The sequence below is a fragment of the Strongylocentrotus purpuratus genome, unplaced genomic scaffold, assembly GCF_000002235.5.
Source record: "Strongylocentrotus purpuratus isolate Spur 01 unplaced genomic scaffold, Spur_5.0 spur5_scaffold_14, whole genome shotgun sequence".
Lineage (NCBI taxonomy): Eukaryota > Metazoa > Echinodermata > Echinoidea > Camarodonta > Strongylocentrotidae > Strongylocentrotus > Strongylocentrotus purpuratus.
In genome coordinates this window covers 5,498,967-5,643,145 of record NW_022145599.1, presented here as the reverse complement: position 1 = coordinate 5,643,145, position 144,179 = coordinate 5,498,967, and the positions used below count along the sequence as shown (strand labels likewise).

General features: G+C 37.4%; 6 protein-coding genes and 1 long non-coding RNA gene across 8 annotated transcripts; all 7 read left to right on the top strand.

Annotated features, from left to right (window-relative positions):
* Nucleotides 1-24,396: 24,396 nt before the first annotated feature.
* Nucleotides 24,397-25,847, top strand: LOC105442565 (adhesion G-protein coupled receptor G2-like). The gene is made up of 2 exons (XM_030985019.1): nucleotides 24,397-24,554; nucleotides 25,062-25,847. Exon 2 carries the CDS (start codon nucleotides 25,108-25,110, stop codon nucleotides 25,519-25,521), a length of 414 nt encoding a protein of 137 aa, XP_030840879.1. The 5' UTR covers nucleotides 24,397-24,554; nucleotides 25,062-25,107; the 3' UTR covers nucleotides 25,522-25,847.
* Nucleotides 25,848-45,781: 19,934 nt separating this feature from the next.
* LOC115923711 lies at nucleotides 45,782-50,545 on the top strand. The gene is made up of 3 exons (XM_030984954.1): nucleotides 45,782-46,100; nucleotides 48,790-49,041; nucleotides 50,514-50,545. The coding sequence occupies exons 1-3, from the start codon at nucleotides 45,908-45,910 to the stop codon at nucleotides 50,543-50,545; spliced, it is 477 nt and encodes a 158-aa protein (XP_030840814.1). The 5' UTR covers nucleotides 45,782-45,907.
* A 2,099-nt stretch (nucleotides 50,546-52,644) lies between these two features.
* On the top strand, nucleotides 52,645-99,271 carry LOC105442568. The gene is made up of 49 exons (XM_030984953.1): nucleotides 52,645-52,930; nucleotides 53,504-53,632; nucleotides 54,068-54,349; nucleotides 54,645-54,899; nucleotides 55,700-55,951; nucleotides 56,645-56,893; nucleotides 58,130-58,384; nucleotides 58,864-59,115; nucleotides 59,588-59,839; nucleotides 60,349-60,594; nucleotides 61,119-61,358; nucleotides 62,184-62,294; nucleotides 63,020-63,271; nucleotides 64,060-64,308; nucleotides 64,667-64,915; nucleotides 65,259-65,519; nucleotides 66,424-66,699; nucleotides 67,301-67,540; nucleotides 68,217-68,474; nucleotides 68,833-69,081; nucleotides 69,597-69,842; nucleotides 70,526-70,774; nucleotides 71,123-71,374; nucleotides 72,304-72,543; nucleotides 72,742-72,993; nucleotides 73,445-73,690; nucleotides 74,202-74,453; nucleotides 81,065-81,313; nucleotides 81,592-81,843; nucleotides 82,215-82,463; nucleotides 82,756-83,007; nucleotides 83,160-83,351; nucleotides 84,158-84,283; nucleotides 84,795-84,908; nucleotides 86,034-86,135; nucleotides 87,200-87,319; nucleotides 87,761-87,888; nucleotides 88,215-88,443; nucleotides 90,210-90,380; nucleotides 91,171-91,296; nucleotides 91,920-92,036; nucleotides 92,740-92,841; nucleotides 93,116-93,238; nucleotides 94,145-94,272; nucleotides 94,891-95,122; nucleotides 96,374-96,418; nucleotides 96,910-97,076; nucleotides 97,664-97,794; nucleotides 98,568-99,271. The coding sequence occupies exons 1-49, from the start codon at nucleotides 52,645-52,647 to the stop codon at nucleotides 98,608-98,610; spliced, it is 9,978 nt and encodes a 3,325-aa protein (XP_030840813.1). The 3' UTR covers nucleotides 98,611-99,271.
* An 11,851-nt stretch (nucleotides 99,272-111,122) lies between these two features.
* Nucleotides 111,123-113,339, top strand: LOC105442553. Its single transcript, XR_972448.2, has 3 exons — nucleotides 111,123-111,227; nucleotides 111,459-111,605; nucleotides 113,158-113,339. It is a non-coding gene; the product is annotated as an uncharacterized LOC105442553 (long non-coding RNA).
* Nucleotides 113,340-113,836: 497 nt separating this feature from the next.
* Nucleotides 113,837-118,297, top strand: LOC594516 (adhesion G-protein coupled receptor G2-like). Its single transcript, XM_011674797.2, has 6 exons — nucleotides 113,837-114,231; nucleotides 115,059-115,253; nucleotides 115,648-115,763; nucleotides 116,144-116,439; nucleotides 116,908-116,974; nucleotides 117,243-118,297. Exons 1-6 carry the CDS (start codon nucleotides 114,034-114,036, stop codon nucleotides 117,718-117,720), a joined length of 1,350 nt encoding a protein of 449 aa, XP_011673099.2. The 5' UTR covers nucleotides 113,837-114,033; the 3' UTR covers nucleotides 117,721-118,297.
* A 4,139-nt stretch (nucleotides 118,298-122,436) lies between these two features.
* Nucleotides 122,437-135,133, top strand: LOC582382 (cytochrome P450 3A6). The gene is made up of 13 exons (XM_030984034.1): nucleotides 122,437-122,686; nucleotides 123,690-123,783; nucleotides 124,868-124,920; nucleotides 125,684-125,780; nucleotides 126,676-126,792; nucleotides 127,415-127,509; nucleotides 127,994-128,154; nucleotides 128,557-128,687; nucleotides 129,351-129,515; nucleotides 129,879-130,099; nucleotides 130,688-130,825; nucleotides 131,541-131,703; nucleotides 134,922-135,133. Exons 1-13 carry the CDS (start codon nucleotides 122,607-122,609, stop codon nucleotides 135,000-135,002), a joined length of 1,596 nt encoding a protein of 531 aa, XP_030839894.1. The 5' UTR covers nucleotides 122,437-122,606; the 3' UTR covers nucleotides 135,003-135,133.
* A 1,929-nt stretch (nucleotides 135,134-137,062) lies between these two features.
* On the top strand, nucleotides 137,063-141,969 carry LOC764326 (alpha-2,8-sialyltransferase 8B). Of its 2 annotated transcripts, XM_001200590.4 has the most exons (4): nucleotides 137,064-137,200; nucleotides 138,192-138,345; nucleotides 139,254-139,853; nucleotides 140,392-141,969. In XM_001200590.4, exons 2-4 carry the CDS (start codon nucleotides 138,230-138,232, stop codon nucleotides 141,005-141,007), a joined length of 1,332 nt encoding a protein of 443 aa, XP_001200590.2. In that variant the 5' UTR covers nucleotides 137,064-137,200; nucleotides 138,192-138,229; the 3' UTR covers nucleotides 141,008-141,969. The 2 variants fall into 2 exon arrangements, with proteins under 2 accessions (XP_030839893.1, XP_001200590.2); XM_030984033.1 differs by lacking the exon at nucleotides 138,192-138,345 and having other exon boundaries at nucleotides 137,063-137,200.
* Nucleotides 141,970-144,179: the final 2,210 nt, after the last annotated feature.

The following is a 144,179-nucleotide window of genomic DNA, read 5'->3' as shown; positions in this document are numbered from 1 at the left end:
TTCCGAAGTTGTTTCTGACCACTTCCGATTATTTATGTACCTCACATCGATAGACCAGAGATTTAGAAAAGAACAGCTATAAATCATCACCAATTTAAAGACGTTTGTAACCCATTATCTTTTATAATTTTAGGTGTTGAAATAACAGGGACGCAAGTATCAATTACATCTGGCGACATTAGGGAAGGCGTGAGTCAGTCTATCAACTTTGATGTCACACTCAACTCTGACGCAGCGGCTGGTAGCGTGAGTGGTTCTGACCTGTGGCAGATAACCCCTTTCCTCAGGTTAACATCGGGCGCGTTTGTGACTGTCCTGACCTTACCAAATGCAGTGCTGACCACGCTCCAGGGCAACACACCTCTCATTGCTGGTATCCCCACTACAATCAGTGGCGTCAGCATTTTTGCCGATCTGACCAGGGTGACATGTACACAGCTTCGTGGTTTCCCAGGCTGTGTCAGTGTTGATAGAAACTCCTTGGCAAACCCCCAATTTCTCATTAGTGGAACTCCTGGTCCAGAGTCTTTAACCTATTGTCAGGCAATTAACTGTAGAGGTAAATCCATTCTGCTGATTTCCGTTCGATAAACAAACTAGATGAAATTCATTATATGAGCTGACGCAGTTTTATTAAAATGCAAATTTGATCTCACCCATCAGTATATGGACTTTACTCTCTCGCAAACATAGAGATTTGTGCTCTCATATACGTTTGTTGAATGTTATTGTGTGTTTGTTTCTATTTTTATTTTACGACGAGATCTATATTGTATCAAGTACTGTTTTATGAACGATAACCTTATTTATTATCTTGCAAACCCTATTTAGGGGTGGAAGTTACAGCTACGAGCCTGCAAGTTAGATCTGGAGATGAGCTGGTCGAGGGGGATTCTGCTCATCGCATCACCTTTGATATTCTGGTGGATTCCAACCCGGCAGGTGGCAGTGTGTCCGGTACCAATCTGTGGAAGGTGAGAGCCTATGCAACGGGAAGGGGCACACCAGGAGGAAGCGTCATTAACCCGGATGATATCACCTTAACCCCCAGTCAGAGCGGCACGGGGATCAACGCTGGAACGAGGGCAAACATCATGGGGGTGACCGCCGATCTCAACCTGGAAGACACGTTATGTACAGAACTTGCAGGAATCTGTGTGGTATTACAGCAGCAAAACCCGTCTTCAATCGGCTTTACATTTGATCCTCAACCGGACAGCAACGTTCTGACGTCTTGCGTACCAGCTACGTGTACTGGTAAGCACTGGTAACCAATTGCGGAAATTCAGTAAACCCTTCGAGGATTTACTTTTCCCAGATAACATACATCAACAAACTTTTATCGCCTTAAAATGTTGATCCAGGGCGTCGAGGTTTCTGTATAAATTATTAAAGAAAAGAAGGAAACTAAGAGTAATTTTGCATACATCTAGTTGCGTCGTAAGACTAAATACTATTTTCTCATTTTTTGTTTAACTATTAGGTGTCCAAGTTACAAATATCAATTTCAACCTAATCTCTGGTGCACAGCTCCAAGCCGCTTCTGATAATAATGCTATAACCTTGGATCTGAATATACTCACTGACGGTGATGGAGCTGGCGTCTCAGGATCAAATCTCTGGCAGGTATGTTAGCTACAGTTTTTCACAAAGCGGTCAGAAATTGCAGCAATATAAGTGAAATGTGCTAGGTCTGATGAAGGTTAAACTATTAGATATAACTTGTTATAGGAAAAAAGTACAGGAAACAGGTATTCTTACCAATCTATTGGGAATTATAACATTTACTTTCTTTGAAGGATTGCCTTTACAGGGACGGATCTAGCTTTTTGCTCAGGGGGGGGGGGGGTTGACCAACAATGACGATGCGGAGCATCGTCCACGAGCCGCGAAGCGGCGAGCCGATTTTTTGGGGGTGTTTATTTGAACCCCGTAAGTGATGTTTTCCTGGCATGTATTAACACAATGGAGACCATAAAAAGCAGTGCATGATAACGTCTTTTTAAATCAAGTAACAGTTAAATACACAGTTATATCCAGAGTTATCATGTGTTTGGTTAAGTTACCAGATGAGTTGAATATCTTCTCACAATATTTGCACTTGAAAGGGTTTCTCTCCAGCGTGCGTTCTTTTTTCTTTCTTTTTTTTTTTTTTTTTCTTTTTTTTTTCCTTTTTTTTTTCCTTTTTTTTTTTAATGTGGGGATTTTGGGGATGAGAATCGGCAACGCTGGCCTAGCTTGTCACTTCGGCGGTGGCCCGTGTCCTCAAAAAAGCTGATGGGGGGGGGGGGGGGGGGGGGCAAGGGACTCTGTGACATTTGTTCGCCCAACCCCCCCTCCCCCCAAAAAAAAAAAGAAATAATAATATTAATAATAATAATAATAATAATAATAATAATAATAAATGAAATAAATACATAGAAATAGAATAAAATAAAATTACAAGTTTAAAAAAAAAGATAAGATTTTAAAAAATGGTCCCCGGATTTTTTTTTTTTTTTTGGGGGGGGGGTTGCAACCCCCCCAACCCCCCCCCCCCTCTAGATCCGCTTCTGCTTTACCATGAATCTCCCAATTTGTTGAATTACTCCGCTGACACTTTTGAAAACTGAATTAGTCCATGCCAGAATGCAAATACCCTATACAGGCAAAGTGCTCTGTCTTCCCATCACATCCGAAACTTAGGTATGCGTGATGGCATCCTCTAATGACCTATTCTATCCGTCCATGATTTTTCACTATCAACTTTTTGTATATAAATGTAGCTCCTGAAACTGTTTGTTTCTATTGAACCTTGAAAACAGATTGAGCTCTTCCTGAACTCCCAGATAGATGGACAAGGAAGAACTACACTTTCTCAGCTGACGTCCATTCCGGCTTTGGAAAACAGTCAATCTTTGGCTGCTGGTCTTTTGTATACGTTAGAAGACGTTGCTACAACCCTCAATCTGCGTAATATGGATTGCGCCACTTTACCATTCGTTTGCGTGAGGCTTAGTAAAAACCCAGGCTCCTCTCCAGCCTTCACCCTGTCCGAGTTATCCCCTGCTAGTCTTGTATCCTGCCAGAGCTTACCGTGTACAGGTAATGCACCCCCCTTCAAAGTGTAATGGGAATATATGAATGATACGCTTTAGCATACAATGAAATCATATAGCACAAAACCTATAAAGTAATAAACATGTTCCTTTAGTATTTCTCACTTTCCTTCCTTATCCTTCCTTCTTTCTCTTGCGCTTAGAAACATTGTATTAAGCGTATTATAAATGTAATGTATTGCTATTATTATTATTATAAAGAAGTGACTCGCATGCCTACATGAAATGCATATGACTATTTATTCAACACTGCACACGGAAGGCTAGTCTTGAAAGCCATATAATCGTTTTTTACAGACCCCAATGAATGTGAACCAAACCCTTGTTTGAATGGTGGAACATGTACAGACGGTGTGAATTCATTTTCTTGTACCTGTCGGGCAGGCTACTATGGACCAATCTGTGATGAAGGTGAGAATAGTGTAGAAAATTAATAATTATAATTCATCAGTGAGAAGTCACAATATGCCTTACTGTATCAATGGTTTTCATTGTGAACTTTCTGTTTTCATTGAAAATTGGGAGCTTTGTTAAAGCTTCACAATTAAAACAACATTATAATTTTCTTTTAAAGGTATTATAGGAAGTTCAGTTTTCAGTTGCACTGTACCTTGACATGTAAAATGCTATAGTACAGCTTGTAATAAGCTCTTTCATATATTTCATTTTTAGCTAACTAAAATATCCATGTACAATGGTAATGACGTTGACCGATGAGTGACAATTGATTAATTATGTCAAAATAACGCTGGGGAAATGAATGTTGAAGTCAGTTAGAGGGTTGATGGAATTGACTTGCATTTATTAACGTTTACATTGACATATGGAACATGTTCATTGATTCTTAGCTTTGTTCCAATGAATAACTTTAGGTATAAATGAATGTAACAGCGATCCGTGCCAGAACGGTGGAACCTGTGCCGAAGGAGTGGATAGCTTCACATGTACCTGTGCTCCTGGATACACTGGTACATTCTGTACCGAGGGTAAGTATTGATAGATTCCTCAACATTCAAAGATATTATTTTATAATTTAAAAAAATCTAAAAATAATGTTGGTCTTAATTTTTGCAATTATTATCCCCCAGCAGTAACCAGGTACCCATCTACACCTGGATAGGGAGTGGCAAATGTGGAAAATGCCTTGTTAGTTTAAATGACGAGACATGTTCATTGATTCTTATCTTTGTTCCAATGAATAACTGTAGATATAAATGAATGTGCCAGCATGCCGTGCAATAACGGTGGAATCTGTACCCATGGAGTGAATATAGCTTCACGTGATCTGATTCAAATCCGTAAATTTTTCAAATTTCGGGACAAAAAAAAAATTAAAAAATGTGCTCTAACCCCCCCCCCCCCCCCGCCCCCCCCCCCGCTTATTCAGCGGCAGGCTGAGTCATTTCGAAATTTTCGGCGCGATTTTAAACTTTTAAAGTCCCCCCTTCGAAAAAATCCTGCGTACGCGCCCTGGATGGTCGAGTTAATGAACCACTATACCATGACATCTCTTTGGCGGGCATTAATAAAAAGAGACTTCACTGTAGGTCAGGTTTAAACCATGCCAGGTGGGATCAGTTGAAATATGGAGAATCAAACACCAACATCATCATTTTGTTCAGATTACTAGAATTGTGTAAAATATCATGAAACAGACTTCCCAATCTTATTTTACGGTCAAACAGATTGTATATATCGATTTTTTTAATAATTGACTTTTGACATTTGTAAGAATAAAAAGGTTGACAGTGTGGTTCTAAAGGAGTGGACTTAGTTATACATAATAAATTCCTTCGATTTACATCCGAGAATATGTCGTTGAATGCCATGATACATGAACGATTTTCATGTCATTTCTGCCACTCCCTCCCTCAACCCGGACAAGGGCCCATAAAATAGTTCTTTGCTAAAGGTACATCGACTCACAAATTCTCGTTGGTGTTTACATATTGTTTTACACTGATTACAGTTTATCCGATGTGGAATCACAATACCTGGACTATCATGTTGCCCTCTACAACACCTATGTTGTGAATTGGTGACTCTTTCGGCACGAGGCTCTTAATTGAAATGGGTATATCGGTGACTGATTTTTGATAGAGGTGATCCGCTATTAAACTCAAGAACACTTAAAAATCTGTATACCCTTTAATGCTACGTTTACACTATGTTCCCGGCGGCCATGGCAATCACGTTTTAGGCCATCGTGGACTTTAGACAACGCGGGGGACGGAATGGGCAAACGTGACAGGCCCCGACCACCATGGATGCCGGGCTCGATTTTTAAACTATCAAAGAAGTTGCCGCGGTAGTCACGATGCGGATGAGAAACCTACTAGGCTATGGAAAGCCGTTGGTGACTTTATTCACGTGCCCCAAACGTATGGAACGCGGCACACGTCTGCTAAATTGACCAATCACCGCCTGTTATTTAGCAGGCGCGTGCAAGGTGCGATAGCACACGCCTGTTACTTTGCCAGACGGATGCGCAGAACGCTCGTAAATTGAATTTTAAGACAACCAATCAAGTCCGCTGTTACAAAGCTGCTTAGCTCAGTACGTACGGGGCATGTTTGCTATTACAAAACTGCTCAGGTCAGTACATATTGGATGGGGGAACACACCTACGGCCTGGCACGGATCCAAGGGGAGGGCCGAAGGGGTCTCCCCCCTCCCCCGCCAAAAAAAGAGAGAGAGCTAGAGAGAAAAGGAACAGAAGGGAAGGGGAAAGAGGAGAGAAAGGAAAGAAAGAAGAGGAAAGAAAAGAGGGGGAAAAGGATATCGGCGGGGAGGGGGGGGGGGGCGACTGAGGGCCTTGCCTCCGAGGCTGTTGCCCCCCTCCCCCCTCCCCCCAAAAAGAGAGAAGGAAGGAAAGGGAAATCAAAAAAGGAGAAGAGGAGTCAAAGGGAAGGGGCGAAAAGGAATAAGAAAAATAATGAAGGAGGATTATCAGTTACGATTATCTCGCCAACAATTTGTTGATCGTCAGGGGGGGGGGGGACAAAAAAAAAGAGAGTAGGAAGGGAAAAGGAAAGAGGAGAGCTAAAGGGAACAAAAAAGGGAAAGAAGAAAAGAAACAGGTGAAAAGAAAGGGAGGGGGGTCAGATGCAATTAATCCAGCTAACAACATGTGGTTCGGGTATAGGGTGAAAGGCCTTTGCCTCCCCCCAGCAAACTTTAAAAAGAGAGAAGGAAGGGAAGAGGAAGGGAAAGAGATGAGAAAGGGAAAGAAGGGAGGGAGGGAATGGGAAAGAGGAGAGAAAGGGAAAGAAAATAAAGAGTAAGTGGAAAAGAAAAGGAGGAAAAGATCTGGTTTCGCGCTCATTTCGCCTCCCCCGAACGAGACCAAGCGCCAGATACGCCACTAGACAAGAAGAAAGGTAGGGGAGATCAATTGCGATTTTTCCCGCCATCAAGGTGTGGATCGGGGGCGAAATGCCCTTGTCTCCCCCTCCCCCCTCAGCAAAAGAGAGAGAAAGAAAGAAAGAAGGGAGGGAGGGAATGGGAAAGAGGAGAGAAAGGGAAAGAAAATAAAGAGTAAGAGGAAAAGAAAAGGGGGAAAAGATATGGTTTCGCGCTCATCTCGCCTCCCTCAAACGAGACCAAGCGCCAGATACACCACTAGACACCACTGGCGTACTAATTCGAAGGGGGCAGCCTCCCCCTTAAGTGGTTCATTTCTTATTCGATATCAGTGATTTACAAATGTTGTAAAATGGCATACTTTTTTAGAAAATTATACTGTTTTATGAGTTTGTTAGAAAATGACGAATTCCGAAAGTTACAGTCGCGCAAAAATTTGCTTATTTTGAGGTCTGCACGTCAAGGCTCGCGGAACATAAATTGGTGTGGAGTCTAGGGGCGGAGCCCGGAAGCTCAGGGGCAATGGGCATTCATTACGTTCAGATGAGCATATATTGATACCTTATTAATGACACGGGTACGTCACTAATTGGCGTGGGGTCCAGGGGCTGAGCCCCAGGAAACTCAGGGGCTATCGGGGCATTCATTACGCTCAGATGAGCATATTTTGATACCCCGGAAACAGGGATTTTTAGGCATTTTATAACGGTCAAATAAGCATTCAGGGGCACGCCTTAGGGCCCTTGGTGGGGTCAAGAGGGTGAAGCCTCCGAAATTTCATTTAATTACGGTCAGTTGATCATATTTTGAGACTTCACTATTTTGTGACACTGGCAGGTCACAATTTATTTTTCTTACTTTCTCCCTACTTCTCTTGAATATACTTTTTCAAAATAGTGGGGGGACCCATGCTCCCGACTGCTCGCCTGACTGTAACTTTGGGAACTCGTCATTTTCCAACAAACTCATAAAACACTATAATTTACTAAAATTTATGTAATTTCACAACATTTGTAAATCACTGAAATCGAATTAGAAATAAACCTCGTTTTATTCTTATTTGGGGGAGTACGCCAGTAGTGTCCAGTGGCGTATATGGCGCTTGGTCTCGCTTGGGGGGGGGGGGGGGGGAGCGCAAAAGCATATCTTTCCCCTTTTTCTTTTCTTCTTCCTCTTTATTTTATTTCACTTTCTCTCCTCTTTCCCTTCGCCGACTCTCTCTCTCTCTCTCTCTCTCTCTTTTTTTGCTGAGGGGGGAGGTGAGGCAAGGGCCTTTCGGCCCCGCGATCAACACGTCGTTGGCTGGATTAATTGCAAGTGATCTCCCCTCCTTTTCACCCTTTTCTTTTTCTTCTTCCTCTTTTTTTCTCTCCCTTATAGCTTTCCTCTTTTCCTTTCCCTTCCTCCTCTCTCTTTTTTTTGGGGGGGGGGGGGGCGAAGGGGGCTGGAGGGGAAGGCAAGGCCTTTTCTCCCTCCCCCGATCCCCTTCTTTTACCTCTTTTCTTATCTTCTTTTTCTTCTTTCTTTCCTTTCTCTCCTCTTTCCCTTATTTTCCTTAATCTCTCTCTTTTTTTGTCGGTGGGTGGGGGGGGGGGGCAAGGCCCCTTGCCCCTCCCACGCCTGGTAGCACACACTTTATCAGTCATGCAGTCATGTAAAACAAACACTTGCAAACTATTATTTTGTTTTAATCTGAGAATGTATACTATTTGTTAAGAATAAATCATTGTCAAAATCATTCCATAAACTGGGGTAAATAGGCCACCTTTATGACCAACATCGTATTATTATAATTTGATTGCAAGGACCTCAGGGAGAACAGCATAAATACTGATGAGGATACCCTGGGTAACGAGACAGTATTATTATTTTTTTATTTTTTATTATTACACATATCTTAAACATTCAAATATTAAAAACAAACAAAGAACAGAAGTATACAAAAGAAAAAAATTAATACAAAATGTACAAATGAAGATACTACCATCCACCCCCCCCATCATCAGTTATTTTTTCCAATCAGCGTTAAACAAACACGTAGAGTTATGTAAATATATATTTAAGCGTACATAATATATATATATATATATATAACACTATCAATTATTTCAAATATTATAGAACTCAAACAGTAAATCATATTGGGATTGCATTACCCGTTGTGCGCTACATGACGCGAAAACCTTCAAGGCCCGAGAGTGTTCAAGCTCCCTATCCCCCAACAAGACACAATTTTAAAGTGCCCCCCCCCTCTCCGAGCAGTAACTAGGCTTGTAGTCCGGTCAGCTCTGTTTGGTATCCTGAGGTTTTGAGAATTCCGACGGTCATGGACAAACGAAAATCTTGAAAATTTTCATTGGCTAACTGGGTGCCTGGAGATGGTAGGTCCATAATAAGTTCTAATAAAAGCTCCGTTCACATATGCCTTCCGGTCACAAAATCGTATCTTATTTAGCTAAAAATTTTGAAAATCTAACTTCCTTACTTATTTGGAAAATATATCGTGCAATATTGTATATTTACGAAAAGCTTGAATGTGGTATACCCTTAAGGGTAAATTCACTTCAAAATAATTCGCTTTCAATAGATGCAGAAAAACAAGAGAAGCAGAGTCCAAAAAATGAGTAAAATCGGATAACTAATAAGGAAGTTATGATTTTTTTTTAAATATGAAAAACTATGGAACAATGGAAATCACTACACAAATTGCCAATTTGGTTATCAGTTTGTGACGCCATTGCCTCACTATTTATCAATTGCTTTATATATTTTTATCCCATTAATTTCCCTCTTTATCCCCAAAACTTGATTTCCCCATGCCTTTGCCCAGGTTGTATGATTTGTATTGTATTGCGGGCATGACATTTCACAAGATCTTTTATAAACTTTGAAGAATTGAAACTATTTTCAGAATATTGTATATTCATAATTATTGACTTTTATATAAATACATTTTCAGAATTCACATTTTTCATGATTTAACTGAAAACAATTACTCTATATTAGATTATTAGTGCATCCACACAAAAACATATTATTATCAATATGACTTGGATGCTGGTGTTAGGAGATGAGATTCTCAGGGGGAAAGTGAGAAATGTATATTACCAATAGAAAGAAAACAATAAGAGGATAACGAGGCAATGACGTCAGGCGCGGATCCAGGGGGGCTGAGCGGTCCTTGCCCCCCCCCCCCCCCCGCAAAAGAGAGAGAGAGAGAGAGAGAGAGAGAGAGAGAGAAGAAAAGAAAAAGGGGATGGGGGGGGGGGAGGAAGAGATCGGGGTTGAAAGGGTCTTGCCTCCCAGGCTGTTCCCCCCTGGATTCCACCTAGGGCCCTAAGGCGGGCCCTTAGATGCTCATCTGACGGTGATTTATTGCCTTAAACTCCTGAGCTTCAGAGGCCGGGGTGGGGCAGTGGGGGCGGTCCTCCCTTAAACGCTGGCCCTAAAAACAAAAATATAAGAGAGAGGAGAGAAAAAGAAGAGGACGTAGGAAGAAAAAGGAGCAGACAAAGAAGATTTTTGAAGGATTAAAATAAGAGTCGAGAACGGTACAACGAATCGTCTTCTTTCTATAATGGTTTAATGAAACGTAAAAGCTTCCGCGCTTCGTGGAGGAGGGAGGGGGAAGCTCGCCCGTCCCTGTACCCACGCCCTATTACGTCACTGCTGGTCACCATTACATACCACTATTTGGCTGGCATAATTTCAAATTTTGGCCCCACCCCTCCCCCCTAAGAAATCCTGGATCCGCGCCTGAATGACGTCACAGATTCATGAGTGATTTGCCAATTTGTCTTGTGATTTTCAAAGTTGTTTATGTCATTAAAAATTAAAAACAATCTTATTAGTTATCCGATTTTGCAAACTTTTAGTTTGATTGGTTTGTTATTAATTTTTGAAGTGGACTGGCCCTTTAAGTCCATACAACCCCCTCTCTGTCGATTCCTTCCTTTGCTGTGGGTTAGGGACATGATACATCAGCTCCTAGATGGCAAAGCTGTTACACCCCACAGCCCCCCCCCCCGTGAAACACACACAGGCTACGCCATCTATGAACTACTTGAACGAAAATTGTCGGTAATATGTACTTGCACAACGTGATCAGACTGATAGGGGGGGGGGGGGGGGGGTTGGCCCGGGATGATGGTTCGCGTTTAAGGGTCGCTATTCATAACATGGGTTGAGGGTCGCTTTTCATAAACAATTAAATGAAAATTAAATTAGCAATAAACAAAATGATAATAAGAAAGCGAAATAATGAATAGGGAACACCCCACGGCTGTGGTGTAGGCGCAGGGGGGGGGGGGGGGGGGTGGGGGGTCACCACATGGCCCCGAATATTTGTAGAAAACATTTATTGAGAACGTACATTCTGAGCAAATAAAGAAAAAAAGGCGTGCCCCAATAATGTACGCGACCCATCATCCTGCCCCTCCCCCCCAAAAAAAAAAGTCATTACGACCACGCTGCGCCATTCGGTCCACCCTCCCCGCAGTATTCCCTTGGTACGAGTAAACAGCGGGGGCTAGGGTACGTCGCCGCCCCCAGAAAAAAAAACGCACAAAGAAAATGCAATAAATTATCAATAATTCATTGCATTTGGCCCCGACCTCTAACATAACAAAATTCTCTATGTGGGCATGCCTTGAACCATAATGCATGGTCCTACAGAGTTCCTATTGAACTAACATTTACATTATTATAAGAACAGTTTCATTATCAAATGGAATAAACACTTACATACAGATAATGTTATATATGTTTTGTTCTTATACACATCATATTCATACCTAATATGGTGATCAGGGGCGTTGCTATACCCTTTCAGTGGGGGGGGGGGGGGTGGGGTGTAGAGGCCAACGATTAACGACAAAACTAGCCACCAATTACCGACAAAATTAAATTTCCAATATCTACAAATTTAACCCTATAAACCCGGGGCCGAAGGCTAAATTGTTTTTCCTATGGACTATCTATAGTACTTGCGTATGCGCAAATGGTCATTTTCCACGACGACACAAATATACGAATTATTTCGTCAACTTAGTCAGCATTCATAGCTATATATTTAAAGGCAGACACGGAGCTAGGATCTTATTTTAGGGAGGGGCGGTAGTGAGCAAGCGAATCACTTAAAGAGCGCGGGTGTGTCGGTAAAAGGCCTCCCGCGAGAAGCGCGGAAGCTTAGACGTTTCCTTAAATTATTAGGAAAAGAAGACGATTTATTGTACCGTTCTCGACTGTTAATCCTTGTCTGAATGAAGTTCCCCCCCCCCTCCCGCGCGAAGTGCGAAAGCTTTGACGTTTCATTAAATTATTATGAAAAGAAGACGATTTGCTGTACCGTTCTCGACTGTTAATCCTTGTCTGAATTCAGTTTCTCCCCTTCCCGCGCAAAGCGAGGAAGCTTTGACGTTTCATTAAATGATGAGAAGAAGCAGACGAGATCGGTGTACTGTTCTCGACTCTCAATCCTTATCTGAATTCAGTTCTCCCCCTCCCGCGAGAAGCTCTGAAGATTTGGCGTTTCATTAAATTATTAGAGAAAGTAGACGATCGTTGAACCGTGCTCGACTCTAATCCTTGTCTGAATTCAGTTGCTTTGACGTTTCATTAAATTATGAGAAAAAGCAGACGATTCGGTGTACTGTTCTCGACTCTTAATCCTTATCTGAATTCAGTCTTCCCCCTCCCTCGCGAAGCGCGGAAGTTTTGACGTTTCATTAAATTATTATTAGAGAAAGAAGACGATTCGTTGTACCGTTTTCGATTCTTAATAAGCCCTAATTATCTGAATTCGATTTTCCCCATTAGCGCGAAGCTTTAACGATTCCTTAAATTATTAGAGAAAGAAGACGATTCGTTGTACCGTTCTCGACTCGTCTAAATGAAGTTTTCCCCTTCGGCGAGAAGCGCGGAATTTTTGGGGTTTGATCACAATATAGAGAAAGGAAGACGATTCGTCGTAACGTTTTCGACTCTTATTAAGCCCAATTCATCTGAATTCAGTTTCCCCCTCTCGCGCAAAGCGCGGAAGCTTTGACGTTTCCTTAAATTATTTGAGAAAGAAGACGATTCGTTGTACCGCTTTCAAATCTTAATAAACCATATTTTTTTGTCTGAATTCAGTTTCCCCCTCTCGTGTGAACCGCGGAAGCTATGACGTTTCCTTAAATTATTAGAGAAAGAAGACGATTCGTTGTACCGTTCTCGACTCGTCTACATGAAGTTTTCCTCTTCCGCGACAAGCGCGGAATTTTTGGCGTTTCATCACAATATAGAGAAAGGAAGACGATTCGTCGTACCGTTTTTGACTTTTATTAAGCCCTATTCATCTGAATTCAGTTTCCCCCTTTGGCGCGAAGCGCGGAAGCTTTGACGATTCCCTAAATTATTAGAGAAAGAGGACGATTCGTTGTACCGTTGTTGACTCTTAAACCTTGTTTGAATTCAATTTCCCCGAAAATTTCAAACCTCTAATTTCTTTAGCTGATATTATAGGTGAGTGAAACTTCTAGAAAATACAAGTATAGTAGTTGTAGTCACTCTCGCAGTCGTCACAACGGATAAAAAGTCACAGTTCGTAGGGAAAAAAAACTTGTCGGCCGACCGAATATACATCTCACCGACTTCAAACTTCTGCATTGATATAGTACACGAGGATCGAGCAAGAATACCGACACAGCTAGCTGACCCGACACAGCAACATATTTATCCGTGTCTTTCTTGCTCCCTCGACGAGACGACTCCACCCAACAACCCCCTTCTCTCTTTTACTCCCACTCCTCCTCTCTCAGGCTCTTACCTCCCCTCTTTCTCCTCTCTTTCATCCCCCGTTTCTTTTCTTTCCCTTTTACTATTTTTTCTTCTTGTTTTCCTTTTCTTTCTTTTCTTTCTTTTCTTTTCTTTCCTCTCCCCTCTTTTTCTTTTTTCTCTTTCTTTCTTCTCTTATCTTTCCTTTGTTTTCCTTTCTTTCCTTTCTTTTCCTTTCTTTCTTTTCTTTTCCTTTCTTCTTTTCTTTTCTTTCCCTTTCCCTCTCTTTTTTCCCCTCCCCCTTTTCTCTTTTTTCCCGACGGCAGCGCAATTTTCCCGACAATATCCTGACAGGTGGGGGGTGTCGCACGTACCCACACCCTTCCCCCTTTGGAGATGCCCCTGATGGTGATTCGTGATACCCTAACTCTAAATTAGACCTTCATTGTACCTCGGCAATCTCATCTAAACGCGCTAATCTATTATCCTCTCAGATTTAGAAATAATAATACTAACATAGAAATATGTTGTATTCCTCCAGCACACAACACATACATAATCTCAGGTGTAAATATCGTTTTAGGAAAACGAGCTTATCAATCAATACTGCAATCTGCATGTGATTCACCTATAATTATTGCACTATTATTATGCTTCGACTACCCATATGACATATAACATAGAAATATAAAGGAATAATCATAAACTCATATAAGACAAGAAATATAGACTAAAGAATATTGATTGTCTCTAAGAAATGTGATAACTTCCACTTATGCTATATACAGCAATACATGTATATAAGCCAATCAACATCCAAACATCAACCCTTAAATACAATTAGGCCTATGGGATAATTATGAGCAGGTTTATTCGATTGTAAACTACCAAATAATAATGGTCAGACAATCCCTTGTGCCAAGCAAATGCAAACTCTTCACAGTGTTTCCAACTTCTAATCTGAGCTCTTACAGCTTAAGCAAACATGCCTCCTATCACTAATCCCCCTGTCCTAGCCCAATGGAGAGTGTTGCCCAACAACACAACATGAACGAGAATATTGGGGAAGAAAGGGAGAGAAAGAGAGAGTGTGTGTGTGTTTCCCTACCACGAGTGAGGTTGACCTCTGTACAGAGTGACCCAAGAGAGATAAGGGAGAGATGGAAGAGGGGGAGAGATCTACTCTGTTGTTCCAACACTACGTATCTACACTGGATCATACACACTATCATAATGGCACTGTTGCATAGTATATCACCTAATTTGCAATTCGAGTAGGTTCTGAATGATAGATTGTAAATCTGGAAACTACCATTCATGATATTAGACTTACCTTTTCTTTATCAACCCTAGACTAGCTTTATAGTATTTACAAACTCCGAGGTGGAGGATAAACGTTCATATAGCAGTTCGGTACCTCGTTTATAACTTGTTTGACATACTATTCTTTGCATCAGAAAGTTCCAACCTCAATGGAAGTACTCTTACAATGTATACTTCTTTTCTGACATAGAAATCAAAGTCAATACTTTTAAGAACGGTAAGAGTACCACGTGCGTCGATCACCACGTGCCCGGCACATTTTTGCTTGTCTGCGCTGCATGCACTCAATCTACACACACATTAAACTCCATATTAAACAAGGTATCTGATTGGTCGATCAATTCCAGACGCATGCGCAGTAAACAGCATCCGTCTGGAAAAAAGGCACACGTGTGCTAATAAAGTAACAGGCGTGTGCTATCGCACCTTGCACGCGCCTGCTAAATAACAGGCGGTGATTGGTCAATTTAGCAGACGTGTGCCGCGTTCCATACGTCTGGGGCATGTGAATAAAGTCACCAACGGCTTTCCATACTAGGCCGTAGTAAAAACGTGTTGAGCGCAACAAAACGTGACAGAGGCGGTCCGCAGTGGGACAGGAAACATGTGTTTTCCCGGCATCTCACAGTCCTTTCAAGTTTTGCCACGTTCTGCCGCGTTTAGTGCGCGTTTTGTCCCATTTGGCCACGTTTTGTCAAGATTCTCACGGCAAGCTAGGATGTATGGTAGCTGTTTCTTCGCGTTCAATCACGGCCCGTCCCGGCACAGATTGGGGCATGGTACGTGTTGAGCCTATGGGAAGTACGTTCTTTCCCTTCTGAATAATGTCTGCACGTACGTGAGACTAGGCATGTTCGCTAGCGCATTAGCGCTGCGAAGAAGTTTGAATATCCATCGCGAACTATGTGTTTAGATAACATTCCTCTTCGTTTAAGTTAATTAAGTTATTATTGTGATGTTCTCCTTGTTGACGTGCTGCCTCCTCTTCAGATTTTCAATTGCATTTTAATTGTTGATGTAATGATTTTCCATACGGTAGTGGATTACATGTAACACTATTAAAAACAGACCTCTACAACTAGTACGCACACGACCACCATTAGTCTGTAAATCAAGACCCCTTTTAAAAAAAAGCCCCAATCTGTGCCGCATAAAAAAATAACGCGTCCCGGCGTATGATGCTTTACGGGCCCGGTGTGCTACAGCGCGTTACGTTCTACTACGGTCTGACACGGCGCCTAGCGGTCTGGGAGGGAGTAAAAGCCGGGCCCGGAAGGGGAGCTTCATTCGAGTCTGAGCAATCGACGACACGGTGCATCTACAAAACGAAGAGAGGAGACCAAGCTTTAAACAAAGAAGCCCAAGCTATGCCACCAAAAAAGCCAATTCGTACGAAGGCCCCCGTCCTGCACAACCACCACTAGTAGAGAAGCATGAGCAGCCTTAAAATCCTGAAGAGGAAAAGATACTGGGCATCCACAAAGGCGAGGAGAGGGATATTGAAAATCCCCTCGTAGTTGTGGTACAAGGAGCCTGTGTTGGGTGGCTTGCTGATGGCAATATGCTTCTCTTCTAGAGCACTCACTGCATAAGGCACACTCCACTTGTCTTCAAACTCCTGGGCAAGGGCTGTTCACTCCTTGGGCGTCACTAGAACGGCGAACACATCATCCTTGTAGGTTCCCACGATGGCCTTGCACACTTTTGGCACCATATGGCAGATGGTTGCTTTACTGCACCAGAACGCAAAGGAGAGTGACGAATAATTGCCCCCAGTGGCCAGATGTGTCAGAGTCACTGACAGTTTCAGTCAAGGTGGTAGGGCAGAGCGGAAGTTCGTGTCTTGTCTCTCGATGGCTGGTGTTACTATTTCAAGGATCTCGTCGAAGAGCTCCGGAGGCCTCCTCAGATAGTTCCGGAAGGCGTTGGCATCTTCGGTGTGGCCGAAGCCCCCTTTCCCCGAAGTCCCCTCACGGATACCGTGATAGACCGTGAGAAAACGTGGCACAAAACTTGAGTACAGAGATACAATAGCCAAAATCCCACGGCGCACTACGTTTCGGGCATACTCGGCTGTCGTGGCCGCCTGGAACATAGTGTAAACGTAGCATTAGGAGATAATACGTCACATTCTCCAAAAAAAAAGAGTGTCCCCGGGATGATTGTGAGTTTTATAAACTGTTTTACATCGGTTTGCTATCGTTTTTTAAAAAAACCATCAAGCATTTCTAATTCACATGAATATTTAACAACAATTATTGTATAGAATGATGATGGCTTTCATAATCAGGTGCTTTCTGCAAGACGAGATCTCAGAATACAGTCTATGGAAATGCCACCCTGGAACGGTCCACCGTGGGATCTGTATTGAACTCAAGTGCAGCATGTCCGTTTAATACTACACAAGGTAAATAAAGGAATCTGACAATGTTTTAGAAATTGGCGGGGGAAAACACACGTTTTGATATCTAATAGTGCGGTATTACAAGTTTCAGGAAGTGGACGTAAAACACACCATACTCTTGAAGTTTAAGAGATAACCTATGATATAGAAACGCTCATAATCGGGTGCAAAAATCTTGAAATAAATGTTGATAAAATGTTTTAACAACGTTATTACTTAGGTTAGTTGAAAAAAAAACCCCACGTAGGACCATCTTGTGGTACAAGTGGATGAAATGTATAGTTCAAAGAACGAGGTGAAATAATTATACGGAAACGATTGTGTGTTCGACATCGTTGAAGTAAAACCTTTCATCTCCTTTTAAGCCGGAGAGCCTATATTAACTGGTCTTTGTAACGAGGAAGAGTTCGGCTATTTTTGGACTATTGCACTAAACTGCGGAGCATTCCGTGATGCAAGGGAACTTTTGGAAGAGATATTAGAGGTAGGTGCCTTCGATTTTATCACAATGGTGCTTTTTTCTTAGCTGAAGTAAAATGGCAAAATTCATACTTTTACCATATCCTGCTCAGGGATGAATGGAACATTCGTTTGATGAATCCCATCTTATCCGTACCAAACTTCGAAGACGGTTATGGACCCTTTACAATTTACAGTTTCGTTCGTTCGTACAAAGAATATCAGGGGGTACATCATCTAGATAGAAAGATCTTTATTTAGCCAACTGATTGTCTCAGCATCGAGCTCACGAAGTCCGGGAGCACCGTGAGGGGATTGATAGGACAATCATCAATGACATGATCCATAGTTTGGATCTCTCCACAGGCACAGTTTGGTGATGATTCACCTCCAATTTTATGTTGGAAATATTGTGTAAAATACACACAAGTCGGATTAAAATACAGTTTAAAAAATAATAATCTCAAAATGGCCTTTAGAATTAACACAGTTTTTGTGTTGCTGTTCCTTGACAAACAGGAAGGAATTACAGATGAAAATCTTGAAGAAAGTGCATACAGGACCGCAATCATTACAACGCATTCAGATGAGTTCACGGCCTATGAGGCGAATCTTGTGGCTGACATCATGGATCGTATTGTGCGGTGGAATTCAAGCGATTATAATGTGAGTGCACATGCTCCTTTGTCCTAGGATGAGTGGAACATTTACAGTAGAACCAGTGATTTTAGTCCCATAGAATGTTATATTAATCTAAATATGGCACCAGGGGAGGTGAAGGGGCCTGCATAACTCCTGTGCCCTCGGTGACCATGGTAACAATGTATAACAATGTGTCATACCTACTTGGCTTTATTCTCAGTTATGTCAAACAAATAGTATAACTTTTTGGACGGAGAAGACTCTTTATGTGCTTAAAGTAATGTATTCACTTTCTTGACCAAGCTATTCTCGAATAGTGACTTTATCTACCTAAATGTAATGTGGTATCGTAACAGCCACATTCTTTTGCTATATATCCTATTGTTTTGACAAGTTTCAACCCAATATTCACTGTAAAATACCAACCTTTTTGCCTTGCATTCGTGAGAGTAAAGTATAATGCCTTCAATTTACTTTTTTGAAGAAGACGGCGAGCTCTAGTATGTATTTGTTTTATACCCTTAGAATATCATGTATAAGAAGAGCTCTTGTTTCATAATTACAAAAACAAAACATAAATCGTTGCTAATGTCAGCCCGTTTGCATATATTAACTCCAGATTGATGTTTTACTTTACAGGTGACCACATCTTATGGTCATGTTGTTAACAACATAATGAATATGAATGAGGAGGAATTATTTGACGCTCAAGAACAAAGTAATTCACCCTCCCGATTAGTCCAGGGTATTGAGAAGCAACTCGGTTATCTCGAAGTTAACTCCACAGGTTATGACGAAAAGTTTAACAACATCGCTGTTAAGGTAATAAATTTGTTCCTCTTTATGTTAGCTTCTATCCTTGAATTCAATATTAGATTATACTTTGCTGAGTGGTGCCCTTCATAAAGATATAATCAAGGTGGATCGTGGGGGCCGCAACAGTCCGCTATTGAAATAGAAAATTTACAATAAGGCTTTTAAGTGTAAAAAGGGACCACCTGCCTCACCTTCTTAACTTCTTGGAACAGGCCAGAGGATTTCCCGAGGATCAAAATGTTAAAGGAAGATTCTTTTTCTCGCACCCCTTCCTCAACTCTTCACCAGCCCCTGCCCTTCGTTTCACAGCGTTTACTCTCAGAATTAAGATGGTCAGATGAATGTCTTGAGTTTCAGTTTTCTACTGTTATTAAAGTCACGTTTTTATAGATATATATTTTTTTTTTATTCAGACAGAAATGTTATATTGTTAAAAACCAATTTACACATAGAAAACTAAATATATCATTAACATCATTTCATTTCAGGTTCAAAGAATTTCCAGTACAGAATCGTCCGATGGCATCGTGATAAGATTGTCCGGTCTTGACATCACCGATTTCACTCAAACAAACACCACAGTTGCTGTTAGAGATTCTAGTTCGATCATTCCAATTGAAACAACACTTGTACAGACTGTCATTCCTGTGGAGGCGTTACGTCTGCCGTTTGAAGGCGGAACCACATCAATGATGGAGTCTGCTAAAATCATATTTATAGTTTATGCTAGTGATGTCTTATATCCTTCTAAATACATACGAAATGTCAACCAAAATAACGAACTTTTCAGCAGGGTTGTAAACACACCAGTAATGACTGTCATCGTTGATGGACGGAAAATTGAGGACTTGTCGCAACCCGTCAATCTATCTTTTTCCAACATTATGGTAAGATTAAAAACTTCAGGGGGGTGTTTCACAAATATCCTAAGTAGAACTTAACACTAAGTTGGACTTCAAAATTATTGACAGCCATTGGAGCCTTAAAATGAAATACATTCAAAAGTGGAAATTAAAGTATTTTAGACTTTTCATAAATTCCACATCCAGAACATGAAATCTTCTTGATGATAGAAAATATGAATGATTTGAATCAACATTTTATGCCTTTCAAAATAACTTGTATAAAATATTTTCAAAGATGCTAATGGCTTTCCATAATTTTGAAGTCCAACTTAGAGATAAGTTCAACTTGGGATCTTTGTGAAACACCCCAGTTTATCCAGAACAATTAACGATATCTTCACAGGATCACAAACTCCCAGTACAATTGTTGAGAGTTTGTTATTTCGTGTTTTTGTGAGTTGTCTGTAACCTTGTAGTATTTGGTGAATATTGTTGGCTAACTAGATAGGACTCTCTTACTCTACATACGTTCTACTCAGTACAACTATCTCACAGCATTTACAAATACGATAATGTAATGAAAAGGAGTTTTAAAGATATTGGGACTTTAATAATTTCTTTAATTGGTGCGTGTAATGAGCTGAATTACTGAACGACGGGATATTGTTCCATTCTTTGGATGCAGTCAGAGCAGATGTACGATCAGCTTTTCCACGGGTCTTTGGCATTTTAACGAATGAATTGGTCCCTGCAGGTAAGCAGAAACGGGTTTGATATGGAGACACAACTCAGTAAAATCAATGCCCATGTTCTACCTTATAAGAAGTTAGTTGGCCCAATAATGCTAATACACTTTTAGTTAATCTTGATAACAAATTCAAACCTATAGATAAGACATTGTTTGGTTACAAAGCAAATTGAAATGTAGATGTTACAATGTAGTTACCAAAACAAAAAATATCATTCACGAGAATTCTTTTTGATATTCCGACCGCGGAAATTCATTAATAACAGCAGGCAGTTTCAATACGAGCCATTCGTAGGAAATTCAACAATTTGTTCAGTTTCTTTTAAATATATTTAACATGAAGTGATTTTAAATAACTAGACAAATTTCTTATTATGATTGTATCATTCTGCTAAATATCTATTAAGAATATTAACATGATTATACGCGTTTGTTATCATCAAACAGGAGGACAACTACGATCCCGTCTGTACTTTCTGGGACACTGGAACTGGGAACTGGTCAACCCGAGGCTGCATACTAATCAGAGTTGGTCAAGACACATCTTTCAAACAGATAACTGCTCCAGATGATGTAGAAATCACCGACATCAACAGTGTGACCTGTGCATGTGACCACTTTACAAGCTTTGCAGTGATTGTGGTAAGTATTTAAATAAAACCATGTAGTTTATTCGATATCATTACAATCCTAATTAAACTCATCTAAGGACGGAATTGATCTTGTCAATATGATTATGACATGATATTTCATTTGATTTCAATATTTATCTCAGGATATAAACAAACTTTGCGCTCCATCCTGTGTCCCATGATTTCAAGTTTAAGATTTTGCTTGCAGAGTTTCAAGGCTTTCACGATTGAAAATGTCTTCTTGTTAATATAGGATTTCTCGGTCAATTTCGTTAGTTGGCCACACAAATTCATTTTATGTTCATTCAATTTCGCCGCTTCTGTCACCGCAGCTGTTATTTGTCGTTCAAATTCGTTATTTAGCATTTAAATTCATAAAACGATCATTCAAAAATATTTTATTTTCATTCGAATTAAAACGTGTTTCTTTTTCGTAAAACTTTCAATCAATTTAAAGCGAGACGATTCGTGATTACGTAATAGCGTCTTCCGTGAATTCAAATTCGTTTCTTTGCATACAATTTCACACGTTTTGCAGACAAATTAAACTAATTAGCACCCCGCAAGCTTAGTTCCATGCTAAATCCATTTCAAATTGTATGGGTTGGTAAGCAACAAACATGTTATTTGTCCTCACTGGGGGTGTATACCCACTAAATCATCACTATTTAGCAACTGAACGATCAAGCGTTAAGTAGATATAACCTAGCCACATCAATATAGAATTAGCAAGGAACCAAGCAAGGGTGTCTTTTTATGAATATGCAATGATATAAGTGAATGCAAGTGTGTGTTTACAGACTACATCATAATCTCATCAAAATCTGAATCACAATCACACTGAATCACAATCACGATCGTGATCACAGTCACAATTACCATTTCAGTCACAATCGTAATCACCATCTCAATTACAATCACGATCATGCTCACGATCACATACAGTAACAAGCACAATCACCCCACACAATCATTAATGAGTTTGATACATTGTTTTCTCACTGCGCGCACATCTCAATAACTCATGTCATGTGGACATAAACTAAAGAATACACGTATACAATCTGATTTCAGATTATGATTGTGATTAAACTGATACTCTATAATTTACTCAAATATAAATGGCTTCAAAGAGATTACGAACATCGAATAAATTATCAAAAACAAAACAAAACAAAACATATAAAATAAATCAATGTATAGAGTATTGATACCCCCCCCCACCATTATGGTACGCCACTCCAATAAATACAACTATAGTCTGTAAACACACACTTTTACGAAAAAGAAACAGGTTATAATTCGAATAAAAATATATATTTTTTAATAATCGTTTTATGAATTTAAATGCTAAATAACGAATTTGAACGAAAAATAACAGCTGCGGAGACAGAATCGGCGAAATTGAATGAACATAATAAAAATTTGTGTGGCCAACTTACGACATTGACCGAGAAATCCTATATTTTCATGCTCCTCCCAGCGAAGTGAGTGCAATTTCACGTTAATGGGGAAAGATAAAACCACTGCAGATGAAAACAAACGAAATATTAGAATGAGCCGTTACAAAGGAGCAAATAAAATATTTAAAAATAAAGCTAAATGTGTTTTTCTCTTCCTAAAATTCTAAGGACATTTACTCCGAGGGACCAAAAAACAAGGTGTTCCGATGGCTAAGCATCATAGGTTGTGGGGTATCCATTATCAGCCTTATCATTACTATCTTCACCTACCTTTATGTTATCTGGTAAGTTTGAATAGGTGCCATTCATTTACTGTAACACAAACAAATGACAAACTTTGTGTAATTGAACCGCTTTTGTAACTCATTTCGGAACTACCTAAATAAAAATAACGTAGTATATGAAAGGATATTTCAATTTTTTGTCAGCTATTTGTCAGCAATCTGGGAAAATATACGTTGTATCCCTCTTAAGCTGAAAACAGTTGGAGTACTAATGGTCTCTCTAAACATGTATGTATTGATTAATTTATATGCCAGGTCCACTATGCATTTTCTTATTGGACATAGTTTTAGTTATTTACCATTTTGGAAAATCTAATTTTCTATTTGTCTTGAAACCGGTTTCCGACATACTACTGGCTTTGGAATATCATAACACAAGAACAAAAATCTGTGTAAGTTAAATAAAACTTTTTTCAATATGTTAATACACAGGCGCGGATCCATGAATTTTGGAGAGGGGGGGGGGGGGGGGGGGAGGGGGGGTGTCATAATGAAAGACGGACAGAAGCGGCGCGTCGCTTGCGCGAACAAGGGGTTTGCCTCCCCCCTCACTAGCTGAAGAAAATTGCAATTTTCTAACTCACTTCACGCAATTTGGTGTATGCTTTTTGTCAACATTTTCATTATATTGGCTTTATTTTGTCTCTACAGTTGAAAAGAAAAACCACAGGGAAGTCTGTGGCTTGCCCCGGCTGAAAGGTAGGGTGCCCTAGGCATATGCCACTGATGGTCAGTGCAGTACGAATACTCTAACCCATACCTAGGATTTTTTTAAAGGTTTATTTTTCCCTTTTCTCTTTCTTTCTTTTATTTTAGCAGCAAAAAGCCCCTGCCTAAATCCGAGTCCTCGCCTGAATCCGCGTCCTCGCCTGAATCCGCGTCCTCGCCTGAATCCGCGTCCTCACCTGAATCCGCGTCCTCGGCTAAATCCGTGTCTGAAGATTCTTGGGTCAAAAAAATTGAGCGCTATATCCACCTATGTTTCTGCGTTACACTACTTGGGCTCTACTTTGCTTTCTTAGCCATCATCGGATTTGATGCAGAGTTTCACGTTGCCGAATTAGAGACCATTTCCTGTAGCGTCATTGCTGCCCTCACACATTTCTTCGCGCTATCTTCATTGACGTGGATGGGAGTCGAAGGTTTCCATATTTATCTGACCGTGGTTCGAAGCAATGCTTACATACCGAAGTTTATGCTTAAGGCGACTCTGCTCGGCTGGGGTGAGTAATTTAATTGTAAAGCGTTCAATCCCCATGACTGATTTATTTATGTGAATTTCTAATTTCATTTTGAAATATTAGATGTCACAATTTGAATAAAAAACACTTCAAGAAAAGGAAGAAGAATGAATAGCTTTGAATGTAGCAGACGAAAGTTTTCTACATTAATCTTAAGAAACATTACCAAATTTAATCCACGTAGTACTTCTTACAAACTTATTGAGGAAATATTTACAACATATTTCTATCAATTTCTCTTTTTACATTTTTATATTATAATGAAGGTTTAGATCGTCATATTTTCAAGCAAACATATTGTTAAATTTGGATAAAATTGTTCTTGGGCGTGAATCGAAGTGATTCAATATTAAATAATATTGTTTAAAATATCACTTAATTTAGTGGCATTTACTTATTACCGTATTTTCCAGGCGTACCAGCTGCTATTGTAGGAGCAACAGGTGGTGTACTGCGTCGTGACTATGCTTTACAAGATTTGTAAGTACTTTCTACTCTGGAAGTGATTTTAAATCAAAGTGCTTGAGTCATGACTTTCTAAGAAATGTAAATGTTTTATTTTTCATCTTTTTTTAGAAGTTGAAGGACCTTTATAAAATAAAAACTTATTTTTAAAAATCATCATATTATAGCTGATACGACAGTCATGGGGGGGGGGGGTGACTAATTAGTACATGTAGTACATGTAAATTGTGAAGAAGAGAAAGGAGGGTCAGGAGGGGTGCCGTATCATGTTCCCATCTTTATCACTCTCCATTTTTTCCCTTTACATTTTGCCTTTAATTTTTGCCCCGATTGAATGTACAAGCGGTAAACAATGACAGAGGTATTATGAAAATTTCGAAAAATGCCTAATTAGTATTGATGATTAAATGCAGGACACACACATACGCGCACGCACACACACACACACCCATACACGTGCACACACGTCCACACACGCACACACACATACCCACACTCTCTCTCTCCATCTCTCTTTCATAGTTGTTATGTGCAGCAGCAGGCTTTGATAGGAGGAATCCTTGTGCCCATGGGCGTCATCCTGCTAATCAATACCTTCATCTTCATCCTCGCTATCTGTAAATTTGGCGAGTCTGCCAGCTTCTCGGCTTCACGAGTATGGGACCGCGAGGCTGAACGTAGAGAAGGCATCGAGAGAACACAGACTGGTGTTTCCTTCCTGGTCCTCATGGGTTTGACTTGGTCTACGGGCTACCTGGTTCTTCTGCAGGACGACGTTGCTGAAGTTCTCTTCGTGATCTTCAACTCCTTACAGGGGTTCTTTATATTAGTGGTCACATTATTAAGGAAGGATAATGTGTGGAAGATATGGAAACAGCTTTGTTGTACAAAGTGTTCAGAATCTGAGATGACTAGATCTCGGCCAGGTCGTAATTTCGTCACACGGCACGTCACAAGCAACACACATGAGCAACAACTCTAATACAGCAATAGAGTTATCTGTTTCACATTAAGATGCCATGGGGAAAAAACTAGACCTAATCAGATTTTTTAGTTTTGAAGAATAATTATCCGTCAGAAGTAATGAGGAAAATTCTATTCTAGCGATGACCGTCAAATGATCATTAAACGAAACGCATGCAAAATTCATCCTGGTTGGGGCATCGGGAGAGGGGGCTTCGAGTGAACATCCCCCCCTCAAAATTTTCTTTCGGCAAATTCGATATTATTTTATATCTGTCAGCAAATTTACAAAATGAATGACCCTTTTTTGTATTTGCTTGTTGGAAAATGTTGAGCTTCTTTGTTGGCCATCCTCAATGATCAAGCCTCACCCCTGCATTCATGTATACAGTGCAAGCGAACGCTGACAATAAATTTGCAGTTTGGAGATTTAGATGTTTTGATGGATATATAGTCCTACTGATATCATGCTTTGCGTCTGCGTTTATTCCACATAAAATAATACTTGAAAAACTATTTTTTTATGGCATGAGTGACAAGGTGTATGAATGGTTTAAATCTAACTTGATTGGTAGACAACATTGTGTTACTATATATAATCATTGTAGCGAGTATTTACCTGCTAAATCCGGGGTGCCACAAGGGTCAATTCTGGGCCCCTTGATTTTTTGTTTGTACATTAATGATTTTAATAATTTAAAATTTCATAATAATTCCAAAATATCCCTTCATGCCGACGATACTGTCATTTTTATAACTTCTAATGTTTTTTTCTGAAGTTCAAGAAAATGTACAGAATGACTTTGATTTAATATGTAAATGGTTTGATATAAATAAGATGTATATACACCCGCGGCACTAATGTCCTTTGGCAAGACATTGATCTACATTTGCCACACTCAACCCAGGTGATGTAAATGGGTACCTGGCAGGAATTAATTCCTTGAAATGCTGGAGCGCTGTATAAACGGCTGCTAGGCTAAAGCCAGGGTAATAATAAATGTGCCTCGGAATAGAATTGTCTAGATAGATGGCGCTATAGAAATGCCTATTATTATTATTATTATTATTATTATTATTATTATTATTATTATTATTATTATGTCCTTTGGATTAAAAAGAAAGTTGGAAAAAAAAAAATCGTCTCTCAATTGAATTAAATACTTACAGTGTGTCGAATCAATGAAATATCTAGGAGTTATACTTGATTCACAACTTACGTGGTCTGAACACACAAAATATATAAGTACTAAGATATCTCGTTCTATTGGATGTATTCGTCGTATAAAACGCCTATAAATACCCCATAAAACTCTTGTAAACCTCTATCTTGCATTAATTTTACCACATATCGACTATTGTTGTACTGTTTGGGGAAAATGCTGAAAGACCAATTTATCGAAGCTGCGAAGGATTACGACACACCACAATGTACGCTTCTTACGACTTTAAATTGGCAATCGGTCGAACAAAGATTGAAATATCACTACTGTCTATTAGCTTTTAAACTAAGTGTCATGGCCCCAACTTATTTAAAATCACTTATAAATTATCGCACCTTCAACTACTGTACCCGCTATTCATTTAATTCTCTTCTTGACATCCCATACCCCAAAACCGAATTAAAAAAAAGATCATTCTCGTAAAAAGCAAGCACCCTATTTAATAAACTTCCTCCCTCAATTCAATCAACCAAATCAATTCAAATATTTAATCGCGGATGCCAATTGGCAAAGCATTTATTATAATAGAATTTCCGTTCTTATTTTCCTCTATCGGTATAATTATTTTTCTTATGTTATATATGTTTGTACTCTATATTATGTTAAATATGTCAATGTTTAGTTTTGATGAATGTTATATCTTTATATATTCCTTGTATTTTTGTTTATCACAAACTTGCTATGTCATTCTAGAGGGCGTACTTGGAAAGCAGTTTTGTTTAAACTGAATGTACCTTCCCTCTATTTTAAATAAAACTTGAATAAATAAATAAATAAATAAATAAATGCTCCGAGACTGTACTATGATTTTGCGCCGTAACCTTTAGGATTCGTTTGCTTCCTGTAAATTTGTCACTTCTGTATAGCCTTGTATTTCGCATCGCGTAATAACAATGATTTTGTCGTAGCACAGTAAATCTTTTTATAGTGCATTTAAATGTCTGATGCCGGAATTATACTCAGAGATTTATGAACATAAATGAATGGTTGCTTTGGATTAAGTTGAGATAGAGTTGAAAATGTAAAATGATTTCAAGACAATCTCACCCTCTTCCCGAGTCGACCGGAGAGAAGATGGTAATGATGACGAGGAAGAGAATATCCCAACGGAAGTACTTAAATATTACCAGATGCATTGTTTCGATCCTTCTTGTTTTTTCCATTGTGCATTTGTGAGATATGATAACCAGAATACATCTTTAGTCGTGCAGGATTAAGCTTACGGTATACGTTATGGAAAACCATAACAGCACACATGAACTATATTTAGTCTGACTTATGTTGCCAAAGCTGATAGAGGATTGATAATTAATTTCATTTGTATATAACAATGTGTATTATCTTTAGATTACGAACCATATGAGTAAACAGTAATCCTACAGCAAATATTACTCTTTAAATTACTTCACAAAGGTACCTCGACTAGATTTGATTTGATTTGATTTGATTTTATTTATTCATCATCAATAACATCAGTGATTAAACATTTGAATACATCGTGAATGGTACATGTTCATAAATGAATATTATAGATCATATTAAAGAAAAACCTAACAAAGTATTGATATGCTAGACATATGTCTTTTCTCATAGAATATAGAAGGTGATGAAAAGGAGCCAAATAATAGCACATGTGCTAGTCGAGTCTGGCCCCTGTTCTTAGCACACACTTGGCAAAAATAAATATATCATTATCAAAAAATAAAACTTGACAGTAGAAGTATACTTGTTGAGTAATACCGTAGCACAATTTCTACACTCCAAATATAATTATGAAGAGGATATACCAGGTTAAAAAGTCATAGATACATGTATCTACAGATTATTTATACAAAAAATTGCATTTTTTTGACAAAAAAAAACAACAAAAATGTAATATGGAGATTATTTACAATATATACATGTGTACTTGCATAATTCAATCACTTATTCATCAAGTAATCGTTGAGATGTTTACGAAAAGTGTTTCTAGACCCTTTGTTTTTGATTTCATCGGGAAGTTCATTCCATAATCGGGTTCCTACACAAGTTACTGAAAATTTGCCTTGTGTTGTTTTATACAGTGGTATACGTAGATGGCCCTTTTCTCTTTTTCTTGTATTGTATCTATGCTCAATTTTATCACAATAATCCGTCAAACAGTGAGGTAAATTATTATGTACTAGGTCATACATAAATGTACATAGAGACAACTCATAGAACTTGTTAATATCTAAGATTTTCAATTCGTAAAACAATGGTGCTGAACGACTCATAAAATGGCTAAATGTGATTGTCCGTATGGCCATCTTCTGTGTATACAGTATGCAATTTAAGTGAGACTTGTAAGTGCTCCCCCACACTTCAATTCCGTATGATATATGAGGTTGAATAAAGGTTTTATACAACAACACTAGGATATTTCTAGGCACAAAATGCCGTAAGCGGAAGAGGATTCCTACTTTTTGTCTGATGCATTTATTAACCATTTGTATGTGGGGTTTCCAAGTCAAGTGTTTATCAATCTTTATCCCAACAAAGAGCGAAGAATCAACTTCTATTATTTCAGCTTCTGATATAGCCAGTTGCCCTTGAACATTAATCTGCCGTCTCTGGTTTCTTATTAGCATATAACTCGTCTTTTGTAAATTAATTGTCAGTTTATTAGCATTACACCAGTCTGAAACAATTTGAAGATTTGTGTTCACTTCAGTCATATCAATTTCTTTTTGATTGTGGCAGATATTAGCTGCAATAGTTTTACCAATTGGCTGTCACCCTAATAACAGTACTTTCATTTGTGTCATTTGTAATGTTCTTATTGTATCCCCTAAATGTATTTGCTATCGCTCTATATTTACGCAATTTAGATTTCATTCATTAAAAGTCATAAACACAATGATTAGCCACTAAAGCTTTATATTATGTGTACATTTTATTTTGCATGTGACCAAGGTAATGTTTGTCATTTAACAATATAAAGGGGGGGGGGGTCGAATAGTGAATGGATAAGATTGTACGCCTAGCGCATGGTGGTAATTATGAAATGATAATTGGGCAATAATGTGATTCAATGATGGTGTATTTGGTTGATGGTGAATATTAAAATACCCTTGCAATGCTTTTTGTTATTAGTCGGTGTTTAATATTCTGTTTGTACTTTATTAATTAATTAATTGTTATTATTATTTATTTATCTATTTATTATTATTATTGTAATTATTATTATTATTATTATTATCCCCTCTCCGACAAAGTCGGATGGGGGGATATAGTAACGCCGCCGTCCGTCCTTCCTTCCGTCCTTCCTTCCTTCCGTACGTAACAAAGTTGGTTTCCGATCGATAACTTCAGTAATGTTTGACGGATTTTAATAAAATTTGATATGAAGGTACACGATATAAAAAAAAGGCTAAGTTCGAATTTGGAGTACGTAGGTCAAAAGTCATAGCTCGTTAAATATGCCAAAAAATACACATCTGGTTTCCGATTGATAACTTTAGTAATGGTTGACGGATTTTAATGAAATTTGAAATGGAGGTTCATGGTATCAAAACACAACCTAAGTTTGATTTCGGAGTATGTAGGTCAAAGGTCATAGCTCAATAAATATGCGAATCTGGTTTTCATTTTATAACTTGAGTAATGTTTGAAAATTTTCTAATAAAATTTGATATGAGGTTATATGGTATCAAAATACATGTACGGCCTATTAAAGTTCGATTTCTTAGTATGTAGGTCAAAGGTGAAAGGTCATAGCTCATTAAATATGCAAACACACCTAATTATATTTGTGAAATTGTGGTAAATTTCCTTGCCTAGTAATATAATAGTTTAGTCCAATGTTCTAATGTATATAAGCCATTTTTACCCTGCGAGGGGATGCTACGCTTTGCGTTGACATGTTATTATTATTATTATTTTTTTTTTAAATATTATTTTTGAGGGGGGGGGGTGAACTGTGAACAAAGCAACCACTTTGAAGGGGACATGTTAATGGGAGAGAGAGAGAGAGAGTATGAATGGATATGGTAAGGAAAAAATAGAAAAGGGGCACTCCTAAGAAGAAAACAGTGTCGGTTATCAGAAATAACAAGAGGTACTTTAAACAAATGATGAAGGAAAAATTACAGAGATGACATTATGATAAAGACTGCAGAGTTGACACAGTAATGTTACCTTGAATATGTTGATAATAACATCGTTGGTCTCCTTCTTCTTCTTCTCAATATTGATTTACTGGTCGAGTTACATTATTTGCTTGTCTTTTAGAATCACCAGATTTCAGAGGATTCACACTTTTCACAACGAAAAACTTCTCCATGTTTCAGTCCTTGCGCGATCGTCTCCAGCTCTAGCAGATATTGGGCGACAGCGTGCACACCGGTACTACCGGGGCAGTATAGCCACTGCTGACGGCCGCACTGCTCTGCGAGCTTCCGTTGTTTGTATCGGTAATACTCGTAGAGATGGTAGAGAAAGCGCCATCTAAGTTCCATTTCATTGGTTTAAGGTTTGAAAATTGATACTCAATATTGTGTTAAAGTTATATCAGAAAAGATTTTCTTTATTTTATAACTCCACGGGGGCGATTTTTAATTTTGCAATCGCCCCCGTGAGCTCCCTTGACGGGGGCGATTATGGAGCTCACGGGGGCGAATCGCCCATCGCCCCCGTGTATTTTGAGCGCTGATTAGCATAGTAGCACCACATGCTTTAGCAGTCACGCAAAACAAACACTCGCAAAATATTATTCAATAAAATCTGAGAATGTATACTATTATCTAGATCTATTAGGAATAACTCATTGTCAAAATCATTCCATAGATTGGAGTAAAAATAATTATTCCACCATTATGGCCAACAGTGTAAATAGATAATAATGAACAGATACATTCTTTACTTCATTATATAAGAAAAAGGGCCGCTGTCCTTATAATAACACACATCCATAGCATTCAAATATTACGCAGGTTAGGTGTCTTACCTTAATATAGAGATGTTTGATAACTATCAGTTCGTCTAAAAATTGAAGATCACTATGCAAAGAATACAAGTCCAAGCCCGAGATCAGCTAACCAGTCTACCACCACTCACCATGCCCTAGCTGTCTGGCGACTCAGAATTAGTATGGGGCGGGGCTACGACAGCAGCCACAACATAAGCTACCGACCAATCATCTCGAACATGGGGATGAATCTCATGCGCAGGCCACGTTAATGTATAATCCAAAATCTGGCAAAAAGGGATGATGACGTGGCATACTCTTAATTTTTGTTGTCAGTGAAGCGTGTATGGTTTAATGTTATCAATGTATCATACTAAATAGTTTTACTTTATGAAAAGCAAAACGGATTTAGAGCATTTTTTTTATTTTTTTGGGCCCTCGAAAATTTGAAAAATTGCACCCCCCCTCTTGAGCGCCATTGGAGGGGGGGGGGGGCATCTCCAAAAAAGGTAAAATTAACGTTAAAAAATGTAGAAATACACATTTTTTCCCGGGGGGGGGGGGCCCGCCCCCCTGGATCTGCCACTGCATGATTGTCATCAAGTCGATAATCTGTTTTTAGATTGATATCTTTCAATCATCACAGAGCTGTTACTCCTCTGACATTAAATTAATCAAAATGAGGGCTTGTATTTTATAACCTCCAATTTCCAAGGTTTATGGTTTCTCTCATCATATACAAGGCCGTTCTACAAGTTACCACATTATGAAATATACTGTTTTGAATGAATTTGAATTTGAATTTATTAACAACAAAACAACAACATAACACAATGTTACAAATGTATTCAAGTGGGTAACAAAATAACAACATATCCATGTACATGAGTTACAACGAAAAAGAAAATATTCATAGTTGAACCATGTGTACAAATTAAATTAATCATATACCATGTCATATCAAACCTGTGAATGAGCTATAACTTAATAATATGGAGAGATTTGTGGCTGGAATTGAAATTCACAGAGTTCCAATAGCGTATAAGTGATTCAAATAAAGGATATTTTTTAAACTTAAAACTTAAAATTTTGTTAAAGGGAGAACCAAAATTTAGCACGAGTGCTAGTCGGAATTGGTTCTCCAAGTTTCTAAAACTGTATGCATCATTTATATTGATATTTATTTTGACTTAATATCATATTATTTGATCCTCGTGATTCATCTCTGCTTAGGAGTTTAATTCTGAGATTTTGACGAAACGATGATCTTGTTTTTCCATCTCTTGTATTTATGGGCAAATTATTCCACAGCTTTGCTCCAATGAAAGAAATTGAAAAAGTGCCATGTGTCGTACTACATTTAGGTAATCGTAGCATCATATTAAATGTTCTCTCCCTCTTGTTCTATACATATGATTCATTAAAACAAAGTAATCCATTAACGAATGTGGTAAATGTCCTCTCTGCAGATCATATACAAATGTTTATACTGAATATTTGAACAGATTATGCACATCTAATACCTGTAGACGTACGAACAGTGCCTCTGAACTTGTTCTAAACGGGGAAAATGTTATCACACGCATGGCCATTTTCTGTGCCAATAGTATGCAATTTAAATGAATTTTATAGCAACTTCCCCAAACTTCAATACCATAAAGGATTTATACAAGAGCATAAGAATGTGCTTAGTGTCTCAACTTACACAGCAGTCCAATCAATAACGTGTGTAAAACCAGTTCGGTTGCTCTGCATAATATTGGAAAAATCTACCAATTCCTAACCAAAGAAGCTACCAAGCAGCTGGTTCAGGCCCTGGTAATATGTCGTATAGATTTTTGCACTATTTTTCTATATGCTCTTCCTGATATTCACACCAATAAATTACAAAGAATCCAAAACTCTGCAGCCAGATTAATCACTATAACCAGGGAGGTGACAGAAAGGAATGAAAAGTCTTGTAATTTATTCAAAAGCATTCCTGAGTTTTAAAGCGTAACCATGGGATATGTAAAATTCCACTTGGCTTTTAAGTTCCATGCTCCGATTTTTTGGAGGCCAGGCACCAGTTTCACATTTATTACAAAATGTTAAATTATCCGACAAATTTCAGTGTAACTTCTAAGCTTTATATGGGGATTGTATTGGGAATAGTGCATCAAACAATTTCAATCTAAGGTTTAACACATATATTGTAAGGGTAGCCGAATACCTCAGAATATTATCACACATCTATTTATTGTGTAGTTGACAAGGATCGAGATCGCGCCTGAGCGTCAAGACGTGACGTTACAATTATTTCAATCCCGTCCTCAAATTTAGAATTGTTCACCAAATCCTACACGCAACACCACTCACAAGCGAGATGAACGCCAAAGGGGCTCACAGTTGATTATTATTTCATGCTGCCAGTCTCGGCTGTAAAATGTAATTGTACGGTTAAGTGTGACATGAAAATCGGGTTATTCTTAAATTAAGCCTCGTTCAGATATGACACAACAAAATTGAGGGGTTGTTTTACTTTACTTTTTCTTCCATATATGTATATAACGACGTAGAATGTAATGCCAGGAAGCTGTAATGAATGGAGATACCGTCTCGAAAGAATTTTCCGAGTGAAAGATATTCAAGATTAACCTGGCTTAACAAAAAAAATGTACCCCTCTCCAGCCATCATTTCCATCAATAGCTGTCCATATCAATGCACAGTCCGTCTCTGGCATTCCAAATAGTACGAAATGTTACGCAACGCCATCTGCTTCCCTAAGTTCTCTATTCACTCTTTTGCAAAAATATGCAAGCATCGAGCTTTGAAGCCATGCGTGGCACCGACAAATTAAGTCATGTTCAGTGAAGATGTATTTAGCTATAACATATCAAATACAGAATTCACAACATTATGACCAATGCAATTTTCTATTAGTCATCAAATGCTTTTTCCGTTCTCGAATAGCTCTACTGAAGACATGCCCATTTCAACCAGCGAAATCGACCGAGGAAATCGTGAGTTAGAGCAAATGAAAGTTTTCATCATCATGATTTTCTCATCTGATTATTGACATTTTCCGAAAATTTCCGCAATTTGTAAATAGCTAGGAAGGTAGTCCAAATGTTTATCTTCCTAAAAAACTAAATGAAATTGTGTTACATGTTTGCGCATTTATTGATTGAGGGCTAGAAGTTGTAAAGTTATCACCACTATTCACCCCAATTACGGGCCGGCAAAGCAAAAGCCGCCGTGCTCGCTGGGCTGGGTTGTGTGTGGAAAGGGAGGACTTAGTGCTACTAGGGAGCTGTCCGGTTTCGGAGGGGAATTAAGGGATTACGGTAGGGGAAACAAAAGACGCGCGGTGCCACGGATGGCTTCAAAGGGGCCTCTTGGACGGGATCTCCATTCATTACAGCTCCCTGGTAATGCGCTTCAAATTACTCAGTGAATACCCGCAAGTCCTATGTGGTTCGCAGTTGCCATTCATTTACATGGCGGCTTTAATTCTTGCGGCGCTTCAGCGCGCCATATCTGAACAAACCTTTAGGCTAAACCATGGGCGTAAATCTGTAATTGATACCTATTGTTCAGGGGGGGGGGGGGTGATCTATTCATTCATCCCCCCTGAACAATAGGTATTACGTAAGGATTTACGCCCATGGGCTAAACAGGTGAGGCAATAAAGATGATCCAATTCATTTTGATTTAGTTTATTTCACATCTATTCAAAAACCTAAAATAGCAATGATATTTCAATATATTATAGTTATACATCGTCTGAGTCTAAATAAATTGATTTCGTCTGTCTCCGACAAGAGGAGGTGCTTCATCTCTCGCATCTTCCACTTTTATTGAAACCATGGTAATAACGGAGTTTACAGATACAATCTGCGCATGGGCAGATAAAGGTCATTTGTACCAAAAAGGTAAAACCCACAGAGATGAATACTGGATATGCGCTCATGAAAGTTATGTAACATTATTCATTTATGCACCAACGGTACATTCTATAACACGCAGGTGGAAGTATTCTTTTCAAGAGGGCAAACAAAAGGTATTCATGAAGCATATCTAGGACTTTGGCAGTTATTATTCTAATATGCTCAAAGTGGAACTTCTCCATGTGTAAAAGATCTATGGATATTTGGGGTCATGTGCTATCTGTAAACTTCCTTATAAAGGTGGATGAATTGACTTTTGCACATACAATCATTTTCAACTCTTCAGCTCCCATCGAATATACCCCATTACCTTATACGTTCATGTTTAGGTGAAATTCCTGACATATCAACATCAACGTTTCGGTTGATTTGGGCACACCAGCATTTCTATTTAAACTTGTGTTTAACTAAAAATGCTAACTCCGTCAAAAACACTTTACACTCTGGCTCCAAAATTTCTTCCCAAAATGATGAAATGTTCAATTACCAAGTCTAGTCTACATAAATAACAAGAAACACATTTCGGAGTTATGAATTAGAACAAAATTTAGTCATCTGAATCTGGTATTGAAGTATTACGTCAAAAGTCATTGTCTCAAACTCTCTTAACCCATTCTGATAATTCCTTTCCCTTCTCCTTCTCCTTTTGTTTAATGTTTTGAAAACAATGAATAATTGCCACCTATGATCACATGTAACCCTACTTATTGAGTTTATGAAATGCAAACTTTGTTATATTCACAGAATATCAAATGCATGCATAATAATCAATAATCAATAATTTCATCAAACCTACTAGAAGCATAATAAAATATTAGGCTAACTACTGCCGTCTTTACAGCAATTAAAAGTGAAATAGTTATTAGTCGAGTTCAATACTTTCAGCATAATTAGGTAATATACAATGCAATAACTTTCAGCAGTCGCACAAACATTTAGACAGATTGAAAATAAATATTAATGTACTTTGCTTTATAATTGGACACATAATGTTATTTTGGTAAGGCATGTCTGAAATTAATAATAATTATAGTATACTGGAGGCGCACACACGTAGTTAATTACATTCAACTGAATTGTATTGAACTAGTAATTTTTTTAAACCATTGAACATGTTGAATAATTATACTGAGTTAGACAGTACCACCTGTGCGCTTAGAAACACCATAAGCATGTAATTATTATTATTATCAATAATAATAACCACAGTACTAATAACTGCTTCTTTTTAGCGCTTTAGCAGTTATAACACACCGAAGCGCTTACAATATTAATATTACCCGGTCATTGGATTAAATTAATATTCCGCATGTTAATGTGTAGTTTGTGTACATTCTCCACTCCCTTGGAAGCATTCCAGCTGGTCACCCTTTGACCTTTGTATCCTACAGGGTACCCATTTGATACCTAGGTAGAGAGGAGCAATGTAGATAAAATGCCTTGCTCAAGGACATAACTGCCATGTCGGACTCCGGGGTCGGACTCTAACCAACGACCTTTCCATTCCCAGTCAAGTGATTGAACCATTCGACACCTCTTAAAATCAAACGTTATATTAGATTTCAGATAAAGAAAGATTTAATCAATCTACACAAAAATCATGAAAGTCCATTTGTATTGGCAATACGTATACCTCTGAAAGTAAAACCGTTGATCTCAATACCAAATCTGTACCCTCGAAATATTCAACTGCCTTCGTCACCAATATGATCCGAATTTGATCTTTCTGACGCAATTGGCAAACAAACTATCGTTGGTCAGAATCTAATACAAAATATAATCTCAAAAATTTGGCAGAGAATGACTGTATCGTATCCTCTATTATCAATAAACTTTATCATATTGAGTAATTGTAAATCGCATTTGAACATGTGTATAGAAAATGCGCTATATATTAGTAGTACAATAAAGTAGTGATAGTAGTAGTAGTAGTAGTAGTAGTAGTAGTAGAAGTAGCAGTAGGAGTAGTAATAAATACACGAAACACAGATATATATCGCATTCTAAAATTCAAGGTGCCTTTGAAAATAAATGTACACTCTAGTGGCTGTAAACGTCTACGGAAACACCACAAGTCAGATGTGTCAACCATACATCAATCTTTTTGCAGAATGATTCAGGGGGAAAAACTTTTTTTTCTTCTTCTAGACAGACACCTTTTACGTCACTACCACTCTCTACAGGGTTTGGTCAACATAAGGAAAATGCAATAAATTTTCAATAATTCATTGCATTTTACCCCGGCCCCCAACATAAAACAAATCGTCTGTACGACCATGCATTATGGCTAAAGGCATGGGCACACAGAGGATTTTTTTATGTTGGGAACCGGGGTAAAATGCAATAACTTTCTGAAAATTTATTGCATTTTCTCTGTTTTTTTAATTTATGGAAACTGCCCCCTTCCCTAGCCCCCGCTGCGTACAGTCATGGCTCAGTGACAAAGCAATGGCATCGTAACTGTGAGCCCCCAGGATCAAAACCGTGTCGATGTGCTATATTAGTGCCCTTTTGTGGGGTATTAATCCTCATTACTGTCAGTTATGACTTAGGGGGGGGGGGGGGAGGTAGGTCCCCTAGTTGAAAAGCATAGTAGCATACACATGCTTTAGCAGTCACGCAAAACACAAATTGTCAAATTATTATTCAATAAAATCTGAGAATGTATACTATTATCTAGATCTATTATTTTTTAATTATTTTTAAAATAATTCCATAAATTGGGGTAAAACAAACATATTCCAACTATATGAGCGACAGTGTATATTAATATATAAATACGTACATGAGTAAATGAATATGAATAAAATTGAAAAAGACAACAAATCAATTTAATGATAAATCGTTATGGTTCAATTGTTAATACCAAGTACTTCGAATCTTATAGTCGCATAACCAGTAAATGTTACAGGATGAACCCTAACGTACCTCGCGATTACTGGCTCAGAAAACAGTAATGTCACATATGTGTCAGCATCAAAATTTCCTGCATATGTCTGAAAGAGAACGAAAGTAATTGAGAATGTTTATTTATAATAAAAATAATTGTAATAATAATAATAATACTAATACTAATCTATATTTTTGTATGATCCAAGCAAAGCCTCATCAGTATCACTGCTGCTATTCCCAAGGGCCCTGCAATTCATGTAACCCCCGGAAACTTCCAGGTACCCAATTAGATAAATATCACTTTGGGTATTTTGATGAGGAAATACATTTTTAGAGACTATATTAAAGTGTCTTCTTGGATAGCTATATAATTTGCTTAATTACAAGTAGAAGTAATTTATTTTTAAAACAAAATCAAGGTTTAACTTACAAAATCACCTGGGGTAGGACTTGAGCTCCAGATTATTACACTGGCTTTATTCGCACGGCTGCCGTTACGGCGCCCTTGCATTTCAAGAAATTAATTCCTGCCATGTACCAATTTACATCAACAAAACACAATACCCAAATTAAATGGAACAGAGAAGAGTTCTATCAAAATTGTTCATTCCTTTGATTAATTTCCCCCAAACTCTATACAGTCAGTACCGCAGGTGATGTGACCATTGGGGCAGTTACAGCTCAGGAACTGGAGGTTCTTTGGATGTCCCAGGGTATTGATGCTCAGTCCTTCATAGTTCGTCTGTTCAGTGAGAATGGCACACAGGAGTATATGCAACCTTTCCCTGCTGGAACTACATCTGCGATATTTGAGAGCTTGACACCTGACACCCTGTACACCGCTGTCGTTGAGGCCATACCTACGGCTGGAGACTCAACAACTGTTGGCTCTGACTCAGCAACGACCAGTAAGAAATACAAAATTCTGTCAAAATCCTACAAAAGAATGCATAGATAGAAGAATCACGTAGCTTTATAATCTGTTGATTATAGCTTCGAATCTTTTGATAATGGGTAGAAAAATAGCTTCGAATCTTTTGATAATGGGTAGAAAAATAGCTTCGAATCTTTTGATAATGGGTAGAAAAACAATGTCAAATATTGTCTGAAGACTTTTTGCAGTAAATACTGGTTTAGTTAAAATATCTGGGTTATGTATAATTATGAACAAACTGCAGAACAGCATCCAAAATCATGACATAAGTTTCTTTCTCTCTCAGCACATTGGGGGCGCTATAGGCCAGCATAAATTTCACAGTTTTACATTACCTTCGGTGGAAAAAAATTCACGTCCAACTCCGCTAAAACTTCTTTGACGGCGACCTGTAAATGAAAGCGGACAATTTTAGTTATTGATAATTAGTAGTAATATTAATGATTATACTTATAACAACAGTTATAATAGTGGTAGTAATAATAGAGGAAAGAGTAGGAGCAGGAGCAGTAGTATTAGTAATTATAATGAGAATGATTACAATAATGATAACATTAGACAAGCAGGTAAACTTGTATATGTTTTTGTTAAGTTCAGTATGATTTTTTAAGGATAAATAGGCATAAAAGAATTGTACTCTACAGTGAGACGAGGAATTTATAGAAAAAGAGGTGACGAATAAGAGAAAGTTTTGCACAAGTTTGCAAGTCAACAAAACATATAATATTGATATTAAGCAATCTCAGTTCAAATAAAATTGGTTTCAGCGTGTATTCAATCTAATCATCTATATAACACAAAAAGTGTGGTGATCCGACGCTTCACTGGATTGTTACTATCAAAATACTGTTTTTTCGTCAGAAGGCAGGTCATTTTTAATTTTTTCTGTAGCCATGGCAACGTACATATTACATGAGGGCTCCTCGACTCAAATCTGTGTATATACCCTAAGGAAGCTTCTGACCAAAACCGATGATTTTGTCCGCCTTGTCACGATAATCGAAAATGTTGACGCTAAGCGACCCCACTACAAGGAGCAGTAAATAATTGGTGGCTTGGCAGTGTTGACTGACTTTGAAACAGATCATCTATTATACTTGAGATCAATAGGTACCCTGTCAGGATAGAAAGATAAATAACAAAATAAATAACTCGCGTGTCTTTGTTGACTACTATTAGGGTTCTTTTCGGGATGCAGACAAGCTCGGTGTAATCAAGCCCATATAGTATCGGATTGTCTCGTATTTCATTTAAATTCGGTATGATGCCTCCAACAGACTTGAATGTGAAAAAGCTTTTGTATTCCCTCGTGTTTGATAAGTAACTGCCTGGCTCGCAAATTGAAAAGTAGTTTACAGATTGGAAAATGCTTTGATGGGACTGTAGATAGTGAATAGGGAAGTCAAAGCAAACTGAACACTTATTTAAACGGTTTGAAAATACATTTATATGGTTAAAAAACCCGGCAAAAGTGAAATATTATTTTGATATCGTACAGAATTGGACATATATCTTTGTGGCTAACGCTGACAACTGGCGCAGCTAAGCTGATGACTGATGCCAGCAACCCCCTCCATGTTCGTTTAACACACCATCATCACTGACTCTCCCAAGCTCCCATGATAAACGACAGCTAGAACCCACCAAAACTTTGTTTCCCTAGGAGCCAATTATCTTTCTTTCAAAATTTCCCGCCTTGAGATGTCTTCTTACATAGACTACCCGGTAGGTAGCAATATAATGAAACTCCCTAAATCCGCCCCACACAATCTTGCCCACCCCCCCCCCCAGCTGTTTTTAGTCCTGAGCTTGAGGCTACAGAGAGATAGGAGATGAGAGCAAACAAATAGATGAGTAAGAGATGAGAGAGAGAGAGTGAGTGAGAGAGAAAGTAAATTGCTAATATAAATTTCACACTTGTTACTAATAACTTTCATGAAACGGGGCCCAGGTATGCGTGAATGGGGGAGAGGGGGTCGCCCCCAAACCATTTGCTGAATATAACACTGTACCGAGCAGTAACGTCTTTTTAATGCCTCCGAGAGTATTCTGATGAGTGGTCCCACCATTATTATTTGACACAACCATGAATCTCTAACATGTAAACTAATTGAAATGTGGCTGAAAATCCACCCTCCACTTACCCCTTCTTCAAACATGCTAACATATGGTATAATTTTAATTTCAAAACGTTATTAATTTCGCCTAAGTCTAAGACAGGCAGGGAAGATTGTGCTTACGATTGTGCTTACAGATTTATAAACAATGAAAGTAATTTTGTTAACCATGTCAAATTCTAAAGAACACATTTAGCAAAGGCAGATAAAAACATGAATGAAATATCAGTTTATAAGTTCCAGTTAAATATCTACTCAGTTGTAGGAGAACGTTTTAAGTTCTATATAGTGTAAATGATGAGATACCGAAATATACATATGTTTCCAAAAAAAGTGAATTCTGGGTAAATATCACACTGGGAAACTGATTTTTTTCCATTTTTGGATTAGTTAAAATCAGGTGCAACATTTCAATATACACGTATAGTGCTTTTACGCGCCCTTCATACATAAGAAAGGGTAAAACCATGTTCATGTCCTAATGATTAAATATTGAAAGCGTAAAAACAAACATCCTTAAACTGGTGAGTCATTTTTATGTCTGTTTATAATTGTTTTGAGGAAACATCACACTGGAAAATAAATTTTAGCACATTCTATATCAAATCAATCAGGTACAATCGGTAGAAAGAAATTGTTTCCAGTGCTTGTTCGCGCTCTTTTGTACAGAAAGAAGGGCGTGTGTTTCATTTCATTCCACCCTTTTCCCTTCTTATTGCATGGTCTATTTGCACAGTATCCTGTATTGGTGTTTTCGTGTGAAAGCAATTTATTGTGGAATGCATTTGCGTGATGAAAAGAAGAAAAAAAATCTCATCTCTCGTTTTGTCTAAAAATGAAAATAAAGAAAAACACCTTCTAAATCCAAGTTTGTTTTTCAACCTTGACATACTAAAATAGCTTATACAATTCGCTTATGAACGAGAAACAGGATTCCAATACAAAATTTCAAATGCATCGCAAGCAGTTCAAAATATTTCTTGGTGATGTAAATCACATGACATCACATGTCTGGTATGCAGAATCATGCAGGCGATAGCCTACTTTTCGTTACTGCAATCAAAGAGACAAATCTTAACGCAGAATTAAACTGATATAGCAAATAATCTTTATAGCAAATAAATTCTTTACAGAAAAATAATGTAGTCTTATTACCCCGTTTACAAATCATCAATTTAATATCTGCGAACTATTGCGGTATTACTGCATGGTTTAATAATTTTCTTGATATTTGGTAAATAATCACTGTTTCTAGATATTTATTAGTTGGCTGTTTTTAATGTTTGTAAAATAAGTTTTGCATCCCTCAATAATTGATATATATGTAAATAGTTTATATAATTTGTATGTATTTCAATTTGACCTGTATTTGATATTTGCTTAGATATATGTATAAACAGCCTAGAAGCCCACCCCCCGAAATGATCAAATACTGTACGTAATACAATACTGGACTCCTCCCTTACTAAATAAATACTATTACTATTGACCTACATATAAATCGGATACAGAACAAAACAAACAAAAAAGGAAACAAAAAGAGAAAGAATGGATTATTTCCAAGTCTGGTTAAAAGTTATTTGTAAAGAAGGAACAGAGTCAGACCTTCATTTTTTGTTAAAGAAGGAGAAAGATAAATAAATCCAAAGCAGTCCTGATAATGGAATTTTTGTTCGGTTTGCTGTTGTTTTGGTGTCGGTCTTTTCTGTGGGTCTGGAGCACATGGGGTTATATTCATGTTATTGCTTTCTGTGATCATGCAGTAATATCAGAGCCTAAATCTGACTATTCATACCATGTCTGATATGTCTCCTTATATATAGTTATTACCCTATTTTTATTCTATTTTATTTTTTGTATACCACTTGTGGTATGGACCATCCTGATCAGTACGAATGGTGTTTCATAGGGGTCCACATGGTAACTACCCACAAAACTTGTCTCAAGAAACAAAACAATTTCCGTTGGATAACAAGCTAGAGAGCGCAGTTTCTGTCAAGTCACAATGATATTTTTCCTGGAGATTTGTATCTGAGTCAGTTACGATTTATCAATGTATGAAGCAATCTTTTAACGGTTTGTTGTGGGATTCTCACGTACAAAATGTCTTGAAAATCTTGAGATTTGCCAAGAAGATATCCGAAACTATTGAGAATGAGGATGCGGAGAAAGAGCGGGGAGTAAGAGAGTGAGAGTGATAGAGAGAGAGGGAGAGAGAGAAAGAGAGAGAGAGAAAGAGAGATAGAGATAAAGAGAGAGAGAGAGAGAGAGAGAGATAGAGATAGAGAGAGAGAGAGAGAAGTTCTGGTAAGAATCGCTGCTGCAATCCTGCACTTCACAGTGTTCTTTCCCCGCGTAATAACCTTTTATAGTATAACAACAACGTATTGTTTGAAAGTGGGGAATTCAAACTACTCTAATGAATAGTTTGTCCTCGAAGATTTATTTAGGAACCGCCCTTGACACAAACACCCCCCCCCCCAAAAAAAAAAAAACCCGTTGGAAAGAATATAGAGTCGATTTGCTTTTCAGCCTTCTTATTTTTTATTTTTTTAACCAGTTGTCTCTTACTTCCCTCAATCTCGAATAAACCCACATCAAAGATACTATGTCCCTTTTGCAGCCAACATCAAATTTTGTAGAACTTTGCAGGAATTAAGAATATGTCATGTATGTCCTATCTGTGAAATATAAACGTTAGCAGTGTCCTAGTATTCCAGTTATGCAAGGAAACCCGTTTACTTTCTAGACTTCCCTGCCAAACACTATTGAGTGACTGACTGACATTTTCTTCTTTCTTTGGGATAACATACATACAATGAGCTGTAACAGGTATATGAGCATTTGTCTTCATCAATGAACCAATACTTAGAATGGCCAAAATTAAACTGATTGAACCTTTGTGCAGCACAAAATGTACGACCATTCGGTAAAGGGTTCTGAAAATCAGAATGTAGTAATTAGTTAGGCTCCTATGGTACGTAGGATAGGATAAATATTCGTATTCTAATATAAACATGATGAGAGACGGGAAAGAAGAGACTAAACGTAAAAAAGGAAGAAAAAATTTGGAAATCGATGGTAAAACTATCTTTTTGTAAAATTTGATCTTTAAGCTTTTGTAGACCGGGTAAAGTATGATGTCATTCTCCATACTCTGAATTGCCATTTTGAATATGTTTATTCAACGAACTGTCGTCACGCACACAATGCCTTTCAACCACACCTATTCTTATCAACAACAAAAAAGACAAATATAGATATTTTCTTTGGAAAACCATACAAAGGAAAAGGTCAAGCAGACGGAGTGAGAGGAAGAGAGTGAGTGATGATTTCTTGCTTTGAGTCAAAGATCAGTTGAGCAGAGAGACGGAATCATTTTCACCTCACGTTTTCGGAAAACATGAAATAAACGGACTATTGCATTACTTCTTATAACTTCAGGATACTTTTAGTTTAAAAACAATTGAAAATGTTGTGGTTTGATACAGTACTAATGCTTTTCTTTGTTTTGCTCTCTCCAGCAGTGAAGGCCCAAAACGGTAAGAATTTTGATGATTCTTTCAATTCGCTTCATTATTCTTATCTGACATGTTTTTTGCTTTAATATACTTCTTTTCCTTGTTTAAATCATGGAGTGCAGTATCATAAGGGGAAGTGAGTAAAATGATAGAATCCACATTTCAAAGGGAATTCGGATATATTTTCACCCGAAAATTGTTCCACTCAGTTCAATGTCTGTACTATTCATATGTGATTCAAAATGTAGACAAAGCGATCTCGACTGAACCAACGTAACCCCTTATTAAGAACTACGAAAGTTACAATAACACCAGGTAGGAGTAGCATAGCAGTATCTTAGTATTCAGGAAAAAAGTAATTATGTTATATACACTTAGAAAATCCATTCTACTAGAGTGGGTCCATATAAGAAGAGAGTAGTTTCGGATTAATTAGACGGTTGGCCATCGTTGAACAAATTTACTAACATCCAATCGAGTCGCGTGTTAATTGAAATAAAAGCGTTTCAATGGGATCTTGGCTTCATACCATCGTGTTGTGAAACGGAGGCTTGGTGTTTACGGTAGGGGTGCAGGGGAGGGATTCCTTTCCATGCAAATAAGGGCCAACATTAGTTCATTTAGGACTTACTATGTATGATGCAGCATGTAAGCCTATTTTTGTTATATATATATATTTTTTTATATATGACTGGAATAAGCGCATTATCTGTTCGACACAAACCGAGTTGAATGATTACAAGATATTAATTCGTCGGTTTCGCCCATTACCAACATATGCGGGAGAGTTTTCATCCCTTTTTTAAATAAATATTTTGTTTTGTTTTGAATGGAACAGTAACATGCCCGGATGACATCACAATGAGCGTGATGGCTGGACAGAATGAGTTAGCAGTTTCTTGGACGGATCCAACACCTGATGGCAGCCCGTCTGGCAGACAAACCTCACCTGCTTCAGGAGCATTGTTTAGTGTGGGCAGGCATGCAGTGGTCTTCACCGCTAATTACGACGGGGGCGTTTCAGCGACATGTTTTTTCTATGTCACCATCACGGGTAAGTCTTTCTTTAACATCACACTCTGTAGGATTTATTTTCGAGTTCATTTAATTCGGCACGTTGATGATACATATATTTTGTTACCTCCTCATATCTTTATATATATAGATATATATATTACACAAATCTTTTCTATATGGTAAAAGCATTTTCATCATTAGGTCATTCGACTTCATTTCAGGCGAATTCAAATTACCGAATTTGTACAACCTGTACCCAAAAACTTTTGGGCATGTTTGGGTTATCTTTATCTATGAGCAAGCAAAAATGCACTTTGCTAGGTTATTCGAATTTGTTATTTTTGTAATTATTACCAAACTTTATGCTTACGTCTTTAATAAAGAAGTGTCTCGACAAAAGTTATTTCATTTACCTGTTGCGAATGCCCGCCCGATTCCTAAATGCGTAATAAAAGGTATCAGTGCATTAGATCATTTTGTAATGTAAGCCAAGTTAATGCATAGCTCTTTGTTAAATGCCCTGTTACAAATTATTTCATGCACCTGTTAACAATAATTGTTTTTCAATAGTCAGAACGCGAATTGCTTCAAACAACGCGGCATTTATGTAATTCGTATTCTCACTTTTGAAAAAACAAATATTTTGCAACAGGTGAATGAAATAATTTGTAACGAGGCATTTAACAAAGATTTGTGCATTTAATAGACCACTTTCGTAATGTAACCAAATTTAATGCATAAGTGTTTGTGAAGTGCCTCAATACAAATTATTTCATGCACCTGTTAGGAATAATAGTATTTCAATAGTCAGAATGCAACTGCATATATTAAGTGTTGCTAGGTAGGCCAAGCCATCATGTTTGTCCAACCTGGCAACAAATTATGTATGCAGGTCGGATTCTGTCTATTGAAATACTATTATTCTTATCAGGTGAATGAAATAATTTGTATTGAGGCACTACACAAAGACTTATGCATTAAATTTGGTTACATTACGAAAATGGCCTATTTGATTACATTACGAACATGGAATATTAACGAGAGAATGGTAAATTTCAGCATGCCAGCCGCATAGCTCAGCTACCTTAGAGATCATGCTTGTCAACAGGTAAAGATGTTTAATAGTGTGTTCTTACATGATCTTGAACAAATGATTTGTTTGTAAACAAATAGATTAAAGGGAAAGTCCACCATGACATTAGGGACTTTTAGATTTGCACGACGACAACGTAGACTGCTACGTGTGACGTCCTTTTAAGCCACTGGCAGTGCCATAAAAGGACGGCACACGTAGCAGTCCACGCAAATCCAAAAGTCCCTATTAAGTTAGTTTCAGTACGTAGAAGCAGAGAAGCGAGAGAAACAGGTCAATGAAATTTGAGCAAATTCAGATTGAAAATAAGAAAGTTATGAATTTTTGAATTTGCGATCAATCAAACACAAATTGGCAACACTTTGACGTATCTTGCGAGCTCCCCTCAAATTTACTGTGCACATAAAAATTTCATAAACTTTCGTTTTATTCGTTATTGATGTCGAAATATAAATATAAATATATATATATATATATATATATATATATATATATATATACATATATATATATAAAAATATTTGCAATAACCATACCTTGGGTGCATGCATGATTTAAAATCTTCTTTTAGTACAGGGCAAATTGGAGGGGATCTCTTGATCAAGATATGTCACAGAGTTGCCAATTTGTGTTTGATTAATCACAACTTCAAATATTTTTGATCGAAATTGCTCAATCTGACACGTTTCTCTCATTATTTTGCTTATATTAAAAACCAACCTAATATCAGAGTGGACTACCCCTTATTATGTGACTTCATTCTGTCAAAGTTTATGGGTTTATTAGAGTGACTATATTTGGAGACATGTTCTGTCTCAGTAAATCATAAATGTAATATACAGTGTATTCCAGAACATTCCACTTGTAGGTATTACAAAGTATTGGTATGGGGTCATAAATTTGGTTCAAATTAGCATATTGGAAGCATATGCGTTCCTACAATATTTATTGATCGTTGTCGCGGTTGAAATCAAGTCTAAAGTAATGAAATTATAAATAATAAACTCTTTATGTTGTATAGCTCCCTCTCAAGGTCAAGATATTAATTTAGCTATGAAACAATGTTTCTTGTCTAAAATCGACCGATTAGCTAATCCCGTTTGGAAATTATATATCACAACTACATATTCTGAGATTTTCATGGTCGCAGCTACCATTGCACGGCCATAGGCGCTATTTTAAATTTATCAAAATTTACCGGGAGCACCGGTAAATTTTTATATTCAATTTTTCTCGAAAACAGAAGTGTTTTAGGGACTAATTTTTTCAGTGCTTATAATACCTCCACAGGGGCACCTAAATATATCAAAATTGTAAAGATTCACCATCAACCCAATTTTCAAAATTTCCCAAAACTTTGTATTACCTTTAATCATGTCATTCATATACATGTTTGCAGCATGAGTCAAACACTGAAGAGCATTTTTACTTCTTTTTTGGTGGGGGGGGGGGGGGGGCTAGGGGGTGAAGCATAAATTATGAAAATACATCTTCCCGTTAAGACTCCTCGATATCGTAAATGGAATAAAAAGTCATCGCCATATATATATATATATATATATACTCAAAATATAATGTATACAAAAACAGGCAAACATTTATGACCCATGATTTCTTTCTATTTTTGTTCAAGCTGATGACGGCAGGGCGGGGCCTGATATCATTCGATGTCCTACCAGTCGCACTCCCAAAGTCTATGAAACGTTTGATAATGTAAACTGCAGTCTTCCCTTTGAACCGCCCTTTGTCACCCAGACAATGGTGACCTTCCTTTCAACGCACACTCCTCGAGACACGTTCGATGTGGGTACATATCACGTGGTCTACATGTTTACCAACGTCCAAGGATTCGTATCTGAATGTGTGATACCTCTCACAATTACACGTGAGTATTTTCGTATTCCGTATGCAACTGTTTATGGTCAAAAGTCCATCTTTTCTATTGCTTTTCATGAACGTTTCAAGTTTATTCTGTGACTTATTTCAAAGTTGCTTATCACGATTGCCTCTTTTATGTCATAATCATAACACTCAGGAATATTATTTTCCTCCCTCTCGTTTTAGGGTGGGGTTGGTCTATTTAACATCTCTTTACAGAAAATGAATGCTTCTCAGTTGTGGGCTGAATGAAATGTAAACATTATTTTCACATTTTTCAATCAAGAAGCGTATTTTTTTTCTAAAATAGATACATGCGCGATATTATTTATGTATTTATGACATATATCCAGGGTAGCATATTTCCACCAACAGTGATGGTAGCCCTATTTGTTAACAACAAACAGGAATGAGTAGATTTGGAGGATAGATAGAGCATGTCTGGATAGAAGATATTCTTTAGAATATACAAACCTAAAAGCAAAATGGAATGCATTATGTGGTGAAATGGATGATGACATAAACCTTTAGGATAATGGAGAAAATAAGATAATTGATCTGTATAAGGGATAACAGATAATATTCGGGAAATCGGAAACAAATTGGGAAAAACTGATCTGATCGATTCCTTAATTCTCCCAACTATATTATTACAATTTAATTACATTTTAGGTGAATGTAAACCGTCACAAAGTAATAAAATGGCTCTACATTCCATTTAAGTGTTGACAGATTTTTTTTTATAGCCTGTTTTATGTCTTTTTTTCATGGAAAAACGGTTGGGAAAATACAAAAATGGTTGGGAGAATTTACTGTTAATCACTATTAGAGGGTGTCGTACATCGACGCATTCAAAGAAAAACATAGATATCTTCGTGGTTTGAGAATTTTTTCAGGATTTTTTGCATTTTAGAGGGTTAGTACAGTAGAAGGAATATAGTAAGTAACATTTTATACAAAAATAAGCAATTTTTTTCATCAACCTTCAACAATGTTACCGAGTCACTTTAAGGTGTTGCATCTCTCGTTTGTATGAATATCTTTACATTTGTTATATCATGATATAATCCATTTTGTAACCTTGATTTCTTTTAATGGGTTTTTGTATTTTAAGCGAATAACTAAATATGAAATTTAAGAATAACGAATGTGGACAAAATACTGTTGAATATCTGTCATATCGTATTACATGTATATATGATAATCTGTTTTAAATGAGGTGAAATGTGATCATTTCTTTTTAGACAGTTATTTTTTTTAAATAGCCTTATTTCGGAAGCTCATAAACAAAGTATAAAGCCGCCCCTTTGGCTCAAAATAGATACACACTTGACATACCTAAAGTTTTATATACATATTTACATGGCATATATTACAACATCATTCCTTGTAAGATATTAAACTTTGATTGGAATTAATTTAGAATTTGAGTATACAAAAAAATACTAATGAAGAAATCATTATCTATCTTTCTTGAAGATGGATCTGCGGAATTCCACAACTCTCCATGACTGGAGAAATGAAAGAAGAGTGAAATGAACAGTGTTTTCCCCTTTTTATATATATTTTTTAAATTTCAAGTTCAGCATTTGCAATGAACTGTTACGCCCCCTGTCATAAATTCGGAGAGAGGCATCAAATATTGACCTCTCTTATATAAACCGTGTCTCAATTGTATAGACCGCAAACAAAGATATACGTGTACTAACAAAAAGAAGCAAAAAGTCACTCGTTTGTCATTCCGTTTCTTTTCTTAGAGGGAACTGACGTCTGTAGTTGCACACCTTGTCCCGATGGGAATACATGTAACTTTGATCCAGTTTCTCCTGACGTTTACACATGCGAGATGGCGGCTGGAGGTGAATGTCTTCGTTGTTATTTTTGTCGTATGTCTTGGCTTCGAATTGTCGTTGATCCGAAGTTTTAGTGTACTTTAAACGCTCAGTTGGGATAAAAGTAATAGTAGGGCCCTCCAAAAGAACGTTATTGATGCTCTTGGGACATCCTCTTTAAACGAAATTATATTATTATTATTGTTATCATTATCATTATTATAATCGTTATTAATATAAATATTTATATAATTTAAATTCTTATTATTATTGTTATTATTGTTATTATGATCATTATTATTATCATTATCAATATCATTTTCTATATAATTAAAATTATGATCATTACTATCAGTATTACTATAAGAGTTATTAATACTACTATTATTATTATTATTATTACTATTATTATTATTGTCATTAGTAGTAGTAGTAGTTGTAGTAGTAGTAGTAGTAGAAGTAGTAGTAGAAGTACTAGAAGTAGTAGTAGCAGCAATAGTTGTCGTAGTAGTAGTAGTTGCAATAGTAGTACTATTATTATTATTTTAAAGGTAAAGACCAGTATTGGAAACGCCCCAATTTCAAAAAATGAAATGGAAGCTCTTATTACCAATCATGTGAAAGAATATGTTTTTAATATTACATGATGATAACAATTTTGACGGGAAACCTCCTACTAATTGATATATTTGGTAAATTAGTGTATCTCTTGCCTGTTGAGAGATATGAAATGCACGTGTCACGCACGTTTGTGTAGTCCCATATACATCTTTCTGTGTAGTCCCATATACATCTTTCTGTGTACAGTGCTTCTAACTTTATGAAGACTTGGCCAAATTTCTTATCATTTTGATGATTTCAGAACCTTGCAGTACATCTATGCTAGATGATCAACCTTTTCTGATCGATTTCACAACGTTTCTTTCACAATGCAATTATATGACCATAACTGGTCTTTAGCTTTAACATCGTTGTTGTTTTTGTTGTTGTTGTCTAGATCTAGCGCCATTTATCGATAATTGTCCAGAAGACTTGGTAGTGATTCTTCCAAACGGGATGACCTCGGTCAATGTCACCTGGACATTACCTATCGCCTCAGACGATGTCGACACGGTTAACCTCACCAGTAATCATAATCCTGGAGAGGCTTTCAATCCGGGAAACACTCAGGTTGTATATAATGCTACAGACAGCCTGAGTCAAACTACATTTTGTGTGTTCAGCGTCGGAGTTTTCCCAACAGGTTAGCTAAAAACTAGCAATAATCTGCGACAGCTTCATGTTTTCCCAATGTGACTTAGTTTTATTAGGGCTTATACTACTTTCAATTGAAGGAGAGAGAGAGAATTTTTTTTTTTTAATAACTTCGTTGCAATGGCAGAATATGTATCACCCAATATCCTTTATCTTGATTTGTTATTAAGTCAGTTTAATACCCAATGAAACACAATAATTTAAAGTCTAAAAGTCTTCTTTTTTGTGGTAGTGTACTATAAACTAACCCTCCAACACATCTTAATGTTTTTGAAACACCAATCAATCTGTATTGTTCAAAGACCTTATAGCCCGACCCGAGCCCAGTGAATTCAACAGAGCCTAGATCTTTTAGATGTAGACCAACCAAATATGTTGGAATGGCAATAAGCCTAAATCCTGTGTGGTAAATAGGATTTGATGTAGCAATATGATGAAAACTATCAGATTGAGAGGGGTGTGTTATCGAACGTAAATTGTTCTGATTCCAGTGGCGATTGAGAGAAGATAACTGACAAATCGTAATGAGTAATTTTAATCATTCTCCACCATGCACAGCCGATACCACGTCACCTGTCTTTTCGAACTGTCCTTCGACTGTGACCGTTCAACTACCCATCGGACAGGAAAATTCTACAGCGACATGGACACCACCTACTGCATTGGATAATGATGGTCAACCCAATGTGGACTCGACAAGGTCTCCTGAAGATGTCTTTGGTGTCGGGATATCACACGTGGTCTATACTGCAACCGATGACGTTGGGTTGCAAGCCACGTGCGACTTTAATGTCATCTTAACAGCTACCGGTTTGTACTGCAGTCAAGATCCGTGTATTAAAATAAATATTTATTATTCAATTATATTTGATATGCCGATCGTAAGTGGAACATCCTCACCAGCCAGGTGCTGTGTTCATAGGCCATATACACTCTATTTTGTAGACAGCAAACAAACAATGTACATAGAGCCACGGCTTAAATACAATATGCGTACAATTAGTGTGAAATAACATGAACATCAGGAACATAACATTCTCATATCAACCCTACATCATATTCTTGGTCACGGTGTACAATCGGTCATTAGAATTTTCACGGGTGAAAAATTTATCCCCTTATTGATAATAGAGTAATTTCTTTATTGATGAATTGGCCGTAATTTAGATTTCGAAGTATTTATAAAATCAAAATTAATGCTTAATTAATTTGGAATACATAAGATGAGCTCCAGAGGAAAATTGATTTATACCATTTTCTAAATAATCGTTTAATTGTTCCGTCATTATAAATTTTCAAGATTTATTTTTTAGAGATACAAGTTTTCCTTAACGCACCTTTGTTGATACATTTTTTTTTCTTCTTCTTCATTTGCCTTTACAGAGGATCATGTTCCACCAGTCATATCCGATTGTCCATTTTCTGTGGTAGCTAAGGCTGGCAACCCTGGCGACCCAGTCACATGGAATATACCCACCGCTGTTGATAATGGAGTCTCTGTTCCTTTATCCAGTCAGCCTTCTTCGATCGTTCCGGGGGTATTCTTGCCAGCAGGCTTATATAGAGGTCTCTTTTATACTTTCGACGACGCCGCCGGAAACAGAGCCGTGTGTGAATTTATTATTTTTGTCACAGGTACGCTATTTTCAAATTATTCAGTAAAATATAATCTCTAAATTTAGTTTCAGTTTTCGGTGACGTCATTGATAAGACATGCTTTTTTAAGGCTCCTCTTATATGGGCATTACAAACAGGACTAAAAAAACACAAGCATATCTTGATTATTATTGAGGGTATGAAGCAGATTTGATGCGTCCATCATTCTTCTTTCACGTGAAATGCATGCTAAAACGAAAAAAAAATGTTCATATACGTGTAAAAGTGAACACACATAGACAACATATTTGAGGAATTCTTATTTATTTTCAATACACTTGGATTAAACAGATCGTTCCGATACCGTCGCTCCTACACTCACCACAACCTGTCCTACCAGCGATGTGTTTGCTATTGCTGAACCTGGAGTCTTTACTGCAACAGCAACATGGACACCACCATCCGCAACCGATGACAGGACATTTCAGAATGATATCATTGTAATAGCCACCAACAACCCGGGAGATTCGTTTGGAGAGGGAACCACACCTGTGACATACGTGTTTATGGACCAGCAGGGTAATTCGGTGATGTGTCAGTTCAACGTTGTATTCGTCCCAGATCCAAATAATGGTATGTAGGATCAAATATGCTTTATTAATGACAATTCAAATTGCATGGCGGTTAAATTGCTTGACAGATTATGTGAAATATAACTTCTATGGAGAATTTGTGGTGTGATAGTTTTAACATTCAAAAGTATGAACCAGAGTTTAGCAGTTCTTGTGAGCAATCATCAGGCACTGGTGATGTTCCCCTGAATGTATCTCTGTTTATTCGCAACTGCATAATTCTAATCTGAAATGTATATAAAACTGAAAATGGAAAAATATCGTTCGATGCCAATTTTCCTTTCCATTTCTTCTAGATGACCCCGACCCACCTGGGTTTACTGAATGCCCATCCAATGTAGTGGTTGCAGCTCCATTTGGTGCTGCATCCGCCGTTGTGACATGGACAGAACCGACAGCTAATGCCAGCGATGGACAGCCAACTGTCACCTCGATTAACAACCCTGGAGGACACTTTCCAATCGGAGTTACAGCTATCACTTACACGGCTATAGATATGAGTGGACTCCAGGCGTTCTGTACTTTCAATGTGATTGTGCGCGCAGGAGTTGGTATGTTCATCGTTCTTAGTAGCACAGATCTGTAAGGAAAAAAATGAATAAATTGCTAACATTTCAAATTATATACGTCCCTCTGTCCTATATTGGGCAATATTTTCCTCTCCCTCATCGTTCCTTTATCAAAATGTTGTCCCCGATCCAATCCAATCCAAAAGATATGTGATATAGCGCTTTTTCCTTGCAGTTACAAAGCACTGCACACACGCTCGACAATGTTTGGGCCATTTAAGCACTTACATGGTTTATTTCAAGTACATGTACCTTATTATTCTTACGGTGGTAATGATATTATTATGTTTTTACAATGTTATATAGGGTCTTATTACAAATACAAACATTCAATTTCTCGAATAGAAATAGACGTCGTTTTTTTTTTTTCGACAAATAAATTATACATGTTGTCTTATCCTGTTTAATGAAGCACTTCAAGTTTAAGAGCTCATCACAAATTACCCTTAAATTTAAAAATATTTTATCGAAAGTAAATCAACTTTTTTGTTTGTATGCACTTTATTCCCCAATGGTTCTACGGAACATCGACCCTATACCCTAATATTGATAGTTTTCTTGTATTTTGCGCTGTTTGGTAAGAACTTTGAGGGATAAGTTAACCTTAACTTTTATCATCTATAATCATAATCATAACCACAATCTATGAACCTATCACTAATACAATATTAACAAAAGCGAATGATTGTCCACCGCCATTTGTGTCTTGATAAGATCAGTGGACGGTATTGTAGTTAAATTTTCTTATAATTCGACCCCGTATTCGTTTCGTTCTTTTACAGTCGATAACATAGATCCAGTCCTGACTTGTCCGGATTTCATACCACAACTAGTTGAACTTGGGACAGCGACGGTGGAACTTTCCTTTGATGATCCCACGATCATGGATGAATCCAATACTGCAACCTTGTCTTCACGAAGCCATGAATTTCCGTTTAACTTCTCAGTCAGTGAACAGACAATAGTCACGTTCAGTGCCATGGATCAAACCGGAAACGTGGGATCTTGCTCCTTTTCAGTATTCCTCATATCAGGTAGTGTATTAGACTGTTGTATTACTACTACTATGTCTATGTTATACCGTAGCTCCTTTAAGTTCCATGGATATGTTCTGCCTGTGATTGTGCACAAAGATTATTTTATACCCGAATTAAGCCTTCATCGAACTAAGGCAACAACTAATTCGTAGAGAAGAGGGCATGTGAGTAGTGCATTGTGCCTGCACATTTGTCTTAGACAGAAGTTGTAAACAAACATGATATGACATTTTTCTTGATCATGAAAGCCTTAACCTATATAGATTTTGCCTATAAGTGCAGCAATGCAACATGAAAACAATGACTTTCGGAAATACAAAACTTAGAAGAGAGTTGGAGCTACCATCGAAGCAACACTATCACATCCTGTAAACATCACAAGGCCTTTGAATATGATAGACCCTGATCCGTGTCTTTCTTTCAGTAATTTCTCCAAACTATACCAAACTTTACAAAGAGTGAACATGATCAACCTTAGAGAATTAACTGACGGACAATTTCAATACCATATGTGGTATGTCATATATAAATACAATTAGACAAAGTAATACGTCATTTTTATGCTGTAATATCAAAAGATTATTGACAAGGCTACTTGAGTTGACCGAGGTTGAGTTTTAGAAGGTCTTTGCGACCATGTTAATGTTGAATTTGATGTTAACAATCATAAGATATATTTTGATATTGCAGTTGATACGATTTCACCAGCCGTGACCTGTCCGGACACGATGAACCTAACAGTAGAGCTTGGACAACTTTTCCTCGATGTTTCCTTCCCGAATGCTACTGCGACAGACGTTAGTGACGTCACGCTTCTGAATCAGAGTCACGTTTCTGGTGACATGTTTCCTGTGGGCGTGACAACAATTGTGTCTTTCGTTTTCCAGGATGAGAGTTCTAACCGCGGTGAATGCAGCTTTCCAATCACTGTCGATGCTGGTATGTACCTAAAGAGTGACCAAAGAGACAATGAATTGTTGTCCACGAAAATATTCCACACCAACCGAATTCTTCAATTCAACCCCGGACGAAATACTATACCTAAACCTAAACCTAACTTTAATCTTAACCCTAATCTAAAACCCAAACGCTACCCTTACTAGTCTCTATATCTTTGACGATATAAAGGCCAGAGCAATAGTCACGGGAGCAAATATCGGGTCACCCTATAACTATTACGCTAAGTATTTGTTTCAGTGTGAAAATCCCGATCGACATGAGTGTGTATTTTATTTTCACTATATGTTCACACGGAAACTAAAGATATCTCTAACATAGATTTGGAGGTATTGACGATATTTATTCAACAAACACCCTTCTGTTTCAAACATTGTTCCATTATATGTGAAAATCCTATTCGGCATGTGTGTAAATAATCTTTACCTTGTCCATGTAATGATCCGGAAGATATTCATACATCTAACGTAGATGTAGAAGTATTGAATATTTTCATCTTACTGTTTCAAGCAAACAAATATTACTAACCCATTTAGTGCCGTAGATGTTCAAGCGGCCCAAAATATTATTAATCTTATATACCTTGGGAAAATGAAAAGTGGTTGTGAAATTGACCCGGGGGGTGTTTCACAAAGATCCTAAGTTGAACTTATCTCTAAGTTGGACTTAAAATTTATGGGAAGCCATTAGCATCCTTGAAAATATTTTGTAATTTTTTTTTTAGAAGGCATAAAATGTTGATTCAAATCATTCATATTTTCTATTATCATGGGAGATTTCATGTTCTTGATGTGGAATTGATGAAAAGTCTGAAATCCTCCAATTTTTGCTTTTGAATGTATTTCATTTTAAGGCTCCAATGGCTGTCCATACTTTTTAAGTCCAACTTAGAGATAAGTTCAACTTAGGATCTTTGTGAAACACCCCCCAGGGCTCATTATAAAGTATTCATGGAGCGTTCTTGAAACATTGTGTAACATTAAAATAAACTATAAAATGGCACTTTGGTTGAGAACTGTCTTTAAACGCTGATTTGGGATACTTGGTGAAGTACACCGTAAGAAGGAAAGTGACATATTTAATCAACTAATGATGATCAGGAATACAACGGGTAACGTGCATATACAAAGGAAAGAGACATTTCTTTTAGAGAGGGCGCACTAACCATGGTATATATATATATATATATATATGCCACTCTTTGTTATTCCTACACAGTCGATACTACACCTCCGAACGTCACCTGTCCATCGACTTTATTCGAGACAGTTGAACTCGGTTCCAACGGTACAGTCCTAACCATTCCAAATGATACTGCTACTGCTACTGATATATCGGGCATACCAACTCTCCTGAGCATTAGTCCATCGTCGGGATCAATGTTCGCTATAGGACCAACTCTTGTGACCATCGTATACACAGACACGAGCGATAACCTAGGCAACTGTACATTAACCGTCAACGTTACAACGCGTGAGTATAATTCTCGCACAGTTTTTGCTTCATAAGGGGGTAGAGTCGTTACAATGTTTATTTTCTAAATATACTTTTAGTTTTATATACTCTACGAGAAGCAGATTATCAGTATGATAATAACAGCTCTTAACATCAACATGGTACAAGTGACGATTGTTTTAAAACAATTAACGTCTTGCGCTGTCATTATAAAGGTGGTACATTTGAAGTTTGAAGTGTGTTTGAAGTTTGAATTTTATTTGTTCCACTTTTCCAACAAAAGCAATTAAAATTCATACAAGCCGAAGAGTCGTTTTATTACAAGCAATACGGGTAGATATATCAAATCGGTATTATATATTAAATGAGTAAAACGTTTCGAAGGGAATATACATGCGACCCTGAAAACGGATCTCATTAGATTCAGTACTTAGGAATAAACGCAAAACAACTTGTTCGATTTATTATTCTTTGATTCCACATAATAAATTCTGCAGAGGATACCACACCACCCATGCTGACATGTCCAGTAGACATATTCGAGACGATTGAGCTTGGTCAGGGTCCACGGAATGTGTCCTTTGATGATCCTGCCATTTCTGATGCTTCAAACACGGAGATGATTCTATCACGAAGTCACAACTCGAGTTCCTTATTTCCAGCCGGAGTGATAACAACGGTCACCTTCACTGCTGGTGATGAGAGCGGGAATGAGGATTCATGTTCCTTCACTGTCTTGATTATGGAGGGTATGTCATTGTTACGTAATAGATTGGGCTGAGCCGAAAAGTACATTCAAAGTGTGCTATCCCTGGCCTGTTCCGTTCGTCCTCAACGCAAAACATTTTATTAAGATGTCTCCTCTTCATCCTGGTTCAAAACGGGTAAAAGGTAAAATGGCGTTTTCATCATCGCGATCGTCTGTAAAATGGTGCCTAGTTTGGAATATTCCCCAGGGATTATAGAATGTGCACATGTCGTTTGTGGGCAAGCCTGAATCCGATGATTGGTGCATTGGTATATATGTGAAGTATTGAGAGAATTGGAAGATGTATAATGGGTTATATAAATCCAGATGATTACTATCATTATAGGGAGGTATCCAGTAAAGAATACACACTGGGTACATATCTGTCTCGAATACTCAAAATATAGACAGTTTTGTTATTTTCTTAAAGTGGTTAATTCTGTAACATTTTTTTGAAATATTACCCTCGACAGTTGATTCAACGGATCCGGTACTGACCTGCCCACCTGACAACACAGCAGAGGCTCAGCTGGGTTTACCAACCCTTCCTGTTTCCTTTGACAACCCGTCTATCACGGACGACTCTAATACTGCGATAATTACATCATCAAGCCATACGTCTCCAGGACCGTTCACTGTAGGAGAAACAACCAGAGTTACCTTTACTGCAAGGGATGAGAGTGGGAATGAGGGTTCCTGTTCATTCAATATCAATGTCAATACAAGTAGGAAGAGATTCAAGATATTTGTTAAAAATGCATTTATTATTGTTATTATGTTTATACTAATTGTCATATTAATGTATTTGAACGTTTGGATAATAACACATCAACCTTCAAACCTCAACATCATATATTTGTGGCGCAACTTTAGCTCTGTACTGCCTAGATACACACTGATGTATATTACGGTATGACCAAAATCAATAGTAAGAACTGTAAGCGATTAATGTTTTGTGTTGTTATGCCCGTGTATTTACCATGTCCAAGTGGCAGGAAGGCGCCGTTGGCTTTGAGCCTCATTTCCTTAAAAAATAGCGTTAGGTCAAGGTTTAAGGTCAGGTATACTGTTTGGTCCAGTGCTCAAGTTTGAAAGTCGGCAAGTGTAGGATGTTGACCGTGGAGCAAATGTCACCACAGCAGGTGTCGTAGAAGGCATTAATGCAACGTTCAATCATCCATGCTATTAAAACCAATGTCAGTAATCATTTGTTTCAATATTGCACCCACCGCAGTTGACTCGACAGATCCAGTTCTGACCTGCCCTCCAAACATCAACATGACCATTGAATTAGGACCAACAAATGTCCCGATTACTTTTCCCGATCCTATCGTCTTCGACTTCGCCGATACCTCTTTAATAACGAGTCACAGTTCACCCGGACCCTTCCCCGTGGATGCAACCACTGTAGTCACCTTCACAGCCACTGATCAGAGCAGCAATCAGGGAACTTGCTCCTTTAGCATCGATTTCAATATAGGTAAGAAACAGTGATTATTCGACGTGCCTACTCATGCTAAAGATCTATCAATGATGTTTATGTCATGCACGTTTGACAAATCAGGAGGAACATGGAGATGTTGATATAAAGATGTGACTTGCGATATATCTGATTGGATTATTGTTATTATTATTTACACTGTAGTTATCACTCTTGGTTATGGTTGTTATTATTTTTGCTATTATTATCATCGTTATTATTATTATTACCATTATTATCATCATTATTATGATTATCATTATTGTTAATATCGTCACCATTGTCATTATCATTATGAAGGTCTTCATTGATGAGAATATATTGTCGATAGTGATTCTTGGAGCACAGATAAAATTATATAAATATTATTTTAAAAAATAATTTAAGAACCCAGTTAAAGAGTTCATAATGGTAGATCAAAGATCATAATCATGATAGTAATATATCGCTCACACAGTCACGTACATTACATTCGACGTTGTAAGCATAAACAATTATAAACAATCTTCTCGTTCATTTTACAGTTGACAGGACAGCACCGACAGTCACGTGTCCAACAAGCATCACTCGAATAGTAGATAGTCCCCAGTCTGCAATGGTCACCTTTGACAATGCCACAGCCACTGACCTATCCAACATGGTCATGTTCATTTCTCAGTCTCATCAGTCTGGGAGCATGTTTACCTTTGGATTGTCAATCGTTACCTTCACCTTTGAGGATAATTCTGGCAATACAGGCTCTTGTGAATTATCAATCACTGTAGGTGAGTACTATCAAAAGGATTGCTCAGTGTTCGGTGTTTAAACAATAGGGACTTTTAGATTCTGCACGACGAGAACATGGACTGCCCTTTTAATCCAATCCAATCCAAAAGATATTTGATATAGCGCCTTTTCCTTGCAGTTACAAAGCGCTGCACACATGCTCGACAATGTTTGGGCCACTTAAAAACAAAAGTTAGACACTTCTCAGAGATCAGCAAAGTATATGTAGGCTGGTAATAAGGTAATTTCTAGCAGAAATGTGACATCCTTTTAAGGCACTGGCGGTGACGTCACATTGCCTTAAAAGGGCAGTCCACCTCCTCGTCGTGCAGAATCTAAAAGTCGCTAATAATACGCAAAATAAGACCGAAGTGTACATGAATATATATGTAATAATCAACTATTGAAGAAAAAGAATACTGAGTAGAATATTGAACGATCAAATTGTGGATTGTTACGCTGTAATACATTATAAAATGTATATTTATAGGCCTATTTTCTAATCGGAGCCAATGTTCGATAATATCTTTCAATGATGAAATACAGCTGTAGCATTACCTTCTTTCTCCATGTGTATTTCCCCAAACATTAATTTAAGAACTTGTTATAATGACTATTGGGCACATTATATTGAAAATAAAAACGGTACTGATAGGACTTCTTCAATGATTATGTCTCAATATTTTACCATTTATCTGTAATATTTTCTGCCCTGCTATCGGGTAAGATGAGGCATTGGTTACAATTATATTTACCTCTCCTCCTGTGGTTCATATAGTGGCTTACACGGATCTTGAAATAATTCCATTAAATTCATCTCACAGATACGGACCAGTGTCTGAGCTCTCCATGTATAAATGGGGCCTGCATTGATAATGTCAACAGTTTCAATTGTGTTTGTGAACCGGGATTCGATGGGCCTATCTGTGACACAGGTGCGTTGTTGGTTATACTTTTTGCTGTTTAATACTTATCTAACGTCTTACTACGACGGTCACCGTACCAATGTACATAAATTAAATATCCTTTCATTAAAGTGTCAGTCGGTATGATTAGATCGTGTTGTTTCTTAATGCAAATTCTTTGATTGCCAATTAATTTACTCGCTAATGTATATATTATCATTAATTTACCTTTTGATCGCCGAAAGTATATTACCTTTCTGCTAAAGAGTTATCGCCTTCTGGCTCTAAGCAGATGGACTATTTCTATCATATACAGATTCGAAATATTTTACTTTAGAAAGAGATAACGTGCTGATGTAAATTAGGCTGATGATGGAGTTGTAATAAACTCGATTTTGTTTAGTTTAATAGTGCAATTCTGAAACTTTAAAAGTACATGTCTCGATATCAGTACAATAATGTTATATGACGTATGTATACATAGTCACTATTAGTTCATTTAGTGGATGTGGTAAAAACCTATGGTTAATTGAGATTTGTTCTAAGTTCCCATCGAGGTGAACATTTATATACACTGTGAATCAAGATAATAATAATAATAATAGCCTAATAGTCCACTCCAAATTTTATTAAACCGAAACGAAACGAGTTGAATCATGTGGGATAAAATGTTACTGTAAATATATGAATCTAATTATGTTTCAACCACTTCGTTGGTGAAAACTTTCAATATGTATGATCGTTTCTGTTGCTAGCGGACACTACACCGCCTGTAGTTACTTGCCCTAGGAATATCGAACGAACAGTAGAGGTGGACGACCAAGGTCCATTTCAAGTGACATTTGATGACGCCACAGCTATGGATACATCGGGCGTGGTCAATCTGCTCAATAGGTCACATGACTCCGGTGACGACTTCCCCATTGGACAGTCAGTGGTGTCGTTTGTCTTTGGTGATGCCAGTGGAAATTTCATCGAGTGCAGCTTTCTTGTCTCAATCAATGCTGGTAAGACGGATGCTCGAATTGACATTATGAACATCAACTCATGTGGATAGTATTTAGACTTACTTAAAAACAGATAATCTTCTCATTTGGCCATCCTTTTTTTTTAATAAAGTGAAGATTCTTGAAGCCTTTTCCCTTGTATTAAAACTATACATGCAGTTGAGATTGCTTATGTCATGATGTATGTTTATTTCTTGAGTGTTTTGTTCATAATTTATGGATCAAAGAAATGGAATAAATGAAATGCTACTTTCGATATGAACCGACCTTAACATTTTTATCTCATACTGTCAACTATTTCCAGAACAAGTATATCTTTGTCTCGCGTAAAACAACTACATGGTGGATACAATGTTAATGAAAAAGGAAAGCATTAATATTTCAAAGTTTTTGTGTAAAATATTTTGAATTATCAATAAATCGCGTTACCAGACCAAAACAAGAAAGAAAGTTGTTTTCCACTATACACTGATCAGTCAGGTTATTTTGAACTCTTGGGTTTTAAAGTGAATTGAATGGGATACATCCCACGAGACAAACAGCAACACATAAGGTCGACATAACTGGACTTACGGGCTGTCTGAAACTTTTCTGAGGGTTCTCTGATAGCCAAAGAGATCGACAGACCAAAGACCAACATGTCAGTCTTCAAAGTTGTCTCGACACCGACAATTTGTTAGTATCGTCGGCTCTCTACCTGGTGGGACTAAAGGATGAACATGTACTTACTTGAATCAACTTGCCGTTATCAAATGTGACATATCACACTACTTTTCTTGTTCATATAGTTGATGAAACCCCGCCGACACCTTCTTGTTCTGATGATCTGGTAGAGACAGTCGAGTCAGGAGTCTCTGGAAAGAGGGTGACCTTCGAACTTGTCACAGCTACCGACAATTCAGGAAACGCTACACTTGTGACCCACAGTCCTGTCTCTGGGTCTCTGTTTCCAGTGGGTTCTACACCTGTAATATTCATCTTTACTGATGCGGCAGGGAATCGGGCTTCATGTTTCTTTCTTATCAACGTCACAGAAGGTGAAGAAAGCAGTTCAAGGGATAACAAATTCCATCGAAGATTTAAAAATCAATCATCGATTATAGAAGTGTGCTGCTTTAACAAGTAAACCTGCAGGTTTTATCTGAAATTTTTCGAGGAACTTGTAAATTACACCCTATTTCGTGGGTCGTTTGTCTTATAGTCTAGTGGAATTATTTTCTCCATGAGTTCAATAAAAATGATAAAGTAGTGGACATAATCCAAATGAAATATGTATGGGGGTCCTACGCTCATGCATTATATGATACAAGTACACTGTTTATTTTTTGCTTGAAGCGTTCCTCGTTTCATTGTGAAGTATCACTTTCCCATACCTTACCAAACTCAATTATTCAGTTGACATGACACCACCAGAGGCTACTTGTCCAGAGAACGTTACCGCCATCGCACAATCTGGTGCCAGCTACGCAGCGGTTACATTCACTCCCCCAGAAGCTACCGACAACTCAGGGATGACAAGTCTTGTCGGCGTTAGCTCAGCGTCTGGCAGCAACTTTACACTCGGCACAACTATCGTGACCGCCACCTTCGAGGATCCTTCAGGAAACATTGGCACATGCTCGTTTACGGTAGTCGTGAGTGGGGGTAGGTAGAATCCGATCTCAAATTTGAATTTGCAAATCGTTTGTGAATGATTACAACGTAATATGACGTTCACATAATGTAAAAACAAAATAGATAATATGTTCGGTACTCTGCCTGGTATGCAATTAGAAATGACTGGCTTTACACTGAGTCAATACATTCATCTTCATTAACTTTGCTTTACAAAGTAAGTCATTCTAAAAGTGAAAGAAAATTTAGATGATTATTTACACTTTGCAAGTTGAAAATCTGAATAAGTCAGAACAGAAGGCACACACACGTGCACTGAAAAGATTCAATGAAAACGAATAGAATGATTTCAAGCGGTTTAACCCTGTCACAGAAAACTCAACTGTCACCGTCAGCGACCTTGGTACCGACTTCTTCGAGCTGACTTGGACCAACGATGTTAACATGGGAATCAGCGCCTACACCATTATTCTGTCAGATGCCGATGGTATAGTTCTTCCCACAAGAAGCTTTGCGCCATCACCGATAATCATTCAGCGTTTCGAGCAACTCACACCAGGGACACAGTACATGATAGATATAGATTCTTTCATCAGTACTCCCGTCGACTTTGCTGCATTGAACGTTGTCACGAGTAAGCAAGACATTCATTTATGTTGGTCAGGAATATGCATTGGATAAAAATATGTTTCACTGTGGCATCCACCTGATCCAAAAACCAAATCGATAGCGTGTTTCCTTTATAAGCCCCTCTTAAAGGGTTGGGAGCCTCAAAATTTGATGGCAAACTTTCACTTAAATAATGATGTGAATGAGGATGTCATTAAGCGCTCACATCTGCAAGGATCTTTTAAATGAATGTATTTGAAGACGAATATTGATGAAAGAATAAAAGTACCTGGGTTTTCTGGTACAACAGAAAAACTAAAATTGTGTATTCTTTCATCAAATATTGGCCTTAAAATGAATATACTTTGAAAATCTTTGCAGAAGCTTGTGTTAAATGACATCATCTTTTCACATCTTTATTCAACTTAAGTGAATTTTTGCTATCAAATATTTGAGAGTCCCAACACTTTGTGAGGGGCTTTAATATGGATAACAACAATTGAATAGACAACATAGATCACACAGACCAAACAAAGTTTAGCTCCTTTGATACGAAGCGCTTTGCATCCAGTGGGAAAGGGGATATTCAAAATGCAACTATTATTATTTTCGTCGTTTTTATACAATTGCCGCGAAGCTTTCATTTTCAGAGATATCACTATCCTACAGGACAGAACCGAATTAATAAATTGAACCCGACGACTCACATATGAATACTTACGATGGTGATGATGATGATGATAATAACAATTATACTACTGCTATTACTATTAATAATATATGAACTTTGTAAGGCACCAAATACACTTGAGACCAAATGTTCATGGTGCACTTCAAAAACAAAAACAAAAATAGTGATGACATAAAAGCATCTGCATTATCCATAATATGACGGAAGAATGAATTAAATATGTGTATGTTGTCCACAGGACCGAAGCGGGTAGAAAATGTCACTGTGTATGAACTCAGTGACTCCTCATACTTCTTTCGATGGGATCCTCCCTCTCTTCCTGACAATTTCTTCATCGACTACATTTTGAGGAGCAACAGTTCTGTATCTGCAGCCGATGAAATACGTTTTCTGCCACCAAGAAAGAGTTACGGTCTGGGAGGACTGATGTCAGGAGCTCAGTATATATTTGAATTCTTTACCGGTATCGGACCAACGCTAAGTGGTTCCTCTGATCTCTTGGAAATTCCCCTAGGTAATCGCAAATAGAACGATCGAAGAATCTATAATTATTTATCACAGGGTGGTATGTTTTCGTATTGACAGTGATGTAGTAATATGTACTAGTAGATAACTGTTGATCTTGTGATGAAAACAATAGAACCTCGTTTTTGTGTGGCATAGTTCAGGATTATCGTAAATTTAATCATGACTTGATTTAAGTTCAATGGAGTCACTCCGAAGAGCATATTTGTTCTTTCTAAGGAAACATTGTTGAAATTAAACGCTCTCCAGCAGGTAAAATGATAACTGCACATGTACGTATACATTACATGATATTGCTAAACTTGTTCATGGATGGGTTTAACCCGTTGACTACTGGATTCTCACATTCACATAGGCTTAATACAGGAGCCACCCGGTTCCAGTAGGAAATGGGTTAACTTGTTTTGTCAATAAAATCCGCACAGTGTTTATCAGAGTAAGTCTACAAGAGTAATGTACTCATTTTCATTGTATCATTGCTTGTCACTAGCCGATCAAAATACGATGAATTTATAATTGTATGTTTATAAAAACTACGTGACATTAGATGACGGCTTCACCATTACATTAGTATATATCTAAACACACAGGTACACAAGCCGGTATGAACATACGAGCTATTACCGCCCAGGAATTAGAGGTGTCCGGGAATCCCCCTTCAGCAATGACTCAAGTCAAACTGTTTAGTGAGGATGGTTTGGAGGAACATGAAAGGACGATCGAACCTGGCAACATATCGTTGGTATTCACAGAACTCCAACCTGACACAGTGTACACGATGATTGCTGTGTCAGAGGTTATGGTAGTGTCTTCGGAAACCCGTAGAACAAGTACGTATATGAAGCACTGGGTTGAACAATAGGAAATATATCAAGAGCATAGCGAACTGTTAACGTTTATACTTACCAACATGACCAACGCGAAGACGAAATCAACTAGATGTTAATAGTGGAAAATGTCCTTGCTGAAAGTCAATTAAACAGCGTGTTGACAAGAAGAAGGCATTAGGGTAGCGCAAAGAAATAACGAGGGGTGCCATTATATTCAATAAAATCTTTTTTTTTTTTGGGGGGGGGGGGGTAGGATAGCATATTAAGTAGTGTCCCTGTTTCATATTTTGTTCTAAGGAGGTATTTCAACTACTGGATTCAGAACAATTTCTAAATTTTCTGTATAAACCAACTACATAAATATGATCAAAGGGTTCTCATGTAGCTCACGTATGATCAGAAATTATTATTATAAGTTATTTATTTTCGAGGCACTTGTAATTCACAGTACAATCCTTTTGCTAATTGGTTCCTACAGTGTGTGCCGATGAGCACTCGTGGTAAGCATGTGATCATGCCAATCGCCATCGGTGGTAAATGAAGGTTAATGACAATACGAAACATAGTGGAAGGTTTCCATTGTCAGATATCTTTATGTGAATACACACGCAATATCGCACACATCTTGGAGCTGAAAAAATGACAGTGCCACATTGTTTTTCCCCATTACTTCCAGATCTACTTGATGGGATTTCTTCTACCACGGTTACATCTGACTCGGTTGAACTGACATGGACTGCCGTTCCCACGGCAACATCTTACGAGATATCATACATCAGTCAGGATACGACGACTGCAGAGGTTATGTCTATTCCGACGAGTCAGTCGATGGCTTTAGTTTCGAACCTTCAACCACAGACATTGTATACATTTTCTGTTGTGGCCGCCAATGGATCAGAAAGGACCAATGTCGGCAGTGTGAGTACTGCTACAGGTATGTACTGAATCACACCAAAGAATTTTAGGGAATATCTGAAGATACAATATACCAAATACAATATAGCTAACCCATAATGCTCATATTGGCAATCGATTTCTCTTTCCTTTTGAGTATTGAGTGTATCCTGGAACGTTTGCAGATGAATAAAGCTTTAGGGGTATTCTTCAACGACATAGATTCACGGTTTTATTAATTTGAAGAATCTACTTTCTGTTAGCCTAAAACCTTTTAGTGAATGATTACTGTTCAACTACTAGTATAATTTTCAAAGTAGCAGCATTCCTATCAGTACTGATTTTAGAATGACATGTGTATATGAACGTCCATTTTTGTTGTGCTATTCATATCAAAGGTACCGCGAATCAGCCTCCCGTCCTAAACAACTGCCCAAACGATACATCCCAAGTACTACCAGATACATCGTCATTCGTTTCTGTGTCTTGGACACCACCTACAGGAGTGGATGACACTGGGACGCCACAAGTGTCTTCCACCAATCAGCCTGGCAGTATGTTTGAGTATGGTCTGACCATTGTGACGTACACAGCAATGGATAGTGAGGGTCTCTCTGTCAACTGTTCGTTCGTCGTTAACGTGACAGGTATGGCACATTTGACACAAGGAACAGGATCTCTTCGACAGTGAGAAACGAATCAATTCGTCATCTGGCTTAATTCTTGAGTCAGCTTGTGCTAAAGTCGATTTGGAGTGACCACTTTGACGCATTATTCTATGTCGACTTTGCACAGCCGACTGTCACTAATCATGCGAAAATATGTGTGTTTTTTGTATTGATATTTGACCAAGCATTGGCGAATCACAGTCATTCTCACTCTTTTGAGAGATTAATCCTATCTTATTAATACTGACAGAGTTTCGTTGATTAGTAATACAATCTGTTGAACAATACCTATTCAAGGTACAAGTAGTTGAAACGGAATGCTTGTACATCAACACCTCCTTTTTACAGTTGTGTGTTAAAAATACATGTATTAAATATATTTACAACCATATGTTAGTCTTATTAGTGATGACATGGTGATTGAAATCTAATACAAATTCCTATGCGGTAACAAGGATAATCATGATATGTATATATTTGTCTCCACTGCTAAGATACAACACTTCCGGTAATCAGCATGTGCCCTAGTACCGCACTAGGCTTGCTTATGCCAGAAGACAGTATGGTTCAGGTATTCTGGCCAATGCCAATGACCGGTGACAACTCTGGATTGTCCACTTTGATGTCGACTCACAACCCTGGTGATTCATTTCCTCTCGGAGAGACAACAGTTACTTATACTGCAGTAGATGCAGCCGGGAATATGGTGACATGTATCTTCAATGTCTCAGTTGCGCCAGGTGGGTAGAACTCGATTCACCAACTAATGTAAAAGGCTGAAGAATGCGTGTCCTAACTTAGGTCCCTCGGAGAAGACCTAAAGCAGTCGGTCCTCCGGTTGCTTACTAATTTGCATTTATGCTTTCTTAGTAGTCAGGTAAAATAACAACCACACACACACACACACACACACACACACACGCACACTCAAGGCATACTCTTTCATTTTTGATCACATCACATCTGAAGCTATCATTTATCATCTCTCCTAGTTTCAAGTATGAATTTTATTTGGATATCATTTGCATAATTTATAAAAATGTATTCAACCATGTCACTGAAGAGCACAAAATCATGGATAGATACAAAATTCCTAATGCTGGAAACCGCACTCACTCTTGATTAATTGATATAAAGGGGTTGATGAATACAAATTAATTACGAATGTGAAGAAATGAATCGTCGATTGATTATAGGCAAGTTCTACAAAGTGTCATTTTGTGGAAATGGTCATGGAGAATAACCCCTATCGTGCCTTAATAATGGATATAATCTTCCCCAGTCGTTCTACAATGTGCTGCATTTTATAACTTACTGTCATGAAAACGTATCCGTGATATTATCGTAATCATGGAGTAATGTAATATTTCTCGTTTCTTATCGTCACGCTGTTAAGTCTTATTCCATATCCGTTGACCTCAAGATTCTACCAACCAGCCCCCAGTCTTGTCAGATTGCCCTATGGACGTGCCAGTAACCCTGACCTCTACCTCGTCTAATGTGACTGCAACTTGGACACCACCCAATGCCACTGATGACAATGATACCCCAGTGTTGTCTACAACCCATGAGCCAGGCAGCATGTTCGGGTTTGGATCAACAATCGTCACCTACACCGCTACAGATTCCGAGAACCTTACAGATACGTGTAATTTCACTGTGGTAGTTGGAGGTACGTTATAATTCATCATATCATAATTCATCACATTTGATCAACAGATCAGATTAAAAGCTAAGCGGAAATAGTCGTATGATTTCTCTGAAAACAATACATCGCATCAAGGACCTCTTCTAATCCAATTAGACCATTCGAGGTGGATTATATAGACCGACACACAACTACACTCGTCGTCTTGACATAAAGCATAATTGCCGAGAGTGCAAATGCAAAACTATACAAAAAGCTCGCATCATAGAATTACATCCTTTGTAGTCAGTGGCATATCATGCAGAGGGCGAGGACCTACTAGTCTTTGGAGGAAACAGATATGAATGTACTTTGTTTGCATTGTTTGCACAGATAACACTGAACCAGATCTGACTGATTGCCCAGTAGTAGACAGCCTTGTAGCCCCACAAGGGAGCTCAATGGGCCGGGCTTTCTGGGATCCACCAACAGCCGAAGACAACTCTGCAATGGTGACTGTCAGTTCCAGTCATTCCTCAGGAGACACTTTCCCTATCGGACCTACTGACGTTGTGTACACTGCTACAGATGCGGCTGGGAATAATGCAACATGCAATTTCACGGTCGTTGTCAGAGCGTTTCCAGGTAGGGTTATCATATTGACATGTGGTTGGGTAGGTGAAGTTGTCTAGTGGATTAGTTATCGGACCGTGAACCACTAGGTACATGATTCGAGTCCCTGCTGCAGCACTAACATTCTTTGGCAACATATTTATCTCCATGTGCCCCTCTCTACCCAGATGTATTACGTGGATAACTGGTAGGATTCATTCCGTGAATTCAATAAGCGCTACGGTATCCATAGTCCTTTACCGTCGCGCATAGGGACGTGATATCACAATGTGATAGCAGCTATAGAACAACGGCGTACTTACTATTATGAAGTATCCATCAAAGGAAAACTCCAATGATTATTTTTAAGATTCAAGTTACAAATTCTACTGAGATGTGTTTAGTTCCTCGATCGCTACAGGAACACTTGATACAGTCATTTACAAGGGGTAGATAGACAAGCGTCCTCTTAATCAACACCTAATCATGTAAATATCTATAATCTATCAGTACGGTCAAATGAATATTTATTGCAGTTTCCACAGTGGGATTGGAACAGTATTGCAATGTTTTTCCCCCACTAAGTAGCAATCTTATATTGTCAAAATGTATACATTAAGACTAGTATGTGATATCACGTGGAATCAATGAGCCATTAAACACATCAGCAGACTATGCAAGCCTTCAAAACAAATTGTGTACGGAAAATTATAACAATATTTGTTTTACAAAAGAGATTTGACCCCCCCCCCCACCACCAAATAAAAACTTTGTGCATCCCTCTCTTTGTCTTTACCTTGTTTGTGGCCGTGCATAACTCCTCGTGGTAATATGATAGTCACCTTGGCTCCTTGTCTTTCTTTATTCTATGTTGAACTGTTATGATTATACTCAATTATATTTTGTTACATATATGATTTCTGGAAGACAAATAAACTTGATACTTCATTCTCGTTAATCAGACGATCCCATCCGTCTTGTTGACTGTCCACTTGGTGCGAATGGAACCCTACCGATGTTATCAGACCAGGTGCAGGTGACATGGGTACCTCCTACAGTAGCAGGTGGCGTTGGAGAAACCACACTCATTTCTGATGTACAACCAGACAGCCTGTTCCGCTATGGTGAAAGAGAAGTTACCTACACAGCCACGGATTCTGACAGTTTTACCATCAGCTGTTCGTTCCTGGTAGTTGTAGCAGGTATATGAAATCCATTTATATTACCCCACATGAATTTCAAACCTGGCAGAATATCCTAAAACAACAACAAAAAACAACAGACCACAACTTGGCTTTAAGGTGGAAGACAATTATGGTGATATTCAATGCGCGCTTAGATGAGGTATGAACACAAAACGAAGAAAGACAAACTGTGTTCAATTTGTTATATTTTGATAGATGTCACTGACCCGATGATAAATGGATGTCCAATGCAAGTTACTGGTGAAGTTCCACAGGGAAGCACCGAGGTCTCTGTCACCTGGACCATGCCAACTGCTGATGACAACTCTGGAATGTACACTTTCACGCCCACACGACAACCCAATGACCAGTTCCGCGTAGGGATCTTTGAAGTTGTCTACACCGCAACTGACCAGGCAGGAAATTCTGCCCTGTGTTCCTTTCAGGTTAACGTCACACAGGCGTCAGGTGCGTTAACACAGAATTTACCCGAAAGACTCCTGGACATTATTTATAATAAAACATGTTTTGATAAATAAATAATGAAATTTAGGTATTATGATCAAACGATTATGACATAGGTTGTCAAGAAATTCTGAACATATAAACTTTTAATAAGAATAATATATCTCGTACATTTCCTCATGGCAATTGCTGATCAGATGATATCCTTGTCCTCTTGCCATAATACCTACATACTATGAAAATGAAATTGACTTTGTCCAATCAATGACAAAAATCAACGTTGTTTAACGTCATTGTCATTTTAAATACGTCCAAAATTAATAGAACTCCATTTTCTTTATTTCTTTTTTTGTTGCTTTTGGCTTTATATCTATAGCCATTGAATAATCATTATAATGATGGTATAATTCAAGGGCTGTATTTTAAGTTACATTTAATTTCCAATTGTTAGCAGGCGGCACACCAGGACCAATGTTTGATAGCTGTCCGTCCAGTGTTTCTGGAACTCTACCATCAAGCTCGTCACAGGTAGCTGTGTCCTGGACGGTACCGATGGTAACGGCTGGGACCGGTACGGCAACGGTCAATTCTAATCATCAACCAGGAGATCTGTTTGGGGTTGGCCTCATAAGTGTCCTATATGAAGCCATTGATTCAGGTGGACTCATGGACTCGTGCTCCTTCGAAGTCATAATCACAGGTATATTAAAGTTCATGGTGATGGTGGTGGTGATGGCGGTGGTAACGGTGGTGGTGATGGTGGTGGTGGTAGAATTGGTGGATGAATTGGCGATGGGGATGGTGGTGCGGATGAAGGTGGTGATATGGATGGTTGAGGTGGTGATGAAGGGATAATATACATCACTTTATTGTTGCAGTATGTTACTTCTTGTATTTTTGCCTTCTTGGCTTAGTTTTTTTTTTTAAAACTTCGGAAGCATATTCTTGATTCTTTGTATCTAATGGAATGAGGCAAGGACAACATGGTTATATTTAATACAATTCTTGAATGTTGAAATTGCTTCTCGCCTCCTATTTTCTAAAATATTCACTGCACTGATAATATAATTATGCTCCAATATTGTACCGGTAAAGGGAAGGAAATAGATTTGAAATTTAGTTTTGATTTCGATTTCGATTTCAACATTTATATTCATTTAAAACTGCTAGTTCATTTATATGTATTTCTCAAAACTCTCTCTTTTCTAAAGACATGTTCGACCCAATAATCAGTGAGTGTCCTGCCGGCGCTACCGCAGTGGTTCCACAGGGAAGTACGAATGTAAGTGCTTACTGGATCTCACCGAAAGCTGAAGATAACTCAGAAATGGTAACCCTGACGTCAGAAAGTTCTCCGGGTGATGTCTTTCCCGTCGGGTCATTTCAAGTCGTGTATACAGCCAGAGATACAGCAGGAAATACAGCTTCATGTCGTTTCCTTGTTAACGTGACTATGTCGACAGGTATGTCCAGTCGTTTCATACGGTTATAATCACTTAAGTAAAACGGCTGAAATGAGCATTGAAAAAACACAACAGTAAAAAGTGCAACATCAACCATTCTACCCATAAGTTGTAATTTTTATTTTAACTTGTCTGATACAACTCTCTTGTCATGTGTATCATAGACGACATTTATTACCACGTAGAATTCCATGAATACGATCACAAAGACATTACCAAAATTACCGAAGGCTATTTCAATAGCCTTGTTTATCATATATTGAGATATGAGATCATTGCAAAGATGTAATACGTAATCATACTTTCTACGGGATATACAATAGGGTATTGAAATTGCCCTCGAGTTGACTTCTCCAATGGTCTTTGCGATCATGTTCAAGGTACCCTATGCGTAGGTCACATTTGCCGCCGCGCCGCGGCATGTCTAATCGATACGGCAATCCTAGAAATAAAACAGTTATAATTCCGCGTTATAATCGCACGGCGACCCGTACGGCATGTTAAGATAGGGATACGCCCTAGGGTGACCCTCTGCGGCCCCCGCAAATAACTCTCGATTTCGGGGGCGTACGGCCGCCGCGCCGTGTCCTAGCCGTAGAGCAAATTTGACCTAGGCATTACTGTTATTTTATTATGTTCTACTATCAATAACCTTCAAGAAATTGTATATACATGTCTCTGGTGTAACATCAACGTTTGTTAGGAATGTTGTGTTCATTGATGCCTAGGTCACATTTGCCGCGGCGGCCGTGGGGTCTAAAATATCTACTGCAAACTAGCACATATAGGGCCGCCGCCGCATTCCCACGGTCACATACGGTACCAGTCATATTTGTTAGCGAGCGGCACGGCGTATTTTGAATTTATGGCGACAGGAAACCTGCGGCTGCCCATGGCCCTGGGAAGCGGGGGTGCTGGGGGTGCTGCAGCACCCCCGGAAATTTTGCAGGGGGTGCATAGCACCCCTGCAATTTTTTTTTGTATGATATATTTAATGTAGACTACATCATTATGCTTCGTTTACGAAATTGTCACAAAGCCGACAGCCACAAATTATGCTTTTTATTATTATTATTTACTGACAAAATCCTATAACATACCCGCGACACACGTGCGTGGTGACAGCTAATAGTACATGGGTCTGGAGCCATGCAAAGCTTGCAATATGCCAATCTATGTATACAGTGATGATTGCAATTTTTTTGTGTTGACAATAGAAACCAGATTGCTGGAAACTGAATTCAGACAAGGACACAATACAACGGACCGTCTTCTTTCTCTAATAATTTAATGAAACGTGAAAGCTTCCGCGCTTCGTGCGGGAGGGGGGAAACTGAAAATTCAAAGTCGAAAACAGTACAAAGAATCTTGTTCTTTCTCTAATAATTTCTCTAATAAGCTTCCGTGCTTCGCGCGGGAAGGGGGGGGGGGGGGCTGCATTCGGACTTGAATTAAGAGTAGAGAACGATACAACGAATCGTCTTCTTTCTCTAATAATTTAATGAAACGTGAAAGCTTCGCGTGGGATAGGCGAAATGATTTCAGACAAGGATTCAGAGTAGAAAACTGTACTACAACGAAATTATTTATGAAACGTGACAGCTTTCGCGCTTCGCGCGGGAGGGGGCTCAGGGGGACACTGAATTTAGAGTCGAGAACGATACCACGAATCATCTTCTGTCTCTAATGATTTAATGAAACGCGAAAGCTTCCGCGCTTCGCGCGGGAGAGGGGGGGGGGGGGAACTGAATTTAGACTAGGATATAGAGTCAAGAACGGTACAACAAAATTATTTTTAAAACTTGAAAGCTTCCGCGCTTCGCGCGGGAGTGGAGAGACTGAATTTAGACAAGGATTAAGCCGAGCCGAAAACAGTACAAAGAATCGTCTTCTTTCTCTAATAATTCAATGAAACGTCATAACTTCTGCGCTTTGCACGGGAGGGGCGACACAAGAATTAAGCGTCGGGAACGGTACAACGAATCGTCTTCTTTCTCTAATAATTTAATGAAGTGTCAAAGCTTCCGCGCTATGCGCGGGTGACGGAAAAACTGAAAAATAACTTAGTTCCTGGCCCCGGGTTAATAGCGTTAAATTTGTAGACATTGGGACATTGGAATTAATATACTTGTCGGTAATTGGTGGCTCGTTTTGTCGGTAATCGGTGGTCTCCACACCCCCCCCCCCCCCCCACTGAAAAAGGTATAGCGATCGACGCCTCTGATAACAACACAGTTTATACACTCGATTTAATTTTTGCAAGTACTACTGGTGAAGTACCAGGCCCAGGGGCGGATCCAGCCGGCGGCAGGGGAGGGGGCCCAATTCATGAGAAAATGTTTAGCGGCGAAACAGCCGGCCGATAATTTGCATAGTGGGGGAGGGGGTGGGGGGTTGGGGGGGGGGGGGGTTAGTGAGCACTAATTTTTTTTTTTTTGCTCCCGCAAATTGAAAATCGTGCCGGCCGATAATTCGCTCAGGCCCCCCCCCCCCCTTCCTGGATCCACCACTGGTGTCCAACAATTTTCCACAAAATAACTAAAATTTCTATCGTGCAAAATGTATGACTCCGGAGAGTCTTTGCATTTTAGAGTTCCTAGATAATATGCTTTCCATAAGACTCTCATTACCTTAGCCTGCTTATACACTCTTTTAATTCAATGGACTTGAACTTTCTCCGTGCATTAACCTGTACATATAATGTAACTATAATTACTTTTACCTCATTTATCTCTAATCTTTTTTTTTGAAGAGCACCTAAAAAGATTGTAAAATAGGTGTTTGTAGTAATATTTTAATCATGAAGTTTGTATCGTTATGCACATAATCAAGAAACTAAGGTTACCTGTTTACGATTCTATTCCATATGGTGTTTTAATTATTATGATAATCAGAAAGGTTTGATTGTCAACCTAAGGTTATCTGTTTACGATTCTATTCCATATGGTGTTTTAATTATCATGATAATCAGAAAGGTTTGATTGTCGTGCACTAATCAAGAACCTAAGTTTACCTGCTTACAATTCTACTATTCCAAACGGTGTGTTGATTGTAGCATGTTTTATATGCTAAGGAGTATAATCAATCCGATGGAGTGAAAACATGATTGGAATTAGTACATACAATCCATGATTGTGCAAATCGATATCTGGGGGCAGGCAACGTTCGGTCAGATTTTAGCTTTATATTCAAACAACGTTTTGCGTAACTTTTTAAAGTTTTGTTAACAAAAAAAAAACCTATAGACGCCCTGTATATATTTGAAATGTTGGTTTATTTTGCTGAGAGAATAAAAAAAAAATTGTTGCTGAGACATGTTGAAGAAAAATGGTCTAATGGAAAAAGGAATAGATTACACTTTTCTGCTCATTATTGAATACAGGGAGGGGAAGTCCAACCTGATATTAAGTTAGCTTCATTAGAAGCAGAACAATAATTTGGGTTTTCTGTTGTACGCAGAAATGTTTTGTATTCTTTCATCAATATTCGACTTTAAACGCATTTGTTTTGAAAACCCTCGCAGAAATATGTCTTAAATTAGATCCTCTTTCACATTATGATACAATTTGAGTCAAGTTTTACCATCAAACTTTGGGGCTCCCAACGCTTGAGAAGCTCTACACCAGGCGCGGATCCACGATTTCTTAGGGGGGCCCAAATTTGAAATTATGCGACCCAAATATCGGTACGTAATGGTGACCTGCATTGACGTAGTGGGGGGGGGGGGGTGCAGGGAGGGGCGATTTCCCCCTCCCTCCTCCGCAAAGCGCCGAAGCTTTGACGTTTCATTAAATTATTAGACAAAGAAGACGATTCGTTGTACCGTTCTCGAAAATAATCCTCGTCTGAATTTAGTTTCCCCCTCCCGCGCAGAGCGCGGAAGCTTTTACGTTTCATTAAATCATTAGAGAAAGAAGACGATTCGTATTACCATTCTCGACTCTTAATTCTTGTCTGAATTTGGCCCCCCCTTCCTGCGCGAAGCGCGGAAGCTTTTACGTTTCATTAAATCATTAGAGAAAGAAGCTTTTACATTTTATTAAATTATTAGAGAAAGAAGACGATTCGTATTACCATTCTCGACTCTTAATCCTTGTCAGAATTCAGCCCCCCCGCCCTCTTGCGCGAAGCGCGGAAGCTTTGACGTTTTATTAAAATTATTAAAGAAAGAAGACCATTCGTTGTACCGTTCTCGACTCTTAATCCTTGTCTGAATTTCAAAAAATGTTGTTTTTTTGCTCATTATTCTTCCTACGTCCTGTTTCTCCCCTCTCTTTTTTTGGCCGATGTTTTTTTTTTTTGGGGGGGGGAGGGGGGGGGGGGGTGGGGGAACGCGTCTTCAGTCAGATGAACATATTTTGATACCTTGTCCGCTCCCGGAAACTCAGGGGATTAAAGCAATAAAGCAACAAAAAATACAGGGGCCCGCCTTAGGGGTCGAGGGTGCGGAAAACCCGGAATCTCAGTGGTTTTAGGCATTTGATTACGGTCAGATGAACATATTTGTATACCTTATTTGTGACACTGGCAGGACACTGATTGGCGTGAGGCCCAGCGGGCGGAGCCCCAAGAAGCTCAGGGGTTTTAGGCATTAAATTATCGTCATATTAGAATACCTTATTTGTGCCACTGGCAGGACACTAATTGGCGTGGGGTTCAGCGGGCGGAGCCCCCAGAAGCTCAAGGGTTTTAGGCACTAAATTACGGTCAAATGAGTATCAGGGGGCCCGCCTTAGGGCCTTTGGTTGAGTCCAGGGGGCAGAGCCCCCGGAAGCTCGGGAGTTTTAGGCATTTAATTACGGTCAGATGAACATATTTTTATACCTTATTTGTGCCACTGACAGGACACTGATTGGCGTGAGGTCCAGCGGGCGGAGCCCCCAGAAGCTCAGGGGTTTTAGGCATAAAATTACCGATATATTAGAATCCAGGGATCCGTCAGATGAGCATTTTTTAATACCTTATATTGTTGTGACACTGGCAGTTAATTATTCTTTCTTTCTTGCTCTTTTTCTTTCTATTTCTCTTTAATATACTTTGTCAAAAAAGTGTGAGGGGGGGGGGGGGGGGGGGAGGTGGAAGCTCCCGATCCCCGCCGTTCCGCGGGCCCTGACATGTAGGCACCTCAAGAAGCATATTTCTTGCCTGGCTGTAAATTTAGGAATTGGTCATTTTACAACAAACGCATAAAAATGTATAATTTACTAAAAAATGAGGAAAAATATCAGAAAATTATGTCATTTCAGCATTATGTGTAAACCACCGTAACGGTTATGGAATCAGAAATATACCCCCTCCCGATCAAGACGCCAGTGCCCCCCCCCCCCCGATCTACACTCTGTTGGCGGAAAAATCGCAACTGATCTCCCCTACCTTTCTTCTTTCTCTTTTTTTTTTCTTTCCCTAATTTCTCTCCACATTTTCTTTTTGGCCCGGAAATTGGAAAAATTACGTCGTCAGATATTTCGTTCAGTGGCTTGGGGGGAAGTAACACTTCCCCCTTTTTTTTTTGTTTTTTATTTTTTTTTTTTTTTTCCTTCTTTTTTCCCCAGGGGCGGGGGGCCGGGCCCCGGCCCCCTGGATCCGCCACTGACCAGACCACCGTCTTTGTGCAATGTGCAGCAACGAAGCATATGCAACGTCTCGAGACGTGACAGATCACTTTTCTCTAACCTCTAACTAATCAGAAGGTCTCGTTTTTTTTCTCTCCAGGAAGTGCAGGTGGACATTAATGCGCCAAATGTGGTTCTCAAATTGCAAAAGATCCCTACTCTTAGAGGGGGTAGGAGAAACCAATTTTACATCATATTACTCAAGGAAGTGTGTGAAAATGCGACTAATTTGTGGTTATAAAGTTGCAAATGCTTCCTACTTTGGATATATACGTGTATATATATATATATATATATATCTCAGCACCCCCGGTGAAAAAATCGTTCCCAGGGCCCTGCGGCTGCCGTGCGGCATTTGAAGTGATGTCGCACGGTATCCATAGGGCGACCCTGCGGCGGCCCTACAGATTTTGACAAATACCAAGACAGACACAAGGTAGCAGCAAAACCACCGTACGCGCGACGTACGGTCGCCGTGGAACCGCTCTACGACATGACTACGGTGTGTCTTATTGTATAATTGCTACGGTGAACTAAGAAATGAAAAAAGTTATAACTCCGCGTTATAATCCCACGACCACCCGTACATCCTGTAAAGATAGGGATACGCCCTTGGGTGACCCTGAGGCCACCTCAGATCTTCTGCAGACGCCGCAGGTATCTCTCGATTTTGGGGGCCTACGACCGCCATTTCCTAGTCATTTGACCTAGGCATAAGCGCAAATGAAATACTCTTTCGTATCCCTGAAAATGATTCTCGAACACTTTATTCATTGAGGTATATTGATATCTTTATTCTCAGAGCTCTATGACATTAAATAAGCCGTGAAAATTATTAAATGTTTCTATGGTCAGGTTCGTTCCTTTTCCTCTAAGAAAAAAAAAGTTTTAATAAGGTAAGTTTTAAAGCAACAATGGTGTATATGTATGTAGATGTACATGATAATTATATATTTCAAATTGGTTAATTCATCAAGAATCTCTTCTTTATGTAAATAGGAGAAATCAATCCAGGACCTGAACTTATGAACTGCCCATCAGATGTGGACGCAACCTTACCACCTACTTCGTCTGAGGTAGCTGTAACTTGGGAGCCACCCACTGCAACAGATGATGCAAGCACACCTATAGTTACGTCAGATAGAGAACCTGGCAACATGTTTGGATTTGGTTCAACTACGGTGACGTATACAGCTAGAGATTCCCAAGGAGTTGGAGACACGTGCTCTTTTATTGTCCAGATAGGGGGTACGTGAGAACAACGTTTATTTCCCTTCATCACTTAACCACAAATGTCATCGGCTAAACCTATTAAACACATCAATCAACAAGGAGTATGACTACACGTCTTATGTTTTACCATAGTGTGGTCTTCAGTACTTTCATGCGTGCACTTGAACTTTCGTAAGCACATAGTAAAATATTTAGTAGATAATATACAAATCAGAGCTACGATGAACACACTTTCAGCTTCAGTGTGACAGGAATCAAGAACTATGTTTATTATTTTACCCATCCCGGTACAGATTTGAACAATCCTGTCATCCTTGGTTGTCCTACTGCTGGTGTCACTGGTGTCCTTCCTCCTGGTAGCTCCACTGTTCCGGTATCCTGGGCTGAACCGACCCAAATGGACAATTCTGGAATGTCAACTTTCATGTCCACTCACATACCAGGATCACCATTTCGTGAAGGCACTACGGAGGTTCTCTACACGGCAGAAGATATTGCTGACAATTCAGCGGAGTGTAGTTTCATCGTTACTGTAACGTCATCAGGTAAATCCCAGATTATCTTCAGAGTTTTCCAGATTAAACAAGTAGCATATTAAGCTTCAACGACAGTCTGTCAATAGTTTCATTCTTGTATTTGCAAATGAAAACAGGAGTATCATTACGAGTATAAGTCTTGAAACGACCTAAGATGAGTTTAAAGGTCAGAAAAACTTGGGAGAGACAGGACTGAACATGTCATCGGCCCTTTTCGGGGGAGCCTGGGGAGGACTCGTCCTTTTCTGAGGAACAAGTGCAGCAAGTGCTCACAGAACTATACATTATCACATTGTATATGAATTCGTTGTTTCAGTATCACATCATTATGTTGGTTATTAGCGCAAGGTTTCATTTTTCTTTCCTTTTTTGTTGGTAAGGCGTGATAAATCCACCCCCGGTAATCTCAAACTGCCCTTCTCGCATCCTGGGAGCGCTTCTACCGAATTCGGACAAAGTGTCCGTCTCTTGGACCGCGCCAACAGCTACAGACAACACTGGAACACCCACGCTGATATCCAACATTCAACCTGGCAGTCTCTTTAGCTATGGCATCACGACAGTCACCTACATGGCCGAGGATGACGGAGGAGCTGTTGCTACCTGTTCATTTAATGTACAAGTTCAAGGTAGATAATCTTGCTAGTTCCTTCCAAGAATATATAGAGAGCTCTATCAACTAACAAACAAGTCATCGCGATGTGAATCTTTGATAATTGAACGAGGTGTCGATGCAATGTGGAGTCCTTTAATCACTTTAGTAATGCTCTAACCCTAACCCGTGATAGCTTCTAGGAGCTGCTTAAAGAATTAGCATTTCAGGGCTCTTATAAAGAAAACACCCACATTTTCCAATAATGTTACCACATGGACGTCAGGAATATAATACAATGAACGCAATACATGTTCTGTACTATTCAGATGTGACCCGTCCTGTCATAAGTGGCTGTCCGTTCAGTGCCTCAGGAACCCTGTTACCAGGCGCCACCACCGTAGCAGTGACATGGACACCACCCACTCAGATGGACAACTCGGGCATCTCCTCTTTAACCTCCAGCCATGCGCCAGGCACGATGTTTCCTGCAGGGGAGACTGAGGTCACCTACACTGCCATAGACACTCCCGGAAATACAGCTCAGTGTTCCTTTATCGTCACAGTCACATTGCTATCAGGCGAGTACCATAATCATAAACAGGATTAATTATTGTTATCAATACAGAGGTGTCATGGTCTGGTAGATACATACATTTGTCAAATACTTTATTGCATGTAGAATGTATCAGTGATAAAAAATGAAATATCTCTGTAATTTTTTCCCTTTTAGCTGTAAGATGCATAGTTCCTGCCGTCACCCCTAATCTTAACAGCATTGGTGACCAGTGTAACGGACCAGTAGCTATTACCTTCAATGCACGATGCAATTTCCAATGTGATTCTGGATACACTGTTGTCGGAGATGCCTCTCTTTCCTGTGGCATGGACGGGATGCTAGTCGGGACGTTCCCCACGTGTCAAGGTAATTCAATATACACACCTGACTATCCGAGTACGATCAGAATGTGGGAGGAGCATAGTGACAACACTGCATTTATATTCATGTCTAAACACAAGTCTATATAAATATGGAAATCAAACTATTTTAGAGCATTTCCGATCTAGGTATTGTAATAAGTTTTCCGTCTAAGAATGTCATCGCCAGAAAGTGTGCGGGAATTGATTTGGTGGAATTGAAAATCCCTGTCATACTTTCATAGATGGTGCTAGCTTAAAGAAATCATCATCTTTAAGTTCTAGCAAGTGGTGAACAGTGGACTGGCGTAGATACAGTGGTGTGCGGCGGAATATGTGTCCCCAATCTAATCACAAGAATCGAAAAATAGAGAGGAAAATCGATAAAAAAAAGGGAAAGCGGGAAAGGAAGGGCAACTAGAAAAGAAGATGATTCTACACCTCCCACAATCCCTTTAAAAAAAAAATAACATTCTCTAATATTTTCATCCACAATTACCTTTGCCCCCTCCCCTTCATGAAATCAGGGGGGGGGGGTGGCGTTTCACAAAGGCTTTTTTAAATGACAAATGACAAATATCAGTGACAAATCTGTTGATAACCAATCAGAAGCAAGGATTTCAGTAGCTTATAGCAAAACCTGTCATGTGTCACTGATGACAAGTTTTGTGAAACGCTCACCAGGTCACACTTACCATCGATGTTGGATACATTTGTATTTGTAAATATATGCAATGGGGCAGCTAGCTTTCACGTGTCGACACTTGTTGCATTGTATGATGTAATCACAATACTCTCTATCAATATTTGCAGAAACAAATGAGTGTAGGACGAGTACACCTTGTGGGGATCCAAACAGCTTCTGTCTAAACACCATAGGATCATATACTTGCCAGTGTAATGAAGGTTATCAACGAGATACGGATGACAGCTGCCGAAGTAAGTACATAATGATAATGAAAATATTTTTCTTGACCTGACGGTTAATAAAATATGTAGTTATAATTATTTAAACGGCCAGGTACTTTTATACTTGACATTCTTTCCGATGGACTCGGTAATTGATTAAGCCAGCGTATAACCTTCATCTTAAAACTTGGATGACGTGTCTGTGACTATTACGAAGTTTTTTTTAAACCTGGGTATTCGTGACGAATCACGGGGAAAAGGGAATTTAATAAAGTTGGCCTTTATAACATTTTGATCCAAAAGGAGAATCAAGACAAAGGTTGTTCGTTCTTTATTTGCAGTATTACAGAGAAATCTACCAATTATACGAAAAGACATCAAATGTATTATTATTCAATCTGATTCATCATTAGGTTGTAGAGAGTCTGTACCCAAAATGATTCTTCTTACATGATTACACGACATCATAATTCCGATAGATATGATGTTAAGAAACAAACTAGCGTTTAAATCCATTCCCCTATTACATATTGTTCTTTAGGACTACAAGGTTGTTCAGTCACTACTTGTCAAAATTCTGGAAACTGCGTCGATGGTTCAAACGGGCCCGTCTGTCAATGTCCAAACACGTTCACTGGCTCCCTGTGCCAAATCGGTAAGCATTAGATCAAAATGATAACACGCTAACATCAACTTTCATCATCATCATCATCATCATCATCATCATACATTAAAGTCAGCATTTACCCTCTTACGAGGGGTTGCTGACTTTCACACAATGATCGATACTCCCTCCCTCCACTACTTCTTGTCTTGAGCATCCTCCTAATTTAGACTAACGTTACTGCTCTTTCTTCACCGTATCTTTCCATGAAATCGTCGGTCTTCCCCTTCCTAATGGTTTACCTATCATTTTCTTTTTTTAACACGTGCTCCTTTCATTTTCTAGTATTAAAGTGTCCTTTTTCTTTTGGAAGAGTGCCCCCTTTTCCTTTCACAATAAAAGTGTTCCCCTAATTTAAAGCGACCAAAAGCAACTTCTCCTTCAATTCCCCAAAAGCTACGCTCGGTCGCATTTATAGTTAATTTAATTATGTTTCTAACTTTTCTACTAAAGTTCTTTTCAGTCTTTCTTGATAAAATTGTGCCATCAGGATTGTTTTTACTTCTTTACAAGATGTAAGTTTTCACAGTGCTCGCTCGCAAATAAATATTCAGATCATCACACCCAATTTGACCCAACTGCAAAGTATGATTCCTAAGCAGTATCTTGGATCATGTAAAGAGAGAAACAAACATTGAAATCATCCCTAATAATGTAATCACAATGTATAGGTACATAACAATGTCTACACAATGCATATGTTCGCTTTGAGGCTCCCCTTTGTAGGGGGCCTTCCCCAGACAGTGCCCTTTTTATTGGCACCCCCACACTTTGAAAGACGCTCAACTACCCCTGGGTAGATGGGTTAAAAGCGTGGATGTAAACAACCGTAATTCCTGAAATGGGTGTTTTGTTTATTACGAAAGTTATTTTGTTCTACACCTATTTTGAACTTGTCGGTTTTTAACCTTTTTCTTTAGATGGGTAACGTTACGTTGATCAAATTGTATTCATTACTGTTTAACGTAACATCATAACAAATATTTATCTAGGTTTCTTTGTTACAGTGTATACTATAGTTAATGATATGCGCTATATAAGCATCGTTGATTAGTATCGTTTTCACGATGAGAGACTTTAATTTCTGTTAATAATCTTATTATTCTTCCCGGGCAGATTTGGCGTGTGGGACTGTCACTTGTCATTCTTCACAAGCATGTGCAAACGGGCAATGCGTATGTCCTGAAGGTACACAATTTCTCCAAGGCCAATGCCAAGGTATGATAATTACAGGCCTTTCATTCATTTATATATATATATATATATATATATATATATATATATATAAAAGCAAGTTTTATAGTAAAACTGCAATTTCTGACAGTGCTCAACTGCAGGAGCAAATGTAGATATAGGAGTTGGTAAGGTTAAACTTTATTGGTAAGAGTTATACAGACTGTTTCGCCATGAAGGCTCATCAGTAACTAAATACATTATACATGACAAAGTTAAAAACATTCATGTGCAGTCAGGCAAGAATACAAAAGAGACACAACTAATACCCAAGTAAGGGTGAACGATAGTGGAATAAAGTGATTTAAGGATAAGGGGAAAGGTCATGGTGGTACGGGGGGAGGGGGTGGGGTGTGGGGGAGGGAGGGGTTTAACCATATTCAGAGAGTAGAAACTTTCTCTTATGTTTACATGTGGAAATGAGTTTGGTTCTAGAGTTTAGGATGGTGGATTTCTCAGCAGTGATGATGTGGTACTTTTCCCATAGGCAGAAATTGCAGCGATTAGTTCTGGGTGAGTATGGTTGGGCGTGTCGGATGATTCTCCATGATATTGTGTAGGGTGTCCTGTCGTCTTTCAGCATCCAGGTGTGTTTGCTTAGCTCGGTCTGGTATCTCTTTTCTTGGTGGGTGAAGCTTGCTTTGTGAGTTGCATATCTGGCTTTGAAGGAGGTGGATGTGAGTCCAATGTAGAGTTTCTCATCGTTGGGGGTCACAACCTTGGCTTCATAGACGATATTTTTGATTGTGCATTTTCCTGGGAGGGGGCAGTCGTCTTTCTTTCTGCAGTTGCAGGTTTCTGGGTCTCGGTTGGGGTTGTGGTTGACGACTCTCTTGTTGTGGGCCTTGGTTATGGTTGCTATATTATCCATGCAGCTGTAGCTGATCTTCAGTGTGTTTCTGTCATTCAAGAATGGCCTACTCCAGGTTCACCACTGATGCAGATATTGTTTTCAATTATACTGCTATCATTTTCCACTTCACGGTGAAGAAAAACTTACATCACATCATTTTATTACTAGAACAACATCTTTTATTTTGTTTGTACAGACGAATGTTCGGTATCATGTGACCAGTTTACAGAGACATGTGATCAGACATCGAATGGTTTTACGTGTTCCTGCCGACCAAACACAGCTCGTAGCTACTGGACAGATCAGTGTATTATAAGTAAGCCAGATTCGAACAGTTTCGCAGAGTGATAACAGTTAAACAATATAAAACACCTAATAGCATTGAATTAATACACCATTATTGTGAAGGCCTACGTTTAAAAAAAAAGTAGTTAAAAAGAACTCGATATAATTTTGTATACTGTTTATTTTGTTGTATATGTATTCTGTCACAATGAAAGCTTTTAAATGCGAAATAAATCAAAATTCAAACGTTTAAGTGTAACAGCGGTCATTGGCCTGTCTGGTAAAAATATCCTAACGGCACAAGGGAAAGGGTCTCAAGAAATAACCAAAGAGAACCTAAAGTGGTAGTTAGAAAACTATTTGAAATTGTATTTAGCTTGTTCATCATGATTTATTTAATGATATTTTCTAATGATTAAGTATTAAGGATGACATGCAAAGTGTTATTGTTTTCAATCATTTTTTTTCCTAGGAGTACGGATGTTTATTGTCAGGTTTGCAATTACTCGAATCGGATTGCAGCCCGTAGACTTCAATCCGAATTATGCAAACCAGCAAAGTGCGGAATACATAGCAGCAGCTTCTGCAATCCAAAATCTTGTAAGTTAATACACCAATAACAACATTATATTGATTCTTTCTAGTTCTTTTCAATGTGTTTCGAGACATTTTGAATGGGTTTCTCGAATTATGGTCATGATGGAATTATTAGGGCAAAATGAGATTTTAAATGCGTCGATAAAACAAAGGTACATATTAGTCGATTAAAGGATGAAGGTTAATACTGCTAAATTGATATTCAGGATGCGAAGTAATTATTCAAGGTACATACCCATTACTCTGATATTTACTCACGACTTAATTGGAATATCCCTTTGATTCTTTCCAACACTAATTACGATCATATTTCCTTGCCCCCTTTTCAGTTGCCACAAATTTTGCTAGCCCAAGGAGTTCGGGGTATCATCAATGTTGGAGTAGGACGTTTTTTCCTAGGAAGCTTGATGGCAGAGGTCAATATTCCTGTTAGCGATGAATTCACGGGTGATGCTAATACCATCAGAGACGCCATCGCTTCCTACCTGAGCAGCAATCTTAATAATATTGACGATGGAACTCATCAACTTGAAATACAACCACAAATACAGGCTGAAGGTAAACAAGACTTTTTTTCGCTACTTACAATTTCATTTGTACCATGGCGTGGGTTCAGCTTTCCAGAGAGAACTGGCGATGGCCGGATGAGGGAGGGAGAGGGAGGTGGGCACTAGTCTTACGTGATGGATGGAATACAAATTATCAAGGCAGTCGATTCAGGCAAAGGTGTTGAAGGGGCCCTATTATTAGGCACAGTTCGATGCTCCCACCTCTCCGAAGCACCCTACCTAATTATCGTCCCCTAAGATCGAAGGATGGGTTTCTAGAACCGATGTGTCGTACCCAACGCTATAAAAAGTCTCCTCTACCCCAAGTCATTAAGACTCTCAATAACCTAATGTGAATTCCAAAAAATTGAATTGTATTTCATGTACCGGTACTCTTTAGATCGGAAACAACGTGCAATACTTCATTAAAGCTGTATTTTCTAATACATGATTCATAATATTGAAGATTTGCGGGTTTTTCCCATTAATAGAGGTGTCAACCTCTCCTGATAATTAGCTTCACATGTTGTGAATCTTTAGACCTGATACATGTACAAGGTGCAATACTTTATTATAGCCGTATTTTCTGATTTGTTAAATAATTTGAAGGTATGCGGGTTTTCCATTAATAGAGGTGTCAACTTAGCAATTAGCTTCACATGTTGTGACTCTTAGAACCACTACAAGGTGCAATACTTTATTATAGCTGTATTTTTCTGATCCAGAATATTGAAGAAATGCGGGTTTTGCCATTAATTAATAGAGGTGTCAACTCTTTAACAATTAGCTTTACATGTTTTGCACAACATTGTCGGGAAGGGTATTGATTATATTTTGCTATTTACTGCCAAATTGCCTGTACATTTTAGCTACTCTAAATTTCTTGAAAATGCTGAAATGTTGACCATCATGTGCAGGCGCACCGTGGCCTTCGGAGCGGACGCGACGATGCGTTGCAGGCCAATCCATTGTTGTCTTCTCAGAACGCTCCGGTGCGCCTTCTCCTGTGTAGATGTGTATAAGAAATGTATTAATGTTTTAATGCTACGTTTATCTACCTTGTTTCTTATTTTGCCTTTTAAAGATCTCTCCCCTTTCTCTCTCTCCCTCTCCATGTCTCTCCTTTTCTCTCCTCCCTCTCTCTCTCTTCTATCCCCTTCTCTCTCCCCCTCTTTTCTCTCTCTTCTCTCTCCTCTCTCTCGCTCTCTCTTTCTATACCTCACTCTCTCCCTGCCTCTCTTCTCTCTCTTTCTACCTTCCTCTCTCTCCCTCTCTCTTCCTCTCTCTTCCTTCTCTCTCCCTCACTTCCCCTCCGTATCTCCCCTCCCCCTCTCTTTCCCCCTACCTTCTCTCTTTTTCTTTCTACCCTTCCCTTTCTTGTCCCTCTCTCTTTCTCTCTCACCACTTCTTCTTCTCTCTTTCTCTCTCTCTCACTCTCTCTCTTTTGTCATTTATCTTCTTTTCGATTTCCTTGTCATATCTCGCCTTGGTCTAGCCACATCTAGCCAGCCGTTGTATATTGTATTGCAATCACATTTGTATGTGTGTGAAATAATATGTTCTTCTTAAGTGTATATTTGTTGGTTCAATTTTGTTTATACTATTCAATTTCATTGTAAATCAACCATTATGAGTTCCTGAACTTTACGTGTTGATGTTTTTAAACCGAATAAATAAATAAATAAAAAGATATTATTGTCCATTTAATTCCACCTCACAGAGTAGCGTAAATATTATTCTGTAACTATTTTCTTTATATCAAAATCTTGTCTCCAGAAACAACAGTAGTCAATGAATGTGCCGACAGCGCCTCCAACGACTGTTCAATTAATAGTATCTGCATCAATGATGAAACTGGAGTCGGGTATACCTGTGATTGCCGACAGGGGTTTCTTGATCTCTACCCAAACACACTACCGGGACGAAATTGCGTGACTGTAGTCACAGGTAAGTTGCATTTCGAAGGGAGAGGGAGAGGATAAGTGCAGAACTTCGGGTTGTCCAAGTTTTATATTAACATTTCATTTGTATGGAATGTTATTCTTATTATTGTCATTTTTATAATTCCTCATTATTATTTTATCGGCATCGACATTTTTATATGTGGTTATGTAAAGTAATTGATTGGCGTGGAATCCATGTATATGCATCAGTAAGTTCAATACAAACAGGCGTGAGCTCAAACTCCCCAAGCCCCTCTTTATAGAGCATGTGTTACTCATGTACAACGTATACAACTTGTGTGTCTCTTTACTGCATTATCTTTGCACGAAGCAATACTTCTTTTCAAACATTTGAAAAACCATACACCTTCATAATTTAATGTTAATTACTCAACCAAATTACATTAAGACGTATTTAAGTTGTAAGAGGGGCTTACCAATAGAAACCAAGTTTTTCAATAAGCCTCTCATTTTCACATGTCCCATAAAAATAGGATTACCTTCAATAATGATCAAACATTCAAATTTGTTTAATTGTCAATAATGTAACTTCAATATTGCAATGCTTATAATATTTTTTTCCAGATATAATATCTCCATTTTGTTATATTTGTTGCTATCTGTATACATTCAATCATGTAAAATAAATGAGTAAATTAAAATTTAAAAAAGAACTCAAATGTGTTTGTTCAGTCCACCTTAAAAAAGCAACAAGGTCATTTCTTTTTGGACAGTTACTGCTCAGTGCAAAATGTTATTGGGAATTAATTATTGCTAAATTCCTTTTCTTATAGATATCAATGAGTGCAGTAGTAGCACAGCTTGTAGTGATGTCAATAGCTTCTGCCTGAACACCATTGGCTCATTTTTGTGTGTCTGCAACGAAGGATATGAATTGGCCACTGATGGGGGCTGCCAAGGTAAGGCGACATCTTAAGTGTCACGGTGTAGTCATTTTATACAGTACACGAAATTATGAATTCCTGTGTAACCTCACTTTTCAAAACATCTCGCGCCATAACTTGCCGGTGCTAGACACTAAAATTGGTGAACTAGAACATCTATTTCGAAGGAAGATGAAATGATTTAGCATGTTTCAGGCTGCACACATTTTAATACACGATTGGCAGCTGAGAAAAGCGCAGCACATTGTATGATACAACGTCTATTTTAAGTTGCCTATACACCATGCGGAGCATAGAGATCGCTAAATAAAAACAGTTCAGAAAGTTAACACATGCTGTATATACGTATATGGTTCATATGGGCTATAGTGTTCTTCATAAACATATGAATCCTCATGTGTTTGTACGATTACATTTTGTTTTTTTGAAGGTTCTTAGTTCCGGGGGTTCGTAATTACAAACCTCTGAACCTTCGGAGTATTGCATCAGCTGTCGGAAATTATGGACCTTATTTCTTTTTCGGAATGTACCCGCTGGTATGGGAGCTTTGTGTTTTTTTAATTATGAACCACCGAAGAAAACGAGTAATCCCCATTTGTACTCTCACCTTACTTTTGTTTTGTTTCCATGCAAACCAGCACGAGTTAGGCAGTGTTCAATCATTTCATGTCGGAATTCGGGCACCTGTTCCGTCGGGACGACAGAGCCTGTCTGTAACTGTTCAACTTCTTTTGCTGGACCAGCTTGTGAAATAGGTAAGCCGCTGTGATATCTTACTAAGACAAATTACCAAATTTATTCAGGAAATTATTAGAGGAAATGCACTCTTACAAACGTTCTTCAGAATAGTTTGAGTATACGACCAGTATTTCATCAACTGACGGGGTTTCCCTGTTGAAATGTTATTAAATAAATAAATAAAATAATATTGACTTGTTCAATACTCCATCTACAAAGGAGTGTTCGACATCTTCAGCGGACATTTTGTGATATATTGATATTTATGTAGAGACCATGGTAATGTTTTTTTAATCATTATTTGTAAACTATCATTACCTTTCTAAAACTTTGAAGAAACTTTCAATCCAGGTCCATGTATGGCTCTTTCTAATATGACATACAATTGTGTCTTTGGCAGGGTTTCCAAACGCATGCAACATATATATCATATATAACAAGAGAGGGGGAAAGGAGAAAAGGAAGTGAAATTCTTGAATTGTTTACATCATTACCATCAATAAAACCAAGTTCTTTATCAAATTAAAACTTAAGGAAACTCCTTTATCCCCTAGGTGGAGTTGCTAATGTTTCTCTTTTCACTCTCTCTTCAAATACTCTGTCCAGAGTAACGATAACAAGTATGTAAATTGAAGTAAAGTTATATTATGGTATATTTGTATGACCGGTATGTCTTCACTATCTGTTTTTTTAAACTTAATCATATAAATTCCTCTACAGATCTTCGTTGTGGGACCAGTACCTGCCATATCTCTCAAGTATGTTCCAATGGCCAATGTACATGCCCAGAGGGAACTGAACTATTCCTAGGTTCATGCAGAGGTAGACATTTCAAGTTTTTAAAAAGTGCATTAAAACAAAATCATGCCCATTTCAAGAGTCTCTAAATTTATTTCTAGGTGTACTTCTCCTTTATTATTGGTATTAATTATGACCATTTAGCAGTACGGAATGTTTGTGCTCAATATCGAATTTATTGACATTATACTTTTTATTGTCATTATCATATATTCGTAAATAAGCCATTTTTGTTCTGCATTGATCCATGGTTGAAGATATAGTGTTAATTCTGACTAATATTTGTTCATTTTCTCAGACCAATGTTCCCCATCATGTGAAGTATCGAGGGAGACATGCATACAGACAACCACCGTTAGCCATACGTGTGAATGCAGAGCAAGCAGAGACCGTAGTTATTTGACTAATCAGTGTTTGACAAGTAAGAAAATTTCGTCCAGAAACAGGATTCGTAGTATAAAACCGATATGCCATGAACTGTAATGCGTAGAAAGAGAACACAGATCTTTAAAAAGACGTTCCTGAAAAACAAGCTTTACCTGGCTATGACAATATCTCATATGTCTTTTTCCATAATTACACTCATGTAACTGAATGATATTAACACGCTATGTGTAGAGAATCCATCAAACCTATTCAGGCGCGTACGCAGGGGGGGGGGGGGGGGGGGGTTGAACCCCCTTCGGTATTTTTACCCCCCATTTTTTTAATTTTTTTTTTAAAATTATTAAAAACAAAAAAATCATGCCCATGGCTGACCTAAAAAAGGTGACCTTACCCCCCCCCCCCCAACGAAGGAAAATGTCAAATTTTCAAATTTCGAGACCAAAAAAAAAAAATAGTGTCCTCTTACCCCCCCCCCCCCCCGCTTAATTCAGCGGTTGGCTAAGTCGTTTCGATTTTTTTGAGACCCCCTCCCCCCCCCCAAAAAAAAGTGTCCTCCTTGCTCCCCCCCCCCTGCTTATTCAGCGGCTGGCTGAGTCGTTGCAAAATTTTCGGACTGATTTCAAAACGTTAACCCCCCCCCCCTTGAAAAAATCCTGCGTACGCCACTGTACCTATTCAATGAACTATATTTGTTCTATGATTATTGCTAGTGCAGTAGATCTACAATCCTGTTCCCTTGCGAAAAAGATGAGTCAAATTATGACGATTTTTATTGGTATTAATTAAACAGATACATATGCATATTTTGTGTTGTATCTGAATTCCCTGAAATGTCTTCATTATATTCCACCTGAATCATGCGTCAAACTAGCAACTTATTCCAAATGATATAAATTCAGAGCAACTCATTAATTACCAATCGTTTCTTTTGTTTCTTTAGGAGCTCAAGAGTTTTTCATCAGATTCGTAATTTCAGAAATCGGAATCTCAGCCGTAGACTTTAACGTGCAGTTTTCAAACGAGCAAAGCCAGGAATACCAAGCGGCATCAGTTGCAGTTAGTAACCTGGTAAGTTATGTTTTGTCTATTATTCGATTTGCTTAGTCGAAGTTTGTGTTCTTGAAAAAACTCACTGACTAGAGAACTGTTTTCAAATCCATGGCACTGAACAGGAGTTTCATCTGATATCACAAATGTTCACGAGTTAATAACACCATCACTTTTCACGACATTATGATAACATGAAGCCGGGGTAATAATTGTGGGGCAGAGTACCGAAGCTGTGACATCATACAAATCTATTTTTAGAATTTCTCAATTTTTGTCTTCATTTTCCAAAAGAGCATCAAATAAATATATGTCTTATGGGAAATCAGCCAAGTGCTCTAGACCCTAATGTTATGAACCAGATCATTATAACACTGAATTCCCATCAGACATTATTGTTGATGGTCTTTTGGAAAATGAAGGAAAAATTTTTGAGAAATTCTAAAAATAGATTTTTTGATGACGTCATACTTCACCACTCTTTATGAGCGCTATACAAAATCCTCTATTGTCAATATAAGTATTCTCATTATTACTATCATTACCCTTATTATCATTATTATGATTATTATTAATATTATCACTATCATTATCATTATAAGAACTGTTAAACATCCATATCATACTTCCATCTTACAGCTTCCTCGGGTTTTACTTGCCCAAGGAATTCGAGGAATCATCAACGTCGGGGTACAGCGTTTCTTCTCCGGTAGTTTGGGCGCGGAATGTAGGGTACCTGTCAGTGCGGACTTCGTTGGTGATGAGAATACTATCCTAGCAGCACTCCGATCTTACCTCGGTGACAATGATAACACGGTCAGTGACGGCTCCTTTCGGCTTGAGATACCAGGGGATTCAGTTACTAGCACAGGTATGTATTTTCTTTCTTCAACACACCACACATGTACGCACACGAGAAGATTACGATAACCGTGGGGATGGGGAGCTGGCATTCGTTATCCTCCCAAAATCGTCAATCTCCAGGTTGATGATTCCGCAACCCACTGGTGTTTCTAGCCTCTTGTCTATGGCCCTCGCGTTGTTGGAGTCCGTAAATTCTGGCGAGCGAAGCGAGTCAGAGCGCTTGGTTCTGACTCGCTTCGCTCGCCAGAATTTACGGACTCCAACAAAGCGAGGGCCATCGACAAGAGGCTATGGTGTTTCCGAAACGCAAATTTTCCATACCGCGTGGTATACCACAGGGCACCACGTAATACCGCAAATATGTTGCTTTATTCCAAATGATCAGTGTTCCAAAGTGTCGTTAATTAATCTGAAGGCCGTAATGTTTATTTAAAAAAAAACGGAAATAGGTTATTTTTCATTTTCGGAATTACGTACTACTAGTTATCAAGCGTACTCGTACTGATTTGACAAGTTTTTTCCATTCAGTTCTATTCTCCATGATCTTTGGGAGCTCCTGTCTTGGTAGACAGGTGTCTTTTTCTAACTGGTCAATGTAAGTCATTGCTGGGCGCCCTCTGGTGCGTTTGCCCCTTGAGGGCTCCCAGAAGAGCATTTGTGAAATGATTTCACTCTTGCTCCTCCAGCAGTGCCCGGAGCAGTGCCCACTGAAACGGAGGCGACGGTCTTTCAGTCTGGCTGAGATCGGTGTAATGTCCCTATACAGTTCAATATTGGTCATATGGTCACTCCAGTTGACATTTAGTGCTGCTCTCAAGAGTGTTGTATAGCAACCATCCAGTTGTTTTCCAGGCTATTCGTCAATGTCCAGGCTTCTGATCCATAGAGCAGTACAGTTTCGTACATTGGCTTAATGAACGTTATTTTGGATCAACGAACCTTCAAAATTATGGGGCTCCGGAAATACGACATGTAACCGACGCTTGGCATTTGTGGACTTAGTTAATTTGATGATTTCACGGGAAATATCAGTGCATAATTTTTTTTTATTTCGTTGTATATGTCCCTTCTTTGATAAATGCATGTGAATTGATCGATGCTGATATAAATGTTATAATTTCGTAAGAGGTACAATGCTATTTGTATTTTAAAAGGGGGATGATTCATTAAAAAGAAGACTTTGGGGAGACTTAATACTCTGTCATAATTTTGTCATCTTTCTTTTTCCTTTTTTAAAAATGTCCTGCATCCATGACAGATGCGGATGCAACGACACGTATGCCAGTTCAAACCGGTGGAGCAGGTAAGTTGTATACATAATTACTTTCTCATAATCATGTAAGGGGAAATATTTGAAATTTGGGGTAAACTTATGTACAGAATTTTTCTTTCTCATAATTTTGTCAATGTATGGGATAAGACGTAAAACAGGGGTAAGTTATCTACAAAATTATTTATTTCTCATTATCTTTCGTCCAAGTTAGTAGGAAGTACTTAAATAAGTACTGAAATAAGTTCATCATGAGTTTATTTACACCTAAAGTATAGCAGTTACATGTATAATTCTCTATGTTCGTTTTATTTCTTTTTGTCAACTGTTTTTTTTCATATCACAGAGTACTTTTCTTCCTCAAAACGCAGTATCTTACAACTTTGTACAGGTCACTGACACAATGTTGACTGTCATTTTAGTTCATATCCGCTCGATGAAACTGATTTGAATCCATTTCTTCCAAGTGTTTTTAAAATTAAAAAACTAACGTATTTTACGAACTTTCTCATTTCTTTTCTCAGTATCTGAAGAGGTCAACATTGGTCTGATCGCCGGGATTGTTGCAGCCGTTCTGTTACTCATAATCATCGTAGTGATCGGTATTTGTATTGTCTTCGCACGTTTCCATAATCAGGGACACATGAGACGTAAAATCACGGCTAGGCCTGAAGACTACGGGACTGATGATGTAAGAACTGATGGATAAACCATCTTTGAATTGCATTTACATTAACACATGAGTGCCAGGTGACACGTATTATATTCACTTGTTATGTTGTATTGACTTTAAATAGCCGGAGGACATACTGTGTATGATCAAATCTCTTTGCGGATGCACATTACAGACGTAAACGGTTGCTAACGTCGTTGTTTCTTTATAGGCCGGACAAGCTCGAGTATTTATCCAAACTTGTAACGCGTCTAGTAGGCTTAGGCAACGGTGTACTCTGACTATAGACATGCATTGGTGAATGTAATATTTTGTAAATTTTGAGTACTACATAATTAATGTTAATCACCAATTAAGTTGATGAATTTTGTTGCATAGAGTTTGGTAATGTTAGAAAATAAGGAATAATAACAACTTCCAACTTCTGATTTGTTATTCACTATTTAAGATTGGTCAGAGTATTTATAGAAGAAGGAAATTTGATTGTGTGTTTATTTATGGCTGCCAAAAGCAAATTTATCTTTCGTATTACAAAATGGTCTTGTATATGAATATGTATGTGACAACCAGAAGCTAAACTTCTAATGTTGTCTCATCATTTACAGTTGATGTACCGCCTTGCTGCTTCAGTTCCTAATGTTTACTTTCAAAGGCCTGGATCGATCGAAAACACATCTCTTCCTCCCCTTTCTCCTCCTCAAGGGAACAACCCTTCACCTCAAAAGGCAGAACGCAAGTAAGTCATCTATCCAGCTTTTAGGATTGTTTTAAAATGAAATTAAGTTATACTGGGTCTGGAGTTGAACAAGTATCCGTTGAAAACATAGGGACATCTTTTGTTACTTTAATACTCCAGGCGCGGTCCGGTGGGGGGGGGGGGGGGGGGGGGGGGGGAGGGTGCTCAGATTTGGTTTGAAAGGGTGTGTGGTAAAATCTCTCAACACATAACCACTTTAAGGGTCATTTTAGAAGAAATGGGTACCCGTGATCAGGAATTTGGATGGAAAAAGTGAAATGATTTCAATCGATATGTGAAATTTACACTTTAGAGAGAATATGGATGGGGTACAAATATGATGAAAATTATCAACCCATGTAGGGTAAGATATAAAAAGTGGGGGTCATTTGTCGGGATTTTCCAACACAAATCATAACCATTTTTGCATTCATCTCCTCCTCCCCGGGACACAGTAGCTATTAGAGCATAGTTTCATTCAAGTCATTAGGGGAGTAAAAAGTTAGTTAATCACTTGAGAAGAAAAAGACTTCAGATTCATTCCTCGTGGAAGAAGATTGAGTAAATCATGAAAATAGGTGAACGTCATGAGAAAAAACTTGAGTCATCGAAGCTCCTATAATAGTACATATACAAACTTATATAGCAAGTTTGTTTGGTTGATACAAATGAGTTATATCATTCTCGTAAAGTGCTATTAATAATGGCAATAACATTCGTTTAGCTAGGCTCATGCAATTTATAATGCTTTCCTATCTGATTCTATCATTCAGGCGTCGTAAAAGGAAGGGGCCGTTCTTTCACCACCCTGCTTGAGTGGTTGACACCCGAAACCGTTATGATGAATGAAATTGATTTTCGTAGAACACATCCTGGAGGAGACTCAGAACATCAATGTGGACATTAAACGAAATTTAGTTTTTTATTCATGTACATAAGAATTATATACTCAGAAGTACTCTTAAAATATTGGCCCTGTATTAAGAGCATGCTTGAAAAAGTGTAGTAAAATAATAAACGAAATAAAGATGTTGAGTTAACGTAATTGTTATGGACTTTATATAATCTGCAAAATGATTTAGAATGTTAGGGAGAGTTTATGTGAATGCATTCATAAAGATTAGAAATGGGTTCTTACAACATCAGAGCCTGAATGTTCTCTTTTCGATTCTATACAAAATAAAAGGATCTATTCATGAATTAATCTTCGAGGCTCTTTTCACGTTGACAGTTATTCAGTGCTGTGATAATCTATAAATAAAAGTTTTTTGTCGGTTTAAGTGTTCAAAGAATCCATGATACTTAAACTTGGTAATGTTTTGGTGTCATAGATCCAAAGCCCAGTTTCATAAAACTTATCAATATCAGGATACGATACTTGTTATTATCTAATGACATCTGTACACGTGATTGGCAATGAGAGGATTTGTCATTGATCTGGTTCGGTCGTTATTGATACCCCCCCCAAAAAAAAAAAAAAAAAAAAAAAAAAAAAAAAAAAATACAGGCCTAGATAATACATTACTTTAACACTATCCTCGATCTAAAAACGTTTGAAATTGGTTCTTTCTACACGTCGAGCTTCCTTCAAATGATAATAAGGAGGGAGAGGTGTTTAGCAATCAACATTTCACTTGTTTGTACTAGAGCAGTGCATTGAAATAATTTTCCAACAAATAGGGGCGTATTTCAAAATCATAGTTGTTATAATTATTTTGTGTGTGTTCGGGGAATCATATAATAGACTGCCTCCAGGGGAGAAAAAAAACTGATCATTTAAAATAAGCCTGTAAAAATCGTTCTCCAGCCCTGGAAATTAGAATTTCTTAATAGAAAACTGATCAGCAATCTTAATGACCTAAAATTATATAACTTAGTATTCATTCAAAAATATTATAAATGATAAAATAAGAATTAATCATATAAATTGAATACCTTCGTGTCATAATGTGAATAATGTTGTCCTGTGCAATTCAACATTTTTCTTTCTTCACTAGTTATGTTGTGAGCAAATTTGAAATAAATCGCATATATACACTGCATTTCTCAAATAAAAAATTAACATGTTGATATGCAATTTTATTTTTGTTTGTATTTGTGTATGGCCTAGTACATGTTATTACTTGTGTGATATTAATTTTTTTTTACATGACGTCCATCAAGTTCAAATACAGTTTTTATGTGAATGTGGAAGGTACTTCAATTATGATATGCGTTTACAGGTGAAGCAATAAACATATTAATTATAGCAGTTAAAAGGGAAATCTAACATGACATTAAGCTGGTTTAATACAAGCATGAAAGTACCTCTCCCATTGGCAAACTTTCGTCCCAATCGGAATACATTCAGTGTGGGGGTACATCCTACATGATTGTACTATACTAGTACAATTACTATAACTAATACCTCCTCTTCTTCTTCTTCCCCTCCCCCTCCTCCTCGTTCTCATCCCCTCCTTCTTCTCCTTCCTTTTTGTCTTATTTCCCCACCTCTCCTTGCCATACCATAATACCTCTACTACTAAAACTGTTGCTACTAACATAACTTCTACTGAATTCTGCTACAATTATACAGAATAATAACATCAATTAACACACTAATATTGCAGGGAATTATTTTATTATCACGTGGTATTCCCCCTTATGAAATGGTGGGAAAGGGAGGGGACATTGACAGGATGGCAATGAGAGTGAGTTTTGAAAGAACAGGCTTATGTATGTAGAGACATAAATGTGCAAGATGAATTAAATACAGTGCAAAGTGCGAATGGCAGGCAAAAACCGAAGGGAGATCGAGATACAGGGTGAAACGATAAAAAGAAATATAGAGCAATGAAGAGAGGTACAATTAAGAGACAGAGAGAGAAAGTTTGCATGCGTGTGTGTTTTTGTGTGGGGTGGTGTGTGAGTGTGTGTGTGTGTTTGCTATTGAGGGGATTTCGAGTCAGATTCATATCAAATGTTCCCGCCATAATATATTTATATATATATATATATATATATATCAACAACTCAAATGGGAAAATGATCTGTCACTACAATTATCGGATGACGAAATATGGAGGGCTCGTTTTAATTTAATATATAAATCATCAATAGATAACAAATTGAGAAATTTTCAATTCAAATTTATTCATAGGAAAATTGCTATGAATTCCTTTTTGTATAAAATCGGAATTTTTGATAAAAATATATGTAAATTTTGTAATCAAAATGAACAAACAATAATTCATTTATTTTTTGATTGCCTCTTTGTCTCAAGATTCTGGAATGATCTGCACAGTTGGCTGTTTTCTAAAAAGATCCGACTCATTAGATTATCACGTATAGACATTTGCTTTGGAACATCAGTTAGAGAACACTTGTATCTGGTAAAAACTATGACAAATATTTTATCTTTTCATGTAAATGTCAAGACATCGTTACTTTAATTAAATTCTTTCTATGCTCTGTAATACATTTAGAAAAAACAGAACGCATAATATCATTTACACTCAACCGTTTTGAATTCCATAAGAAAAAATAGAATAGTTCTGTATAGTATAATTGAAATCTTACTGAATGTTATTTTATGAGATGTTCCATTTCATTCAATCATGTGTCTGTTTCATTGAAGAAAGAAAAAAAAGTATTTTTTTTAGAGATTATCTTTCTGAGCCCCAACGTCATATGCAATTGACGAAATATGAAATAAGAATATTATACTGTAAAACAACTCATATTAAATAAATCACTACATTGTGCAAATGCATAATCATAACTACAAGACATTGACGTAAATGCAGTGTAGGCCTACGTTTTATTCTAAGTGTTTATAGTATTTATCGAAAACGAAGGGTTCTATCCGGGTTGAGGATTCGAACCTTGTAAAAACACCTCTTTTTGAAACAGAGCTGTACACGTCACTCTTTTCTCACACAATTTCATTTCATATTATCTCCAACAACAAAAAACAAAAAAAAAGTTTATTGTGTTCTGGTATGATATATTGTCGTCCATTTCAAATTAATGTTATGATACAGGGAAACAATTTAAGAGACTGTACAAGTCACTCTTTTCTCACGATATGTTTTTGGTTCCATTATATATACAAATAAGTAACCACACAAGTTTATTGTGTTGAGGTGTGATATATTGTCGTCCAGCTCAAATTAATGTTATGATAGAGGGAACAAATTTAACAGAATGTGAAGGTTGGTCTATTGTCAGTTTCGCCGCTCTTCTCCGTATTCGTTCTTCAAGACTAAGAGGCCTAGCTCGTTCCATTAATGTTCACAAGGCAGAACATTTAGATAATCTTACAAGATGAAGGGCCTTGCTGTGGTTATCACCGTGTTTTTATTCCGGAGTGTGTGTGCCATGTCAGGTATGCATATTAATGTATTTTATGATTACATAATTTTTTTCAACGGCGACATTATTATCGTGATAAAGTGGACTCTATATGTATTTGTGAGGATGATAAACATGATCTGTCTATATTTGAGAAGTACATCGGGATTAGCATAAATGCTGGCTTGATAGTACAGATCAGGACTCGGACAAAATACCACCCAATAAGGCAACGTACAGAATATACAATTGTATATGTTGAATAAAACAGGTGTTGGAAGCTCTTGGTCTCCGGCTTAAGCTGTATAAAGATGACGGTCATGCGGTTGCGTTGGGAGAAAAGAAACGTTGTGGAATCGATCAGAAAATGTGGATCATCTAGCATATAAGTATTGGTGTGTCTTGCAAGGTTCTGGAATCATCAAAATTATAAGAAAACTGGCCCGGTCTCGGTAAAGTTACAAGCACTGTACACGGAAAGATGTATATGGGACTACACGAACATGTGGCATACAAATCCGTTCCGATTTTTATGATGTTACATGCCATATTTAGAATATTAAGGCATTTGAAGAGCCGTGCTATTCAAGAAACATTTTTTCTCTGATGTTCTTTCACACTTGCATAATACAATAATAAGGCGCACAAATTATTTTTCACCTCTTCCCATACAGAACTCAACCTGCTCAAGTAACCGCAACAACGAATTCACTGTTTCCTTTTTGTTACTGTGAATGTAAATCATTATACCACCACTTTCAAATTTGTTCATGTCCAGATTGTACACTCTATGTTCAAAATGTTACAAAGATTCATAGTTATATTCAACTTTTTGTTGGAACTAAACTAAAAAGGATAGCGAGAGTGAAAGTAGGGCCAGATTTTGATTATCTATCAACGGTCCTTCATTTACGTTGAAGATCATTTTAAATCGATATATCACTTTTAAAACGAATGGCCATTCCCCTCCTTTCTCATTCAACAGAACCAACTGTAAATAAAGACACGGGTACGTACACAAGTCGATTGTTTCATTCTCAATTCGAATTGATGTGAACTAACGTAAAACACTTTGAGACACAGACCGATCATAGAACAGTCTCTTAAATATGGACAGGATGTGTGTGTGTGTGCGTGTGTGTGTGTGTGTGTGCAAATGAACAATCACATTTTGTGCATTACCTGTGGTACTCTACATGACAATGCGCTTCTCCAGAAAAAAATCTCTAACTTGAAAGAAGACGGCCATTCAACATTAAGCTGTTAATGCGGTTTTTCCTTCTATAGAGTTGGGACGGAATACATTGTATATAATCACAATTTCACTTTATAAGCAGAATATTTCGTCCTCCGGAAATGACCTAATACAACGTCAGCAATTAAGAAATAAACTCATAATACCCTTGATATTGACGTGTCTGCAAAAGGAGTCAAGTTTTCGGACATCATTTTAGCCGGTTGCATTCATGAGGTTTTGTATATTGGAACGATGGGACTTCGCATTGTCTAATTCCTATATTTTTAATATGTGTTGACATAGAATGTCAACTGACATTTCTCTAATTGTTTTGTCCCATTCTTGCTGCACTCATGCCACAGAAACTACCGGATACAGGACACGAATAGCAGCTGTGACTACCCCTTCCACATCAAGCTGGGAGACTACCCCTACCTCATCACAGACTACCACCCTGTCTACAATTACTACTACAACAACGCCTGGTAGGATTTAGGAATTGTTCACTTCCATGGAAGTGAAGTGTACACTTCAAATGGAAGTGTACACTTCAAATGGAAGTGTACACTTCCATTTTGCCTTATGAATAACTTGTTTAGGAAATAAAGTCAAGTGACTATACACATTTCTGACTTCTTACCATTTATTTCCCTGATCTCCGTTTACAATGTGGTTAAAATGGGTCCCAATACTAGATTCATGTTGAAGTCAGCGACATGTATCCATTTCTATACACACTATGTAGTTGTGGCGTATGGTCTGTATACGTTACACACCAACGTTTTGGTAAACAGTAAATGTCATTACTAGCAATTTTTTTTAGTTTGTTCAAATTACCAACCTATTGATGATCTAGAATTAGTTTGAGCCATTTTTTGTCTCGCCTGCGTAGCAAAAAAGCAAGACATAGGCGCCGCTTTTCCGGTGAGGCGACGACAACATCAAAAACTGCGGCGACGGCGACGGCGTCAACATCAAGATTTTGAATTGTTTAGCAACTTGGACTATAGGATTATCAAGTATCCCCAATCATGTAAGTAGTATTTCAGGTTAAGTATTAAGTTAAGGTTAAGTATTAAGTATCACAAATCATATGACACAAATTCCAGGTCACAAGGTCAAAGGTCAGTAGACTTGGATTATGTTTTCACAACTTAATATGAGAATTAATAATTTTTTTTATTAATTTGTTCATATTTCATTCAAGTTATTGATCGTGGTACATTTAATAGTAAATAATTCTTCTGATGATTCTTAGTCAATATTCACTTCAAAATGTGATTATATTTAGAGGATTTCATTTTTGGGGGCCTGCTAATGGGCCACCTTGCCTATGAATAATAATCCAACCTCAATTTGTCATCATATCGAATTGCGTAATGTATTAAAAGATCCTCTGTGTAATTGAGAACCAACTTGTGGTTTTAGTATATGAAGAGCTCAGTTCCAAACTAGGACTTTGATGTGGCATCAACATCAATATTTTTAATTTTTAGCATAATTTCAAAAGTGTTTGTTCAAATTCCATGAAACTTGTACCCAAGGGTTACCAAGTATCATAAATCACATGACACAAATTCCAGATCACAAAGTCAAAAAATAAGGTTATTTTAGGTCAGTAGACTTGGATTATGTTTAAACAACTTGATATGAGATTTAATAAATCAATTGTTGTTATGTGTTCATATTTCATGAAAGTTATTAATCTTGGTAGAAATAATAGTAAATAATTTTTCGGATGATTCTTTGTAAATATTCACTTCAAAATGCTGATTATATACAGAGGATTTCAATTTTGGGGGCCTGCTAATGGGCCACCCTGCCTATAAAAAATGTCCCAACCTCAATTGTTCATCATATCGAATTGCGTAATGCAGGCGAGACCGCCGAGAGCGTTTCCCTTGTTTATTATCTTGAAATACATTCTATATCCTGAACTCATTACATTTCTTGTTATTAGGGATCAACCGATTATATAGAAACACGTCCCAACTGTAGTGAATTGTTGTGCATCAGCCATGTATACAAAAGCCTTTGCCTAATTTGGTGAATATTCTACGTGTACAGTAAAATTTCTATTTCATATCTTCTTCAGATATCGGCGGATGTATTAGTTTCCCTTGTCAAAATGGTGGAACCTGTATTCAAGGTATAAACGCCTACTTTTGTTTCTGTGGTCAGGGTTTCACGGGAGACTACTGTTCTACGAGTAAGTATGTATAATTCAGACTCTTTAAACGGGAAATCCAACCTTGATGGCAATGTACGTTAGAAAAAAGCAGAAAATCAGAAAGCAGAAAAAGCATTTTGTTGAAAATCTGACTGAAATCAGACACAAATTGAGAAAGTTAAGAACTTTTGAAAGTTTTATCACTATCAGTATTAGCTCTTTAAACTGATTGAATCGGTTATGTTTCTGTCATGTAGTGGCTGACATCTTCCCCATTTCTTCAACACACACTAGACTAGACTAGATTTACAATTATTTTGTTAAATCTATGATTCGGGTTTGTCTTTTCTTTTCAGAGGGCCTGCAACAATATACTTTCCATAATTTATTCTGAGTAGTGCCCAAAGTGTGAAGGCACTTGTGAGAAAAACAGAAATTAGTGATATTTTGGTACACGACACACGGGAGAGCTTATCCGTCACTTCGTCAAAATCCATGGACAAAATTGCCAATTAGAGAGTTGCACAACTGTAGTGATCCTATATTTAAAAAAAATCATACATTGCTTGGTATTATTATTTATCAGATTTATTATTTCGCCATTCTTTTTCTCTTATTTTTCTGCTTTCATGGAAATGAACTCATTACAAGGGTTGGGCTGCCTTTATTATGTTTGCATGTATACACAAGCCTCTTGAACAATTCGGTGAATATTTCACGTGTACAATAGAATATAAAAGCATGGGACAGTCTTTTTTAAAGGGTGGGTACTTTTCTGGACTAAAACCCATTGTAAAGCATACAATTGTTTGTATGTTGGTTCCTGCTATCTCCTACCCCTCTTTCTATTCCATTTATCCGAAATTATTTCACAGCTTATAACTTATGGGCTATTTCATTACAGCAAAATATAATAGCGTCAAGTTTGATATCAAGTTTGATATATTCAAAATCTATTTCCCAATCTGCTGTAGCTATAGGACATATTACCATGTGAGTGAGAATAAGTTTCAAATGTCTTAACTCACATTTACACTACATAATCTAAGGGAGGAATGTAATACAAAGTAGAAAGGAAAGCGGATTACAGGTAGGGAGGAATGCGGTGAATGATTATGTTATATATGCTTTCACATTCCACAGATGTCAATAAATGTACAAGTCAACCGTGTGCCAATGGAGGTACATGCACGGACAGTATCAACCGATATCTCTGCACTTGCACTGAAGATTTCCAAGGCCCAACGTGCTTAATAGGTTAGTGAATAAGAGTAGTAGAATGAAAATACATGTAGATCCTTGATTAGAACTAAAAAGGTTTGGGAGTATATTTTTCTCAACAGAACTGTATCTCTGTTTTAAAATTGTACAACGAGCTTGATATTTGAGATTGATTAACACAATTCCATAACAGTAATGCGTATAATTCTACAGTCATAGGTTCCCAGGTAAAAATAAAATGAAAATCGTTGATAATGTAGACGGGGCACGAAGTGAAACACTTAGGATTCTACATAAAAACTAATATCGTATTTCCTCACACTTAGTATCAAGACCAGTTCCGATGACAAATACAATTTATAAGATTGGTTTCGTTACATTGTTATTGACTTTGGTGACACACCAAACTTAAAATTTGATAAACTGTCGATTGTTTCAAGAAAGGCCAATTCAACTCCCTGTGCTCGGAAAGAAGTTCTCCCATTTATCATTGAATTAAACGATGTCATATTTATGTCGTGCCAAAGGATACTTGGCGGGTACCTCAAGATACCGGTGTGTTGGCTCAGTCTGTAGAGCGTCCGCCTCACAACCGGGAGGTCGTGGGTTCGAACCCCGGCCACGTCATACCAAAAGACGTTAAAAGACAGGATTTGCTGCGACCTTGTTTGGCGTTCAACAATAAGGGATAGAGCAACGTCGATTCGGCGATGCTCAGTGGCTGCCGAGTTCACGATCAATCGGACAAAAAGAATTTCCATTTTCGGTTTAACCTAATAAAATTTGGAGTGGACTTTAAAAGATTTTTCTTCTTCTTATTATTATAAATAAAATGATGAATGATTATTTATAGAGAGTGGCATATCGCCAAATGACGTTAGTGCTGGGCTTGGGCTCGAATCTTTAACCCTTGGCTTGAGAGTCAAGTGAATGACCCATACCACGACACCTCCACTTGATATGAGATCCCTTCTTTCACGATGTTATTGCAAGGTTGACCTGCCTTCATTTTTGTCTTTACTTTGTTATGTGCCGTCTCTGTAGGGTTTTCCTGTCTCACGACTCCTTGTCTTAATGGAGGAACCTGCTACAGTGAGGTAGACGGCAACGATATTACATACTATTGTGGATGCAGTTATGGGTTCACTGGAAAAGTATGTCAATCTCGTAAGTTCGCCCCTTAACTACAAAACCGCTTAGCCTTATGGGACACATAAGATTTGCTTTTACCGCTTGATATTCTATACTGCGTTTTCGTCATCTGCAAAGTAGAATTACTCGGATCTGTATAATGCTATACATGTATCATCCACTTATTAAGGAACATTATTTGATATTTTTGTTCAGTTGGGCAGCTTGTAATAAGCTTGTTATAGCATCATAACAAAATGTATTGCAGTAGTTTAATTCTTCATTTTAACTATTTTCATAAGTATTAAGGATTAATATTTAGTATAGGAAATTCGCGAGTTTGTCATTCAAATTAATTTGTTTTGCGTTCAAATTCGACGGTTTTAGTGCAGTCAGGTATATCTCGGGTTTATGTTCCCTTTTCTAGTTTTCAAATCTATGGAATTTTCGTTAGAATCTACGAATGTTTCATTCAAATTAATGAACAATGGGCTTCTTTCGCTATTTGATCATTCGATTTGGCGCAAAACGATTTTCTGACAACGCGACGGTGTACTTCTAGCATTCTAATTCATTTGTAGCATTCAAATTAGCACTTTGTACACTTAAATTGATGGTCAATATACATTTCTCGTTTATTACACACTTTTTATAGCTCATTCTTTTTCTTTCAAGATTGTTTTTTTCATGTGTATTTCATCATATTTCATTTTCTTGCATTTATACACTTATACTTATTAGATTTTTCTGATATTCATCAGCATTTAAGTTTGATTGTTACGAAGAAAAAAGCGACTTGCATCTACGGACCTGATGGTCTCAGTATATTTGTACATGTTCATGTAAGGAAGTTGTTTGTCTTAGGTTTCATCATAAATTTATCATAATTTCATCATAATTTCATTATGGAAGAAGGGTACAATATTGTGACTGGGGTAGGAACTAGAGTCAACAATTTGAGCATGATTCATTATTTAGCCATGTCTTTAGCCATCGATCTGCTGGCGGGCAAGTAAACTATGAAACTCTTCAATATAGGATTTCCCGGTCAAATTCGAGAGTTTGTCATTCAAATTAATTTGTATTGCGTTCAAATTCGACGGTTTTAGTGCAGTCAGGTATATCTCGGGTTTGTATTCCCTTTTCTAGTTTTTAAATCTATGGAATTTTCGTTAGAATCTACGTATGTTTCATTCAAATTAATGAACAATGTGCTTCTTTCGCTATTTGGTCATTCGATTTGGTGCAACACGATTTTCTGACAACGCGGCGGTGTACTTCTAGCATTCTAATTCATTTGTAGCATTCAAATTAGCACTTTGTGCACTTAAATTGATGGTCAATATACATTTCTCGTTTATTACACACTTTTTATAGCTCGTTCTTTTTCTTTCAAGATTGTGGCTGGTAACTTCTTGGTATTTCATCATATTTCATTTTCTTGCATGTATACACTTATACTTATTAGATTTATCTGATATTCATCAGCATTTAAGTTTGATTGTTAAGAAGAAAAAAACGACTTGCATCTATACGGACCTGATGGTCTCAATATATTTGTAAATGTTCATGTAAGGAAGTTGTTTGTCTTATGTTTCGTCATAAATTTATCATAATTTCTTCATGGAAGAAGGGTACAATATTGTGACTGGGGTAGGGACTAGAGTCAACAATTTAAACATGATTTATTATATTTAGCCATGTCTTTAGCCATCGATCTGCTGGCGGGCAAGTAAACTATGAAACTCTTTAAGAAAAACAGAGGGGTGTGCTGGGTATAAGAGACGATGTGAATAATTTTTGTAAAATTCCGAGTCTGTAGTAAAAAGGGGCGATTGAGGGTACCCCCACCTTTCCCGGGTATATGAACATGTCCGTGCAGAAATGCCATATCCCTTGATTTCGCCCCTTCTTTACTTTATGTCTGACTACACCCATCTGTATTGTCCTGAAAATTAATAAATGGAATAACAGCTTAGAACCCAATGGCAATTCATGAATTTTAACTGCATTATTTAAAAACTGTAAAAGTTTGTTGCAATTCTTCCCCCTAACATTCCTAACTTGAATAAAAAATATTACGAATACGAATGACAGGTGTTAATTTGAATGATAAAAATTACGCTTCGACAAGTGAATATTAATTTGAATGCTAGTTGAGCAGTTTCTAAATTGAAAGACAGATCTATGAAACCCTTCGACCAAAATCCTAAATTAAATACAAAAACTGGACAATTGAATGATAATTGGCATGGCAAAGCCGATCTGCGCTAACTTAAATGCAAAGTAAATGAATTCGAATGACAAACACGCGAATTTGGCCGGGAAATCCTATATTTAGAATGGTTAGTGTGTTTGTTTTGTATTACTTGGAGAATATATTTTAAATTGAATTGTATAGGTAGGCCAACGTTTCAAGCCTTGGGCTTATATTGCCAAACTGCTACGTGTTCCTACATCGTAAAGCACTTCTGTAAACTTTGTATGATTGTAACTTCGTTTTTAAAGTATAATGCTATTGTTTGTTTAATCTCGTGTTGATCATACCGTGTAATACGATGAACCCTGTGGTAATGATTAAATAAATAAATAAAATAAACAAAGCAATTAGAATGCACATAAATGTTTGAAAAGATTTACTGTATATAATGATGATGGCTTTCATAATTAGGTGCTTTCTGCGAGACGAAATCCCAGAATACAGTCTATGGAAATGCCACCCTGGAACGGTCCACCGTGGGATCTGTATTGAACTCAAGTGAAGCATGTCCGTTTAATACTACACAAGGTAAATAAAGGAATTTGACAATGTTTTAGAAATTGGCGGGGAAAACACACGTATTGTTATATAATAGTGCGGTATTACAAGTTTCAGGAAGTGGACGTAAAACAAACCATACTCTTGAAGTTGCTGTGATAACCTATGATATATAGAAATGCATATAATTGGGTGCACAAATCTTGAAATAAATGTTGATAAATTGTCTAAATTTGCCAATAAATTATTTGCAGATGTTTTAACAAGTATCAGTTTTCTCCAATCTCATGCTATAGTCACAGAAATACGTAATTAGGTTAGTCAAAAATAGGACAATCTTGTGGTACGAGTGGACGAAATGTATAGTTCAAACGAGGTGATTGACTATCACCAGGTCAAATAATAAAAGGGAAACGATTGTGTGTTCGACATCATTTAATTGAAACCATTCTTCCTTTTTTAAAGCTGGAGACCCTATTTTAACTGGCCATTGTAACGAGGAAGAGTTCGGCTATTTTTGGACTATTGCAGAAAACTGCGGAGAATTCCGTGAGGCAGGGGAACTTTTGGAAGAGATATTAGAGGTAGGTGCCTTCGATTTTGTCACAATGGTGCTTTTTACTTAGCTTAAGTAAAATAGCTGAATTCATGGGGATAATGGAACTTGATGAACCCCAGCATATCTATACCAAACTTCGAAGACGGTTACGGATCCTTTAAAATTTACTTTTTTTAAATACAGTTAAAAAAAAAAAAAATTCACAATGGCCTCTAGAATTAACACGGTCTTTGTGTTGCTGTTCCTTGACAAACAGGAAGGAATTACAGATGAAAATCTTGAAGAAAGTGCATACAGGACCGCAATCATTACCATGCATTCAGCTGATTTCACGGCCTATGAGGCGAATCTTGTGGCTGACATCATGGATCGTATTGTGTGGTGGAATTCAAGCGACTATAATGTGAGTGCACATCATTCTTTTTCCTAGGATGAGTGGAACATTCAATTTAGAACCAGTGATTTTAGCCCCATAGAATGTTTTATTAATCTAAATATGCCACCAGGGGAGGCGAGAGCCTGCATAACTCCTGCGCCCTCGTTGACCGTGGTAAAAATGTATAACAATGTGTAATACCTACTTGGCTTTATTCTCAGCTATGTCAACCGAATAGTGGAATAGTACGGGAAAGACTCTGCGCTTAAGTTAATTTTTCTCACTTTCATGACATGGCTAATCTCGAACAGATTTTATAACAGCCACATGCATTTGTTTATCCTATTGTTTTCACAAGTTCCAAATTATTATTTACTGTAAAAAAGTACTCCTTTTTGCCTTGCACTTGTCAGAGTAGAATATAATGTCTTCAATTTACTTTTAGAAGAAGACGGTGAGCTCTAGTAAATATTTGTTTAATACTCTTAGAATATCAAGAATGAAAAAAGCTCTTTCTAAAAATACACCGTCGCTCATTTAGTTGGAATATTTTTGTTTTACCCCAATTTATGGAATTGTTTTAAAAATAATGTAAAATAATAGATCTAGTTCATAGTATACATTGTCAGATTTTATTGAACAATTATTTGACAATGTGTGTTTTGCGTGACTGCTAAAGCATGTGCATACTACTATGCTTATCAACTAGGGGACCTACGTCCTTAAGTCATAAATGACAGTAATGAGGATTAATGTCTCATAAAAGGGCACTAGTATAGCACATCGACACGGTTTTGATCCTGGGGCCTCACATTTGCGAGGCCATTGCTTTGTCACTGAACCATGACTGTACGCAGCGGGGGCTAGGGTATGGGGCAGTTTCCATAAATAAAAAAAAAAAACAGAAAATGCAATAAATTTTTAATAATTTCGTTCCTATTTTCACGAAGTGACGGTAGTGAGGAAAATCTGCACGCAAATTGTATGCGATTTTCATTCACTACCGTCACTTCGTTAAAATAGGGACGATTTATTGCATTTTACCCCGTTCCCCAACATAAACAAATCCTTTGGACAGCCATGTATTATGGCTCAAGGCATGGGCACACGGAGGATTTGTTTATGTTGGGAACCCGGGTTAAATGCAATAAATTATTGAAAATTTATTACATTTTCTGTTGTTTTTTTTAATTCATGGAAACTGCCCCTACCCTAGCCCCCGCTGCGTACAGTCATGGTTCAGTGACAAAGCAATGGCCTCGTAACTGTGAGGCCCCAGGATTAAAACCCTGTCGATGTGCTATATTAGTGCCTTTTTTGTGGGTCATTAATCCTCATTACTGTCATTTATGACTTAAGGGCGTAGGTCCCCTAGTTGATAAGCATTGTAGCATACACATGCTTTAGCGGTCACGCAAAACACATATTGTCAAATTATTATTCAATAAAATCTGAGAATGTATACTATTATCTAGATCTATTATTTTTAAATTATTTCTAAAATAATTCCATAAATTGGGGTAAAACAAAAATATTCCAACTATATGAGCGACAGTGTAGAAATATGTTTTATTTACAGGTGACCACATCCTATGTTCAAGTTGTTAACAACATAATAAATGTGAATGAGGAGGAATTATTTGACGCTCAAGAACAAAGTAATTCACCCTCCCGATTAGTCCAGGGTCTTGAGAAGCAACTCGGTTATCTCGAAGTTAACTCCTTCACAGGTTATGACGAAAAGTTTGACAACATCGCTGTTAAGGTAATCGTGTTTTGTTCTTTCTCGTTAGGTTAGCTTCTATCCTTGACTTTAATATAAAATTATATTTTGCCGAGTTGATGATGCACTTCATAAAGAAATAATCAAGGTGGGCTTTGGGGGCGGCTATAGAATATTCGCTGATGAAACATACAATTGAAAAAAAAAGTTTTTTAAGTGTAAAAAGGGAACCCCCTGCCTCACCCTTACAGGGGAAGATTTTTCTCGCACACTTCCTCCACTCTCCATCCCGTGAATGCCCTTCGTTTCACAGCGTTAGCTGCAAAACAATTGAATTGGTCAGATCATGGACCTACTACAATGGTCAGATGAATGTCTTGAGTTTCAGTACTGTATTGTTATCAAAGTGACGTGTTTTATATATATTTTGATATCTTTTTTATTTCTAATATTCAGACAGAAATATAATATTGTTAAAAACCAATATACACATACAAAAATAAATATAATATTAACATTATTCAATTTCAGGTTCAACAAATTTCCAGTTCAGATTCGTCTGATGGCATCGTGATAAGATTGTCTGGTCTTGACATCACCGATTTCACAGAAACAAACACCACAGTTGCTGTTAGAGATTCTAGTTCAATCATTCCAATTGAAACAACACTTGTACAGACTGTCATTCCTGTGGAGGCGCTACGTCTGCCGTTTCAAGACGGAACCACGTCAATGACGGAGTCTGCTAAAATCGTATTCATGGTTCATGTTAGTGATGTCCTATATCCTTCTAAATACATACGAAGTGTCAACCAAAATAACGACATTTTCAGCAGGTTTGTAAACACACCCGTGATGACTGTCATCGTTGATGAACGGAAGATTGAGGACTTGTGGCAACGCGTCAATATAACTTTCTCCAACATCATGGTAAGATTAACAAAAATTAACGATATCTTCACAGGATAACATATTCCCAGTATAATTTTGAGAGTGATTATTTCGTGTTTTTGTGAGTTGTCTGTTGCCTTGTAGTATTTTGTGAATATTGTGGGCTAACAGGATAGGAAGATCTGATTTTGCATACGCCCTACACATTACAACCATCTCACAACATTTGCAAATTAATAGATAATATATTCGATATCTAAGTCTAACTATGCCAGGAAGAGATTAGATTTCAAGAATTTCTTTAATTGGTGTGTGTAAGTAGCTGAATTACTGAAAATTATTTGGGTGCAGTGTGAGTAAGTGTACGATCATCAGCTTTTCAACGAGTCTTTGGAATTTTAACGAAGGAATGGGTCCATGCGGGTAAGCAGAAACGGGTTTTGATTTTGATATGTCTATACAGAGACACAACTCAGTGACAACAATGCTCATTTTCTACATTGCAAGAAGTTAGTTGATACAAAATTGCTGATATGAATTTAGTTGATATTGTTTTTTTTAATTTTAGACCTATAGATAAAATATTGTTTCGTTACAAAGCAAATTTAAATGTTGGTTACCAAAACAATAATGTCATTAACGAGATTTCGTTTTGGTATTCCGGCCGGAGGAATAGCAGGCACTTTCAAAATGGGCCATTTGTAGGCAATTCGCAGATTATCTGTTTTTCAACAATTTGTTCAGTTTCTTATAAATATACTGAAAATGAAGTGATTTAAAATAACTATAACATATATTACCATTTTCCCGCTAAATATTCATTTAGGGTATTAACTTGATTATATGAGTTTGTTACCATCAAACAGGCTGACAACTACGACCCCGTTTGTACTTTCTGGGACACTGGAATCGGGAACTGGTCAACCCAAGGTTGCAAACTAATCAGAGTTGGTCCAGACACATCTTTCTCACAAATCACCGCTCCAGAGGATGTAGAAATCACCGACATCAACAGTGTGACCTGTGCGTGTGACCACTTTACAAGCTTTGCAGTGATTGTGGTAAGTATTTAAATAAAACTGCCGTTTATATGATACCATTACAATCCTAATTAAACTCCTCAAAGTAGGGAATTTATCTTGTCAATTTGATTTCAATATTAATTTATCTCAGGAGATAAACAAACTTTGCACTCCATCCTGTGTCCCATGATTTGAAGTTTAAGATTTTGCTGGCAGAATTTCAAGACTTTCATGATTGAAAATGCCCTCTTGTTAGTATTTTCAGTGTCAGTGAAATGTTACGTTAATTGCTAATGTGGAAAGATAAAACCGCTGCAGATAAAAACAAAAGAAATAGAGCAATCAATATTTAATAGAATGAGTTGATACAAAAAAGCAAATCAAATATTAAAAATTTAAGCTACATGTGATATTCTCTTCCTAAAATTCTAAGGACATTTACTCCGACGGACGACAAAACAAGGTGTTCCGATGGCTAAGCATCATAGGTTGTGGGGTATCCATTATCAGCCTTATCATCACTGTCTTCACCTACATTAGTTTGATCAGGTAAGTATAAAAAGGTGCCATTCTTTTCCTGTCTTTGTCAGCTATACAATTTTTATGTCAGCAATCTGGACCCAAAAATAAAAATTTAAAGATGCAAAAGGCATACGTTGTATTCCTCTTGAGCTGTGAGCAGTTGGAGTACGTTATGGGCTCTATGGACATCTATGCATTTTATTGATTTATATGCCAGGCCCACTATGCATTTTCTTCCTGGGCATATTTTGCCTGATAGGTTTAGTCATTTACCATTTGGTTTAAAACAAAAATCAATCATAATTGAAACCAGTTTCTGACATATTACTGGCACCGGAATATCTATACAAGAACAACAATCTGTGTAAATTAAATATAACCTTTTCCATTAATTTTACTATCTACAGGAAATTACGAGCATCTCGGGGCGACAACAATCAGCTCTACATCCTCCTATGTTTCTGCGTTACACTACTTGGACTCTACTTTGCCTTCTTAGCCATCATCGGATTCGATGCAGAGTTTCGCGTTGCCGAATTAGAGATTATCCCATGTAGCGTCATTGCTGCCCTCACACATTTCTTCGCGCTATCTTCATTGACATGGATGGGAATCGAAGGTTTTCATATTTATCTGACCATGGTTCGAATCGTCGATAATTACATACCGAAGTTTATGCTTAAGGCGACTCTGCTCGGTTGGGGTGAGTAATTTGATCGTAAAGAATTCACTCTCCATGACTGATTTATTTATGTGAACTTCTAATTTTATTTTGAAATGTTAGATGTCATTCATTGAATACAAAAAACTACAAGAAAAGAAAGAAGAATGAATAGCTTTGAATGTAGCAGACGTAAGTTTTCTACATTAATCTTAAGAAACATTTCCAAATATACTCCACGTAATACTTCTCACAAAGTTATTGAGGGAATCTTGACAACATATTTATATTCATTTATTTTGTACATTATAATACATAATCTCCATAGTATAGTATAGTATCGTGAAGAAGGTTTAAATCGGCAATATTTTTAATCAAAGGTACTAGAGATTCAGTTAAATTGAGTTGACATTGTTCTTGGGTCTGGATTATAGCGATTCAATATTGAATGTCATATTGTTTATCATATCACTTCATTTAGTGGCATTTACTCAGTACCTTATTTTTCAGGTGTACCAGCTGCTATTGTTGGAGCAACGAGTGGTCTACTGCGTCGTGATTATGCCTTACAAGATTTGTAAGTACTTTCCACTGTTTCCACTGTTTTTGCCCCGATTGATTGCACAATCGGTAACCAACCAATGAGAGAGGTATTATTAAACTTTAAGCAATGCCTAATAATTATTATTGATAAATAAATGCAGGATAAACATGCACACACACACGCACACACGCACACACGCACGCACACACCCACACGCACACGCACACGAACACACGCGCAAACACACACGAACACACGCTCAATCGCTCATTCACCCTCTCTCTCCATCTCTCTTCCACAGTTGTTATGTGCAGCGATGGGCTTTGATAGGAGGAATCCTTGTACCCATGGCCATCATCCTGGTAATCAATACTATCATCTTCATCTTCGCTATCCGTCAACTTGGCCAGTCTGCCAGGCTCCCAGGACGAGTATGGAAAGACCGCGAGGCTAAACGTAAAGCATGTATCGAGAGAACACAGACCGGTGTTTCCTTCCTTATCCTCATGGGTTTGACTTGGTCTACAGGTTACCTGGTTCTCCTGCAGGACGACGTTGCTGAAGTTCTCTTTATCATCTTCAACTCCTTACAGGGGTTCTTTATATTCGTGCTTACATGTCTAAGGAAGGATGCGGTGCGGAAGCAATGGAAACAGCTTTGTTGTACAAAGTGTTCAGAATCTGAGACGACTAGCTCTCGATCAGGTCGTAATTTCGTCAAAGCATCACACGGGAGCAACAACTCCAATACAGCCATAGAGCTATCTGTTTCACACTGAGATGTCATCGAAAGAAAACTAGGCCTACTCAGATTTTTTAGTTTTGAAAATAAAATTCGGCAGAAGTAAATTGATAAAAACAAAATGCAATTCTAGCGATAGCTGTTAAATTATCATTCTGAAATTAAAATAATTCAAGATAGATGTTACAAGGAATATGATACAAATGTATTTAGAGAAGAGCTTGTTGTCTGTAACTGGGAAACGGTATATAATTCAAAAGAAGTCACAACAGCTAATTTTCTAGTTTTGAAGAATTATTATCCGGCAGAAGTAAATTGATAAGGAAAATGCAATTCTAGCGATGAATGTCAAATTATCATCCATAACAGAAAATAATTTGATATAGATATATAAATGTATTTAGAGAAGAGCTTGCTGCCAATAACTGGGATACGGTATACAATTCAAAAGAGGTAAACACAGCTTAAATCTCAATTTTCAAATGTTATTAATCAAATCATCGTCAGAATCTTGTTGATACATGTAAGCACACAAATAAAGGAAATGTACTGACCACTCTTCTAGGTAATTTAAAACAGAATTACTACTGCGATTTGCTTCAAAATAATATGAAGGACACAAACTTAATGAAAGATAAATATACAGTTTTTTTAACCTGTCATTAGAATCTCACAAGGTTCAAGATAAAATAAAGAATGCGATGATCACTCCCCTGTACGAAACAGGGCAAAGAGAAGATCAATGTAACTATAGACCAATATGGGGTCTACCCGTCATAGATAATGTTTTTTGAAAAATCGATAAATATCAGATATGATCCCATTTTTAGAACAAAATGATATATTCTATTACCATCAATATGATTTCCTGAAAAATATATATATTTAATTGTCATTGATCAACTTGATAAATTCAACTTTGAAATCTATGGATCAGGAGAAAGTAACACTTGGTATGCTTTTCGATTAAAAAAAAAAGGAGTTTGACACAATAATTTATTATATATTACTATGTAACCTATCTAGTTAACGCATTCAAGGGTTACCTCTTGAATAGTTGAAGGACTATTTTTGTAACTGATTTCAGTTTGTTCAGTGTGGTCAAACGTTATCTAAAGAGGGAAGATATGATGTGGTGTCCCAAAAGGATCAGTGTTATGGCCAACTCTGTTTTGACCTATATAAATGATTTGCCAACAGTTACTGATTATTTCAATTTTCGGTTGTTTGCCGATGATTCTAACCTATTTTATACTATTCCTGCTGAACCGGGTGAAATTGATGTAAATGAAGTAAATATCAACATACAAAAGATACATAAGTGGTTTATTATTAACATAACAAACTTATAATTAATTCAATAAAAAATAATTTCATGTTAATAAGTAGTAGGGGGAAAATAGGAATGAATGGTAATCTGAAAATCGTTAGGAAATTAAAAAGGGTGATGTTGCCATTTTTGTTGGGGTTCACATTGATAGACATTAATTTTGTCTTAGAATATTCGTATTCGTTTTGTAAATCAGTGTATTAGAAAGAAAAAGTGCTATTTAGAAATATTAGCCTAAGAAGAATATTTTGTAAACAATAAATGGCAGTTTGTGCTATAACATTTAGTGAATGGAGAACTCCTACAGCTCCAATATTTAAAAGATTTCGAATCCGAAATGTGTATAATTTTCATGATTCATTAACTTCTGCTTTCATGTTTGATATGGCCGATGCCAATTTGCCTAATCTGTTGATAGCGTACTGCGACATTAAAGAGCTTAGCTATTCCACAAGACAAAAAGAAGGCTGACAATTATGTCTTCCAAGATTTAGAACGTCACAACTCACAAGGGCAATTTGTTATTGTCTGCTTTGGGCATTGAATTTGGGAATAGATTACCTGTTAATGTCAGATAAACAAGGGCTAGAAATAGGTTTTGGAATTCTAATACAAGTCATTTGTTGAATAAATCATGAACAAAATATCAATTTTATAGATAATCTGCATATGTACACAAATTATATTTTACATTATCAGTTTGTATATTGTAAAGTATTCTTATTTTTTAAAGAATCGATTGTTATAGTAAATTCATTTTGTTGTTATTACGTTTTCTAAACTGATTTGTACCAACATACTTTGTTTAGCTGTTTAAGGGGTTAGGCTCGACTAGTACATGTGCTATTATCTGGCCCTTTTTACCAACGAGTAGCTTCTCTTCTTTTATATGTAAACACATTGTATGAAAAATTAATATATATATATATTACTGCATTGCTGTGTGTAAATAAAATCATTCAATCAAACGCATGCAACCTTCGTTAAATAAAATAAAATAAAATCAAATCAAATTATGACAGGGGCGTCGGTAGAGGTATTTTTCAAACTATCGGTCGGCAAATACGATATTTGTATACATATTGGTTGTCAGCAAATCCACCCAATGAATGACCCTTTTTTAATTGTCTTGATGGACAATTTCCAGCTTCTTTGATGTCAATTCTATTCCCGATACCACCCCCACCCTCAATGATTAAGCCTCACCCCTGCAGTCATGTGGACAGTTCAAACGGATGGTGGCAATCAATTTGCAGTTGGGAGATTCTGATGTTTAGATAAAGTTCAAACTAAGAAAAAGTAAATGTCCGCAGTCACCTTTATGATCGTTGCTTCTTATAAATATGTCACTTCTGTATAGCCTTGTATTTCGTATCTAGTGATATCAATGATTTTGTTGTAGAACAGTTAATCTTTTATAGTGCATTTTAATTTATTATGCGGAATCATACTCAGAGATTAAAGAACATAAATTAATGGTTGCTTTGGATTAAGTTAGGATAGACAAGAACATGGAGAATGATTACAAGACAATCTCAGCCTCTCCCCGAGAGGACCGGAAAGGAGATAGTAATGATAATGACGAAGAGCGTATCACAAAGGAAGTCCTTAAATATTACCAGATACATTGTTTCCATCCTTCTTGTTTTTTCCATTGTGAATTTGGAATTATGAAATATGAATACAACTTTCTTTGTGTATGATTATGCGTAAGCTAAACATTAAGAAAAAGCATAACAGCACATAGGACTTGATATTAATGATATATTTTTGTTATACAATTGACATTGATCCAATTTAATTTGTAAATTGTAATTTGTGAAATTGATAAATCTGAAACTGTTAACATCCAGATAGTCTTGAAAAAGTAAATGAATCTTTGAATAAATCTAAAAAGAACGAAGTAACCTAAACATGCTGTAAAAACAACATTGCATAATACATAGAGCCGTAAGTTGCATGTCGAGTATATATTAAGACACATATTGTTAAAAACAGCTTCTATTTTGTAATATTTTACTCAGAATAACAACCGATTTCACAAATAAAAAGCGTATGCAGCTTATTTGTGTTTACCCACGACTTGTTCTTTTTATTGAGGAAAGTTGAATAGATGAGATACATTCTGCCTGTGAACCGCTCTGTAGAAAATAACAACAACTAAACAGGGTAGTGACAGCAATGAAGACAAGGTGGTCAAATGGAGTGATAGCGAAGGGTGAAGGATTAAGAGAGAGAGAAAAGGAGAGAGAGAAAAAGAGGGGATAACAGAGAGAGAGAGAAGTCAGAGAACAACAAAAAAGGGCGGGGGGGGGGGGGTCGAGAAAATAAAGGAAAGAAAAGAAAGTAAGTGTATTTTAATATAACAATAGAGAGGGCGAGTGAAAAGGAACGATGTTACGATAAATCAAATAGGACAAGAATGGGATGACAGAGAAAGTGGCCCCCAAATGGAAATAAAAGAGACATAATGTAACGCTGATTAAAGGGTTTTGCGTTGACATCGACGTACGGACACAATATCGCAGCAATATCTGATCATATCTGATCTGATCCATCATGTCCAAATCGTAACTCTTTTTATAAGGACCCTTTGATAAATAATGATTATGAATCTTTATTTATAAAGCGCTTAATCCGAAATGCTTTACAGATATCATTACTATCCGGTTATTGGATTTATTTACGCACAGTGTGCACCATCTCCATCCCCTGGGAGTATTACTACCATCATGTTCATCGTCATCCTCACAGGTTCCCAATTCTCTTCCTTTGGGAATGTAGTGGCAAATGTATATTAATGCTTTGCCAAAAAACATTAGTGCCGGATCTGAGATCAAACCCAAGACCTTTGCATGTCCAGTCAAAAAGTCAAACCTCTCGAATACGACTAAATTGGTATGGCATACCGCACTCATCTACTTGTTTCTTTTTATTCAACATATTAAACATCACTGTGTTTCTATGATATAAAGTTACGCAAATTTGTATAATGTTTATTAAGGAGTCGAAAAGGCCAGTTGTGGTCGTTATCTTAAGTCCTCAAGCATAATTATTAATGCAGTCTTGTAATTTTCGAAATTGTCGCGTGTAAAGTGTCGTATTTTATTACCAGGCATGGAACCAACAAGGTGGGAACAAGAAGATAACAAATGAACAGAGGGCAACTGATTTCACGATCTACATGCATGTGTTGTATGTATTGAAGATGTTTACTCATTGCTGTCGTGGCAGCCTTACAAGTCCATCCCCTTTTGTGTAAAGGCAGTTCGATGAACCTTGCCCGGTAGACTCAAGGTTGTTTAACTTATAGAAATATGAATATGAGAGATTGTGTGTATTGAAATATCATTTATAGTGTTTGCCGTGTGCACTCGGGTATTTGGGGATCATTGTTGTACCAATATGTGACGTAATGCGTAATGCAGTATATAACCATTTCGTCTTTGCGTATAGTTATGAAACGTTTGTCTGTGCACACGTCTACTTGATTTTTACGAATCTTTCTCAGCACTGATCGCGAAAAGTCTACCTTATTCATGATAGTTGTCTATCGAACTCTGAGCTTGATGCTCTCCTGAGGCATCTACATCATGGAAGTGCTACAACAAGAATCGCCTGGTTCATGTCTCACAGTATGGTTGGTGTTTGCTGCAACGGCATTGCTAATACTGTAAGTACATTATACAGATATTGTATATATTGTAGGTCTAAATGTGATTTACGTTGTGTTGATTGGCCTGATCTACAAATGCTGTAAATGACACACACCACCAAAGCCCAACATCAATTTGTCATAATTGTATAGCTATTGACATCCAATGATATAAGCACACTTCACTGAGGAAAAACAAAATGCGCAAGAAAGACAATTTGTTTTTCTTTTCGTAATTATATAATAAGGAATGAAATTATAATAATTTGTACTCTTTACTGCGACTGAGCTCCTGTATGACATATTCTGTAGAATAAATAGATATTTCGTAAATGAGTTTAGTACATACACTGTATAAGAGATTCAATCCAGTTAAAAACGAAACGTAATTCTTTTGAAATAATTTTGCTTTGTATAACTCAAGAAAGTTCACGACGGGGGTCATTCAAGAGGACAACTGGCCATGCCGAAGGCTCGGTCTGACTCAATGCATGATTGCATTCTCATTGATATCTATAACAATGATCACACGCCATGATTTCATTGTTACTGATCATCGTCACATTCCATAGAGGACAATCCCCACAGGAGAAACTAAAATAAGCCAATATTCCAGAATTAGTGCATTTGATGTTTTATTGGATACGTGAGTTAACTATTATAAGGTATAAAAATATGTTTATCATAACGATTTTCTTGTCAGTCAAAAAGTCTTAATACTATTGGGAAATATGCAAACAATAGTTTAGAGAACTTATACAGATATCGAATATTGATAGATTTTGTTCTTATAAATACCTGGAATTTATCTGGAAAGCTAAATGATTTATTAGCAAATGCAAACTCATCTGTTTATTATACACATACAAAGGGGGAGGGGGTAATTAAAAACTGTCTTACAATGCGATACCAATCCCATTTTATGCCAAACTGCCACAAATATAAGTATTCATGTCCAGTAGATACCATTCACATCGGTTTGGGCCATTACCTTTGGGCTTTTTGTCTTTCCTTTCACCAGATACCTGACATGGAACTACACGTACTTTCTTCGCAGGGGAATACCCGGTCCTCTACCATTCCCCGTCCTAGGAAATGTCCTCGATTGGAAAGAGGTATCGTTCTCACATAATTATTGTGTATAAACACATCGATGAGGTGCAGGAGAAGGAGCCCCCCTTTGGGGGCAACTCCCATAATATATAAATATATATCTATAAATAGGGCTATGGTGTTGCCCATGCCCCTCTAAAATGACAATAATGACAATACCTGCATTTATATCACGCACATGATTATACATGGTAAGCTCAAAGCCCGCTCAAAGTGCCTTCATAGTAATACCATTACGCTGGCTTTAGCATGTCTGCCTAGAGGTGAAAAAAAAAATCAGGAATCACTCCCTCCCAAGTAGCCTACTCATTCATGATACCTACTATACTTGGACCGAATACTGTTGTGTGTATGGGGATGTATGTGTGTGTGTGTGTGGGTGGTGTGAGTGTGTGTGTGTGTATGTAGGGGGTGGGTGTGCGTGTGGGTGTGCGTGCGTGTGTGTGGTGTGTGTGCGTGTGTGTATGTAGGGGGTGGGTGTGCGTGTGGGTGTGGGTGTGTGTGTGTGTGTGTGTGAAGGGATGGTGCCTGTTGCATAGAAAATGCGATACAAGGATCAGTGGATAGGGTATAATTGTAACCTCTCCCTTTAAAATAAAAAAATGATAAACGATATTTATATCATAGCTTGTGATTGGTCATTACATTTCAAAGAGTTTAAATATCTCCCACTTCCTATCCATACTTGATCGAAAGTTCCACCATAAATCAAATGCAACTTGACTTTTCATCAATCAGAACTGAATGTCCGGGATTTTGTCTCACGGATGAATTATTACCAACGGCATAGATACTACTACCATCTTGTGTATATGTTCGAGACTATGCTGTTTCAACAACAATAGTTATTTCTTACAAGATGAGTAACAATGTACATAACATAAATGTGCTAGGCCTATTATTATGTCACAAGGGATGAATACCGTTTTGATTAGGTATTTTGTTTGTCAAGCGCCGCACCTTACTATATGAGTATTGATATGTAGCGGTGTCCTGTTACAAATTAATTATATACAATGTATCTAGTTTGGATAAGAAAGTTTTTCATTTATTCCTTCATTCACCTTCCCAATGCCTTCTATGCAGGGTGTACAGTATGCGCTGGATGGATATATCAAGAAATATGGAAACTGTTGCGGGTAAGATGAGAAATATTATCATTAGGACCGGTATTCAATTAAAAAATTAAGGCACATTTTAAAGTATTTTTTACTTAGTTTCTGCCTTGAGTAAAATACTTAGTTAAGTCGGGATCCAAATCGCCATGTGCTAAGTATTTTACTTTTGACCAAGTACTTTACTAGGCAAAATGCTTAAGTAAATTACTTTAGGTTCACTACTTATTCTATTGTATATTTTGGTTAAGTATTTTACTCTCATATTGACTTTCGTTATCTGTTGTATCCAGTGGGCTAATTGCCGTTCTTAGATAGAAACTTCTGGATTTAATTAAACGTTTTGATTAATGAACAACAAACTTTACTATATTGACTTCATACTCATGACAAGACCATTAAGAGGCATTACACTGTCCTAGTTTGGGATTTGCAGTATTCCAATGTAGCCAAATTTGATCACTATGGACCTTACCATTCTGCCGACTATGTAATAAAATTACATTCAACGTGATTGTGTAGTTTGTAGAACGTAAACGATTAGTGATCGACCAACATGTATGTTCTCGAAGAAAAAAGTTAGAAAAGTTACAATAAATAACAAATTATCTTTGTGCAATTATTTTCGTTCGAGAGTACCCAAATCAGGAATAATGACAACAACATAACTTATTAGTATCACTGCATTCTTCATTAATGTTTTTTGTTGTTGTTGTAATCACAAAATTAAAGTCTCAACATTCACAGTAATGTGGTTTCTTTTCATGTTCTTTTCTCTTTTCTGTAGATTTTACCAATTCTTAACACCTGCTATACTTGTGGCTGACCCCGACATGATAAAACAAATAATGGTTAAACATTTCGATCGTTTCCACAACAGAATGGTAATTATATAGACAAACAAAAATTACGTTAATTCAATAGACCGGTTTACTAACATATTCAAATTTATGGATGTTTCTTTCCTGGGGACCTAGTGATGAGTTATGTATAAACTACAATACTCGGAATCCAGTCTGCATATATTAGTTGTTGCTATGTCGGCAAGTCTCAGGCAAGTTTTCAGGCTGTCAAGAACGACCTTAGTTTAAACAGTATGTATAACATAATATGTTAGTAAACAGGTCTATTTTTGGGATTGCATTTAAGAGGTCTTTTTATGAATCTGTCTTCACCATACTTTTTCTAATTTTAGTTTGGTAGAGTTATTTTTTTATATTCCATCGATTGTGAATGCTATTTGTTTCTTCAAGCAGTAGATGCAAAGCATCCAGCTTCGATAAGATGAACTATCTAGATTTCTTTTTAGTGGGCACCAAACATAAATGTACATAACACCAGGGCCCCGTCTTATAAAGAGTTGATATTGATTGCAACTTTGTCGCGATTGATATCATCCCGTATCAATCACAACTATGTACATAAGAGAGAGAAGGCTGCAATCTTACGATTGATTGGAGAACCAACGATTGATTTGGATCAATCGCAACTCGATAAGACAGGACCTGTCAAATAGTAAAAAATCCCGATGGTGCATGGACTGTACTTAAGGGGGGATATGAAACTGTCATGCAGCAACTGTGTTAGTGACCAAAACCAAGTCTATCACTATAGGAGATGTAGGGTGTGACACATTAACGAATTTATCTACAGAAGTTCTGAATGGAAGGTATAGAGACTAGTATGGTTCCCCTGACTTTTAATATCCGTTAGACGAGTGCACAGATACTTAAATTAATTTCTTGTCGCATTAACAAGTGTGTTCTCTCCCTCTTGAAGTATATTCCTGTAGATAATCCGATGTTGAGGAGTGCTTTGTTCCTCAGCAGTGATGACCAGTGGAAGAAGATTCGACACACACTTACTCCAGCATTCAGTGGTAGGAAGATGAAACTGGTTAGTAATTTATTTATTTTTAATATTAATTTGTATGTCCGAAGTATTGTTTACCTTTAACTAATGTATTTTTGAAATGGAATGAGTCATGAAATATCATGGGCATACTTTTATGAGCAGGCGTAACAGAAAATGTAAGGGAAATGAGAAATAATACAATTTTCTGCACTATGTCCACAATGTTGGCCGACCGTAATTGCGCATTTATGAAAAAACTTCACTATAGCTATTTAAATATGTAACTATTTAAGAGGATCAAGAAAAGGAAATGTTGAGGTTACATGTAATTTGGAGTATGTATTTATATATATTTAAATATATTTCAAAAAGGCCTTAAATATCATGAATCATTGGAGTATATTTGTAAGACCATGATTTTGGTTCGCTGACAAAATATGTGTTCATTGTTAACACTTTTTTGGAAACAAAAGCCACACAGTATTTTGACTATTGTTACTACACGTACTGGTCTCATCGATCTGATCCAAAAGCATACAACAAAAACAAAATGATATTGGCCATTAATGTAATATTTGTTTGTGTTGGTTGAATAATAGTCAATAGAAAAGAAGGGGAAAAAAGGGTTGCTATCAAGTCATTTTACTTTCAACCTTATATCCAGATGTCGGAGATGGTGAGGGAACCAGCCAGCAGACTTGTTCAGAATTTGAAAAAAGTATGCGGTACAGACAGACAAGGCATAGTCGAGTTAAAGGAGTAAGTAGGTGACTTGTACGAGTGACATATATACCTGTATGCAGCATAGGGTTGAGCTGGTGTACACCCTCTCCTGGGCCCATTAGGAGAAGGCCCATCAAAACCTATCAATACCAGTAGGTTTAGGTACATGGGCTGGCAAGATTATTACCCCGTCTGAGAAGTAATCAGTCTTATTAATACATCGCAATATGTGTTCAAATCCATCTTCGTTTTTAATTGATACACCTTGGAAGTATATTTGAGATCATGATATGGATGAATACTTTATTATGATACCGTAGATATTTTTCTTGATATTTTGTAAATTAAGTTCTTTAGATTTTATGAAATATGGTACCAGGTCTCACAAAAATGTATGGGTTTTAATCCGATCTCCATGTATATAGGCGTATACTGTTCAGGTGGAACGAAATGACCTTACTTTCATTTCAAATGATTGCAAATAAGACTCTATGATTTGTTATACCTCTTCTCCTTTTAGATTGTTTGGTGCATACATCATGGATACGATAGGATTGTGTGCGTTTGGATTAAATGTAGATTCACAGAAAAACAAGGATGATCCCTTTGTTCTCAATGCCAAGAGATTCTTCTCCAGTTTAGACTTTACATCACCGGCGATGATTATTAGCATGCTTACCAGTAAGTAGTGTCATCACATTAAACAATGAATCCATAATTTTGACATCATAGATGTTCTCTAAAACTGAGCAAAGTAAAAACTACACATTATTAGGATGAATTTTAATTATTGTTCAATGTATTGTGAAATCTCTAATTGGTAAGGAGTAGCATACGATAAATGGAGCAGTTGACTCATGATTGAGTTACTTGTAAAGACATTAGTGATATCTGCACTCTCAATTTGGGATATCACAAATTTGAATTCGTAATATCACGAAATGGAATTAGTGATATCAAAACGTCATTTCAAATAGCAAATCGGCTTTTCATAAGCACGCAAAAAGAGCAGTATTAGAACCGCTAAAGAACCCTGGGATAGATAAGACTATACATGTGCATGTTTTAAAATTATCATTTCAGGTAAGATTCCAGGAGTTTCACACATTCTGCCGTTGTTGGGATTGACAGTGTTCCCCCCTGAAGTCCTAGAATTCTTTATAGCTATTATTGACCAAGCTGTCGAGCAGAGGAAGACGAACAAAGCTGCAAAGGTTTGTTATGTCAAGGTGTAGCGTTCCGAATTGGAGATAACTGATTAATTGCATGATTGGTTGGCTGATTGAATGATTGATTAATTAAGTAATAGACTGTGTAATATATTGACTGAATAAATGTATGATTGATGATTACGTACCCAGTTTATTATTGTCTGTCTACTATCTATTTACTCAATCTGCGAAGGATACACTCCGCAGTTCTCCAAACCTGGAGGAAACCAAGAACAAGAAGAAGAAGATAAATTGATGTTGAACAATTTATTAGTATATTGATTGCACAAAAGGTTAGTGGATTTATTGAGTGATGAATTGAATAATCAAACGATCGAATGATTGAATTAATGAAGATTTGATGTTTGACTGATTGAGTGATTGAGTAATTGATTAGTTAATTGCATACTTGGTTGATCGATTGATTGATTTAATGATCCTTTGATCGAATTGTTAGCTAAATCCAAGTTATTCAAACACATTTCAATCATTCTGCATGTCAACTCTCGTATCGTATGTCAAAAGGGAGTAATTATTTTCAGGAAGGCCAGAAGGGCGTTAACTGATATCCTTTAAAACAGAGTTATTATCGTTCTTGCACTAAACAAACGATATTATAGTGCATGCCATATCTGAGAACATTTTCATTGCTCCTTGTTATTTTAGACTGTTGACTTTCTCCAGCTGGTTATCGATTCTACCAAAGATAACGCATGCGAAGACGAAGACGATGACGATGACGCAACGACAAATGGCACATCTTCTTCATCCCATGCCATCGATAAAAAGAGAAAGAGGCAGGCGCTGACTCGACAAGAGCTGACAAGTCAGGTAAAAAAAAAAAAAAAAACGAAATCAAATTGTTGGGTTAAGAAGGGAAGATGAATATTCAGAAGAAAACAAAATTGGCTACAAATTCGTTATGATTTGATATGAAACTTTGACCTCAAGTACTCTTTTCCACAATTCCACTTAAGGTGCTCTGTGCTTGAAGAATGTCTTCTAAACAACAGGTGTATCAATAGGCTGAAGATGTCGGACCAATTATTTAGAAACTTCTGTCAGGCATGACATGGGGAAACAAAGTTTTCTGAGATTCTGGAACGAATTTGCAGACAAAAAAGAGAGAAATTTCCGTTAGATTTGCAACAGCTTCACCACTGTGATTCTGTTGGTCTTGTTTACTGAACACAGGCACTTGCATTCTTTGTTGCTGGATACGAGACAACAACCACTGCACTGTGTTTCACCGCCTACCTCCTGGCAACGAACCCCGATCAGCAAGATCGTCTCATTGACGAGATAGACAGATTGGTGCCAACGGCAGAGGACATCACCTACGACAACCTCAAGAAACTAACTTGTCTAGAGAACTTCATCAGCGAGTCACTTCGATTGTACCCACCCGGTGCTCTGTAAGCATTGGTTCTTGCCTGTCATCGTTAAGTTTACTTCGATTGGAACCAATGGGAAAACTCGATTTGGGAAATGCTGTTTGTTGCGTATTGCTTATTGAATTATGCAAACATTATGATAACGTTTTACATCTTATCTTGAGCGTGGTCATGGCTGATAATTTAGTTATTTTATTCATTATTTGTAAGACATTGTTTGCAACCATGTTATGTCGTTGCGTGAATATACCATTATACTCAAATTAGCAGTAGTAAATATGTCAGATTACAATTCATTTTCTCTTATGATTTTATTATCGGAGTGTAGGCTCGGTCAGTAGAGCGTCCGTCTCACAACCGGGAGGTCGTGGGTTCGAACCCCGGCCGCGTCATACCAAAAGACGTTAAAAGATGGGAGTTGTTGCTACCTTGTTTGGCGTTCAACAATAAGAAATAGAGCAACGTCGATCTGGCGCTGCTCAGTGGCTGCCGGGCTCACGATCAATTGGGCAAAAAGAATTTCCGTTTCGGTTTAATAAAATTTGGAGTGGACCATTAGGCTTTATTATTATTATTATTTATTATTATCATTTTGTGATTTTGTTACAGTATTGATAGAGTGTGTAACCAAACGACGACGATCAACGGCCATGTTTTCCAAGCAGGAGACTCCGTCAGCCTCCCGATATGGAGCGTTCATAGGGACCCAGAACACTGGCCCAACCCAGAGAAGTTTGACCCAGACAGGTAACGTTATTATACATAAAGGGTGGTATTCTCGAAAGCGGACTAACTTTAGTCCATGGTTTAATACACCGACTAAGTATGGTATGCCAATTGTCCATATGAATATGTTTTTGAATAATTTAATTTGTCACTAAATTAAAGTAAAATGTAATAACATAATTAATAAACAACAATATAACTATGATATAATCATGTTATCATCATAGGGACATGTCAAATTATTCAAAAATATATGCTTATGGACACTTGGCATTCCATACTTAGTCGGTGGAGTAAACCATGGACTAAAGTTAGTCCGCTTTCGAGAATACCATCTCTACATCTCATAGATAATGTATGATGTTAAGAGTTGAAGCATGATTGATGATCGTGCCAATTAAACATCAATTAAACGAATCATGCTCTTCGCTCTCTATGTTTTCTCAAACAATAATCACCAGTTCTTTTATAATACATTCAATTTTAAGGAGGAGGCGACGCGGCGTGTCAGAGATATTTTAACAAATGTAACGCTTTAGAAAAAGAAACGTTTGCCCTCTCAAAGTATTCTTCTGCTGCCTGTGACTTTGTTGGTTAGTTGACAGTTCAATCATTTTGGTCCTTCAGTTGACGCTCTGAACCGTATTATTCGGTTCTTAATCTCTTTACAAATGTCATTAGAAGGACTTACCTGAATTGCACCATTTTAAAACCATTGTATGTATAAATCGGTCAGATTCAATAAGGAGAACGCAGCTGGTCGTGCCCCTCTGGCCTGGCTTCCATTCGGTGGTGGTCCTCGGTTCTGTATCGGGTTAAGGTTTGCGATGATGGAGATCAGAACGGCAACGGTGATGCTACTACAGCAGTTCCGTCTTGAAGTGGCACCCGAAACAGAGGTAGGGTATAAGAACTTTCATAAGTTGTAGTAGGTGATTTTAATGATCTTGATGTGAACCAAATTTTAGAAAATGATACTTTCTGTCAAGTTGTAAATAAGCCAACCAGAGGTCAAAATATATTGGACAAAATTATTACAAATTTTGATTACGCATATGAGCCTGTTGAGATCCTTGCACCGCTAGGGATGAGTGATCACAACGGCATCCTGTGGCGCCCTTCAGCCCTCTTCCGTCAACCTGGCAAGCTGACTAACGAGACGCGGACAAAAATAGTGCGCCCTCTAACAGATAGTGGAATCCGAGCGTTTGGCACTTGGATAACCCGTCACACGTGGGAAGATTTGTATCAAATCATTGACCCGTCGGATATGTGTCATTTATTTTATAATGTTGTGCGAGAACATATTGATCAGTCCCTACCTACTAAGACTATCAAATTTCATGAAAGTGATAAACCTTGGATATCTAGTGAGATAAAATCGTTAATTAAACGAAGACAGCAAGCTTGGCACTCTGGTAATAAAGAGCTGTGGAAATATTTTAGAGACAAAGTTATAGATGCAATAATATTAGCTAAGGACTCATTTTATAATAAAAGAATTCATACACTTAAAATAAATAATCCCGCTGATTGGTATCGTCATATAAAACTCATAACTCAAGGACCTCAAGATCAACCATCCATCGACATACCAGGTATTGCAACTGATCAGCCTGAACATCTTAAGGAAGCAGCCGATTGCATTAACGATAAGTTTTTATCTGTGGCAGCAGACCTACCGAAACTTGATAAAACAAAGTTACCAGCATATTTACCTTCACCTGTGGATTGCCCAATAATAGAACCGAAAGAAGTGTATGATCTGTTACGTAAACTTAATTTACAAAAATCGACTATTTTAGGCGACTTACCTGTCCGAATATTACGTGAATTTGCTTATGAGTTATCTTTTCCATTATGTTATATTCTTAATTTTGCATTTAAGCAAGGGGTGTTTCCACAAGTATGGAAATATGCTGAGATAGTACCAGTACCCAAATCATATCCACCAACTCTACTTGAATTACGGCCCATAGCCCTAACTTCTTACTTTGCTAAAATAGCTGAAACTTTCATTACTAAGTGGTTGTGTGAGGATATTGGTGATATTATTGATAAAAACCAGTATGGAAATCGTCGTGGTCTTTCTACTTGCCATTATTTAATTGCAATGTTACATAATTTATACAAAAATGCAGATAAACCAAAAACAATTTCAACAATAGTTTTAACCGATTTTTCTAAAGCGTTTGACCGGATTGATCATAATATTTTAATTTGTAAACTTGTTAAATTGGATGTACGACCATGTGTCATTTCATTAATAGTAGATTTTTTAGAATGCCGCCAACAAGTAGTAAGGTATAAAGGTCGTATTTCAAATGTAAAAAATAACAATGTAGGAGTCCCTCAAGGTACAAAATTGGGGCCTATATTATTTTTAATTATGGTTAACGATGCGTGTCATGATTGTTTACTCCCTTTTTATAAGTATGTGGATGATTTAACTATAGTAGAAAGCCGGACTTGTACACAAATATCAAAATTGCAATCGGAATTATTGTTATTAGAAAATTGGTCTTTACTCAATAATATGAAACTTAACCCAACTAAATGCATTGCTATGACAGTCTCTTTTATGAAAAATCAAACTCACCAACTATTGTATATTGATGAGACACTTTTAAATGAAGAAAATGTAATCAAAGTTCTTGGAGTTTATATTCAATGTGATTTAAAATGGAATACTCAAGTAAAGGAAATGTTAAAGAAGTGCAATAGAAAGTTATATATGTTACGTACCTTGAAACGTTTTAATTTACCTATTATTGATCTCGTTATTGTTTATACTGGATACATAAGACCAATTTTAGAGTATTGTGCACCACTTTTTCATTCCAACCTAACACGTATACAAACAGATAATATTGAACGAATACAAAAACGGGCATGTAGAATTATTTTGGGACTTAATTATGAAACATATAATCATGCTCTAGAACTGTGCAATTTGTTAACGTTGGAAGAACGTAGGAATAAACTTTGTTTTGATTTCGCCATTAAATTAGAAAAGCATGATTTGTGTTCGTTATGGCTACCAAGTCAAAGAATTGTTAAATTTGATTTACGAAATGTACAGAAATATTCTCAATTTATTTGTAAAACTAGTCGCTTTAATAACAGCTCTATTCCCTATTTTGTTCGTATCTTAAACGATTATTATTCAAAAAAGTAAGCTTCATATATTTTTGTATATGTTTATGTTTAATGATGTTGCCTATTATGTGTATAAATGTGTCCAGTATTTTTATCCCTTTATATGTCATTAATTTTATTTTATGTCAACATGTATAATGCTCAGTGTATTTTAAATATAATGATGTTTTTACCTTGTACAAATGATCTGCAATTCAGCTTCGGCTGCCAGAACATCATACGAATAAACCCTTATTGAATTGAATTGAATTGAATAAGATTTATTATCATGCTCCCATTCTCTTTAAAGCTCCACTGCACTACTTATAGCTACTTGCGCCCTCTATACAGCAAACAATGTCTAAGCGGTGACCGTTGGTCCCCCATGGTCCCATTTTTCTTATGTTAATTGATAGCTGATTTGATGAGATAACCATCTGTCAGTGACCATGCAGGGAGGTCTAATCACTCCTGGCCAAACTAGTGCAGATAGGCTTTATATACTGACCATGATCATTGTTTTTTGTTAATGTTTTGCATACATAAAAAACTATCACTTAAGAGAAGGAAGGTATAACCCTTTCTGTAATTCAAACTGTAATATTATCTATACTACAAGGAGAAGACATTATTAATATTTGTCCATAAAGCTCGGCAAAATCAGTCTCTTGTTGTCTATACTGATATCGCATGTTATGTCCAATGATACTTTCTATTTCCACCCTGATGGACTTATTGCGCTGTTGACTTGTTCAAATTATGTCAAAGTCTAGATATACTTTGCTATATTGCAAATATGGCATGAATAGGCACTTCATGTGGTTATAAAGATCATAATGAAACTGTTCATCAGATATATCAAACAGTTTCATCAAATAGCCTAATACCCCAATCAATAGGAAAATATATATATTACGCTGAGTTATATATGATGTAAACAATTATCAAGTCGGATTTTTTTTCATCTTCGTGTTTTTAGATTCCACCTGTTCTTGGTAAGATGGGGTTCATCAACCCTCCTAATGGCATCACACTCCGTGTCGTGGAAAGAAGCAAATAGCAAAACTTACTCATCCCCAAGCCAGAGGGAACAATCAGCATACATAACAGCTCTGATAGACACTCAAATGAGGCCGGCTATGTAGAAGTTTAGCCAAAGGCACACAAGGAAAAATAAATGATGAAACTAGATATTAAATGAGTGCCTTAACCTCTTCATTTCATATCCTCATAGTAAACATTCAAAGCGTTTATTGATTATTTTGAAGAGTTCAATCCAAGTAACGATGAACCTGATAGAGAAAGTAGGGCATAATCTAATGCTATAACATTTTTTATTATCATGTTCTGTATGTATAGTATTATCATTATCATATCATTATTATCAATATGCTATGCTTTCAGACATCGCTTATTATGGTTGATATTCATTGTGTATATCTTAATCTGAAGTATTTTATGATATTCATTGGTACATGTATTCAAATATGTTATTCAGAGATTTATTTTCAATAAAATGGCCTGTCGGAGAGCCCAACAAATTGGAGAAGAAAAAAAATCTAAGTCTATAGCATGTCTGAAATGTAAATGTTTAAAACCTTCTATAATTTAATTATATCACATTAAAATAGATGTATACCCATGATGTTTTATTATTTACGGGACAGCCAATATAATATATTTAGCATGGTACTTTGCTTTCTCATGGTTTTATTCCCCCAAAAAAAAATCATAAATAGACCTATGGCTAGTTGGCAGGGGGGGAATCCTGTCGGACAAAATGATAAATTGGGGATTCCTTTTTAGTTTGGTGGAAGTAAGTGTTTTTTTGTTTTTTTTGGAGTTCGTTGTGGGATTCGTATGCCATGGCCTTTTGAAGTGGGGGTATTTTATGGTATCATGGTCTTTGTGGTCGGCGTATTCAATTTTATAATCAAAATGTATGTATACAAAGAGAGTAATATACAAACAATATCGAGCACTAAACAAATTAGTCGGCACGAATTTGAATAAATAGGTAACACAATTCCGATTAATGAATGATTATCAACGGAAAACATAACTTAAAATTATATTTGTTTTAAAGAATCTGCACTTTATAATAAAGATTTATTTTCCATAGATTTATTTCCATATTTGTTTATCACATTTTATTTTCGTCAGGTAAAATGAATATTTTCATTATTTAAAAAAATACAATTAGATCTATGTTGAATGGTTTCGTAAATCTTAACCATGAAATCCTTTTGTTTTCAACATGAGTATTCTTCAAAAAATTGAAGTGAAAATAAATAGATTTGCCAGCTTGCCATGTTTGCTAGCTTATTTTATTGTGATTGTTCCATTGTGATCAATTTCCTTAGTACTTTACGATTGTTGTCACTACTTTTCATTATTACAAAAAAGGTAACAAGTACTTATATACAAAAAGGGGAGAGATAGAAATAGAGAAGAGAGAGAGAGGATGAGAGACATATAGAGACAGACAGAGACAGACAGACAGAGAGAGAAACAAAGGAAGATATATAGATTATAGGAAATAGAGAGAGAGAGAGAGAGGGATGGGACAAATAAATGCAAAAATAGGAATATGAAGTCAGACCCTACATTGTTCATATGAAAGAAAAACAAAGATTTAGAACGAGCAGTAAAAAAGAGGCTCGAATTTACAACATTACTACGGACAAATCCGTGAAAGGGAAATTATATCTATTGCTGAGGATCCAAAAGGTTAAGTTCAATCAGACTTTCAATAGATGAAGGGGAAAAAGAAGTTGCAGAAGAACGAGCAACCCAGAAGAGTAGAATATGGTTTTGCTCTGTTATTTGGGTAACGTCATCGTGAGGGCCCTTCTGCAACATGTATGTACACCTTGTACAAGTTTCTTTTGCTCGATGACCTTATGTTCCGAAAACGTTTCAATCAATATAATACTAATCTATGACGATGCCACATAAGCTTTATTATTGATCAATATAAATCATTAAAGAAAAACAGCTTGACAAGTTAACCATTAACCCAGGCCAGACGACCTATGTATATATTTGCAGAAGGCACTGCGGATACGTGCGCTCGGCTATTCATAGTGCTTTGGAACAAACTCGACTCGTACGCTTCTGCTTCGCGGGCATTTTGTACGTGGTGAGTCACAGGTGTTTTTATATTTCGGGTCTATGTATAACACAGCGTCACACTCCTAATATTGTATGTTTCCGCCATGGAATTTACGTCGAGCAGTTTTTATAGTTTATCAAAAGGTATGTAAAAACAATTGTTATTATTAATTCATCAAATTATTGTAATCATTCTAGTATAATCCTATTTTAATATCTCGTCTGCTTTTGTTGAAACGGCATGATTCATGGTTGATTTATGTAATGACAAGCGTTTTAAGATTTTGTCTAGAAGTATATGTTTATACATATATTTACTCATCGTGGTAATAGTATATTATGTGTTAATGTTATGTCTCCTTGCAGTTTTTGCAAATTTCATTTTGGAAAATAGCTTGCTTGTTTCCTTTTGATTCTCCATAAAGATAACATGATTAATGCGTATGTTATAATGCATAACCCCGTGAATAACAACCATGTGAATTCATCTGGTGTAAACTGACTGTCTGAACCGGCCTTAAACTCTTCCACAGTCATCTTCAATCAGGCATACACAATCCCGTTTCTTCTTCTTCTAGTCTAAAACTGTCATTCTTTTAATATATGTTATTTATGTTTATGGGAACCTCGGTGTAACTAGCAAAGAGTAGTTCAATTTGATCATTAAAATAATTATTTTAATCACTACAACGTATAAACGAAAGGTACGACCATCTAATTTTAAGTTAATGTTTACCTCAATTTAGAAAAAATATAATGGATTGTATGCTCTTATCGTGAACACAACAACAGACTGTCAGTAAATATGGCCTAGTAATTGAAGTAAAGCATACAAGTGAGTAACCGTTTCATGGATAGCGTTTATGTTTAGATGAAATATATATCAAATGCAAATTTTGCCTGGTATTATCATTCAATCCTACCGTAGGAATCTGTTTTAGGTAATGAACAAACGAAAAATGCGTACCATCCCAAAGCCCCATTCCCTCCACACGTTTTCGGTTTCTTTAGTGAAGGCAAAATTTAAATTGAAGGAAAAAACAGTGCTTTTTCTTAAAGTAAACTGTTGCACTTCTTTGTCTTGCTGTATAGCCTTCACTATTAAGCAAAGTTTGCTCTTTTATCTCCTTTACAGTTTGACATTTTGGTAAAGTATCATAAAGAAGAAACAAAATGACTCGTAACAAGTTATTCGCCAGAGTGTGTCTAGTCCTGTCTGGGATGGTGGCTGCCTACGTCATTCTATCTGAAATACACCTCACAAGAGAGTGTCATCTATTCTGCACAAGGTATGTAAGCCACCAGGACCCTGTTCATAAAATTCCATATCAATAACAAGAGAGATGTGAGTTGGTCTAGTTCACTTGGTCACCTTTCTGTCTTCGCCTACAAACTTGCTCAAGCGACCCCGGTTCGAAACTGCGCCATGTATTTCGGATGGTGGCATTAAACGTCGGTCCCCAGACGTAAATGATCATATCGATTTTTACACGTCTGTAAAAACCAAATTACACAGTTACAATAACTGTTGTAAGCAACGAAAATCGTGACATCTGATTCGCTGAGAGCAAATTTGTCATCGAAATTTAGCATCAAATGTTGTTATAGAAATTTAGCATTTGTTATTGATAACTATTAAGTTTGATGAGGACCCATTTTCTAACCTAAATAAGTGATATGTGTCATTTATAAATGACTGATAGGTTAATCTAGGACCATGGCACATAGACCCGTATTCATGGTATCATTACGTAACAGCCAGACACAAGTTTGAATGTCATACTCAACAAAGTGGAATACCCCTGTCTTATTGAACTCGGCCATCGGTTAGAAAATGTAATATAATACGGACCCAACGAGTTTGAAAATAAAGAATTCATACAAAGTAAAATGGAGCATTATCATTATCATTATCATTATAATTATCATTATCATTATCATGTTACTTTTAAATTGAATTTCTAAATGAATTACAAATAGTGAAAAGTGACAGATATCATGGTTATTTACCCCCGAAAAAGTACCATTTTGGTTATTAAAGGTAAGAAGTACAAATGACATAACTTTTTCTTTTTAATCTACAATTTGCATAACGGGTAAGTTTCGAAACACAATTGTCCAATAGTTTAAGTAGGCCTACTTAAATGGAAATGAAGCAGTATTATTCTGATAATTATCTCCCTGTGTAATCTTACAGTGATGACATCCCAGCATGTTACCTTCGACGAATGGCCGTGCTCGTCTACGATCAGGATGTCGCCGCTCACGAGATGAGCTTCTCACAGAACACACACCCACGCATCAACCTTGCCAACTACGCTACGGAGTTTGCTTCGGGACGATACTTCGACATCAACTGCCCAATCGACCACTACTGGCCCCGGGTCTCCACCCTCGACCGCCGCAACAGCTGCGCGGTCGTCGGCAACAGCGGGATACTGAGTGGTTCCAAATGCGGGAAGGTGATCGATAAACATGATTACATCATACGCGCGAACCTCGCTCCGATCGAAGGTTATACCGCCGATGTCGGGGAACGCTCCCATCTTACCATTATGAACTTCGAAACCCTGTTCTATTTGCGTAATAACCTGACGCAGACATCTCCCGATACCCATTGGCATCAGACTTATGTAGACAGAGTAAGGTACCTGAATGACTCGATACTGTGGTACTCCAAGTCGACTGTACAGCGGAATAGTAGCTTTCGTCTGAAGGATGCCGTTCACGTTCTCAAGGATTACTACCATCTACCAATCCAGCTCGCCTATAGCTGGAGACCAGTGTCTTTTGAAAAGTAAGTCATCATTTCTTTTTTATAGTTCCACCACGTATGAAACTGGATTATCATAATCATCTGGGGCAAAACATTCTTTCAAAGTTTCTATTAAAAAAATTCTTGCATTATCTTGTTGTGACTTGCGATCACCAGCTATTCAATTCTAAATTCCATATCGACTGTAATTGATGTTTCCGGTGGTGGATCTAGGACTATGTGGCCGGGGTGCACAAGTCCAAAAATAATAGTTATTATAAATATTTTCAGGTGCTTCTTGTCTACAATTGCTATCGGTGCATTTAGAGGCGACACTGTATTTAATCAACACTTTATGTACTCCGGAGAATGTCATATGGTTTTACTGGGGAAGGGAATATGGAAACCTAAGGATCCGCTACTGGTTTTCAATTGATTAGCATATCACAATTGTCATCTTTCCCAAACAAAACCTTTAAATGCGCCAAAATCTATGCTGTTCACTCGAAATCGTAATTATTTCTGCTGCTCAATTTTAATCAAACACGCCACCATTAATTGTTGTCCTTCTTGAATGCAGGTTTCATGGTCTGAACCACTACGCTACAACCGGCTTCAATGCGTACATCATAGCCAAGACATTCTGCAATCACGTGACTTTGTATGGTTTCTATCCGTCAAACATGGCGGAGAATGGTTACCGTGTCAACCATCACTACTATGAAGATGTAGAGTTCGAGTACACTGGAAACATCCACAATTTCAAGCAGGAGTTCACCAAGTTCAAAGAATTCGAAGAGAAGGGAGAGGTTACCATAGTAACGGACGTTTGCCCGGGAGGAAGGATAAAGAAATTGACTGATAATGTCGATGTGGATGCCATGGTGGATACCAAGTTTGCTTTTAAATTGAATAACGACAGACTGAAGGAAATCTTTGATATTTCTGAAGGTGGTAATAAGAAGGAGAGAACGGTGCTAGAGCACGCCGTCGAAGCTGCTGAGAAACAGAAAATAGATTTTGGAGATATTTTTGGGAATATTAAAGAAGGTTCCCAAATAACTAGAAGTGTTGACAAAGCAGATGAAATTAATCCTGGAATTGAAGGTGATAATTATCAGAAGAGTAAATCTGTTTCGGAGGATCGCCCACATAGATATCAAGGAAACTATAGAAGTATTGACGAGCAGAAATAAATTGCATAACACTAACTGGAAAATGTACACTTATAACATTGTGAAAGATCTAGTGGGGGCACCTTGAAGATCGTGATTCACATCGTTAAATAAAAACATGAAGAACTGAAAATCATTGATACATGATCGAGGTGCATGTATGGTCTTAGTAGTTTTTTCCAATGCATTTCCAATGTCATTGTATCCATTTCCCTTTCTTTCTTCACCTTCGCAAGGTGTATCTTCACTCTTGTTTGTCTTTAAACTGGGGAGGGGCGTGTCACCAGTAGCTACATCAGCATATTGGCTGAAATTCTTTCAAGAGGGAACAAAGAAGAAGAAGAAGAAGAAGAAGAAGAAGAAGAAGAAGAAGAAGAAGAAGAAGAAGAAGAAGAAAGAAGAAGAAAGAAGAAGAAATAGAAGAAGCAAAAGAGGAGGTATTCATATTTTCCATTTTTGCAGAAAGGACAAAAACGAATCGCATAAAGGCACAAATGTCAATTTTTCGTTTAAATGGAGGAGAAAAGATGGCCATCAAAATGTCAGCGAGCGATGCCACGACAGGAAGCAGGAATGAGATTTGATTTTGAAATCTCAAATTATCACCATTCATATCAGTAACGTCGAACCAGAAAAGCATTAGAACATTTGTGTATATATTTCCTTGTATATTTTGCACATGAATTAGTATAGGCATATAGGCCAAAATTTTGTTCAAGACAAATAGAGTCGTTGTTAGTCATAAGGACAATTAACTGAACTTGCAGCTGAAATATATTTGTGTAAACTAATGTTGAATTTCCAGAAAATGAGCCAATTTTTAATAATATACTGCGAACTTGAAGATATAATGATCCAATCGTTGATAGACTTTAATGTTTTTATATTCTCTTATCAATATTTATAGATTAGTACAGCTTCATGTGCAATGTAATTTTTTACAAAAAAAAACGGAAATAGAGAAAAGCATGTCTTTAATCATATTTCTCATTTGCATTGAGTGATTTATAATGCGTGTGCGTGCTGCGCGCAGCACCCTAATAGTCTTCATGTTCTACCCCCACATCTCTCTTTACCTCTCTCAATTACTTGTTCGTCTCCCTTTTCCTATTCCTCAATTCATTCCAGTTTTATCTCCTTCACGATCGTATTCTTGCGCCCCTCTCTTATCCTACCTCATTCACTCATCCTCTATCTCTCTCTCTCTTTGTCACATCCCTCTCTTGTTCTTTTACCACTTTATTGCCATTTTATCTTCACCTTTCCATATACCCCTCCCTTTCTCTCTCTCTCTTTCTATCTCTAACTTTCTCTCTCTCTTTCTATCTCTCCCTTCTCCCCCTCTTCCCCCTTCTCCCCATTTACACTCTTTTCCTCTTTCCCATTCTACCCCTCCCCTCTCGCCTTTACAGTGCGTATTAGAAGAAAAAAAAAAGTGTACCAAACTTTGGTAGCTTCTAATTAAAAAGTTATAATCTATGTGAGCTTTTTATTGACGAAACACAAAGAAAATTTTCAAGAAATTATAACTATTTATTTAATTACTCTTGTCTTATTTTATTATGTTAAAATGTATATTGATGTAAATATATATGAAATGTAAAATATGTGACATAAAACACCTCGGTAAAAGGACAAGAAGAAAAAAATGTGACCTTCAATCATATTTCATAGTAAAGAGAAAGTAATACCCTGTCTAATGATACCATATTCATAACTGTGCTGCCACGGTTGACTGAGCAGCAGGCTTTTCAAAAAGTATTGTCAAAATCCACTTGTACCAAGTTTTGGGTGAAGCAATACATGTGGGTCAAAATCCATAATATGTGTTTTATGTAATTCCAAAAACAAATACTCACTTTTTTTACATTGACTAAAAGGCAGTTGAAAAGAAAAGGTGTTGCTATCAGCTCAAACTCAGGGAAATGCTTATTGTAAGCCAAATTTATGATATTCTCTTCGTTATGATGAATACAATCTTGACTTTATTCGCACCCCTTGTTTATAAGGTGACCTTTCACATAGAGTGATTCGAAATGGATAACGTTCATTTGGGATGTTATCTTATTTCAATGCAAGTCTTTTGTCAATTTCTTTGATACTAAATCATGTGTTCTTTCTGGTATTTGTGTTTAGTAACATTTTAGTTTTCATTCGATTTTCGAGATATACACCTTATTATCCTTACGTGTATGAAATGGCGCAACAGACAAGTCAGCAGAGTGAACTTGGATATCACAGGATAGGAAGTTAATAGGCTGTTAGTAGGCATAATTTAACTTTTAAAAGGATTTAAGACCGAAGAAGCACATGCATATGGCCTGCCCCACATTCGTTCCATCAACCCAAACTTGGTACAAGTCGATTTTGACAACACTACTGAAAGACCCTGGTGCTCATTCATCCGTGGCAGGAATATTATGAATAGGGCATCATTGGACAGAAAACAAGTTACTACTCTTTATCATGAAATAGATTTCAAAGTCGTATTGGTAATAACTTTTTAATTAGGAACTACCGAAGTTGGGAACACTTTTTCCCTATAAGCACTGTATATACATTTATCTCATCTCTTTTCATGTCTCTTTCCTATTACCCATTCTTGCTCAATTATAATTTATTCTATATACACTTTCTTTCTTTCACAACACACACACACCAACATATATAGAAATCTAGATAGTATTTTTTATCACACCAATTTTAAAAGAAAATATTAGCACACATTCCAGTACTTTTTCGAGTGTAAAAAATCAAAAATCCTTTTTTTAATTAGAATCGTGAAATAATAATACCTTTAAAATCCACAAGTGAAGTGACAATATTTCTTCTCTTTCTTTCAGTATAATTACAACGACTAGAAAACAGACACACATCTAGAAGTGACCACATATATTACTGTCTACCATCACCGTGTGATCTGTATTCCATCTTTCTGAATATAACCTAAACATCTCAGCACCCGGAACACTCCCATATACGACACTGATTGTTTCAAGTATTGACTGACCGGCGATACCCCACCAACACTTTGCAAAAAATTGAACTTCACAGCGTAGGATATGCCAACCTCATATTGAAAACTGTGTACCTACTAATAGTTAACTGTGCATCAGCAAAGGAGAACATGAATTGACAAATTTTTGATAATATATCCTATTAATGGAACAAAATGAGTTGGAGTCTTCCCAAG

Bases quoted from the DNA above. Each gene is read 5' to 3' on its own strand.
- LOC105442568 (XM_030984953.1), top strand. From the start codon at position 52,645: ATGAGTAATTTTAATCATTCTCCACCATGCACAGCCGATACCACGTCA. The intron at 71,375-72,303 runs GTAGGGTTATCA...CTCGTTAATCAG, and splicing joins CGTTGTCAGAGCGTTTCCAG to ACGATCCCATCCGTCTTGTT. The intron at 82,464-82,755 runs GTAGATAATCTT...TGTACTATTCAG, and splicing joins ATTTAATGTACAAGTTCAAG to ATGTGACCCGTCCTGTCATA.
- LOC105442565 (XM_030985019.1), top strand. From the start codon at position 25,108: ATGGGCGTCATCCTGCTAATCAATACCTTCATCTTCATCCTCGCTATC.
- LOC582382 (XM_030984034.1), top strand. From the start codon at position 122,607: ATGGAAGTGCTACAACAAGAATCGCCTGGTTCATGTCTCACAGTATGG. The intron at 124,921-125,683 runs GTAAGATGAGAA...TCTTTTCTGTAG, and splicing joins AAATATGGAAACTGTTGCGG to ATTTTACCAATTCTTAACAC. The intron at 127,510-127,993 runs GTAAGTAGGTGA...TTCTCCTTTTAG, and splicing joins GGCATAGTCGAGTTAAAGGA to ATTGTTTGGTGCATACATCA.
- LOC594516 (XM_011674797.2), top strand. From the start codon at position 114,034: ATGACGGAGTCTGCTAAAATCGTATTCATGGTTCATGTTAGTGATGTC. The intron at 115,254-115,647 runs GTAAGTATTTAA...TAAAATTCTAAG, and splicing joins CAAGCTTTGCAGTGATTGTG to GACATTTACTCCGACGGACG. The intron at 115,764-116,143 runs GTAAGTATAAAA...TACTATCTACAG, and splicing joins ACCTACATTAGTTTGATCAG to GAAATTACGAGCATCTCGGG.
- LOC115923711 (XM_030984954.1), top strand. From the start codon at position 45,908: ATGAGCGTGATGGCTGGACAGAATGAGTTAGCAGTTTCTTGGACGGAT. The intron at 46,101-48,789 runs GTAAGTCTTTCT...TTTTTGTTCAAG, and splicing joins TTTCTATGTCACCATCACGG to CTGATGACGGCAGGGCGGGG. The intron at 49,042-50,513 runs GTGAGTATTTTC...TCTTTCTTGAAG, and splicing joins GATACCTCTCACAATTACAC to ATGGATCTGCGGAATTCCAC.
- LOC764326 (XM_001200590.4), top strand. From the start codon at position 138,230: ATGACTCGTAACAAGTTATTCGCCAGAGTGTGTCTAGTCCTGTCTGGG. The intron at 138,346-139,253 runs GTATGTAAGCCA...GTAATCTTACAG, and splicing joins TGTCATCTATTCTGCACAAG to TGATGACATCCCAGCATGTT. The intron at 139,854-140,391 runs GTAAGTCATCAT...TCTTGAATGCAG, and splicing joins AGACCAGTGTCTTTTGAAAA to GTTTCATGGTCTGAACCACT.